This window comes from Phoenix dactylifera, chromosome 8 (assembly GCF_051530095.1).
Source record: "Phoenix dactylifera cultivar Ajwa chromosome 8, Ajwa_hap1_PhDact_Kaust_v1.1, whole genome shotgun sequence".
NCBI lineage: Eukaryota > Viridiplantae > Streptophyta > Magnoliopsida > Arecales > Arecaceae > Phoenix > Phoenix dactylifera.
The window spans coordinates 25,236,098-25,342,471 of NC_143197.1; the positions used below are offsets into that span (position 1 = coordinate 25,236,098).

The 106,374-nt window shown below is 37.8% G+C and overlaps 7 protein-coding genes across 12 annotated transcripts; 3 read left to right on the plus strand and 4 right to left on the minus strand.

Moving 5' to 3' along the window:
* Window positions 1-1,656: 1,656 nt before the first annotated feature.
* On the plus strand, window positions 1,657-10,074 carry LOC103706265 (gamma carbonic anhydrase 1, mitochondrial). Its single transcript, XM_008790321.6, has 5 exons — window positions 1,657-1,908; window positions 4,283-4,426; window positions 8,436-8,561; window positions 8,869-9,020; window positions 9,497-10,074. The coding sequence occupies exons 1-5, from the start codon at window positions 1,794-1,796 to the stop codon at window positions 9,776-9,778; spliced, it is 819 nt and encodes a 272-aa protein (XP_008788543.4). The 5' UTR covers window positions 1,657-1,793; the 3' UTR covers window positions 9,779-10,074.
* Window positions 10,075-11,612: 1,538 nt separating this feature from the next.
* On the minus strand, window positions 11,613-25,077 carry SCAB1 (plectin-like protein). 2 transcript variants are annotated; one of them, XM_089925013.1, is made up of 14 exons: window positions 24,923-25,058; window positions 24,714-24,831; window positions 23,981-24,275; window positions 23,464-23,592; window positions 22,012-22,104; window positions 21,319-21,459; window positions 20,990-21,058; window positions 20,690-20,773; window positions 19,957-20,131; window positions 15,932-16,048; window positions 15,375-15,433; window positions 13,184-13,318; window positions 12,092-12,241; window positions 11,613-11,865 (listed from the first exon to the last, which is right to left on the minus strand). In XM_089925013.1, the coding sequence occupies exons 3-14, from the start codon at window positions 24,260-24,262 to the stop codon at window positions 11,818-11,820; spliced, it is 1,482 nt and encodes a 493-aa protein (XP_089781139.1). In that variant the 5' UTR covers window positions 24,263-24,275; window positions 24,714-24,831; window positions 24,923-25,058; the 3' UTR covers window positions 11,613-11,817. The 2 variants fall into 2 exon arrangements, with proteins under 2 accessions (XP_089781139.1, XP_008788541.4); XM_008790319.5 differs by lacking the exon at window positions 24,714-24,831 and having other exon boundaries at window positions 24,923-25,077.
* A 6,230-nt stretch (window positions 25,078-31,307) lies between these two features.
* Window positions 31,308-42,962, plus strand: LOC103706321 (uncharacterized). 3 transcript variants are annotated; one of them, XM_017842562.5, is made up of 11 exons: window positions 31,308-31,458; window positions 31,751-31,849; window positions 32,983-33,126; window positions 34,257-35,270; window positions 35,509-36,646; window positions 36,779-37,083; window positions 38,392-38,498; window positions 39,489-39,642; window positions 40,501-40,653; window positions 41,983-42,165; window positions 42,373-42,962. In XM_017842562.5, exons 1-10 carry the CDS (start codon window positions 31,414-31,416, stop codon window positions 42,118-42,120), a joined length of 3,297 nt encoding a protein of 1,098 aa, XP_017698051.4. In that variant the 5' UTR covers window positions 31,308-31,413; the 3' UTR covers window positions 42,121-42,165; window positions 42,373-42,962. The 3 variants fall into 3 exon arrangements, with proteins under 3 accessions (XP_017698051.4, XP_088559334.2, XP_026660160.3); XM_026804359.4 differs by having other exon boundaries at window positions 31,348-31,458; window positions 31,735-31,849; XM_088703208.2 differs by lacking the exon at window positions 32,983-33,126.
* A 1,366-nt stretch (window positions 42,963-44,328) lies between these two features.
* On the minus strand, window positions 44,329-51,200 carry IMP4 (Ribosomal RNA processing Brix domain protein). Its single transcript, XM_008790318.6, has 9 exons — window positions 50,910-51,200; window positions 50,738-50,821; window positions 49,928-50,037; window positions 49,774-49,824; window positions 48,657-48,800; window positions 48,427-48,516; window positions 46,855-46,961; window positions 44,760-44,844; window positions 44,329-44,598 (listed from the first exon to the last, which is right to left on the minus strand). Exons 1-9 carry the CDS (start codon window positions 51,019-51,021, stop codon window positions 44,500-44,502), a joined length of 882 nt encoding a protein of 293 aa, XP_008788540.4. The 5' UTR covers window positions 51,022-51,200; the 3' UTR covers window positions 44,329-44,499.
* Window positions 51,201-53,987: 2,787 nt separating this feature from the next.
* Window positions 53,988-82,404, minus strand: LOC103706260 (uncharacterized). Its single transcript, XM_088702130.2, has 9 exons — window positions 82,074-82,404; window positions 79,533-79,706; window positions 77,784-77,897; window positions 76,968-77,087; window positions 74,452-74,573; window positions 67,514-67,607; window positions 66,000-66,179; window positions 65,713-65,826; window positions 53,988-54,370 (listed from the first exon to the last, which is right to left on the minus strand). The coding sequence occupies exons 1-9, from the start codon at window positions 82,269-82,271 to the stop codon at window positions 54,245-54,247; spliced, it is 1,242 nt and encodes a 413-aa protein (XP_088558256.2). The 5' UTR covers window positions 82,272-82,404; the 3' UTR covers window positions 53,988-54,244.
* A 6,454-nt stretch (window positions 82,405-88,858) lies between these two features.
* LOC103706259 (tubulin beta-5 chain-like) lies at window positions 88,859-94,215 on the plus strand. Its single transcript, XM_008790314.6, has 4 exons — window positions 88,859-89,003; window positions 89,655-90,054; window positions 91,187-91,456; window positions 93,296-94,215. The coding sequence occupies exons 2-4, from the start codon at window positions 89,661-89,663 to the stop codon at window positions 93,970-93,972; spliced, it is 1,341 nt and encodes a 446-aa protein (XP_008788536.1). The 5' UTR covers window positions 88,859-89,003; window positions 89,655-89,660; the 3' UTR covers window positions 93,973-94,215.
* A 7,499-nt stretch (window positions 94,216-101,714) lies between these two features.
* On the minus strand, window positions 101,715-105,103 carry LOC103706320 (putative mediator of RNA polymerase II transcription subunit 26b). Of its 3 annotated transcripts, none has more exons than XM_088703211.1 (8): window positions 104,050-105,103; window positions 103,819-103,887; window positions 103,663-103,745; window positions 103,298-103,350; window positions 103,035-103,181; window positions 102,458-102,927; window positions 102,263-102,353; window positions 101,715-102,180 (listed from the first exon to the last, which is right to left on the minus strand). In XM_088703211.1, exons 1-8 carry the CDS (start codon window positions 104,410-104,412, stop codon window positions 102,056-102,058), a joined length of 1,401 nt encoding a protein of 466 aa, XP_088559337.1. In that variant the 5' UTR covers window positions 104,413-105,103; the 3' UTR covers window positions 101,715-102,055. The 3 variants fall into 3 exon arrangements, with proteins under 3 accessions (XP_088559337.1, XP_088559336.1, XP_088559335.1); XM_088703210.1 differs by having other exon boundaries at window positions 102,437-102,927; window positions 104,050-105,044; XM_088703209.1 differs by having other exon boundaries at window positions 101,751-102,353; window positions 102,437-102,927; window positions 104,050-104,718.
* Between the last annotated feature and the right edge of the window lie 1,271 nt (window positions 105,104-106,374).

Genomic DNA, 106,374 nt, shown 5'->3' on the forward strand with positions numbered 1-106,374 from the left:
AGATCAAATTAGATTAAATAAGTTAAACTAATTAAATAGATTTTTAATGAATTAATTGAATTTAAATAGATTAAGCAAGCCGGGTTAAATATATCAGTTAAATAGATTTCAAACAAATTTTATACGAGGTAAATAGTTGGATAATGATTCAATCTAAGTATTAAACAAATCAAAATATGTTAAACAGGTTAAAATTGTAACATGAATCCAAATATAGATGATTTGACTTGTTCATAATCAGAATCTATTTATATCAAATCTAAATCTACCTGAAGCAGAATGTTTGTTGGTCAAATTTATAAATCGTATCATAAATTACCATCCTTCCATCCATCAAAAAGGCGAGCCCAACTCAGTGGCCATGGTCACTGATCTTCTCCCTCTCTCCATGCGGCGATGCCCTCCTCCTCCTCCTCTCCATCCTCTCCCTCCTCAACCACGAGAGCCACTCCACCCTCTTGTCGATCCTTAGGTTGAGCTTAACCTACCCATTGAGTAGTTCCAACAAAAATTGGCCTATCCAATCACACTCACACAATTGATAGCGGGTCGGGTTAAATCCAAGTAAACCCACCCAAAGATCTTGCTTCCTCAGAAGCTAGGCTAAAGGAGAGGGCTCGTTTGATTGGGATATGTTAGATTACAAGGTAATCTAAAAAGAAGGATTGTAGGGGAAATAATTTTTACTATAATTATTTGGTGAAAAACTTACTTCGGAAAATGATACTAGAAAAAGATTACTACATTTAATTGGAGGTAATCCTATATGAGAATTTGGCCAAATTTTCAACAATACTCTTGAAAAAATAATAGGTGTTTTTCTTAATATGAAACATGAGGAACATGACTCCATTCTTTTCTTGCTACTAATTTATCAGACGGTCTAAGAAAAAACGTGCTTGGCTTGCAGAAGTATACAGACTCAACATAAAGTCCACCCAACTTATTGAATGCTCTAGATTTAACATGGACCCTTTGCTACTTAAAACCATATATTTAACATGAACTCTAAACTATTGCATATTTTGTTTCTCAAGAGTAATCTATGATAGGATCAGTCAGAAAATATGCACACCATCATGGCTCAATGATGGAAATTAATTGAAAAAAAAAATGTTGCTGTTCTTCTATTTTGTAAAAAAAATCCATGATTATAGTATAATTAGATGAACAATAATTCATACAAAAGCAAGCTACTAGCTGGTTTGCATTTGCTCATGAATAAAATAGTTAATAATTATTTATTAAAAATAAATAAATAGATTAAGATCTGTATGAATATCAATTAGCATAATTTTGTATTATTTGTATCATGTACTTTCTTACTAAATATTTGAAACATAATCAGATATCTAACCTAGTAAAGAAGAGGAATTCACTCCACCCTAGCTAATTATCATTCGTAATCATAGTTTAAGAATTTTGTTATAGCTAATCATGCTTATCAATATAGCTCATAATCATAGTTGAGGTCATTTTCATCGAGTATAAATTGTCTCCATTGATAGTATTTATTTTATGTTCTTTCTAAGAAAAAAATAGTTATAGACCTGCTTTTTTTTTAATCATCTTTTCAGTCTTTTTTTTTTTTTTTTACCCATGGTAACATTACCCGTGATTTATTTTCTAGATTACCCCCACCAAACGGGCCGGGAGGAGCATTTCCATATAAACCCGCACGAGCAAAGGAAAACGCCCGATTCCAATTCCAGCCTCTTCTCTCGGCTTCCGGATCACACTGCGAGTTCCTCCCAAGCCCCCAAATCCACGAACTTACTCCTATCGGTGCGAGCATGGGGACGCTGGGGAAGGCGATCTACACCGTCGGATTCTGGATTCGGGAGACCGGCCAGGCCATCGATCGCCTCGGATGCCGCCTCCAGGGCAACTACTACTTCCAAGAACAACGTAAGGAAATCTCCAATTTGATGCCAACTTTGGCGATTAAATTTCTCATCTCAGCTCGAATTTCGCATTTCCTGTTAAAAAAAAAAAATTGACTTTTACTTGGGTAGTTTATAAATCTTTTCGATTGGATTCATTTCGCTCTCTGTGTATCTGCAAACTCAAATCTGGTAGTGAACCGCAAATCGTGATTCAAGATTTATTTTGATCACATGTGGATATGATTGCGGAAAGGTCTATGAGGCCATTTCACCTTTAGTTTGTTTTTATTTTATTTTGGTATTTTTGACCTCGTCTTTCTAGTTTTTTTCTTTTTCAAGTATGTATGTGGATTTTTAGCCAAGATCATGGGATTTTGGAGTTTCTTTATGTAAAAGGCGTGACGGGATCTGCGTTTTTTGTGCTTTTTCTACTTTCAGGGTTTCCTACTTAGATGTCTTTTCAACTTGTTAGTAGCGGAGTAAATATAGTTGGGTAACTAGGGTTACAAGGTCACGGAATTTTGTCCCATATTCTCATTTTCTCCTATTAATTTACCAAGCAAGACTTTCTCATGATGCGTAATTATTATTTGATGTTAGCATTATCATGAGCTATCAATTTCATTGGTGCTCTAATAATTGGATTAAGCCATGGCAAGTTGCAGTGCCTGCCAATTCAGGAGTGCTTTTGTGAAGATGAAGGTGCTATTGATAGGCATTTGAACAGTCTGAATTACCATTTGATTATCATGGCCTAAATCAAGAATTGATTATCTTATCTGTGTTTTGAGAGTATGTCATTATTGGAATGGTGTATATTAGCACTATTGCTAACCTGTTTAAGTTTCTTTGGGGGTCAACTCAAAATGTTTCCTTGTTCGGATATTAATGACTGTCGTGGAAGATATGTTTTATATTTTGGTAGTGCCGAAGCATAAAGCAGGAATGTTGTTACTTAGACGCATCAGAATTGTGCATTGATGTGGAAAGAAAATGTTGAAACACTTGATAAGGTGTAGGGAAGATGAACATATATCACTGGAAGAGTTGGAGGGACTCTTCTAGTAAAGCAAACTCGATCTCCTTTTGCTCTTTGTAAAGAATGACTAGTATTGCTCTTCGGATTGATTGAACCACATGCAAAGTATGCACATGAAGCTCCATCAAATTTTTCTCAGATATTATCTTAGAAATCCTGGGAAAACCAGAATTTCTCAAATAAGTATTCTTATTCTTTGGGGAGCTGAGATGGTTGATTGGTTCGCTGGAAATTTCTTTTGATGTACTGAATTTGTTCATTTTGTTACCTTTACTCTTTAGAATGTTTAGCCCACATTTGACTTTTCTTTGAATGTTGTATGACTTCTTCATTCATTTTACTCCTTGCATAACCCCTTATGCAAATACATTGGAATATTAGATACTCTATTTTCACTAAGTTTTCATGCTAGGTGACAATGCTTGACTTAAGATGACAGGGTTATTCAATTTATCAGATTATTCATACTCTAGAAATCGGATGTTACTATTATCAGAATCACTGTGATGACCTGATTAGCAAGTTAGCTAAGGGGAAGTTTGAATGCCTGTATTCCTTATCCCCCCGATGACTTCTGATTGGTATTGATCACCATTTGAAGAAGATGAAAGAATGAGCTGTTGGACCACTTGAACAAGGAGATATGTTTAGTCTGGTCATGACCCTGTCTCGGGTTTAGTCTGGAAAACTGAACAATGAGATAGGAATCACAGCTACCACTAGAAATTCGAGCAATTCCAACTACTTTGAAGTGGCTTTATTTGCATCATCCAAACTCAGAATCTCCAGGCATTTTCGTTTGTTCCTGGTAATACCATGGCATAATCATTTAAAATCATGATTACTCTCATTTTTAAATAATTTGTAAGTGCAGCTGTGACAACAGCTCTTTGCAAAAATCTTCTCTGTTGCTATTCTGTGTTCATGTCATGTTTTCTTTGATTTGTTTCATTAGAGGATAGGAGAGTCTATCAGAAAGTGTTTCACAAAGACCATGTGAAACTGTTTTTGATACATGAAGATTTTCATATCAATATGTTCCTTCCTTTATCAGCTTTATTTTCTTTAAAAAAGAAAGCTTTGATGATATAGGGTCAGGGTTCCTCCTTCCTTCATTATCTTCATATTTGCATTTGGTAAACTTTTCTATATTTTGTAATGTTTGCTAGGTTCTTGCAATTAATTTTGTGATGTCAAAGACCTCCCTTGTAAAGTTTTCTCTAAATATATCATTCCTTGACTTTGTATAATTACAGATAGCTATCATGTTTTCTAAATACATTTATAGATAGAGCACAGTAAGCCTATTCATTTTTTGAGTGAATGGTTGTTAACATGCAATGATTGTTTATTTCAGTGTCAAGGCATCGTACACTCATGAATATATTTGACAAAGTGCCCATTGTTGACAAGGATGCATTTGTGGCTCCAAGTGCATCTGTCATTGGTGATGTTCAAGTGGGTCAAGGATCCTCAATTTGGTATGGATGCGTATTGAGAGGTATACTTCTTATCAAATTTTGAACATGATTGTGTAATGTTTATGGTGTTCGATATTTATGCTAAATTTTCTAGGATGCACACTTAGATAATTTGACATATTGATCTAATCGAAATATCAATTTATCAATAGTTTCTATCCTGGCTAATTTTTTATTTAAAAAACGATATCCTAATTTTGATATTCATCTGCTTAAAAAGAAATTTTGATTAGTTGAACTTTTGAAATGGTTTCTTCAAGTCCAAATTCTGTAGTATAAATAATGTGGAACAATGATTTATCTCCTTTGCTATACGTATCTGCTCCTCAAGGCATTATGGTAAAAGATTTTGATCCTATCTTGTACTTTTGTTTTGATTTCCATTTAAGTATGACATGATAGTTTTATAAACCAAGTTTACAGGCTTCTTGTGTCTTAGAGTGGTTGTGTATAAAGATGTGTTTTACACGCATATTTATGTGATGGCTCTTCTAAAAGTGTAGGAAGATGAAATATTAATGTAGAAATCTGGACTCTAGAAGGTTAATACTGGAAATTCTTTCTGAAATTTGGTTCTAAAATTAGTTATTCTGTTCAAAATTTGGATACTTGCTGTGTTTTCATATCTGATTTATTGCTAAAGTCAAAATATCTGCATATGTTTTTGGTTGAATAATTTTGGCTGGATATGAGTGGATTAATCTTCTTTAGTTCTAGTGTGTTTGAAGTCCTGCTTCTATTGGGTTGATACCCAACTTTGGAAGCATCTAGCCCCAATCAATTCAAGCTGGTCAAGCCCAAGTCAGAAATGGTTAAGGCCCAAATCAAGCTTTAGAGGACAACACAAGGCCTATCATCAAGCTCAACGGGTGTCATGAGGCCCATCAGTTAGTTCATTCGTCAAAAGTGCAAGTTAAGCTCAAAAAGTTTACACGAGTCCCATCACATAATTATCAAAAGCACAAATCAACCTCAAGCGAGCTGCACAAGGTCCAGCACTAAGTTTATTGAACAAAAGCTGAAGTCTAGCTCAGAAAGGCTATAGAAGGCCGAGCATGAAGTTCATCGCTGAAAATCCTAGTCTGGCTCCAGATGGGCCCCTTGATTCCTGTCAAACTAAATCCATGGGAAAAGCACGGTAGCTTCAAGTGGGTTGCATAAGGCCAAATACTAGTCAAAATCTAAGCGGCGAATGGTTAAATCACATCCAAGTTAGGGTTAGTCCTCAGAACCTGCTCAAATTCAAGCTAAGGATAGTCATCAAGCCTTAATCCTATCCAAACGGGAATTAGTCCTCTGGCTCTGGTTAGAACCAATTAGTGTTAATCCTCTGACCCTTCTCAAGCTCAAATCAAGGTTACTCCCCTGACCCTATTCAAGTCAAAGCTAGGGTAAATCATAGTTGGTGTCCCTTTTCCTTATGTGGCTAACTCGACCCTTGAGTCCTAGTTGGCAACTTTTTTCCTCATGTGGGAGTTAGTCTTTTGACTCTGGTCAAATCCAAAGTCAAGATTTGTCCTCTGATCTTGGTCAGGTTGGTCCTCTGACCTTAGTCAAATAAAGTCAAGATTAGTCCTCTGACCCTGGTCAAGCTAATGCTTGGGTTAGTCTTCTGACTCTAGTCAAATTCAAGTCAGGGTTGGTCCTTAACCCTGGTTAAGCTTATATTGGGGTTAGTTCTCTAACCCTAGTCAAATTCACGTCAAGGTTAGTCCTCAAACCTTAGTTAAACTTATGTTGGGGTTAGTCCTCTAACCCTAGTCAAATTTAAGTGATGGTTAGTCATCTAACCTTGGTCAAGTTTGTACTAGAGTTAGTTATCCGTCCCTAATCAAATCCAAGTCAAGGTTAGTCCTTTGACCCTAGTCAAGCTTATGTTGAGATTAGTCTTTTGATCCTAGTCAAATCTAAGTCAAGGTTAGTCCTTTGACCCTAGTTAAGCTAATGTTGAGGTTAGTTCTCTCATTATAGTCAAATCCAAGTTAGGGTTAGTCCTCTGACCCGCTTAAGCTCGTGCTGGAGTTAATCTTCTGACCTTAGTCAAATTCAAGTCATTAGTCTTCTAATCCTGGTCATGTTCAGATTAGAGTTAGTCCTCTGACTCTAGTCAAATCCAAGTCAAGGTTAATCCTTTGACCTTGGATAAGCTCATCCAGGGGTTTGTCCTCTGACCCTAGTCAAATCTAAGCTAGGGTTGGTCCTCACCTTGGTTAAGTCAATTCCAAGCTAGGATTGGTACTTTGGTCCTAATCAAGCTCGGGTTATGATTAGTCCTCTGTTCAAATCTAGGCTAGGAACAGTCCTCTGGTCCTAGTCAAGCTCAAGCTTAGGTTAGTCATTTGGCCCTTGTTAAATCAAGGTCAAGTTAGGGTTAGTCCTCTAACCCTTCTTGATTCCAATTAGAGTTAGTCCTCTAACTCTACTCAAATGCAACTTTTGACCTCCATGTCATTAAACTGGACAAAACCATACAAATTCAAGCTCAATCTCCCATGTCATTAAACTGGGCAAGTTCAAAACAAGATGCTAATGGATCTCTTTATCTCTAAGTGGATCCATGTTCTTCTTGCTATCATGCACATTTGCTTCAACTTACAGCATGCGAAATCATGTATAAAGATCTATTCATTCTATTTTTGATGTAAACTGTTGGTGTGCCTCTGGTTAAGCCATGTAATATTGAGCGAGCAGATTAATGAAATTCAGATTTATATTTATTCTGTTTTATCTTCTTTCAACACTTGTGGACAAGGTCTCTTAATCAAAATTGCCCCAATGTTTGGATGTAGTTAATGGTGAATTCTTGAGTTCACTGGAAGCCTTGGGCCTACATAAAAAATTATTTAAAAAAAAACCTCTCTCATAAGGTGAATTTCAGGGGGTCATGATCAAATATCTCATTTGTTCATAGCATGTCTCACCAAAGGAGAACTCCTTTTGAGGAGTAGATTTATGATCCTGCAAAGCCTTAAGGTTTTATCATGCGAAATGCCGCATGGTCATCAGGTGAGGCAGTTGTGCAGGAGCTCCAAACTCCATGGGATATTTCATTTGAAATCCTATCTTAAGTCTTTCACCCATTTCTACATTGTATGCATTCTTGTTTTCCAAATTGCTAAAATTAGACTCGGTAGACTATTTCTCATTTCATGTTTCCTATGCAGTATCCGAAGTTCTGCTGACTATGAAGTCCTTTTTACTCTGTTTTGCATATTAATTTTAATTATTATTGCTCATAGAACTACCACTTCAAATGGATATTAGGACAAGATTAAAAATTGAAAAAATTGGTTATGATGGTTAAAAAATTATTCCAAATGCCATGGTTTGATGGTTAAAAGGATATTCCAAATTCCAAGAAGAGGATTTTTGATACGAGTTCTTGCATCAATCTTAAGATAGTCTTTGTCATTTTAGCATTTAAGGATTTTAAAACAAATCAGTGCTTTTATATGTAGCTCATCTCGCATATGTTTCCCATGTCATGTCATGTTACGTAGCCTAGTTTTGGGAAGATCTCTGTTGTCACATGAGTCATATCTCATCCAGCTTATGCAGCAATAGCTTGTAAGACATCAATGAAAATGGAGATTCTGGATGATCTGAGAGATGAGTATGAATCTCTGGGATTGCGATTTTTTGATTTTTCATGTTCAAATATGAATTGCTTGGGGAAAAAAATGTTCTGTTACAAAGGAGTTAGATGTAGGAAAGTGGCAACCACATATTTTTGGTGTATTTCCTTTGCTGTCTTGTATATCAGCCAACAAATTACATATCAAAAGAATGACAATGACAAGCTCTTTTATAGAAAAAGATGAGTTGCTGGAAAAGTAATTGTACTGTCAAAAAGGGGTCAGGTGCAGGGAGATCGCCACCAACTGATCTTTGCTGACATCTAGATTCTCCACTAATGACATCTTCAAAATGATGTTTAGTGGCACATAATTTTTATTGCATTTTGGTGGTATTTTTTCCATTTTCTGATGGTCATTTGTATCTAAAAGTTCTAATATCTCATTTCTCCAGGTGATGTGAACCGCATCCGTGTGGGATCTGGAACTAATATACAAGATAATTCACTTGTGCATGTAGCAAAGTCTAATTTAAGTGGGAAGGTCTTGCCGACCATTATTGGAGATAATGTTACAATAGGTAAGTATTATGACACTAATTCCATTATTGGCTTATATTTCTTGTCAACTGATTCAGTCAGGCCCTATGGATATTCTTCAAGCCATGTGTCTTGTTTTAGTTCCTCTTTTCTGTATGTTTTTACTGAAAAGCTTGATGGCTGATACCTCACTGAATCTAAACATTCGGATGTATCATAATACAAGATTAAGAATGGATTCTTTCTCTTTCTCATCTAATTGCTATGAGGTCCAAAAGGATTACAAACTGTAATATCATCTTGTAAGCTGATTAACCATTTTGATGTTTAAGAGCTTGAATATTACAGGTCATAGTGCTGTCTTACATGGATGCACTGTCGAGGACGAGACTTTTGTTGGTATGGGTGCAGTCCTGCTTGATGGGGTTGTCGTGGAAAAACACGGCATGGTTGCTGCTGGTGCCCTTGTAAGGCAAAATACGAAGATCCCATGCGGAGAGGTAGTCTTCACCTCTATTCCATAATACTTCCGCACTCTTTGCTTTCAAAGAATATTGCATCTGCCAAAGCTTATGCTCGCACAAATTCTAGGGTTTTTTTGAGCAATGATCTCTGGAACTGGCACAAAGTAAGCAATATGCGATATGCGTAGAGTATTACCTCTTGAATGGCCTTTAACCCAGATACTAATTTGACCTGGATAAGTCAAACCATCCAATTTGTGCTTTTCATTATATCTTCAAAATTCTTATGGCAATGACAAATTCACTGCAACTAATAGCTGTTTTTAGTTTTTTAATCAGCATAAGTTCTTCCTATTAATTAATGCTTTTGTTCAATACGCCAATTTTAGAAGAAAAATTCAAATCCTGACATGTAAAAAGACAGAGGCGAGAATTAATTTGGCCTTTGCTTATTAATTCTATCTTGTTGTGATTGTGTTGACTGGTTAATAAAATTTAAAATCAAGTGACAGGTATGGGGAGGTAATCCAGCAAAGTTCCTGAGGAAGCTCACAGAAGAAGAGATTGCTTTCATTTCCCAATCAGCAACCAACTATTCCAATTTGGCCCAGGTACATGCTGCTGAGAATGCTAAGGCATTCGATGATATCGAGTTAGAGAAGGGGCTGCGCAAGAAGTATGCTCGCAGGGATGAGGATTATGATTCAATGCTTGGAGTTGTTCGAGAAGTACCACCAGAGCTTATTCTTCCTGACAACATCCTACCCAACAAATCTCCCAGGCCTTCGCAATGAATCATGTCAGACATAATCAGCCATCTTTACCACATTGCTTTTGGGGATACTGTTATTGGATGGGAATGTCGAAGGAGTCTAATGGCTTTTTTTTCTTTTCACCTTCTCAATAATCTTTGGGTCAGGCTGCATTTTAGAATCGGCCAAAATACTTTTTGGATTATCAGATTTTTTATCGGGTTCCATCTGAGATCATGTGTTGTTCCAGGATTTGATGCAATGAAAGAACTCTGAATGGACCGTCAAGCTCCAGCATAGTTTGGGATCTTGAAGTAATTCATGATCTTTATATACAATTCTTTTGTGCAACTTCATTACTATGCTATCTTAGCAGCAGAAAATTCAACACAACTGACATGTTCTTGTGATTTATATAGTGTTTTCGCTGTGCGCATTCGATATGTGATCTAGAAAAATAGCATACACCTTGTGTACTGAATGGTGCTATAATATATTTGCTGCAGAATATAACTTAATTTACCTGCTTGATGATTTTAACATGCTTCTGCCATGCACTAGGATTTCCTGAAATCCATCGTTGCAGATTCGCCCGACAATAATCCTACACCATGATCGAACCGGTAAAAATGGGATGAGAATAGAATGGGAACTAGATCACTCTTGGGCAGTAAGGCAGCTGTACAAGGCAGCCCAGGGGCTCCTACGACCTGCCTGGGAGCTGCCCCAGGCGTCCAGCTGAACGCCCCAACACTCACAGTAACACTCACACAGATGGTTAGAGTTCCCAACAAGCCTGGTGGTCAGCTTCCATCCACGTATTTGACTTAGGATATGGTGCCCAGATCTTTATCAATGTCTAATATAAAACGTTATATAATTTTTTAATCATTATTTTTTTTCCTTTACAGTTGCATGATCATTACGTCTTAGTGCCATTTGGTTGTAATCTTCGTTTGACCATCGCATGAAATCAATTGATCGAGGTATCCCGATCTTTTTCCTGGAAACATATGCTCGAGTAAGGAGTAACAACACAGAGAAAGGCCTCTTAAACCCCATCATTATCTTCATGATGGATTAAAAGGTGGTCGAGACCGATGTCTCACTGTATGCAGATGAATGGCAGTAGCAGGCTGTAAAAGGAATGATGCATAAACCTTAAGACTTGCACCAGAGGTAGCATTTTGCCCGGTCACTGGTCACTAGAAATGTAGAGTGATCTCAGTAGCCTCTGATCGAGTCATTTGCCATCCCAGTATCTATGCTATATTTGCGATGGCTGACTGTTGATTTTCTTAACGCTACACTAGTTTTATGTCAGAGACGGGAATTTTGGTGTCAGCCCACTTACTGGTGCATGTCGATAGCTCCCATTTATTCTTGATATACAACACAAGTTCTTCAAGTCTTGAGCGATAAAATGAGACATCTGCTCTGTTCGCTGCAGCAACCTATATGAACTCCCATCCTCATCCCTGTCATCTCAGTTCTGACTCTTGGATGTATTGCTTTGACTTGGAAACCAAGTACATGTTTTATGCTGATATCATGTTATTGAGGTATGGTTTGATTTTCTAAGCAGGTAGAAGAAACAGGTTGTTCAATTTCACATAAATTTTTGGCCACCAGCCCATAGTCCCAAACACAATTATTGTCTACCTATACTGGATATATAGATGAGGACAGTAAAAAAGATATGAAGGGTTTGTTGTGCTTCACTCGCCTAGAGCCATTTTGACAGGGTGACTAAACTTCTTTGAATGATAAGCATCCTATTCTAACATTTATGACAGGAATATGCGTGTACTCAGTCTAGAATGAGGTCTTTGTCGAGAGAAAATGAAGGATGCCTTAATGTTGAACACGATCAGAATAACAGAACCCGCCTATACAATAGCTGTAAATGAATGGTTACAATTTGGTGTGAAGGCAAATAAAAGGATGCCTTGGTGCTGAACAGAATAGAATAACAGAAGCCTCAGTTACAGTCGTTCTATCAGCTTTCACCTATAACAATCATACAAATACACAACTGCACAGCCTCGACATACTTACGGTCATACAGAAGTTCATCACTTTTATGAGGTCCCAGTAGGAGCTCGATCATCGGGTCCAGCAAGCATGACCTGGTATGCATCAGATAAAGAAAGGAAATTTAGTTCTAACATTTGACAATTGCCAGCAAATGCAAAAAGCTATGAAAATAGGAGTATATAGGTTTTAAATCAATATACAGTAGAACAAGCTGAAAGCAGGCTGACAGATTCCATGGATTTCCAACATGAATTTAATATGCCCAATGCAAGCAAACACAGATAACTGATGAATTATTGTTAAGGAATGGATACTTACATTGCAGTCAAAAGCAAATCTTCGGGCAAGCATGATTGCTGCATTCCTTTCTCTCTCCGATTCAAAAGCTATTATGAAGGAAAGACCTTTCTTAGCTTGCCAAAAGATTGACTGAGCTGCAGCATTTCCACCACCTCTAACCCCACAAAGCTGGAGGTTGACCAGGGAAAGTAACAAAATTAGATACGCTCAAGAATTTAGCTGTGGAAAAAAGAGAGCGAACTGAAGCCAACTTAGATTATTGCAGCTTTGCCAATGGTCTAACGACATGTTCTTACAAGCCCAGCTTGCACAACAATCCGTGCCACCTTTAATTCTTCTTTTTTTTTTTGGAGGGGGAGAACTAGGACAGGAGGAAGCCCAGCTGACAGCAGGTGAGGCCAGGATTCAAATCCAGGTCACTACTGTCAACACACATGACTTTTAATTTCTACGTTAATATTACAATTTTTTCAACATAGTTCAGTTATGTAAATAAAGTCCAGTTCACGTATATGTTGAAACACAAATTGCATTAGACAAGGGGAACATGAATCTCATGAAGGGAAAATCAGCAAAGCATCATAAGTCACATATCCGTAGGGATAGCATGATGCTCTGAACTATAGTACGGCTGGGAAATGGTTGCAGTCAGATATCAGTTTTGCATGGTCCTTTTAAAGCAATTTTCAGTGTCCTTAAAACTTTAGGAATTACCGGACCAACAACCAACCAGGTCCTTTCTACCTGCTTTCTCCACAACTCCAAGCCACTTCCTAAATGTTTGGGAATGATCACATGGGCATATCAATGAGTGCATACTTAGAGGCCCTAAATACTGCACATTTAAGGCCTATCAGTACCATGAATTGTGGCAGAGAGGGAAAATGTATCTATGTATCCACATACAAACTTGTGAAGTGGTATCGGATGCATCTTTGCAAGTTCTATCCGAATCTGAGTAGTGAGTACCAATTGAAAGAACATGTTTCTCCACAACCATTGGATGTATGTCCCATGTTAGTTGGATTAGAAGAAAATATTCAATATTCTAAAAAAGTGCATCATTTAGCTTCCCAAGTTAAAGATCCATACTCCAGGTCAGGCTGCTACCTGCATTGAAGCAGAATATGATTCTTTTGCTTTTGTACTCCTCCCCTTACAAAGCTTTATTCTCATCTTCCCCACATGAAACACATGAATGGACTGCGAGGAATAATCACGACAATTCATTTGTGTGACAACCACCTGAAAAGCAACATAATAAACATTTAAGGGTTAGAATCAGTTAGAAAAAGAAACAATTGCAGTTTATCAAGTGTCAGTTGAAAAAATCATTTGTATATTCATGCTTCCCTTTCTAAAAAAGCAGTTATAAATATCAAGCCAACCCCAGAAACCAACAGAACACAAGCATCATAATAATGATCATATATTGCTAACGTATGATAAACAGAACATATTAATCTTTTTTAAAGCTGCTTTTAACATGACGAAAGCAGCCAACAAATGTAACATACGAAAACCGTTGAATGTGTTGAAACAAGCAGTCCTATGCTGTTTCAAAATCCATTGAACGTGAAGTTGTTACTTGCTAGATCATCACTTGGATCAATTCGCATATATACAAACACACACATACATACATACATACATACATACATACACACACGCAAACAATATATACATATATAAGGATGATGAGTATCTTGCTATTTAAAACATTGGTTTGTATGGCATTTTCAGAAAATAGTAAAAATAGAAGTACAATTGAAACAATATACTGCAACAACTGTGAAAACTGGAGTGTTCTTAAGTAGGAGCACATTAAGACCAACACTATCAAAAGGATCATCATACGTCTTCATTCTCAGTAGCTCAAGAACTTGATCTTTGGAAAAGTATTTGCAGGCTACAAATAGATCTCTAAAACGTGCTGCTCAATCACATCTTGACAATCTGATTATTTCTTTCAATAATAATTCTCTTTACAACAAACTTGAGATTGAGAACGTGCAAACTTGAATCTAATCATCACCAAAGCAACATGAAAACACCCACTAACACAGAGAAAAGGTGGGGGGGAGAGAGAGAGGGAGACCAAGCAAGGACCTCAGATGAGCCTATGGATTTGTGAATAAGCTCACTGTGAAAGATGGCATGGATGTTGGTTAAATAGTTGATCCATTCCAAAGAAAGATCTAAATGCTCGACTTTCTTTCAAAATGCTAATGATATTTCTCAATATTTGTTAAAAAAATCTTAAAGAAATTCAACTTCATGATGAGATTAAATTAAGGAGCTCTCTAAGGAAGTCCAACTAAGCTTCTGCACACAATTCCTCCTTTCCCTTTCATTCCCATCCAAGGCCATATTCTTTGAAAGGGAAATGCCTCTCATTACTTTCATCTATGACTTACGAACTAGATAGATAGAAGAGGAGAAAACCCTTCCAAACTATTATCCCACTTAACCAAGGAATAAATTACATCAAAAACAGAGTAATTTATTCCAGAGTAAAGAGGAGTAGGAGTAAGTTAACCACTTACTCTGGGTTAACTTATTCCACTTCCAAACGCAGCCTTAGACTACAGGAAATATAAAAGCTATAAATACATAAGCACTTGGTCGTGAGTAAGGGCAATAGAGCATTGATTTGCAAACCTGCTATAAATAGGGTGCATTTTCTTGAATGGGAAGATTCTGGTAAACCTAGGAATACCAAAAGAAAGCAATGAAACAGTAACGATGGTGTTACCATAGCCATCAAAAGACAGGAACAGTAGGGTACTAATCTGAGTTGAAGAGAATGAAAAGAGGATAGAGAAATCTAAAAATAACAAGGATATAAGTGCAAAAAGTTGGATTAAAATTACTTTCTGGAATGTGAGGTACAACCTTGGGTAGAAACGAATGGCACTATTGGGAGGTAAATTTAAACAAGATACAGCAGCAATCCTGCTGCATTAAAATCCAATTATGACTGAGTTCTTTATGGTAAGTAAAGGCTAGGTAAACGTAAAGCAACCATCCAATTAATTAAGTAATTAAATACGTATCCATGGAAGAAAACTTTACTTTTTGAAGGGAAGCATGAGGAATACAACAAAATTAGAGAGGACAAAAAAAATAATAAACTCAGAAATGAAAAAGGCCTAACAGATTTATGTTTGATAGGACTGATGTGCATTAGAAGGTTAACTTCTCTAATCAAACTTGTCAAGAGCCCACATTGTGTCATCAGGCAAGTAACAGCCTACAAGCATAGCAATATCAAGGTGCTAAAACCAGCATGAAATCTTACATTAAACTCAGTTTCTGGCCTTCTCGCAAGTGCCTCCACATAGCTTCCTAATCCTGCAGCTGTACAGGATAACTAAGTTAGAATAACTTTAGCCGACGCCCATGAAAAAAAATAAAAGGTTAATGTATATGTATGTATATATATTTTTGTGTATGAGTATCAAAAATCAATTCAATATAATCTGATATTGCACTATCTTGAAATGTATCTCTCACCGCCCAAATCTAGCCTATCTACCCTTTACTAAACAATGTAGTTGATCTAGCATCCACATTCTAAAATGAAAGGTCATCACTAATTTCACTTCCACAGATTTGCTTTGACAAAAGAAATCATAAAGCTAAATGCTTGAAGAACCAGAACTTCCAATCCATAGCATATATATTCAGATATCCAGATTTGCACCTAAATAGATACACATAGGATCTTGGCTTGCTGCTGACTATTTCTTTCATGTAATTTCAATAGAGCTATGGAAAAACATGCATGAAAAGACAATTACTTTACAAATGATATTATAGTGGACAATATATTGTCACAAAGTAAAGGGGCCAAACCAGGATCTATCGGACTCGTTGTTGTCACTGTGAACCTTTCATCATTTAAAACAATCTCGGCTTGCAAAAATCGTCCAACATCAAAAGGTTCTGGAGCATACACTGTCTTTGTTGCCCCTGCAAGTGATAAAAAGTTTGATACAATCATAATTGACATGGGAATAAACAGAAATGTTTTCGGCATGTGCTTTGCAGAATTATAAATAAAGAATGATGCAAAGAGGCAATATACTTCTTAGTAAAATTAAGTAGATAAGAATTAGAAGAAAAGAAGAGAGTGTCAGTTGTAGATTAATGTATACATATCATTTTACAAAACAATAAAAAACTCTTCAACACAATAAAAAACAAACTGATGGTTTAAAGTTCTACTATTAATTTGTGTTTTTGGAGTTAACCTTACATAGATTTTAGATAGTGATTAGGAGGTTCAAAAAGGAGACATTTGAGTCATTGACCCATCACCCTGCCCAAATAAGAATCTACATAAATTGGCACTAAGTTTTTCTATGGTAGGGAAAAGGGAAAACACAAATTTACAGATACTTAAGTGACAGTCAGTGGAAGAAGCTTCTTTAAAGAAGAAATCTCTCTCAGGCATCTCGGTCTCCCCTTGTTTCTTTGCTTCTTTTCCTGTCTTCTTGCTTTTCTTCCTTCATCCTTCTCTTTCTTTCTTCTCCGTGGTTTAAAAACCAAAAGTTATGCAACTAGAAATTAGCCAAGGACCAGCATAATTGAATTCTTTGGCCAGGACTTGCTGATCAAAGAAAAGCCCAGCCCAAGTGCTTTTGTTTAATCCTTTTTTAGTTCATCTACTACATACGCATGTTTGTTGTATGTCAAATAAATAAAGAAAACCATATAAATAAAATAAAAGTGAACTACAAAGACGAACAAGCAAAAATTATATTATTAAAGGTATAGCAACAACACAAGTAAAATTTAAATCCTAACAAAGTCTAAAGAAATAAGTGGTTCATGTTTTATCTTTGATCTTCTTGTTACTTTCATGCATTTAAGAAATACAATAGCAACATATATTAGGTAATGAAAACTTGAATTTCTCTTGCCTAATAAGATTTCATAAACAATAGAGGATGGTTGTTTAAGGATAAAGATGGAGAGAACACATGACCTCATTTTTAAAATCAATTATGAGGGGAGAGAAGGAAAGAGGAGAGGGTCCAACTAGATAAGCATGATGGAGGGATAAAAATGGAAGGAGCAAGATTAGAAATAGAGAGGGAGGAGGAGGTCGGGGATTAGAACCACACAACACACACACACACAGAGACAGAGAGAGAGAGAGAGAGAGAGAGGAATGGCAGGTTGGGGGTTTGGATACGAAAAGACGGGTATTAAGAAGATCATAATCGGTATTTTATCGTATTTGAAACAACAAGAAATTGTGGAATAGATTTCTTAAAAAGACATCCAAGAAAAACTAATGGTAACTTAGGAAGTAAAATGATGGACCCAAAAATTCAATCCAAGATCTTTTAATATAGCAGAGATTTAGTTTCAGCTGGATGTGCCATTTACAAATGGATTTCTTAGATTTATTCCCAATTTATGGATGTTTTCTGATAGCAGGTTGTTTGAGTCCCCTAAAGAGACTATTTCAGGGAAGAGTGCCTGGCCAAGAGGACAACAGATATATGTGAACCAGGAATCCCAACTGACAGTTCTTTCAGTTTGCATGAACTAAAAAAGGTGCCCGCACTTCTAGTCTCTCCTCTCTCTTAAACTTCTCTCATTCCCGTTCTATGCCACTCTCCTCTCTCTCAAACCTCTGATCCTTCCTGTTCTGTGCCGCCATTTGATCAACCTTTCGAATTAAATGTAAAGAGTAAAAACAGATATGATCTATTTCTGCAACACAAACACAAAGCAGACCTTTGTTTGCCCTTGGGTCTGTTATTAGCCTCATATGCCTGTACCTCATGCAGCTTACATCAGTAAATCAGACCCGAGAAAGCTCCAAAAAATGTTCTGCAGGTAGAATCCCTCTAGCAGCCTTCTTCCCTTCTTTCTTCTTTTTTCTCCTTATCCTATTCTTTTTTGCTGTCCTCAATAAAGTTCTGATCAGCAAAAAGATCCTATCTTAGTTTTACCTTCTTCCCTTCTTTCTTCTTTTTTCTCCTTATCCTACTCTTTTTTGCTGTCCTTAATAAAGTTCTGATCAGCAAAAAGATTCTATCTTAGTTTTACATACTCAAGCATCCACCAAGGCATGAAAGCATTAATCCTACTCACATTTCAATTTTTTCAGAATTTTGGAGTATTGACACTTTTGCACACTTGGATGTGGCATGATGCTCCATAACACTCTAAAAGTGGTGTGTCCTGCATGCATCAGCTAGAAATGGCAGAATTTGGCATGGCTTTTTGGAGCCTCATTGCAATTGATGACACAACTGAACTCTAAACTATTCACCAACAAACAGTATTAGTCTGAATATTCAAACTCTTCTATTGAAGCATCATAATGATTATTTTTCTTTCTTTAATGTTATTATGGAAAAAATATAAGTTCCTTTCTAAATAAAAATTATATTGGCTAGTTAACTTACCTTATTAATATATTTTGATATAGCTGTATTTTTTATTCTATATATATAGCCAAGGTCTGCGGTACCGATAGTATTGGTGTACCGGTGAAGACCGGTTACGATACGGTACCGGTTCGGTACCAGTCGGAACCGGTACCGAACCAGTCGAGATAGGAAAAAAACACACGTCCGACGCGCGGACGCGCGCGCGCCCGCACGTTACCACGGAGTAGCATTAAATGCCACTCTTGCGGCATTTAAAGCCCACGCGGGGCAGCCTGCATGGGCTTGCTGCCCGACGAGGCGAGCCCACGCGGGGAATCGAGGCAGCGTGGGGAACCGCGTGCGGGCGCAGTTCCCTACGAGCGGGCTCGCGGTTCCCCACTCGGCCCCCTGCGCGGGGTTTTTTTTCCCTTTCTTTATTTTTTTTCCTCCCCTTCTTCTTCCCGAACCCTCCTTCTTCCCCTCTCTCCTCTCTTCTCCTCTCTTTCCCGGATCCTCCCGTTCTCCCGCGAGCAAGGAAGGAAGAGAGGTCCCGCCCATGAGCAAGGAAGAGAGGTCCTCCTTTTTCCGGTACTTGCCTTCTCTTCTTCCCCGCTTCTTCTTCTCTTCTTTCTTCCTCTTCTTCCCCACTTCTTCTCTCTTCTTTCTTCCTCCTCTTATTCCCTGCTTCTACCAGTGCCGGTTGCACCGATTTCGGTTCGGTACCGATTTTCACAGCCGAACCGTACTGGTAGCTGTCGGCACCGGTTCGGTACAGCTTAAATCGACCGGTTCCGGTCGGTTCGGCAGACCTTGTATATAGCATTGTGCGGAACTATCCTCACATTAGGATCTTTGGTGGTTGAGATGTCAGATACTTTTGGACACCAACACACTTGGCATAGGACGCTTGTCATTGAGACTTTGAGATGTCAGGTCTTATGGGACCAGTGTGTAATCTTTTCCAGCCTAGTCTTAATTATTTACCCTTCTTTCAGTTATGGTGTTTTATCACTCACGGATTTTGCCCTATAAATAAAGATCATGCTAATTTTACTTCTACATCTTTTATTATACAGCAGCTAACTATTGTATCATCTTGATAACTATTTTAATGTATTTGAACAATCTTGCTCGTCTTTTCCATCCCTATGATGCCACTTTGATATATTATTAAGGCTATTAACCATTTTCAGCTTGCTTCTTCTTGTTTGCTATCCAGGATCCTTTCACAACAGCCTTTGCATCTTCTAATCTCTTTGCCTTGTCATCTTCCTCAATTTAGTTTAGTCTCACAGCCTGTCAAGACAATGATACAGCTCTAGTACGCCAGGTTACAAAAGATGCATCATCTGTTAAAAAGCCATAAGGAAAGAGATGCTGATTGAGAAAATAACTGAACAAGGTAAGAACTGATCCACTTATAACAATTGGTCATGTAAAACCTAACTTGTAAAATAAGTTAAGTGCAAAAATATTAAATTCATATACCTGAAATTAATTCCTTCTTGCTTCCTTCAGTACGGTACCACCGAATAGAGCAATTAGAGATGTCTGGTGCAGGATCAATTCGAGGAACAATACGTAAACATGATCCTAGACTTTCAGAACCCTCAAGCTCATACAAATTTGACTTGTTCTCCTCAAGCTTTTTCATTATTGCAAGCTGGTAAAGTTTAAAGATTTAGCAAACTGTCAGCCATTGTCAAAATATTTCTCCCTAGTAGTAGCATGTATGCGAAGATAGATCTTTATTTCCAGTAATGGATTAAATGACCAATGCTTGAGAGACTTTTCATTGATAACTTGTGAATCACCGACACGATTCAGATAATACAATTACAATTACATTAACTAAATAAAAATCTCAATATCAGTAGCAGCTAGCATTCACTTGCTACAGAAAGCAGAAGCATGGGAAAAGAGGAAAGTATCAAAGTTGAAGGACAGATGCAGTATATGAAAACCAACATAACTTAGTCATGATTACTTTAAAAGAAGTCAGTGACATTATGATCTCCAAAACTCCGAACATGTGTAAAGTAAGGGTATAGGAGTTAAAGACTCATGTTACAAGCAACAAAGCATATCAAAGGTCAACAAACAGGCAGCAGAAATATGGGCAACTGAAGCAGGCAATGGATAACAAATAGAGTCAAATATGACAAAATCAGTGATTATTTTTATTCTACTATAACAAAAATCAATGTGATCAATAACATACCTCTTTCTTTAGCTGAATGCAATGCATAGACTTGTCTGCAATCTGAATTCGCAGTGCTTGAAGTTCATGTTCCATATCCATTACCTATTGAGTGTATAGTTATCTTATTTAGCGATATAGGGAGTACAAATATAGCCAGCACTGAAAGACATGATGTCACTGGAGCTAATAAAAAGCAGCTTAAACAGTATTTTTTATGAAACAAAGCAGAACCCAAATTAACAAAGGGTAGTGTGCCATTTATATTCTGGGCTGGACGTTTGCAAAATAGATAAATAAAAAATAAAAATGAAAATGTACCCTGCTTGGCTGATGCAGCATTTTGATTCTCCTGGCCTCTTGAATCTCTTTCTTTAGTTCTTCCAACTCCTACAGAAAATATAATGCAACTTCTTGGACATCCAGGACAAATAGTAATAATGCTATAAAGACAAATAATAAAGTCTGATAAAAGAGGATAACAAGTATAATCAGAGCCAAAACTCAAAGCTTAAAAGGCCTCTTATAAAAATAATCCAGCGCAGCTAGTAAATGTCGATCCACTTCCTAATTTTTGTCTTGCTAGTTAGTTGAGGGTCAATAGCAAGCTAAAAGGCCAATTAAATTTATTAGGAACTTCTGATACCAACCTGTTTCTCCGCACTTCTGGACATTCGTTCTTGTTCTTGAAGGGCCTCTTCAACCCTCTGCACTGCTGCTCTAGCACTTTCAATTTCTGCACGAGCAATAGCCCTTTCCTCTTCAATTACTTTTTTTGCATCCTCAATAGCCTGGAAGCAGCAAAAGAGACAGATATTAAGTGTAATTTAAAAAAAGAAAATAATTTTACCAGTGATCACAGCACTATGTGAATACAAATATAAAAGATTTCTGTTTTTTGGTTTCTATCTGCTCTGAAGTGCTTAAGATTCTTCCCACTGGTGACTATGAGTTGAAAGTAGCATCCCTTCTCGTGGGAACATTTCTTTGTAATATTTTTTTTATTTTCCTGTCAATTCAAATTTTAAAAGTTTAAATAGACTGAAATTCATTGCATGGAGCTTTCATTTTCTGCATCTTTTACTGGTGGTTGTTAAAATTTTGGCTGGCAGAAAGGTGAGAGAATGCATGTTTTGGAGATATGAAGCAGCTCCAGAGATTGGATCTATCAATCAGACTGAACGAAAAGGAGGAAAGAATAGAAAGCTCATATAACTATCTGCAGTTTAGTGGGCCATGAAGTTACAAAAGCAAACACGGTAAGCAATTAAAACAATGGAAATTGTGAATTCAATTAATGGAAGTTATATTTCACTATGTATTTTTAAGTGCTTTGACATTACCTGTTTGAGAAAAGTTGCTAACTTTTTCACTTCCGACTTCTCATGAAGCAACTCTCCTTCTCTTTGAGTCAATTGAACTGCTAAAGCTTCCACCTACAAGTAAGTGTAGCATCTTGTCACGTTTGACTTCAACATAGTCAAAGTTAGCATGAACAGCAGTGAGATAACTAGATAAAACTGGGATAACTGATAAAAAAATCACTAGATATGATTACCACAAATAGTGTTTCGTAAACCAATCCATTGACATAGTCATGGGATATTTGATGTGCAAATGCATTTAGTATAAGTACTATGCCCCTAAGGTTTTTCTCAACAATTTCTCGATCAGAGTTCGCCGTATTGGTGTGTATCACCACGTAATGGATATACGGTACCATTACCAGTAATGAATCAATATTCAGTACAGGGAGTGTGCAGAGTGTCCGTACACTAACCAGGTGTACCGCCATTGTACCAACATTGTACATGGTCGAGTGTTGAGATTGTCAATCTTGTTCTCAATATTTTGTTCAGAAGCCTACATAGTTCCTTATCAATACATTCTTTGGTACAATTTGGCTGTGCGTGTTGGCTTCCAAACATCACGTGTGAATTTGGAATGGATGCTGCACTGCTGCAACAGATTAGCATACCAACAATGTACCAACATGGTATTGATATAGGGTCGAGTACCGAGATTGCGAACCTCATTCTCAATACTTTGTTGAAAAGTCCACATAGTTCCTTATCAATACTTTCTCCAATATAGTTCGGTTGGTGTGATGGCTTCCAAACATTACATGCGAATTTGGAATTGATGCTGCACTGCTGTATCCGAGTCTGACATTTCTTCCTTACTTGTATGTTACATGAGCCATGAACATGCCTTTTAAGGAAATGGAGGGGGTGAGGGATATGGAAGAAAAAAAAAGGCATGTGCACTCTATTGCATATTTTTTTTATTTGTTAAATAAGCACGTGGAGGTTTCATAGTTATGAAGTCCAGAGTTGCATGCCGAGCATCAGGAGTTCCATTTATATATAACTAAAGTAGTGGATTTTTCTAAGAAAAAAATTATGGGCAATTGAGCTGGGATGAGGAGATAAGGAGGGGGTTATGTGGCGGGACCTGGGATCGGATCATGGGATACAGCGCAATGGGAGATTTTTATGGCACTTTTTCTGTAAAAAGAGGCATGGCTTTCTAGGTTCCGGGGCCGACCGCATGCGACCAATCTCAAAGCCTTTCCTATATGAGTAGAAAAGGATATGCAATTTGGCATGACACACACACTGCATGACCAACTCCTTGAACAAAAGAGTTCCAAAATTGCATGCTTCTGTGATTCTAAGCTGTTAAACACTTAAGGTCTAAGGCCACAGGACAGCAATCTGATTTAAAAATTTGATACATATATGTATAGACCATTGCATGCATAAGAAAAACAAATGAGAAGAAAGTGAACCAACCATAGAAATGGCCTCCTCAGCATCATCCTTATTTCGACCTGCCACTCGGCCTCTGAGTTGATCCAGTGCATCTCTGAGTTTCTTCAAAAGGACATGTCTATCCAATGAAGCCACTTCTCTCCACTTTGACTGAAATCCCAAGCAAGATTTTATGCTAGATATAAGCAATTTTCTTCGATGTAAAGCATATATCAAACAGATAAAAAGAGAAATATGAAAGGAAATGTGCCATCAGATTACTAGGACACTTTCATATTGTTTTTTAAGTTTCATCCAGATTAACAACTTCTTAGCTGAAATTCCTACACCATTGTCCAACTACCAATCAATTATTCTTAATTTGTAAGAAAAAGAAGAAAAATTAAGACAATGACTCTATATGACAGCAAGGCAAATATGGCAGTTATTGCAACATGTTTAAATAACTGACAAGTCAATGTAACATATCTTCTTGCAGATAGATGTGTGTTTCAAATGGCTGCCATTTATGAATACAAATTAAGAATGGGAATGGCACCTCATCTGACAATTTTGCAGCAGCAGACAGACCCTTCTCGAATTTATCCGCAAGGTCGCGAACAGAGAGACGCTTCTGCTGCTCCAGCAGCTGAGCTGTCTCCTTTGCAACAATCTCTTTGAGGGAGGGCACCTGAGGATTCTCCTCTGGCTCGATAATTATGTTGTTGGCTCCTATCTGATAATCTGGAAACCGTCCCAATACAAAATTCACATCAGTTGATACCAAATGAATCGCCTCCTTCTGCATTGAGTCTCCAAAATCACGTGTCATCCTCGTCATCTGTCCCAAACTCCTACAATGAGCAAAAAAAAAAAAAAAATTGTTTTTATGGTAAGCAATTAAAGATGATCTCGTGAAATTCCCAGTTCTACCTCTCTGTATTAAAAATAAGATACCAGCAAACATCAAAAAAATTCCACTTAATCAATCCATAAAACATCAAATAACATTAAATTCTTCCATTCCGGCAGTGAAGACAATTAAAAGAACCAGAGAGAGAGAGAGAGATTTGTAACATAACAATATCCATGAATAAAAACGCAAACGTTAACTATCTGCGTCAAAAGTTTCATTCCTACACGTCAAGATCAATCGGTCATCTCCCAAACTGAATTTCGTCAAACATAAATTAAAACCAAATTTTAATGAGTTTCAAACTACGACGAGTCAACTCCTCCTAAAAACCAAGGAAAAAAAAAAAACAAACTCATAAGGAGATCATTAAAATTACGGGGTCCAGCACCAAGCTCGATCGCCACTGTAAACGTTCCGACTTGAAAATCCGGAAGAGTAGAAAAACCTCGAATCCAACACGGATTGGAATAAAAAGTTGAACCCTAGCTCGAAACCTTCAAAACAAATAAAACAGAAAACACAACCAAAAAGTTTTAGAATCCACAAAACACGTCGAAAACTTCGATCTTTCTTCAAGATTTTCACCTTTTACTCCCTAATCCCGCCTTCTTCCACTCTGCTTTGAATCAAAGGATGAATCAAAGAGTTGGGAGGGAATTCCAACAACGAGAAAGGAAGAATTTTTCTTTCATTCTTTCTTTGGACGAGTTCGATCGGGCAGACAGCACTTTTTAAACGAAAGGAAAGAAGGGAAGCTTCGTTTAATTTTTGCTTCTTTTGGGCGGGCCCACCAGGCAAAACACGTTTTGATTGGTTGGCATCAAACTGAAATCGAACGCCCTCGTCGTTGCCGTGAATTGCGGGGTCTGCCATTAGGGCTGTCTCCAATGTTAGAACTAGTACGGATGGTCGTTATCAGGGCTGTCCGATCTTGATCGGACGGGTAGAGTTTGAAGGTGTGGCGGAATATACTATTCCGGTTAGGGATAACCAGATCAGATTCGCTGCCGCATAGTTTATATTTGGATTTATTATTTACAGGTCAAGTCTTCTTTCTCAGCTCAAGTCCTTTGCTCTTCGTACTATCCATACCCTGACATTGGATATACTATCATCTGTCGTTTTAATAAAAAAAATTTCATGTCAGCATCAATCAAAGTTTATTTCTTTTGCTGAGAATATAATGATAAAATAGGTGCTAACATGTACCAAAAAAGATAAAATAAGTGTTAATAGGTTATGTTACCATTTGGAAAATATGGTATCTATTTTAAAGTAAGATCAAGTGACAAGTGGCCAGTGGAAATATTGAATAATAGCTGCCCTAGCTGTATAATAGTTATTGCAATGGAATGGTTCAACTTGGTTGATGAGACAAAGTGTTTGTTTTCCCTTTATGCTTTTATTAGATGGTGGGTAACAACCAAAATATCCATGGGATGCACTCAAATAAATTACTATATATTATAGAAAAATAACAAGAATAAGGATAAAATTGATAAAGATAGGCAGTCTTTAGTTTTGCTAATATGGTTATTATACTATTATAGCATCCAAGATGCACAAATAAATATATTTGTGATAAATTAGCATAATGTTCGGGCAATTTCCATACACAAACCATGTACAGAAAAGAAACCTAACCTCTCTTACCCTAATTTGAGTTGGCTTCTCGGCAACAAGCGCAGGTATCTACTATAAACTATAATTTGCCATATTTATATGCATTTGAGATGTCCCTAACCTTAATTTTTTTTTCAAAATTTATTGCTATTTGAGAGTATTTAATGAATGATTTAAATTTGACACAAACTGCTACTTCATTTGATTAGGATGTTTGTTCTTTGAATTTTTTTCTCTCAGTATGCATTAGTGGCATGTGCAATGAATGTAAGCAATGTACCAGGGAAGGAATACAACCCAAATGTTTATGATCCCACACATGCAACATGTGGTACTTATCCAAGCAGAAGTATAATGTGATAAGTTCTTATATCCTCGCTAAGAGTATTTGGACTAATCTAAGTGGATTGTTTTAATTAAGGATCACAACAATGTAGTGGTGCTATGCAATCCGGAGTCTAATATTTATTCCAAATACTAACCTAGACCCATGCTTGTTGAGACTCGAGTCTAATATTTATTCCATAAGCAATATATTGAAGGATCTGATAGAGTTTTGGTTCGGATAATTAAGCAATATATTGAAGGTTGGATCCGAGTATCCCTCGGATATCAAATATTATAGTTAATCAAGCTAAATAATCTATGCCTTGAGGAGTTTCTTAATGAGACATTAAATGCATGTTACAAATATTAAATCATTAATAACGCGTACTTGATGGTTAATCATATAATAATAGATTAAAAAATGAAAAGATACACTTAAGTATAAATTTCCAATTATATGTTGATATACTATTACTTTTTTATTTTTACAATTGAAAGATGTACCAGTAAAATTAATATTATATGCATTTACATATGTATATATTTATATATATGTGTATGTGTATATGTGCATGCATGCATGCATTAAATTAAGCAATTTATATAGAACCAGGTTAGGTCGAGCATAAAAACCTCAAACACAAATTTAATAATCTGAAAGTTTCGATCAGTTTTATTTTAATTATCTAGACCATTTATCACATACTCTGACTCGGTGCCGAGTACGTGGCTTGCAGCCCTAATAAAATATGATTGTTTTACTTGCTGATCGTTAAAGTGGTTTGTTTCGCACAAATGAGAATTTAAATGCCTCACCTAGTATTAGTATTAGAAGGGCATTGAGGTAAAGTCGATGTGTGATGTTATCAGGAGCAAATGGTTTTGGGACTTGTGGCGTTATTGACGTGTTGCTTGACATAACTTGGCCAAGCTTGACATAAGCACCGCCGGTTGGAGACCAAATGTTTTGAAGTCCAACAAGATTTTTTATTCCCACAGTGTTCCAAATCCACCAACCGACACCGCGTACCCATTGGTTCCATGATCCAAGCAGCAACTAAAGCACAACACTTTTTTTTTTCTTTTTTCTAGGACTGACGATACAAATATGAATACGCTAAAGGAGTAAAAAAACAAAATGTCTCGAAGCGTGTCGGATAACCCACTCTCTCCTACCCAAAAGGTGTTCCTAAAGTGGTTGGCCACAAAGAAGACTATCCAGTCCGCTGCCCCATTGACCAGCATAACACTTTATGTGGTGCCAAAAAAAATGTGCGTTGATCGTTCATATAAATGCCTAATTAAGAACGTATATTGTTGAAGTACCATGATCGAAATATCTAATCAATGATATATCTTGATGAAGGATCATCCAGGGTTGCCCCAACACTTAGTCGCTTAAAGCTCCGGCCCAAAGAAGGCCTACTGCAGGAAAGGCCTCAAAGACAAAACAGAAAGAAAAAAGATTCCTCTTAGTGAGTTCGCCTTAGACTCCTAAATGCATTGAGCCACTTCTGGGATCATCCATGTATTAACCACCATGCTGGTGTGAGATAAGTTATCTTTCAAGCAAATGGTGAGAGAATCCACCACATCTTGTTATGAAAAGGTTAGGTCAGGATCATGTACAAGTGTTTGCATGATCGTTCATTCAAACACCCAATTAAGCATATAAAATACTATTACATAACACCTAATCAAGCCTTTATTTTGATGGACCGTCATCTAACCACCAAGCTTGGTGTGAGATGAGTTCTTGTTTCCAAGCAAATGGAGAAAGAATTCACCACACATTTCATCGTGAGAATGAAATGAGGCATGGTGTGACATGAATTCATGCAACGAGAATTGCTTATGAACGTTTCTAGCACATAGAAGTGTTGTATCGAGCCAAAAAAGCACATAAAAAGTGGCCATGGGTGTCTTTTCCTTCCTCAATTGCAAGATGGTGGTTGGAATAGAGGAAACAGTCAATCCCAAGCTATATCGAACTCAACAGGACTAGGATAATTTTGTAAATTCATCAACCATGGAGGTTGAGAGAGAGCCTAGCCATGTAGTACATGCTTTGCACTGTAGAGAGCTACGAATATTTAGATCGTCGCTATGTTACGAAGTTCGAAAACTGACAGTTCACACTTATCTTGAAATGGAGAGTGTTTTTCTTGAGATAGGCAACATAGTAGTGATCCGATTATGTAGTGATTCTAGTAGTGATTCTAGAATGAGAATGAGAATGGATACGAGCAACTTCCATTCTAGCGGTTTCATTGATGAGAATCTCATTCCATTCTATTTTTTAGAGAAAAATAAAAATGCTCCAATCTTCCAAAATCTAAATTTTACTGTCCTCTAGTATTCAAATTCCATTCCAATTTCGATTTCGATTTTGGTCACGAGCTAAATATGCCCTAAGAGATTCAGCGATGGGTTCGGAAGTAAATGACCCATGACAAATTACTATTAAAAAGCTGCTCGACTTATGTTAATTCCATTCTTTGTTATTTTTGATACATGAAGATGATGCTTGAGTTCAGCAATATTAGTTTAAATCCTCGGATCAATTGAAGAGTCCCAAAGAAGTGCAACGGCGTGCAGATGGGATTAATGAAAGCTAGTTGTGGCCCCATATTCTTGAGTTGGCCCGGGCAGCCATGCTTGTGATCATAAGAGAAGAATAAGAATTGATAAGACATATGGATTCGAGGCAATCTCGCCACATATTAGACTTCTAGGAGACTCAAGCCGGGGATTCTGGTCATGGGCCCTTTCCCTACTCTCTATGGGGGAAGACAACTCTACCATGACTCATGACTAGTTCAATTAATAGCATAGCCAAAAGGCAAGACACGTATTATGATCTGGGGTCAGAGAAGGCGACTGGGATTTTTTAAAGAGCAGGTTTTATATATAAGAATTTTAATTTCTTGAGAAGGTCCATGGGTAACATGATTTAGGTTGTGGCTAATTGGCTATGAGACATGTGGGGCATAATCATGGACGACTCCTATCTAGTAACCATTGGCTGGACCCAGAAATTTAAGCTGATAGAGAATTATTAACTTCAAATCGTGTACGTGAAGGAACAACAATGGCTAAAATAAATCAAAATAATAGCCAAAATAATTAAATAATTAATTAGCATGATAGGTAGGTATCTGAACTTGCAATATTCAGTATATCTAAGCTCTAATATCATATTGAGTAACTATTTCAGCTTAAGCTGCGAGGATCCATGCAGAGGTGTATTTAGCTCCACATCAGTTATTCGTCAAAAAGATCTTGGATACTTATATAGGATCAAGAAATCCAAAAAATATCTTCCAGCTAGTCTTTTTGGATAAATTCCTAAATTGTGACAAACAGTATCAGAGCAAACTCGGCAATGACTCATGTGAACTAGGAGACACTGCAGCGTTGATTCATGGAGGCTGACCACGAGCCGATCGTGGTAGAGGTGATTAGATTTGAATGGATTTGAACTCTTAACCTAACGAGGACATCAGAGCTTGAACGGAGGAAGTATGTAAGAACCCGTGCGAGCGTGTGTTTAATCCCATATCGGTTATTCGCCAAGGAGATATTTGGTACTTATACATGACTAAAGAATCCAAAAAATATCTTTCGGTCAATCTTTTTTGGTAAGATTCTAGATTGTGACATAAGCTTTTAAGGATATTATATGCCGGTCCTGTTTGTTAAATGATTCATCGGCCAACTAAATTTAGGTGAGACAGTGAAAGACATCAGTTGGCTTCTTTCTTGGTGGCCTTTATATCTTTAATTGGTTGTGGCAGGAGGGTAGGGGGGCAGTGGCATCGTCTGGGAGTCACAATGCTTTTCTGGTTGATGATTTCGCTTTTAACTCGAGACCGTAGCTTTTGCCCCCACTTTGGTATCCCCACACGCTTGTGAATGCAGCGAGTTTTGCGGTGGGCTCAATAATTTAGGACTTGTTCGAGACTTCACAACTATAACTTAAATGGGCTCCAAAGGAGTGGAAAAATAACTAAGAATTGAAGGCATATTGGATGGTCGCCAGTCCACATAGCAATCAGATGTGACCTAGCAAGCATCATCTTGGTGATTGGATGAAAAATGAAGAGCTTTGAACATGTACTTGAACTTCGAATCATCTCCAGTTTTCATCCTCTGTTCATGTATATCGTTTTAGGGCTGTTCATGGGCTTGTCCATGGGCAAAGTAATTTTTCAAGCCCACTTATTGGGCCGAGATGGACTCTAGTATGAAGAAACATAGCAAATAATATAATGAGAAATACAGTGGATTAAATCTTCAGTTTGATCACAAGAGCTTAATTATTGCATATGCATGTTGGTCTAGAATTTTATCAAGTGGGTAATCTAAGGGGCCATGACATTGTAGCAATTTGGATACTATTCTCTCTTTTGTTTTTCCAGGTTTTTTTCATAAATATAGCTTATACTTTAATTTATGCAGTAGAATAGATCTTCAGTTAGTTTTTTTTGTACGCTATTCTTCTTAGTATTAAGAATTTTATTAAGTTTGGAGTCAGAAAAACAAAGCAATCAAAATTTAGAAAATATTACTACGAAACAATCAAGATTAATAAGGATGAACTTTTATTGCTCATTCACGACACCAACAACGATAATAATTAAAAGAACTAATTCAATATGTGTTTCATCTTTCATAACAAAAACCATTCCTTTGGCATCACCAACTCTACTTTTGTGTTTTTTACTGGTAAACGAGGTTCATAGTGAATGAGCTACATGATAGAGAAATCCATGTTATGAATGATTACGAAGAAGAGATTATTAGAATGATAGGAGTTACTTTGTCTAGTTTACAAAATAATAAGACAGGTCCGAGGTCGAGTTAAGCGTACATCATTGGAAAATTTTTGGGACCCACAAACCCAAGAATTTGTGTCAGGTCCGAGGTCGAGTTAAGCGTGCATAGGATTTAACCAGGATGGCTGGTATTCCTGCAATTCCGGGAACAATCAGCTCCATTTTTAAAACCCGTAACCCCGCTTTACCAAAAACCCTTCAAAACCCAAAAGCCTCCTTCCCGCCACCGTGCTCCTCATCTCGCGGCAAAAAAGCTTTAGAGGCGCCTCCTCCTCCACCCCCGATGCCATGGCGATGGGCGGCTCTGGCTATCACTCCCCCCAGTTCTCAGAGGTGAGCGTCTTTCCTTCTCATTGCTCCCCAAAATCCAAATCGCGCCCTTATTCTACCCAAAATGCATGCAAGATTTCTTCAGTCATCACCTGTTCTGACTGAATCCCCGTATCAGTATTTCTCTACATTTCCACAGAGAATGATTCTTTGAGTGACGGTCATCTCACAGGGACTTCATGAGTTATGGGTTCCCTCTAGATTTTTCACGTTTTTTATGATCATTTGAGATTTGTTGAAGAAAACGTGTATGTATTTGGATCTAATATTCGAGCTTAGGATCTGATAATTTCAGGATATAGCTTGGCTCCCTCCATGGCTTCAGCCGCATCAGCTACCTATGTTCGGCGATGGCGATAAAGATGAACAGGGTGTTTCTCCTCAGGTCTGCAAGGTGTGTGCTGCAATGCCAATTAGTGATTTATAATATTCATTGCAATGAAATAGTGTTATTTGAGGAGAGTCTAGCTGCTGAACCCAAAATGCAAGCTGAATTTTTATGTGCGAAATGTGATTGATGGTTTCCTCTCTGTTTGTCAGTATCAAGCATGTAGATGGCCACATAACTTTTGGGAGCTCACCTTTTTAGTTATTTTATTAAGAGCGACTATGAAAGCATTTGCTATGTAAATGAAACTGAGCCTAGATGGAGAACAAGTATTCCAAGTACACGTGCATTTTGTTAGTCACATTCTGCATACTGCTTTCAATCCATGATTTTAGTAGCACTGCATTGTGTCACATGAAATGTTCAATGGGGCCTCATGGACTTGTTTGAATCTCAATGCCATAGACCAAAATAAAGGATTTTTTTATCTCAATGGGGAATATATTCTCTCTTCATGTCATCACACTCAATTCACAGAAATCTTCATCTTAATAACTTTTTTTGTAACAGCCTGCCTCTAAAGTTCCTTTTTTTGCTCTCCAAGCTGCTACTGTCTGTCTAAAGTAGAAAGACTTTTTTTGTTTTATCTATGATTCTTTACAACCAATCAACACCCCCCTCCGTTCCTTGGTAGGCTCACAAACAGTTAGTCTATGCCATTTCATATTTTCTTCTCTCAAAACAAATCCTGTGAATGAAATTCATAGTCACCTTTTCCTTTACCTGATTAAATTGCTTTATCATCATCATATCAACAAAACAATACTGATAGAGGAATTAAGTTTTAATGAAGAGTGACAATTTTTCCCTTTTTTAATTGAAACAATATGCACAGAATGCCTAAGGAAGTTTTCCCCTTCATAATTTAAAAAAATCACCACAACAATCTACTATTGGATATAATAAGACCATCTCCTAGTCTTTAATATATATATTCCTGTTACTTGAGCACTTCTGAACTGTTGTTTGCACGTATCACCACTTGCAGATTAGTTTGATTCATAGAATCCCATGGTGTGTTGCCTAATGAATAAAAAAAAAGTTTACACTATGTGTTTGACACCAATTATGTTATTTTAATAGGTTTTAAAGATTGTTAGCATCTGTTTATTTATTGTGCTTATTATAATAACATTCAGAATGTGATACCTATTGAAGAAGAAGCTATCGACAGTGGACAGCATGGTCAGTTTTTCAGGGATCATGCCAGATTTAGTGGTTGCCGTTTACATTTATCTGGTAATGATGAGACACCTGCTGGAAGCACACCATCTTCTGGAAATGTAAATCTCTATAACTATCATTCCCAGTTGTCAGTAATGTGTTTGCAATTTTGACAAAATTTTGTATTATGCTTAAATGATTCAGTGTTGCATCACTGAATTTCCTTGCAAAAATTGTGAATGAAACTATAATAAATCATAAAATGCTTTATTCCTGGTATAAATATACTAAGGCAGAACTACATATGATTGTGCTACTACTGCAGGAACATGCTCATAGGACAGGACAGGTAGCCCCTTGTTTGCAGTTCCTACTTTTTATTCCTTAACTATTGTAGGATTTCCAATTTGTTGTCAAAATTATACTTACCAAACATGAGCTCTGTCATGAACAAAACCCAAAATCCGGCAAGCTTTGAAATGAATGACAGGGTATGACATCATTATGCATTAGTACAGAACTGCAAATGAATGCTTCTGCAAGAACATGGACATAGTGAATATGTGCTATTGAAATCAGGAGGTTTTTTTGTGCATGACCACTATATCTTGTTTAACTATCTGAGATTCTCATGTAACATAGAAGTTTAAACTATGCTTCTAGTCCTTTCCCTAGAATTCCTTTTTGGCTTGCTTGTTATGTTTCCCTTTTGTTATATGCTTATGAGGGATTTCTCTTCATGTTTTCCTACATTCTAGGCCCTCAAACAAGTTTTTTTAACACTTACCACTATTGAATTGCATGTTATGAATATGCCATGGATACACATTAGTTACCAGGTTTTGTTCCGAACATGTCAGCTTCTGTATCATGCACACACCCACCCACACGCTAGCATGCTAGCATGCTATGTGCAATAGTTCTTGGCTATGCCTATATGAACTAAACTTATATTGCTTTACTGTGGCAAGATGAAACCAGAATAAATATAACCTGTATCCATACACAAAGTAGCCATCTGATTATTTGTTCTTGTGGATCACTCTCTCTGAAAATTCTGTAATTTCTTTTGATGTAAAAAATCATTTTGAGATTATTGCATTACTACCATATATTCCATGAAGCTTATTGAGCATATAATAGTGTTTCTCTCACCTTTTTATTACTGTTATGACCAATGTAATCAGCTGATCCTAACATCTATTTCTTTTTTGTCCTTTTTCTTTCTTTTTTATTCTCCTTTCAATAGGCATTACATTTTCATCTGCATCTTTCCTCAGTCGGTGTTTCACAGCCCTCCTCAAGTCAACTTAGTGATATACCTGAAACAGAAAAGCATGAAAATAATGAAGGTTCATCCTGTAAACCTGATCCAGAAACTCCAGGCATCCAGAATGAAAAATTCTATCAGCATCTAATGGAGGATGGAGGCCCAACACATGATATGTTTTCAGTAGGCTGCAAACCAAGGATGTCCATCAAGCCCATCAGAGAACCACTCAGCAAAACTGAGCAGAATAATCGGAAGAGATTTCAACGAAAGCTTGAAACTTGCAATCTCAGGAATGCAGACATAAATGATGCAGTTGAGCTTTCTGTTGTTGCCTCAGAAGCAATGGTCATTTCAGAAATGGTGTCTAGTAGCTGCCATTCCGAACTCTTGAAAGCCAAAACTATTCTAGAAATTGCTCTTCATGTGAAGCATGCACGAAATCAATGCTGCTTGGACATAGAGGATGGTCCTGCCTTCTCAAGTGATGAAATTGATGAGACCGATGAACTTTGTGATTTGGATGAAAGCTTTATGGCAGATGCATTTGAAGATGTTGGTCTGTTAATTTCCCCACTTCTTAATTCTTCTGATAATTCACCTCGTGGAAGGAAATATCCTGACAACTTTTGCAGTTCAGATATCAAAAAGCATAGGATTTTACAATCCAACTATCCATGTGAACAAAATACACATGTCTTTGAAAGTCTTTGTGGTGATAAGGCAGAAACACAGAGCAAGAAACTCAAGGCTCATGAAGTGGACACCACTGAAGCCGTTGCCCAAACATGTGGTGCTGTTGCTACTAAATCAAAGAATTTGCCATTGAAACCTCTCTCTGTGCAACAAACGAGGCCCTCTGTATTTCTATGTTTTGGTTCCAACACTTCATGTTTGAAAAACAAATCTATAGCTCGAGTACAAGAAGTCCAGAATGCATATCCTTTAACTGCAAACCAGAAGGGTCCTGAAGAAGATCAAGCAATTCTTAAGGTAAGGCCTACTTGTTTTTCTGCAAGCAAAATGGCTGTCTTCAAAAAAAAAAAAGTTGCTAAATTGTGTCAGTGAAATATGTTATATATGTCATGTAAAATTTTCTAAGCACTAAATAGAATTGAGAGATTGACAATTTTGTATCTCTAAAGGATGTCTTGCTTTACCTCATTTTGTATGACTCCTATTATTGTTACTTTCTCTCTTCTTTTGAAGGTTGACAGAGTTAATCTTACAGGGGAATGCAACTAACAGGAAAAACATAAGAGGGTTGTTTAATGGAGAGACTAGCTTCATCTCAGAATCCATGGATGTTATTGATGATCACCCAATTGAGCAGAGAATGGAAGCAGAACCAGAGATAATTGGATCATCAAGCACTCCATGTACTAACATACGTAGTTTTGCTTGTCAGGAAAATGCAAGTGCTCATGAAGAGCTTATGAGATCTACTGGCTTATCATCTGTAGATCCTCTTTGTTCTATTGTACCATGCAGTATTTCTTCAGATGATGCCTTTATTATTTACGATTCCAACCAGAAGAAGACTGAAGAGGATGGTGAAAAGCTCATGAGTTCTAAGGCAGATGTTAAGGAGCAAATTTCGAATGGAAAACCTACAGCACCAAATTTTCAGGAGACTTCATCCCTGAGACCATTAGCTCAGGCAGAAGAACGTGATCTTTCTAAGAAGCATGCTAAAGATTTTGACATGCCAAGTTGCAAGCAGGTTTCCTCACTCAAGCCTTACAGCATGGTGATGCCTACCCTGAACACACCAAAGAAGATGGCTTTCTGCTATGATTCAGTTTCATCCCTTAACATGGGTGGAAAGATTAAGGATTTGTTTTGTAATGAAAGAAACACCCATTGTTTTCTGCCTAATAAAGATGATTGTACTGTTCCTTTGAAGTGCACAGACAAATATGTGGATGTGGATGGCCCAAAAAATGGCAATAGTTTCGGAAGCAAGGTTCAAGATAGTGTCAATGAACCTTTTCCCCTTCCGGAGATCCCTCATGATGTCTTTGCGATTCTGGGTCTTGAGCACAAGAAGGTATCCTCACCTTTTGTACTAAATAAGAAGCCTCGCCTTCAGGCTTATAATATAATCTTAAGTAGTGCTGCTGAAGAAGGGAGTCTAAGAGGATTTTCAGCATCAAAGCTGAGGAAATGCAAATCAAAAGTATCCATGAGCGAAGTTATACACAAGGATCAAACCAACTCCACATCATTACCATTGCGAAGAAGTCCACGCTTATGTCCTCCAAATAAACAGGGGCTCCAGAATAAGCGAGTTCATTTTTTGGAAGCTAAACATAATATTGACTCACCCAAGACCGGTTCAAGGCTGCAATTTAGATATGGGCTGAACGGTAAGTCCTAGATTTGCTTCTTGTATTTATCCATTTGATTCATTGTCTCTGTAACTTTCAGTGACAAAACTTGTCGACAGAAATGCCATTAATTTGTCTCCATCAAAATTCTGAAACTTTATACTTTTGTAGGCTCACAACATAGAACCAGTAAAAGAGTGAACAACTCCACATTGCAGCACAAGTCTGGAACTAAAAAGAGTTATAATCATTGGACAAGTTCCCATGAGATAGATGGAACAGAAATGATCTTTCTTGGTCTAGAATTTTTGCTGACTGGGTTTTCAAGTCAGAAGAGAAAGGAACTTGAGGCACTGATCAGAAAATATGGAGGTTATGTTCTTTCAAATATACCAGCATGTTCACCAGATTTAAGAGGGAAATGGAAGGGAGATCCAGCGTGCTGGAAGCTTCCCATCATACTATCTCCGAAGAAGGTTTGCATTTAAAATTTCAGGACCCTTTCCCTTTTGTCATTATTATTGGCTTGATTACGATGCAATAGTGCCACCAAGATAGTTGAGAGTTTTGAACTGTTTGTATGATCTTGTTGAAAATATGGCAATAAGATATCGCACATATAAAACTTCAAATTGGGAACATTCAATTTAACTTGCTGAAAATTATGCTTACTTTTCTTAGCTAAAGTTTAAGAAAGCACAAAAATTCATTCCAAAATCAGATTTGTAGAACTTCTGCTCAAGATTTGCCATTCCGATCGGTACCGTATCATACTAATATGGACACTTAATAAGATGGTACCTGTATGGGCTCTGGTACCGGTACCGAACTAATATGTGGTATTGTACTGTAACAACACTCAATATTGAATCTTACTGTACTGTACCACGTATGGACACTTAATAAGATGGTACCTGTATGGGCTCTGGTACCGAGACGGCGAACCTTACTTCTGCTAGATGTACCTCTTGATTAAATTATTGTGCTGTCTGCTTACTATGAACTAAGATGACATGGCTTGTAATTGGAATTTAGAAGTTGCATTAGCAGCAAAAATTTAGTGAGGTTAAATTGTGGGGTGTCATATGCTTGATCAAATATCCACTAATTTCTATATGATTTTCGTTTCAACGTATCCATAGGTTTCCAAGTAGATCATCTTTGCAAGTAGCTGATTGTTCTGATGGATAGCATGGTAGCGCTACATTTATTTGTTAGATATTTTAAAAAATAAAATTGAATATAGAAGCACCTTCATGCCTCTGTTATCGCAAATACCTTTAATTTGGTATCAAAATGGTTGGGAACATGTGTGCATGCATGAATTTAAATGTCTTTGAGGGACCATGCACATATAGATCTTGTACTCACTTTGCATTGGATGGGAGCAAGCCTTATTTTCACCTTTCTCTTCGTTGTTTTCATTGAGGAATATAACTTATATGGTCTACACCTTAGATCATGGTAACCAATTAAACTATAAGTCATAGTACAACCAAAATGCTCACTGTTGGCATTCAGGTCCTGTGAGATCTAACATGGAGACTGTTAATTGTGGTAGGTTTTGTGCATGGGAGGATAAAAGAACTACCATGCCTTGCACTGTCTTCACCCATTTTCTTTCTTGGGATTCCTGTTCTGGAATTAGCTTGTTCATTTTTATGTTGGATATTATTCCTGATTTTGCTGTAATTACAGTTATCTAGACCACAAGAACAAATTGTTGCATCTAAAAGATCTTCCCTATAATTGCACACTGATTCCTGTCATGCATGCTTACACAGGTACAAACAACTAAGTTCTTATATGGTTGTGCAATTAATACCTGGACGCTCAATGCTAGCTGGCTTGTTGATTCAGTTCAAGATGGCTCTGTTTTGTCACCTGGGAAGTAAGTTTTGAATATTGTCTGCTGTAACATTTTGTATCTGCGTCTCTGTAATAGCCTATTGAGCTTTTAACCTTAAAACATGCTATCTTCATATTTTGGTAGAAAAGGTGAAGGAAATCAACTAATTATTTTCGTAGTCTGACAAATTTTGAACGGTTGAAGAAGGAGAAAGTAATACCTAGTAGGCTGTGATGGGACTTGTGACTAAGGATCCAAGGAACTTGTGATCATGGTTCATAGAGAGATGACCCTAGGCAACTAATGATTTATCATTTATAAGCGTGATGGAATGGGCCAGAATGAATTATTTTGTCAGTACATTGTCCTAATAATGATTAATCAAAATGATAACAACAATTTTTTATGATAATAATTATATAAATTATCAAGTACTAACCATTATCAGGTGGCTGATCAATAAGCAAAATCTCAACCGCAACTTTTTTGTATCATCATCAAAGTGTCCCTTGTGCGTTTTGCAAGATTTAGATCATTAAGATAATTTTTTGCCCCCTAAATCTGCTGTAAGTTCTAAAGCATGTGCTTGGTTACAATTTCTAATAAATATGAACTCTCTTATGTGCTGATTATTTTTCATGTAACAAGCTTATGCTGCCACTTGTGCCATATGGATTTACGTGCTAACCTAATGATTGGAATAAACTTCCTATCTTTAAGCTCATTTTAAGATATTTTACACTAGACATTTTTACTGGTTCTTTAGTTTTCATGCATCTGGGCTTCTTTAAAAATCAATAATTGAAAAATGTCAAATAAATTGGAACCTCTTAATTCATCTTCCCCCTGCTTTTGCCTGTGCTATTTGACCTTATCATTTATTTATGCAGCTGAATGTGCTCTATACATATTAAGTTTAACACTAAAAAGGCAGTGCTGAGTATTTAGCATTTGATCCTGTTATTCCTCTTTTAATAGAAATGATTTGCCTTCTTTATACTAACGCTTCTCATCATGCTCTTCCTTCACCAGGTACATGACTCGACCAGTTCAACTCCCTGCAGAGGAAGGCTTAAGAATTCGAGAGCCACTTTGCTTTGATGACCACTCCTTAATCTTTGACCAAGTAGGAATCATGCTTAATGGCAAAATCAGTTTCTGTACCAAATTTTCAAAAATTATAAAGGTGACTTTCAATCAAATGTGCTGGTAGCTGAAACCCTAAATTTATTTGAGAATCTTGTCGCTTTAACTCTTTGTTATCTTATTAGTTTGATGCATCTCATTTTTCCTGAATCATTGGCCCTATTTTTATCTGTACATTTCATGTCACATGTATCTCTTATCTGAAGTTACTGAATTTTGACCATGCTTAGTAAGAATGTCACAACAAAAACCAGCATTATGACAACCCAAGCAGATAGACAAGCTTCCTAGCTTCATCGAGATTCCAAAATTCAAGAGCAACAATTGCAACAAGCTGCATATTTTAATCAATTTGAAGTAATAGCTTCTATATTGCTTATGACATGCACATGGCTGCTAATGAATGTACATAAATATGATATGCATGAATAATATACATGCTCCATTTTGTATATGCATATGGCCGTAGACATTTTTTTAGTAATTTTAGAATATTATTTTATAGCATTTGAAGGGACCAACTGTATGCCAAGGTGGTATGAGGGGGTCAAGAAAAAGAAAGAAGGAAATGTTAAGAGCCTATCATGGAGGGTCCCTTGCACCAATGATCACCACTTCTTTTCCCCAAACACTATTAAGCTTTCTGAAGCACTACGATCCCTTTTCCCTTCCAAAAATCTCAAATCTCTCCCTTTAGGCAACCAACAGACAACAAACCAAAGCATGCCTTTTGTGATACAATTAAAAAGGTCACTTTCTGTTCCAATATCTACAAATGTCAAAATGTAGCTCTAGTTTCCACTGTTTTAGTGTATTTTCTAATATTACTTGGTCTTGCTATCATTTCTTTTCTTTTGTCTTTATTCCCTTATGCATTTAATATCTTCTCATATTGCAGCATGGCGGTGGTCGAGTATTTAAATCTCTGCAGCAACTGGTCCAGAGCTTAAAGGATGGGAAGAATAAGCTGGGGGCTATTCTTGTTGAGAATGAGGGAAGTGTTTCACGTCACCTGAAGCACTGTGCGTCAGAGCACAATCTACAGACGGTGGTAACTATCATTTCTGATCATAGATTTACTGGAATATCATAAACATTCATAGTGTGGGCTTTATAAAGTCAAACAGCTATCTTCTATTACATGACAGTGGTTGCAAGATTCATCTATCTAAATTGGCCTTAATGTTAATTCTGGCAGATAACTTGATACATCCAATTTAAGCCTTGGCTGCCTGGAATTTTATCGTATTTAACTAATCTTGGTAGATATTTCTTAGTTCCGTATGGTTTTAACAGGATGCAACTTATTACATGGAGGGGAAATGACATGATCCCATATGGTAGAACAACATATCAAAATACTTATGCAGATACACAACTTTATTAGCTAATATGGTGCTTTATAATCTGAATTGGAATATATGGATTCAACCTATAGCTCCACTCTCAATTGTGCCAGCCATCTTAAAACTTGTATCCTGTATATTTGCATAGTTATCGTATCCATATGATCTCCTGGATTACTGATGGTCCACTTGGAAGAGGAGGTATCAGAAGGGATCAGTAAGGCCCCTGGTCCCACAATTCCTCGTGTGTTTTATGCAAACATTGCCTAAATGAGGTTGTCTTTCCTTTCCCCTTTCATCATACAAGCCCCTTAACTGAATGAGCAAATCGCAAGGAATCTTATTTGGTTTTGGGGTTTTCAATCTCAAGCACTAGCAACATCTGTTAAAATGTTAAAGAAACCAATAATTTATTAAAATAACGAGAAAAGAAATAGGAAAAAAGAATAACATTAGAGTGCTTTGCATCACTTTTTATGTTGTGTCTAGCTTTTAGTATATTAGGTGCCTCCTCCATCTTATGCAAGATGTTTTCTACATATATATATATATATATATATATATATATATATATATATATATATATTGAAGAGTTTGAGACTGCGATTATAAGGACTGGAGTTCTCCATATACTTGGTAAAAGTTTCTCTCATAAAGGTGTCAACTTTGTCCAGACTTTCCTCTTGTCCTACGTATCACATTCTCCCGGTCAAATTTAAAACCTTAAATACTATCAAGCCCTACTATTTTGGTGAAGGGGAAGAATAGTTGTCTTATGTTTCAATCCACTCTAAATTTGTTCACTTGGGTATGTGTTTTAGATATTTTAATGAACTCATGAAAGAATGAAGGGCTGCTAAAAAGATGTATATGGAAACAATTTGTAATAGTACTTTTCTAATATTAGCTTCACCTGATTAATGTAGTTATTCTTGTGCTTGACATGTACATTTATCATAAGTTGGCTGCCACATTTTCTGTCATACTTTTTTAGTATTTTATTTTAATAGTTTCATTTTGGGTGCTTCTTGCAGCCAGCCAGCTGGATTGTGAACAGTTTGTTTTCTGGCAAGCTACTTCCTTTCAAAAAGGACCGCTATGCTCCATTGCACAAAATTAAGATGCCAAAATTTCCTCAAGACGAATCTGCAGATATGAGTCAAGAAATATGATCATCAGGATATATTAGATACAGATGAGCTCCATGCCTTCGCAAAGTAATGGTCTATTTATTAACTAATACAATGTTGAAGCTACTTTATAACTGGAAAATTTAATCCAACTTTTCCTTCCTGTCTTTTTGTTCTTACTAGTGTGGATTCCCAAAGTTTGTTAATGAGGTTGTGTAGTTATTGCACTGTGTCTAGTCTTGCGCCATGTTATTTTTCCACGAACCTGAAATGTTCACTTGGTCATATTTTCAGGTTGAGAAAAAGCAAATACAACCCAAAGGGACAATTAGAAGCTTTCATCAAAGGATACGGGTTCGATGTTCCAGACTAGAAGGTTCGGAAGATGGTATGCTGGTAATTTCGGAGATCTAATGAGGAAGACTGTTAACCGACCTGGATAACTATCATCTTCTAGAGTCTTGCATTTTTAAATGCTCTGCAATAACTCCTGGGGCATGGGCTACCTTCTAAAGAAAAAGAAGAAACAAAAAGCTAAAGAATTAGCAGTCTTGAACAGATCTGATCAACTTGAGAAGAACTAGCTACAAGGATTCTAAAAGTCCTTTAACATATTATAATTCAAACTGTGCAATATAAGTTGTTTTTTTATATTATTTGCATGTGCCTTCTGGAGGGTGAGCTTCGGCACAGGTTCGAAACACAAAATAGTCTCTCTACATATGGTATAAGGCTTTTGATTTTCCCTAGATCTTGCAATGGCGGGAACCTTGTGCACTCATCCCCCTTTTTGTTTTTTCTTGCATGTGCCAATTGCTTTTGTTGCTATCTTTGTGCACATTTGATCCTAGTCTCATTCACTAGGTTGCTTCTTCCTTTTTTCCCATGTGGCTACTACTTTTATTGATGTCTCTGTATGATCATATTAAAGTAGTGTCTCCATGAGTTATGCAATAACCTTAAATACTTTGGTGCATGTATCTGCTATTTGTTTCTTACCTCTCATATATGCAGTGTAACCAAGTCTGTTGGCTTGATGGTTTGCAAGGTTTGGCAAGCATGACCTCTGTTGGTATTTGCTGCCTTAGCTTTTTGCATGCTTGTTCAAGTAAATCGAGTAGGCAACATTTGAACACAGCCTTGAGGTTACCAACAGAAGGTACACCCATGCAATTCTTGTCTACTTCATGACTTATTTTGGTCATCCAAGGATCAAGGGAGCTTGCAAAATGGTTTCATTTGCTATTAGAGGGGGCAAAATCTTTCTTAGGGGAAGCAGAACGAAGAACCTATTGGATAACTAGTTCTCCTTTGCTATTTTCTGCCTACCAAACAGGACGATCTTCACCAGCTAGTTATTTGAGTAGCTTATGGTGCGTCGACTTGCCCCATTGGAAACCCTTCAATTGGACATTTTGATTGAGCTATTTTATTTTAAGCCTATCTTAAATTAGCTACCAAGTCCGTCATTCATGAGGTTGCATTTGAAAACTTCCCAAAGCTTGGCAAGATTTTAAGCCACCAACAAAGAGCAGAGCAAAAGAAAATCGACTGCCCTTAGAAGGCGCCCTAATCTTTAAAATCATTTCCTATTGATCTTGTAAAATATCAGGCTATTACCAGCGTCCAACATAAGGAAAACAGCCTTTTTGCATATTAAGGCTGTCTGCATACATAATGAAAGGTTGTCTGCATTTGATCCTCCCTAGATCGTGCAACGATGGAAGCATCTTTCAACCTATTTACACCGGCTAACACCAGCAAATGTTGAGCCTTTATGGGCTGGTTGACGCCAGAGTTGCAAAACCACTGGTGCCATAGGTTAGCAACCTGGAAAAATTTGAACCAGATTTGTGGAGTACAACAAGAACCAGAGGTATAATTCAAAGTCATACTATTCTCTTTATCGTAACTTTACTTAATCCTCCAGCTAAGCAATACTTATTCATTTTTTTCTTAGGAAGCCCTCCGATTTCTTAAAATTGCTAGTCCAGCCTATTTACTGCATCCATGTTACAAATTCTGCTCAATCTATAACCAAATTATAGACAAAGGCAAAAGTAAAACAACTTAAGCGCCTGTTCATTTACACACTCCAAGAAACAAAAAATTTAAGAAGACTGACAGATCCAGACCCTCCAGTGCCACACTAGATGTACATATGAAGCCATTGGCAACTCTAACAAAACCCTAGCTTTTTAGGGGAAAAGACGTATGGATAATTAAATACTTGACGGGATTGGAACAAAATATTTAAACCTCTTCTTCTGTCATATTCAATATAATGGTGAGGTAACAGTAGGCAAAATTTAGCTAGTAAAATTTTCTCAAGATGAGCATCGGGACTATTACAAATCCTCATTTTTCCTAAAAAAAGTATAACAAATTTAAACAGAGAAAAAAAATTCGCATGATCAGTAATCAATCTCCTAGAACATTCCGCTTCTTGGCAGTGTTCATGAATGGTCTTATTACCCACTCATTCTGGGCTTCACTCTGATCAACAGTCCCTAGCTTGATCTGAGAGCAAATGGAAGAAAAGCACAAATAAGTTTTATGCGATGATTACCATAAATGTAATATATAATGCTTTGTTTCATAAGGAGCTCAACATCTAAATCAAAAGGTATAAAGGCATCAACAAACAGTTTAAAGGTTAGGTCAGATCTGCTAGTGATCACCTGATAAAGTCGCAACTCAAATCGAGGACCGACCTCCTTCAATTCAATTGATTTAGGACCGCCATGTTTTTCATAGACATGATGCCTTTTTTGTTCCAAAAAAAGAGAATAATAAATGTCAGATCAGTACAGCATAAGACATAATAACAACATATTGGATATTGCATCACTAAGATGCCTACAGATCATCCTACCTGTCAATAATGAAGTGCACCATAGGCACTAAGAAGCATTTGTATATAAAAAAATTAGATACTAGACAGCAATTAAATATGCTTGTTTGATGTGTTTCTATAAATTATTTGGAATTGTTGATCAAAAATCGCAAACCACATGTATTCAATAAATAACATGCTTTAACTGTGATTTGCCTTAGTAGAATGATATCAATAAAGAACCTATATGATGTGATATGAGAGGAGGTTTGCAATGAAAACGAGAATAATTCATGAAAATTACATGAAGCAGTAGCTTAATTGCTCATCTTTAGGAGGCTCAAGTAGTTGGGTTTCTATTATCTGGTCTAAAGCGCAGCCATAGGAGAATAATTTCAAACTAAATGAGGACCACATATAAAAGAAGGGGATGGGGGATTTGGGAAGCCTCAATTGAATTATTATATGCAGGGACATAGAAAGGAGTTCTGGCCTATGGAGGATGCACTACAGGTTATTGAAACCTACACGTCATGGGGTCGCTACAAACAAATTGCCACATTATATGTACTTAAATAAATAAGCAGAAGAAAATCAAACGGACAAAAAAAAAGACAACACCTTAAATTAGTTTTTAGACCTTAGAATAGAGCAGAAAATATATCCGGACCCTAGCAAAGTATCAATTTCAAAATTAAACAGCTGTAACCTCTAAGACAGAAGTCTAAAATTACAGTAAATCAAGATTAAGTTCATGAACTATATATTTGTTGAATGATATTGGCTTACGCCAGCATCTAACAATAAATAGCGTCTCCTTGCAAAATGGTCCACAATTAATCATTTAAGAAATTGCACTTGTCGAACACCAAAACGAGCCATAACCTCTCCAGTCGCAGATCTGCCCCTCAGCTACATGTTCTAATCAGATCTAAATTTGATGGACACTTATATAATAATTGTAGGATTGTTGGATACATAAATCATTATTGAAGAAACATATATCAAATAATGAGGACAAAGAACTATTTTAAAATAAGATTCAGATAAAAAGTTACAGGATGCAGAAGTAAGATAATAAAATAAAGATAGAAATACAGTTAAAGAATGAGGTCCAGACCCAAAAAAGAAGATGTAGGGAGGTAAAGACAATAAGATAAGAAGGGATGCTACAATATGAATGAGGGGAGGAGAGAGAGAGAATCAACAAAAATAACCATAAGGCAGGGGTTCTTTGATGTATCCAACAAAGATTGATGGGGTAAGAAGAAGTAATCACTACATTTTTCAGAAAAACCATTATGAAGTGCACAACTGCATCATACATAACAAAGTAAGATCTGTATGAACTCACTGAACCTAGATATCCTGTACTTGGATATCCTTTCTTTCACTCATGAAAAAAGTGAACAAAACGGACCTTTATTTAACCTAAGTTATGGTTGACCAAATCATAATAAAGAGACAGAATGAGTTAAAGAAAACATAAAAGCATACATCTCACCTAATGTCTACATAGATGAAACTAAACGTGTTTTCTTGTAAGCAAGAAGCACGAGTAATTACCACCTCATATTAGCAGTAAATCTTTTCAGAATCATAAGTGTGACCTTATAGAGGTAGTTGAAGTAGGCTGAGTAACCAAATTGTCCAGTACATGGTGAGTATTTAATTTCCACAGATAGCCAAAAATTCAAACTTTAGAATCTACGGAGCACCAACTCCTTTAAGCACTAGGACACAACAAAATATGGGACAACAGTCAAAAAACCAGCAAGCACAGAATCTCAGAATGTACTTCTAAAGCATACACCAGTCCAAGTGCTGACACTTCCAATATGCCAGGTAACTTTAGCATGTCCGGATATTTCCTTAAGGTGTCGTAACTTTTCTTTTCCTGTAGGATCAATATAACATGAGATAACTGCAGAAGCACCAACCTGAATGAGATGTAATCACTCCGATTAGCAAAAGTGATTATGCGTTTGGAATCTGGTTTAGGTACTGGAAAGAGATGTTTTAGAACGTTTGCTGTCCTTTGACCAAGCTGCAATAAGTCACCAAATCAAGCACACTGAGATGAATTTAGCAAGAAAGGGAAGAAAATAATATCTTGGTGAAATGATAATATCCACTATCAATGTCAAGGAAAAGAGCATGTGTCACAAATCAATATTGAAAAGGTAAAGAATCTTATTACTGTGATTTGAAAGAACCCAATATCATGTGATCTGAATGTTTACTAAGGAACATGATATAAGACAACAAACTTTCTTGATCTAAAGGATGTATCAGCTAGATCGGTTACTTTATTGATATTGTAACTAGCCATGAAAGACATCTTGTACCTTTACAATTTAAATCATGTGTAAATTAATTGCTGCCAGTCTACACAACATTTTTATTGGTACATATTGCTAAACAATATTTTCTAAATATCATTTGGTTGTTCCATTATTTCAAAAGTTCATCAATTTACTAAACCATGTCGATCTACTTTCATAATATGACACATCTGTTGATATATAACTAGACTCAGTCGTAACCTCTCGCATCCTTTTCTAGTTTTTTGTAGACCTACATTATCAATCATAACAATGATATCCATATTCAAGCTAGCTATCAAATATTTGCTCTAAGAAATGGCCAGTTGAGAAAATCAGGATATTCATAAAGCATATGACAAAAAGACTGCCAACCAGCCAATTGACACCAAAAGCTTAAGCTAACAGGGAAAGCGTGCACCATGTATACCAGGCTTAACAAGACAACACACTTTCTCAACAAAGAAATGTATTAGCTACATCAGTTCCCTTATGAATTATTGTAACTTGCATGAATGCTCTCCTGTATCTTCACAGATTCAATCATCAGTAAATTGCCTGAAGTCTACATAACACATTTGTTGGTACAATTTGGCACGACAATTTTTCTAACTATCTTTTGTAATTTTATTATTTCAAAAGCTCATCAAATGATTTGGTAAACCATATCAACCTGACTTTATCCCATAATATGCCAATAACAAGTAATGTATAACTGAACACAATCCTTCTCTAATTTCTTTCTAAACCTGTGTCACAAACCATAAAAATGTTTTCCATGTTATTTCTAGCTATCAGATGCTTGTTCTAAGAAATGAATAGTTCAGGATAAAAGCACCCCATAATAACCTTTCAATAAAGCAAGCCTTAACAAAAGTTCCCATTATCAGAAAACCATATAATATTCAATAAGTTTCAACAAGCTTTTTCCCTTTTTGTTAAGAAATAGCAACTTATTGGACTGTCACAACTTATTATGTAGCTACAAGCCGATGCCAAATAGTTGGTAAAAAGGTGGATGGTTATAGTTATGGTTATATATGTAGCAATGAGGTTAAAGAGTAGCTTTTACCAACAAAGGGTATTCTTTTACAATTAAGAAAATAAAATCAAATGGCACCAAGAAGCTCTCGATATCAACACACATAAATAAGAATATTGCTCAAGTTAGTCAAAATTGAAAAGTACCTTAGTTGAAAAATTGTCAAGAATTAGATGGGGATAAGCCTCAGACATTGTTCCAATAGCCTTCTTATCTTTAATATCGTGTCTTGTCACCTGCAAAGGATAAACCGGACACGAATAACATAGCAGCGGAAATGCAAAAGAGTTTAACAAAGATTCCCAACAACAAGCTACATCCCAAAGTAATTACATATTGTCATTTACAAAATGAATAGCTTAAGTATTCCACATACCACATTAAGCAATCCAAAATAAGCTGTTGGACCAAATGGCAAATGACAAACAATCAAACCATCTGGTTCACCCCGATGTTCATGCACCAAAATGACATCAGTAAATTCATGTGCACGACAAGATTCAATAATTTCTGAGATCACCTACAAAGAAGTAAAGTTATCAAGTCGAGACTAAAGAATCAGACCAAGTCAAAATTTAGGTTGAACTAATATTAAATACACACTCATTGCATGTCTATATATGTATATATATGTGTTACACACATCTACATGTGCAACATTGACATCACAGTATTGAAGAACTTGCAATCAATAATGTAAGCAGCAAAGCATTTTGCTCAATGTTGGTTGATACACCATGCCATTTTGTTATGAACATAACACAAGGGTCTGTGTAGCCTGTATCAGTTGGTATCAACATGGAGTGGCACCCCCAAGCTGATTAAATTCTCACTTCACTGCATTTGATAGGCTGCCTGATTTTGTTTAAAATGTTTAGTCCTCTATAAAGTTACACATAAGATGCCATGGAGAAGGGTGCTCAATTCATGTAAATTTGACACAAAATAAATAAATGGCAGCTGAGATTGTAATAGAAGATTTTCTGAACCTAGAGTATCATGTCATTTGCAAATATTTCAACAATGTTGCATGTCCTTGGCTGCCAGTTCATGCCAAATTTTGGCTTAATTAAGTCCATCTACCATTCAAGCTCGGCAGCTCCACAACACTAACAGGATCCATTACACCTCTTGAAAAATAACTGTTTCTGCTATATTATGCACAGCTAGAAATTAACTCAATGATTTACATGGACGTCAACTTAAGCATTTAGATACGCCAAGTTAGACCTGTATACAAGTTTTTCAGCTATTACAGTAAACTGTAAATTATAAAGCAGAATTCAGTAATTGGATAAATCAGGGAAGTTAATGGCCTTGTGAACATTACAAGCTATTTCCATTTAAATATGCACCCATCAGCAAAATACTTTCAAAGATGGGAACGAAAAAAATCATTTTTCTGGAAAACAAATGTCATGAGATGCTTGCGACTAGCAACACAAGCTTAAATATATAATCAAAAGGCACATGAAAAGGAAAGGCAATTGTACCTGACCACCACGATTCATTCTTGTTGAATTAGGAAAGACAAACTTTAGTTCCTGAAACAACAAAAATACCAAGTTAAAATTGATTATAAAGCTTTGGTGCTTCAATTGATCCACAATGAAATTATATCCCAGCAGTACAGGGAGTGATAATTACCTTGACAAACTGAGTAAGAGGAGCACTTGGATTACGAGATGTGGTTAATAAAATTTTTGGATCCTTCGCTGATGCACTAGCATACTCATCATCGATGTGAGTTCTTGGTACTATCCACGTTCACATATCGTCAAGAAAAATGCAGTGTCAGCTTTGATATCTATTGAATTTAAAGTAAAGCTTTACGATTATAGTATCAAAACAATCTTGTGTACTTACATATGCATGTCTTGATACAAAAGACAAACTAAACATGATATTTATTCCTCATTTCATCACTGAATGCCATAATACTTCTACAGCAATTTTATGCCTCTTCTCTTGCTTTTTTATGGACCAGTCACACACTCGATGTAATTTATATGTTTTCTTGTTTCGCTTCTGTAATGCATCATAGAGCTCATGAATGCCCCCCTAAACATTCACCCGTCATGTCCTTCTACCCGTTTGCTTGCCATGTTTCTCGTCCCGCTATTTCCATGACATGAATGATGCAAATTTCTCCTGTTCAAAAATACCTTGCTCAACTCCATCCCCACCTAAAGAGCATCCTTCTACTAAGATTCCAACTGAACATTTGGACTTTGATTTTCCTCGAGAAAACTAGAATCAGGCAGCCCTCAATTGCATCGATATAAATTAATTTGATACACAAGCACATTCATGCGAGTTCTAACACTTGCTTCAGACTACCAGATGGAAAGATGGTATCTTTTCTCTCTCCCTCTTCCGGAAAAATAAAAACCAGCAAAAAGTGACACACAACATCAGAAAGTTAAAAATTAACTGCATAGGAACCGAAAAAAATACCTGCAGTATATTCGTCCTCGAGATCAATCTCTTGACGGAGGGCGGCCTCTTCGTTCCTGAGCTCAGTTGGGATCGGTTTTCCCTCTGTGATATCGACATCAGATTAGAAATCGAAGGGAGGAGAATAACATCAAAAGATGACATTGGTTTGAGGTCGGAACAAGGGCGAAACCTTCGAGGGCTTCTCGGATCTTTCTCTTCTTCTCGTAGTACTCCCGCTCCTTGCCTTCCAAGCTCTTGCGGTAGAGGTACTCCCTCCTCAGCCTCGTGTTCCTCCGCAACATCGCTCCAACGAAGAAGAGAACTCGACCTCACCGGATCGAAGAAAGAAAACCCTAGCTTTCGCTATTTCCTCTGACTTCGTGCCGCCGTCTCCCTCCCGAGCGCGCCCAAACCCTTCGGTTCCGGCTCGCCGGGGTGACTCGAGGGGTTTTATACGACACCGTTAGGTGGAGGTCGAGCCATGCTGCTGTTAGATCAATATTTATATATAGAAATTTAATTATCTAATATTTACATCTATATTTATGTTTATTGGGATTGATGAAATAAAAAGAAAAAAAAAACAGAGAGAAGAAAAAAAAAAGAGGACACAATATTTAGCGGAGTTGGTCTACTAACCTACATCCACAGGGAGAAATGATGTAAAAAGCTTCATGGAGATTCCATCACAAACTCTAACACCCAATACATCAAATTTTTAGGATGCTAAATTATTCTTTTTTTTATTACAAAAAATATACATAATAGAGTATGTTGATATAGACTTGATTTGAACTTGAACTACTGTCCTTAGTCGATTTAGACTCGATCTGATGTCCTAAATCGATTTGGACTCGATCTCTAGTTTTTAGAAATTATAAACTCAAGGCATGCTCAACAATATCTATTAAAAAAAAAAGAATAAAGATATAGATAAACAATTGTCCAATTCGTATCTAAATAATTTATTATATTTTTAAGTCCTATTTAATTTTATACATCACACATGAATATTTGAGAAAAATAGATGACCAGACTATTATGATATTAATTTAGTTACTTTTCACTTAGTAATATTATCAATTTTATTCTATAATTATAAAATTTAATTATCTAACTTATATATATATATATATATATATTCAACATTTAATTTGCATTTATATAAATATGAAATTTTGCATCTGTATATTTATTCACCAAATAAAGTGAATATGAATTTAGATGTATTTGTATCTGATCCAATCTCAACCTTGCATTAGTTTTTTTTTTGTTGTTAATTTTTTTTTTCTTTTTTACTCCTTCGGGATATGGAGGATGGTGGTGGGTTGTCGGGGAAGTTGATTAGGGATTCAGGGACGGGGCAAATTGTTTGGGACTTCCATATCCAAAATCATGTCAGTATGTGACTCTAAATCTCTACTATTTGAAAAACGAAATTTTACATGATCGGATTGTTTACTTAATAACCGAACTATCAGTTTATCATTTTGTAACTGCAATTTAAAAACAATATTTCTATTTTTTAGCTGGCATATACATGACAAAATATTTTTTTAGCATTTATGTGGAAAATGGGAAACAAAACTAGAGCTCGAGATAAAGAATTGGTGAGCCCTCTTGTTCAACCACGGAACAGAGAACCATGGCTCGGTTGAGACTTGAAAGATAAAAACTACATCCCTACGCCTGCGTGTATGAAGCTCCAAACAAGTTGGCTAGATCAGAGAGGCAAGCTAAGTTGGAACTTCTCGTTGCAGGTCATATCTCTCGACTGTTAGATCGAGAATTAATGAGTGAGATTACTTTCATTTGTATGCAGTATTCTTAAGTAACATTTTCTCTTATATATTTAGGTTTATGTTGAAGTGACATGAGTCTCAATCATAAATGAAAACAAGCGAGAGGAAGATATTTCTGAATTTCTTTTTTCATGGGAACTCCATTTATAAAAACTCATCTAATAAAAAATTCCCATTTATATATAACATAAAATTAATAAATAATTTTATTTTTAAATATTTTTTTTGTTTTTTAGGTTTATAATTATGTGGAGCTATATCAAGCTGAACATGAGTGAGCTAACTAGCTCTTTGGTCAACTCTCTTATATTTCAAGCTTAAAATTTTGCCTTGTATTTGATTCATTTATTAGTCAATCGAGATGCTTTCTAGCTAAAATATGAGTTACTCAAGAAGAAAGTTGGCTTGACAGGCTTATTTACAAATCAGCTACAAGTTTTAAGTAGAATCAGCAAAGCCTATACAGTTTGTGGAATTTGTCGAGGAAAATACAACTGCTATTTCGAATATCTATTATTTGATTCCAACCTTTGCAAATCGGTGAGTCAAAGCAGCCGATAAGTATGGCGGTTGGGGTTGCAAACAAGTTGAGCTTAAGTAAGTCAGGTCTAATTCAGGCTCGGCTTGCTTTGCAATCTAATCTAGTAGGCTCATATAATTCGGACAAACATCACAGTGCTTTACAATCTAGAAATAGTTTTTATTTCTATGTAATAACTAAAATAATCTATGCTATATATTACTTAATTATTTACAGTCAAGCTTAGTCAAACTTACCTAAAATTTTTAAATCTTGATATATCATATCTTAATGAGTGGCTGAGGCCGAAATGACTGAGATCTCGAATCAAGATTTTCCAAGATCTTGACCAATATTTTCACTCTAAGATATTGAAATTTGACCAATATTGTAAATCTAAGATTAAGAATTATATTTAGAGATTGATTTCAAGATTTTACTAATTAAGAAAGTCTATTTAAGGAAACGAAAGGTGACTGGAAAATATCAACCGATATAAGCATATTGTGTCAACTAATATCTTGGACTTATCAATTTATAGCAACCAAACTTAAAGCCGAGATTTATGCATACATTATATAAGGAGGGGCCTGATACGAATACAAACTGAGATCGCGCCTGAGATCAAAACCTTGAGCTTACCTCGAACTAAACCGGCCAAGCTCTAGCTTGACCTGTTTACTAATTGAATTAGGTCAATTTGGAGCTGAACATAAGTTGATCAAATACAGCTTACTCATTTCACAGAGCTACATGGAAGGATGCTTCCTAGTTCATAATTTCTGTAATTATTTCCATAGATATTTGAGAACATCTAGATCGATTGTAGATGGTTGTTATATACTCTGATTTAGCTAGTCCACGTCACCACTTAAGAAATCAGGAGAGCAAATATGTACATGGATTGTGTAAACTCAAGCATGACCTAGAACTGACCCCAATGAGATTTTGACAAAATCTCAAGCTCAAACAGACCTTTATTAACCATACATAATATAATCATATCTTTATCAATCAGGACTGACATATAGCTACATTTATGAAATTATCTACAGTTAAATAGCAGCCATGAGTTAATTATGGCTGATGCAAATGATAAAACACTTTGAACAGGGAATGCACTTCAAATTCCCATAGGCTCTTAAAATAAAGACAACCAACACTGAGCTATAACACTACAAGACGCAGCACTTTGGCATATACTCAGACAATATATCGATAGGTGACATATCTGCCTGCAGTCTCACTGGGCCGGATGATCTTCACAACCTGTCCACGTTTGAGACCATAGTATCTTGCAACTGGGTCTGTAACTTGAATCCTTGGAAACTGAATATATGAATTCATGCAATCGGAATAAACATTACATTATGGAAGAATACTGAAATTGAAATATAATTCTACTCTTACAATCATAAAATCAGACAAGATTGGCAAAACAAATTCATCATGAATGTAGAGATATGGTTCCATTGTATATCAAAAAGAAGAGAGTGCACCAGGGTGCAAGTTATACTCGGTTAATGCTAATAAATCAAGTAAACAACCCAATATCATTCAACTTGTTTGATTTTTTACAGGTGCTGACACATTATTCATGACTAGGTTTTATTGATTAAGATAAATCATCGATGGAGATCCAAGATCATACTATGATGCATCATAGGGACGCAACTTAGGAGTTTTTATAAGTTTTAATGTATTTACCGATTTTTTGTATTTTCCTTTTATTTCTGGTTATTCTTAGTTGTAGCAGGTTATTTTGGAATCAAAGATTAAAAGATCTCTAGTTTTATTTGATAACTTGGGGCTAATTACTGGAGTGGTAATGTTCATTATATTATTCTTGCAACAATAGCATTAAATAGTGAAGTGGCAATAATTTTGAGACTTGCATAAATTTGAGTTAGGCTTTTCTATTTATAGCATCTTAAGCAATGTATGAACCTTATGTTTTGATTGAACGGAAAGGACTCTGCAAAAAATAATGGCTGCTGAGGTAACGACCCTGCATGATGCATGGATCCGGTGTGGCACCAGCCCCCATTACTAAATCCCTGGAGTGTGTCTGGCCATATCCTCTCCTATTCCTTGAATTTTTTCTTTTTGCTTTTTTGCATCTACTTTTTAGTTTTCTTTATTTTTCTACATCAATTTTTTTTCTTCTTCTGTTTTGTGGAGCAACACATCTCAATTCTATTTTTGATCCCAAATCAGTTTGCCGCCAAGCTTTAATCTCTGCTGCACAAGTTAAATGTTAGTTAATCAAATCACTAGTTGTGTTATTTTAGGTAGCAGTTCATCTCCAATCCTATATCCTAGAACTTTAGATGGATTCTCTTTAGTTGATTCCTCTTCCTTGCAGTAATTTTTTTGTGGTAGTTCACTTAACATGAAAAAAAAACAGATCCATTTTTTGAATGAACAGCAAGCCATTAGATCTAATCTTACACAACTCCAAACCCTCTTCTTCCCCTAATCAAGTCACAGTTTAATATTCTTTAGATCCATCTCAGCTTCCACGATCAACTTGCATTGAAATCTGTACATTTGTAGTTCAGTTTTAATCAGAACTCAGGTATGAGATAAATTTTCCAGCAAACATTTATAGCAACCCTTTCCTAAACCTTAAAAGAGTCATATTACCAAGACTAACTTACATCAACCATCTAGTTACTACAGTCTGAAAGAAGATTCTACTATGATATATGTCACGCCCCGAACCCGAACTTAGGCCCGGGACGCGCCAGACGCCGCACACCCGCACGGCGGACCGCACGGGCGTGCAAGGCTGAATAATCAGACACTCAAGTCACAACATCAGATCACAATATCAATACTAAAAATCTATCATTTATGATAATCAAATCAATAATTCAATTTCAAATGTCTCAAATAAAGTTGGTAACATTTATTTACAAGATCAATTACTTATGACAAAATGAATCTAAATCTATCTATGTCCAATGTCATAAGTCCTCTCCTCCCGAATCCCCTATCAATCATCTCCTGCAATTATGTCAAAAACAGGTATGAGCTACAACAGCTCAGTAGGTAACAACATGCATAAAGTCACGATAACATGTATTAAAGCATATGCAATATAACTACAGGTCATGTGCACAAATAAATATGATGATCCGCAAACCAATCCGATACTCAAGTAATATATATATATATATACCATCTTAGTCTATCATATCACGCATAACATAATCCACATATCTACCGCATGACTACGGCCACATCACCCAGTGGCATGGTCACACCGAAGTGTCAACACTCTGCTCCAAATGGAGCCCTGCACCGCAGTGCTGCACCCCAGGGTGCCCCAATCTCTGCTCCTCAGAGCATGCTCTGCAGAGCCAAAACACCCCATAGTGCCGGAACTAGCTCCTCATACAAGTCGACAGGGCCAACGTTTCCACCCCATTGGCGGGAATCCTAGACAATAGTCACGCGGTCTCCAAAATCACATCCACAAATTCCAACAATCAAACTTAATATAAACATAAGTTTTCAAAACCAATATATATGCATAATAGATTTTCAGATGATCGATTTACAGTCAAAAACATGCTTCTAAATGATAATACTGCCAAGAATATAAAACATATCAATATGCTGGAAATAATCACACATATGCATAGTACATGTAAATCATACTTTAAGCAAGGTTACCTACCTGGGTTCGCTTAAAAATCCCTGCCACTGATATCACGAACCCCTGATTAAAACACAAACATTAATTATTTAATTAACTAAGAAACATAATTTAAACTATTCCCAATCCCTTAAATTTCTAAGTTCATGGATCTAAGAATGGGCCCCTAAGATCAAACATAGACCCTAAAATCAGGATCCTTTAAACCCAAGTCAATTGTGGCCCAAACAGATTAGGCCCAATTGAACCAAACCGGATAACAGGTCCGGATCAGATTTCGGGCCCAACCCAAACCAGCCCACAGTTCCAATTTGGCCCGACTCAGCCCAACACAGACCCCCAACCCAACCCAGACCAGATCTGATCAGACCATAACAAAACCCATTCACTTAAACTCAGACCCAACCCAATTCAAGAAATGGGTGGAACCGGTTCACGGTCTGATCCACACTACCCAACTCAAGTTCAGGCTAAATCCCATGGTTCAATCGGATCAGGGTCTGTTTGTGTCTGGTTTGAGACCCAAACAGGCAACGGAAATCAAAGCAAGGTATACACCCAGGAAGAAGAAAGAAGAAAGAAGAAAAGAAGAAGAAGAAGAAAAAGAAGAAGAAGAAGAAGAGGGGGGGGGGGGTGTGCCTGGTGGTTCCGGTCGGCCCTCGGCGGTCGACCGTGGTCCTCGGCGGCGGCGCTCGGCCAGCCGCCGTCGACTACCCACTGTCACAAGCGGTGCCGGACGGGAAGAAGAAGAAGAAGAAGAAGAAGAAGAAGAAGAAGAAGAAGAAGAAGAAGGAGAAGAAGAAGAAGAAAGAAGGGAAGAGGGGGGTGGCTGGTGGCTCCGGTCGGCCCTCGGCGGCCGACTGTGGCCCTCGACGGCGGCGCTCGACCAGCCGCCGTCGGCTACCCCACCTTCACAGGCGGCACCGAACGGGAAGAAGAAGAGAAGAAGGAGAGAGAGAGGAAGAAAAGGGAGGAAAGAGAGGGACCGGGGCTGGGAAGCCCGGCCCCTTGTTCGCCCACCTCCGGCCGAACCCGTTTCGGCCGGATTGACCCCGGCCGGCCACCGTCGGCCGGCCGAATCCCATCAAAAAAAAAAAAAAAAACATTTCCAAAACAGGGGATGAAAACCGGTTGCCATCCCTCATTTCTCTCCCCCTTAGATCCATAAAAATAATGAATGGACTGTCTTTCTCACCTCCGGTCGTCGACGGGCGGATCCCCGGCGACGTTGGCGGCTCCGGCAGCGGCGGTGGCTCCGGCAAACCTCTCAAGAAAAGGGAAGAAGATGAGGGGAAAACTCAAATTTTTTTTTTTTTTTTTTTTTTTTTAGAGGGATGGGAAGAGGGATGGGCTCGGACGAGGCTCTCAGAGGAGAGAAAGGGCGAGAGAGAGAGAGAGGGAGAGAGGGATAGAGAGGGAGAGGGAAGAGGGGGGCTTGCGGAGATCTCGCTGGCCGTTCGGCCGGCGTGGTCTTCGTGGGCAAACCACGATGACCCAACTGAAGTCGGCACTCCTTGCCGACTTCAGTTCGGGTCTTCACACTCTAACCAACTAAAAAGAAATTTCGTCCTCGAAATTAAAAACATACCTCAATCCGAGAACAAGGCAGGAAACTTCTCTCTCATCTCCTCTTCCAGCTCCCAGGTAGCTTCTCTCTCACTGTGATTGCTCCACTGCACTTTTACATAAGGAATCGTGCGCCTCCTCAAAACTTGGTCCTTTCTATTTACCACACGTATTAAGTTCTTTTGATCTCCTTCAAAAGAATTCCAAATTCCCAACCTTGGATTAAACTGTCATAATTATATCCCAAAGAAATTAATTTCTCTTAATTCTACCCAGAGATCATAATTGGCTTAATAGAAATAGGAGAAATCTTTAGTATCAAATCCTCTTAATATTCTATAATCACTTTTTTTTTTTCTTTTCTTTCTCCCACATCATTCCAACAAATAAGAGATCCATGTTAAAACATTCCAAGTCTAAGACCAACCAAAGAATCATCATCCGTAAATGCTAAATTTAACATGCCCAAGATTCTCCCAAAAGTTGTCAACAATAGAAGAATCCACTGGTGAGAATTACATAGCTACCTTTAGATCATCCATAGAATCAACAACATTCTCCTGAATCTAACTCAAGTATTTCATCATAATGCCTTTTAGATCAAATACTAATGATCTTAACCAGTTTCAAAATAAGTCAAACCACCAGACTTCCGCTGCACACTCTGATTTAATTCATTTAATTCTCTAAAGTCACAAATGATTTCTGACTAAAGTATCACTTTGCATTAAGACTAAAAAACTCCAAATTTCAAATTTCCAAGTAGAACTAGAGCAAAACCTCTAGATCTTTTTGTCCTCAATTTATATAGAGTATACTTACCATAACTAACCCCCAATCCTTTAGTCAAGTTTAAGGTCACTACGTGATCTCCACAACCTTCTTAGAATCCAAAAATATCTAGGTTTAATTTAAAGGGGTAATTCTTGTATTCCTTTAGCAATTTAATCAGAAAATCTACATCGATTTTCCTTCCAACAGAATTTACTTCAAATTCAATGGGTTAGAACTGTTGAGCCAATATCACTATGAGTAGAAATTAACCCTATCAACCTCTAAATTCTTTTTCACCAAAATTCTTAATGTCTATGATCAATGCTACACATAATAACTCACATAAGCATCTCAAAATCGAAATTTCTACTCAATTTTGTATTTTACAATGACAAAAATTTCTAGTTAGATCATAAACCGAGACTTGAGTTCAAATTAACACATCCAATAGTCTCCAACAATTATAAGAAAAATTCAGTAGCCCAATCTGAATATACAAATTCAAGTAATTAGAATTCTCCACCAATTTGCTTACTAGCCCTAAAAATTTAACTCACCAATAGAAATACATCTATTTAAAATATCCAAACATGTCAATACCAAATATAATTTCATATACAGATTTAACCTCGAAGAACAATCTGCTTTAATATTATGAAAAATCATTCTTAGCTCACTCCAATGCTATAATAGATCCATGCACAAACTCTACTCTAATAATTACCAACAAAACCAAAAGTACTATTACATCTGCACCCATATCATGTTTGAACTTTCAGATCACTTACACAACATCTAAACATGATATAACTAATATGCCAAGGCTAACCTTCCTATACATGCCTTAGGTCTACCCTCTCTTATCATGATCAAAGACAATTTATACTTTCCTTCCACACTCATCGAAAACCAAATCCGATGCATACATTTTATCACAATGCCCAGTGATCTCACACCTTAAGCACTGAATTTAATTACCATGTCCCAAATGATCATAACCTTAAGCTATGATATATTTCTGTCACGATCCCTAGTGATCTTAAACATATGCTCAGATTCCAACTGGTCACATTTTCCAATAAGCTTAAACCTCAAACTTTAATGCCACTAAGGCCACAGTCCCTAGTGGTCTTAAACCTTAGATTATTATATCATTCTTGTTACAATCTCAAGTGATTATAAACCAAATCTCTGATAGTTTTTCTATCATAATTCTCCACTGATACTCACCTGAACATAAACCCTAGGATACCTTAACCTTAAGCTCTGATACCACTAAATCTGTCACGCCCCGAACCCGAACTTAGGCCCGGGACGCGCCAGACGCCGCACACCCGCACGGCGGACCGCACGGGCGTGCAAGGCTGAATAATCAGACACTCAAGTCACAACATCAGATCACAATATCAATACTAAAAATCTATCATTTATGATAATCAAATCAATAATTCAATTTCAAATGTCTCAAATAAAGTTGGTAACATTTATTTACAAGATCAATTACTTATGACAAAATGAATCTAAATCTATCTATGTCCAATGTCATAAGTCCTCTCCTCCCGAATCCCCTATCAATCATCTCCTGCAATTATGTCAAAAACAGGTATGAGCTACAACAGCTCAGTAGGTAACAACATGCATAAAGTCACGATAACATGTATTAAAGCATATGCAATATAACTACAGGTCATGTGCACAAATAAATATGATGATCCGCAAACCAATCCGATACTCAAGTAATATATATATATATATATATACCATCTTAGTCTATCATATCACGCATAACATAATCCACATATCTACCGCATGACTACGGCCACATCACCCAGTGGCATGGTCACACCGAAGTGTCAACACTCTGCTCCAAATGGAGCCCTGCACCGCAGTGCTGCACCCCAGGGTGCCCCAATCTCTGCTCCTCAGAGCATGCTCCGCAGAGCCAAAACACCCCATAGTGCCGGAACTAGCTCCTCATACAAGTCGACAGGGCCAACGTTTCCACCCCATTGGCGGGAATCCTAGACAATAGTCACGCGGTCTCCAAAATCACATCCACAAATTCCAACAATCAAACTTAATATAAACATAAGTTTTCAAAACCAATATATATGCATAATAGATTTTCAGATGATCGATTTACAGTCAAAAACATGCTTCTAAATGATAATACTGCCAAGAATATAAAACATATCAATATGCTGGAAATAATCACACATATGCATAGTACATGTAAATCATACTTTAAGCAAGGTTACCTACCTGGGTTCGCTTAAAAATCCCTGCCACTGATATCACGAACCCCTGATTAAAACACAAACATTAATTATTTAATTAACTAAGAAACATAATTTAAACTATTCCCAATCCCTTAAATTTCTAAGTTCATGGATCTAAGAATGGGCCCCTAAGATCAAACATAGACCCTAAAATCAGGATCCTTTAAACCCAAGTCAATTGTGGCCCAAACAGATTAGGCCCAATTGAACCAAACCGGATAACAGGTCTGGATCAGATTTCGGGCCCAACCCAAACCAGCCCACAGTTCCAATTTGGCCCGACTCAGCCCAACACAGACCCCCAACCCAACCCAGACCAGATCTGATCAGACCATAACAAAACCCATTCACTTAAACTCAGACCCAACCCAATTCAAGAAATGGGTGGAACCGGTTCACGGTCTGATCCACACTACCCAACTCAAGTTCAGGCTAAATCCCATGGTTCAATCGGATCAGGGTCTGTTTGTGTCTGGTTTGAGACCCAAACAGGCAACGGAAATCAAAGCAAGGTATACACCCAGGAAGAAGAAAGAAGAAAAGAAGAAGAAGAAGAAAAAGAAGAAGAAGAAGAAGAGGGGGGGGGTGTGCCTGGTGGTTCCGGTCGGCCCTCGGCGGTCGACCGTGGTCCTCGGCGGCGGCGCTCGGCCAGCCGCCGTCGACTACCCACTGTCACAAGCGGTGCCGGACGGGAAGAAGAAGAAGAAGAAGAAGAAGGAGAAGAAGAAGAAGAAAGAAGGGAAGAGGGGGGTGGCTGGTGGCTCCGGTCGGCCCTCGGCGGCCGACTGTGGCCCTCGACGGCGGCGCTCGACCAGCCGCCGTCGGCTACCCCACCTTCACAGGCGGCACCGAACGGGAAGAAGAAGAGAAGAAGGAGAGAGAGAGGAAGAAAAGGGAGGAAAGAGAGGGACCGGGGCTGGGAAGCCCGGCCCCTTGTTCGCCCACCTCCGGCCGAACCCGTTTCGGCCGGATTGACCCCGGCCGGCCACCGTCGGCCGGCCGAATCCCATCAAAAAAAAAAAAAAAAACATTTCCAAAACAGGGGATGAAAACCGGTTGCCATCCCTCATTTCTCTCCCCCTTAGATCCATAAAAATAATGAATGGACTGTCTTTCTCACCTCCGGTCGTCGACGGGCGGATCCCCGGCGACGTTGGCGGCTCCGGCGGCGGCGGCGGCTCCGGCAAACCTCTCAAGAAAAGGGAAGAAGATGAGGGGAAAACTCAAATTTTTTTTTTTTTTTTTTTTAGAGGGATGGGAAGAGGGATGGGCTCGGACGAGGCTCTCAGAGGAGAGAAAGGGCGAGAGAGAGAGAGAGGGAGAGAGGGATAGAGAGGGAGAGGGAAGAGGGGGGCTTGCGGAGATCTCGCTGGCCGTTCGGCCGGCGTGGTCTTCGTGGGCAAACCACGATGACCCAACTGAAGTCGGCACTCCTTGCCGACTTCAGTTCGGGTCTTCACAATATATGTATGATATATGTTAACCTATAGCAAGTCAAATAGCCATTGGAGAATATCATCAGACAACAACATTAAACTAGTCATCAAAGATTCAAAATATCAGACGGAGAAGTCAGGTGTGAGTTTTGGGAAAGTAAGCCAGTGAAAAAAAAAGGATGCAGGAAGGAGACTGCTCCATATCCTCCACAGTGGATGTCTTCGATCACAAGATAGTTCATTTATTAGCAACTAAAGTTAATAGCAATATCACATTGTCTGCAATTTCCATCAAAGATGATGCCATTCTCAGTATATCCACAATAATCCTAGCGTCTCTGTTGAGAATGCATGGCTTGATAGTGGGATATGGTGAAGTGCATTCTGGGATGCAATGATTGTACTTCTCCATCATCTGCACTTCTTTTGTCTCTATTGCTAAACTTTGAAAGTTGATTTAGCAATGTTGCGAAGTTTATCACAAGACAGTTTATTTAGCAACAAAGGTTAAGAGTAATATCATATTGTTTGCAATTTCCATCAAAGATGGTGCTATTCTCAGTATATTTCACAATAATCCTGTTGTCTCTGTTGGGAATGCATGGCTTGGTAGTGGGATACAATGAAGTGCATTCCAGGATGCAGTGATTGTACTTCTCCAACATCTGTACTTCTTTTGTCTCTGTTGCTAAAAGTCAATGGGAAGATCTCCTGGATCTCGAAAGAAACAGTTGCTTCTTTTAGCAGCATGAGATGAAAATGCGAGTCTTTTATGTCTCAAAGATGGTCTTCGAATTCTTGTGCATGTTCAACTATGCTTGGTTGACAGATGATAGGTGGCTCAGAGGATGACCTTGTGAGGGCAAGTATTCCATAGTAAGTTTTTACATGATAATCCCACCAACTTTTCAGATAGGGTGGGTGTCTTTTTCTTGCAGTAGTAATTCAAAGGTTGTTTTCTCTGGGTTTGTCTATTTTGGTTTGATTCATCCTTGTTTATGGAGGACAATGAATCTGATCAAGAAGACAGAGTATGGTGTGAAATGGGAAGGCCGCCATGCTAGGCCACCAAGCAAAGATATTTACTTATTTGCCTCATTTCAACCAAGCTAACTTGATTATAGACTGCCCCCAATTGTAATATCTACACAGGCAATTGGACATCATTACTTGTATGAACCACATAACCATGTCAATCAATTACATGCAATGTTAATACAACTCACCATCACATGCAACTTAATTGAAATAATTTTTTATCAGGTAATATAAGATGTATGTTATTTGACATCTGTTACAAATATGTCTGACTCTGCTCATCCTCAGTCAGCTTGGTCTGATTCAACTCAAATTTTGTTCATATCGAACATCAAATTGCATCTGACAGGGTTAGGTTACTTAGGTCCATGATCAGGTAGGAGTGAGTTTGGGCAGGCTACTTCATATATCTATCCGTGCATTAGAAGAATTTCAAATCCGGACAAAATTAATGCTAGCAAAAACAGCAATGAAGGTAAAGGACCTTATCCTTGGATTCTGTTATTATGCTTTAGCCTAATATCTTATTGAGGGCTAATTGCTGTGTGATCGAAGCTTGCAATGATAGAAGAGCAATTTAAGATGCATGCTTTTGAATCATGTAGAAATGGTTAACAAGTTTTGAGCTCAGAACTCTGTTTAATTTGCAGCCAGCCCAAGAATGCATAAGCATTCAGGTCTTGAGGGCAGGAGCAAGGCTCTCTACCCCAGTACGGGTTGTTAAGTTAGGTGCACAAGCAGTATAGCTAATTTGGGGATTCACGCACTGGTGAGATGCCATGACATTGTTCAATAAGCATCAGTCAAGTAGAAAACTAATGCAAAATAAGGAAAATTTATAGTTATGCTATATGCTCATTATTATAATTTGACACGCATTTTATCATTAATTATTAACTATATTAGAATAAGTATACTGTCTGGAAGCTAATTGAATGCAGCAGAGTTTCCTTTGAGGGGAAAAAAAGGCAGGGTCCAGAACACTTATCCTAAAGTTAAATGTCTAAACAATGATTTCAAAGCTCAAATACAAAATTAGGCGTCAAGTAAATGCACAGCCAAAGAATAAATATGGACAACAGAGCTCATAGCTAAGTGATTCATCCACTGATTAAAAAATGATTCCAAATTCAACACACTGATCAGCGTTCATCTTCATATGAAGCCACTAAATTCATATGAAATCCACAAGACATCTATTAACAACTTAGAATGGCCTACAGTCCTAACATACCAGTATAATAATGTCGAAAGCCTTAAACTTGAACATCCACTTTTACCAATTACAGGGTGAAATCACTAGCAAAAATCCAAGAGAGGGCTAATTTATTGATGGAAATTTACTTAAACTTTATCATGTAAGACGTGATGCTTCAATGACTTATAAACTCCACTTTATTTATTTCATAATGTAAATTAGTGGCTGATATGGTCTTCCAGGGACACATATAGAGCGACATATACATTTTCAAGTGGGACAATACATGCTGGTGTCTGCTATGGCCAATACATACCTTAGCCAGCATATCCTGTTCCCTGGCAGAAATTCAAATCAACCACAGGAAAGACAAATTAAATTGCTCATTCAAGAAATCATGGCACAGCAATCTAGATGACCTCTGATTCCTCAGTACTAAAAAAAGGACATCTTCAACAGCCATCAGTTTTGGATGCTTATAACAAAATAAGGTGATCAGGACACGCTCACAAAACCTCAGGTGAAAAGTTAACTAGTTGTACTAAGAACCTAAACATATTGAGGTGATTAGTGTTTTCCCAGATTATACCTTATTTGGATCGCTAGAGTGATTATTATCTGGCTTCATTATAAAGAATATAGGCATCAAAATCTGCAATTAATAAAGTTACATATAAATGAAATGTCTTGATGAGCGTATGATAATTAAAGCATACCTGAGTTTCTTTTAAAGTATACCGCTCTAATAAAGTCTTCTTTTCCTCATTTGTAAGCAATTGGTGCTCTGGAACAAGAACATGATCCTTAATGTTGATCAGGAGCTCAGCTTCCTGCATTTAATTGTTAAACATCACAAAGACATCATCGATAATCCATGGTTTAGAAAATCTACTAAAAAAGGGAAATTGGCATGGAACCCATAAGATGAAAACTCTATTTTTCCTCACTTTACTGATGGTTGATCTCAAGACTATGTATGCACAAATAATGTTCTTTAACTCACCTGGAAGATCTCCAAATGATATTTTGGAGACAATTCTTGAAGGTATGATGTTGCAAATGGAGTCAGATTCTGCTGAAGAACTAATATTGCTCTAGGAACACTCTCTGCCTTCATCAATTCGGCATATTTCTTTATTTGTTTCACACCAACTTTTTCATCGTTAGGAAAGAAAACATATATCTGTTCCATGCAGGAAAGATAAGAATGAGAGAAAGTTGAGGGCACATGAAGCAACTCAGCATCTGAAAATTATGTTTTCCAGTGCAGGCACCATACTTAACCAAGCACTTCTTATCTGTCAAGACATCTATGCTTGAAATTTAACGCACTTTATGATGATCCCTATTTGTATGAGAATCTACTTGTGGGACATATTTCCTAGTCATCGCAAATGACATGAAACATGATGCTATCACTTTCCTACTTTTCGTTACCCTCTATGACACCAAGAGCCCCCCCTGATGAGGCATCTACAGAAGGGTGACAGCTGCATCTAATTAGTAGCCCTGCTCCCAGTCTCCCTAGTTTTCTACTATCAATCTTTGCACACTTGTTTCCTATAGGCAGATCACATAACAACAAGATTTCTAACAGCTCATTTTAGAGCAACACACAGAATCTTTTGTAACATAGAAAATTAAAAAAAAAAAGATTCCTACATTCCAAAACCACCATCATCATTACTATCGCCCAAACCTTTTTCCCATCAAGTATGTGTCGGCCATAAAAACAACTCAAAGTTGAGAAGGATTCATGGAACAATCAAGTAGACATTATGGCTGGTTGTCACTCTGTTATAACCTTCTAGAAAATGGTGCTGAGTTTCTACATGAGGAAATTTAGGCAGGGGAAGTGCTTGGCATAAGATCTATGTGGCCAGTTGGCATGTACAGAGATTTACCCTATTAGCTGCAGCTTAAGCTCATTGAATCAAAGGAGCAGCCTCCCGGAATTCCCGAGACTTAGAAAGAGTCTCGACAAAATGGGAAAGATGTTGAATTTTATAACATGAAGCTGGTTTCTTCTCAAAGGCACAATTAAGCTAAAGAGTCAAATAAAATGCAGTACCTGAAGGAAAAAATGTCGACAACTGACCGCAGCTACTCCAAAGTATAACTGATTGTTCACATCCTTTTGCCATAAAATTCATGTTTCAAATGAATGACACAAATGGCATATCCCATCTAAAACAACAACACCAAAGATGGTCAACAACAAGACTGACGAGGAATTCCTTAGAGGTAGTTACAGTCTACGTGTCACCAACAACGGAAACAAACTGGGGGAAAAAAACCGGAACCTGAATACAAAATCTTATGAAAAATTAACTGATATCCAACCAGAAGCATTCTTGAGCATTCAGAAATCAGCTGAGACAAAAATTCTGCTAAAAAATTCAAATTTTAACGTACATATCAATTAAAAGATCCAATTAAGAAGAGAATAAATCGTCAAATCCAAGAGAATTAAGAGATCGGCAGAGAAAAGGTAAGGAAAGGAGAGGGAGGATTTACCTGATCGGCGGGGTCGTTCTTCTTGGACTTGTTGATAAGGAGGTCCTCCCGCTTGACGCCCTCGCCGAACTTGTGGAGGAAGTCGATCTTGGTCATGTTTGTTGGGTTTTGACCCACATGACCACAACATGGTCAGTTACAGAATGATTACCGTAACTGACTCCTAGAGAAGTGGAAGAATAATATCCTTGATGGTAGGATATTCGAAGGGGTCTCATCCTTTGCCCATAACGCGAACACAGAAAATTGGACTCCATCTCCGGGTGTTTGAACAGGGGCCAAGAGGGAGAAACGAAGCTTGATCATTCAGAAAATCCATGGATTCAGGTACGCCACCCTTCATGGTCCTATTTATGATCCTATTTACAGATGGTTTACATTTGGTATCAGAGCCTGGTTCATCCTAGAACCAGATCACAGTAAAAGGGTAGATCACAGGGACAAGGCAATGGTCGTTTTGGCCAGCATAGAGGCGATCTGATCATCGCCATCTTGACCGGCCGTCACTGGGACGCCGGGATACTGTGCCGAGAGTCGACCATTACGTTGTCCTTGGATGGGTTTTTGATGATTCCGAGAGCCGACGCCATATCTGGCCGACATATGGTGCCGAGAGCCAACAAAGGATCCAGCGTAGCCGCCGGCCATGGTCTCCCTCCCACCCGATTAAAAAAAAAAATAGAAGATAAATCTCATCGGAGTCTGTGCGGGTGGCGCGACCGCCCGGGTGACGCCGTCGGGAGACGTTTCGTCCGGCGGCAGGTCCATCCGGGTGGCGCCGTCGGGCTGCACTTCGTCCAGCGGCATGATCGCCGCCCGCAGCTCCTAAGGGCCGACGGGTTGGGTTCGGTGGAACCCCAACCCGCCGGCGTTGCCCTTGCTGGCGTGCGACCGCCGGTGGGCGCGCCATCGGGCGGCGAGTCCACCGGAGGCAGGCGGTGCGCTCGCCGCCCGGCGATCGGAGGCAGGCGGGCTGGGTTCGGCGGAACCCTAGCCCGCCGCTAAAAGAGGAAGAAGACAGGTCGGGCCGACCCGTCTCCTCTTCCCATTTAAACAAAACAAAAAAAAAATTAATTTACGCATAACGGGTCCGGGTTTTGGGTTTCGACCCGAACCCGTAATCGTTAACCCGCTGCATTTAAAAAAAAGGGCATAACGGGTTCGGGTTTTTTAGGTTTCAACCCGAAACCCGAATTCGTTTGGCCAATAAAAGGAAAATTTTCTGTTAAGCCCCTATGAAACATTTTATTTATGCATACAGCCCTTCCAGGGATGTTAAAAGAATGAAATGTTTCTGTTAAGTCCCTATGAAACATTCTATTTATACTGAAGTCTTAGAGGGCTGTTAAAAGATGAAAATGTTTATATTAAGTCCCTGTCAAATATTTAATTATACTGAAATCCTTAGAGGGCTGTTAAAAGATGAAATTGTTTCTGTTAAGCCCCTGTGAAACATTTTATTTATGCTGACATCCTTCCAGGGCTATAAGAAACAAAATATTTTGATTTAGTCCCTGTAAAGCATATCATTTATGCAGAGGTCCTCAAAATATGTTAATTTAGTCCCTGTAAACATATTATTTATGCAGAGGTCCTTGTAGGGTAATGTGATAAAAAAATTTGTCATTTATTTTACATTTTAGTATACTTGATAGCATAATATGACACATGTACTGATTGTGTAGATTAGTAAAATATTAAATACATGTTTTATTTTAATTTGTCATATTATGAATTGTCAATTATGTGCAATGTCATTATTTTAATTTGATGTCTATATTATGAAATAGTTTGGTAGTTGCCAAAGTAACCCAACTAGAATGTTTAATAGACATCAAGTCATCAAATACTCTAATCCCAGGTATTAAGATAGTGACTTCGCAAATTATGACTTACAGTTTTTCAATCATGAGATATTATGGATTGGCCCAAAGGTGCACCACTTTCAAATGATTGATTTGCTGAGTTAGGATAATTAATGAGTATCCTTGATTTAATAGGTATTGGATGCTCAAAGGCAACAGACCTATTTGAATTTTGGACCTATATCATTAATTATTCCTAGGTGAATTGGGAATCACCATAATAGTAATTTAGTGTTTCATAATTACTACCCAAAGGTGTATTATGGTAATACTGTTTATGTTATTCATCATTATTGCTAACTCAAAGTGTTAATGTTGTAAGCATTTTCTTATTGTTAATTTTCTTATTGCAGTATCTATTCCTGTTTCGCTTCATTCGCAAGCTTCATCTGTTACGATCTTTAATGAAACTAATTTCTCAGAGTGGAATGAACAAGTCCAGTTTCATCTAGATGTTCTGGATCTTGATTTAGCACTCCGATCTGAGAAACCGGCTGACATTACTGATTTGAGCAGCTCGGAAGAAAGGTCTTTTTATAAAACTTGGGAAAGATCGAACAGATTGAGCATTATGTTTATGCGGATGAATATAGCGAATAATATCAAGTCAACGCTTCCTGAATGTGACAGTGCTCAAGCATTATTGAAAACTGTGGAAGAACGTTTCCGATCTGCTGATAAGTCTCTGGCTGGGACATTAATGGCTAAGCTTACCACCATGAAATTTGATGGTACTTGTGGGATGCATGAGCATATTCTTGAAATGACAAATATAGCTGCTAAGCTGAAGGCTCTTGGGATGGATGTGAATGAATCCTTTTTAGTTCAATTTATTTTGAACTCCTTGCCTCCTCAATTTGGATCATTTCAAATTCACTATAACACTATTAAGGATAAGTGGAATGTGAATGAATTGACCAGTATGCTTGTTCAAGAGGAGACAAGACTTAAGCAACAAGGACATCATTATGTCAATCTTGTAAGTCATGGAGCCAAGAAGAAATGGAAGAAGCCAAGAAAGGGCATGAAGAGTGGACCATCCGAGGGTAAAGAGCCTCATCATGATACCGAGGTTCATAAGAAGAAACAAAACAAAGATAGATGTCATTTTTGCAAGAAATTGGGACACTATCAGAAGGACTGCCATAAACGCAAGGCATGGTTTGAAAAGAAAGGTGAGCCTTTGGCTTATGTATTTTTGAATCAAACCTTACTGAAGTTCCTTCTAATACTTGGTGGTTTGACTCAGGTTCTAATGTTCATGTTTCAAATACGATGCAGGAATTTCTTACAACCCAGATGCAAGATCCAAATGAGAGTTTTATCGTTTTGGGGAATGGGGTTAGAGTTCCTGTAACAGCTGTTGGAACCTATCGTTTGTTTTTAAATACTGGTTGTCATTTAGATTTGCTTCAGACTCTTTATGTTCCTTCTATTTCTAGAAATTTAATCTCTGTTTCTAAACTTGATGTTGAAGGATATTTTTTTAAAATTGGAAATGGTAGTTTGCGTCTTTTCAAAGACAATGTCTTCCTTGGTTCTGGTGTTTTGTGTGATGGCTTATATAAAGTAAATCTTGATAATCATTTTGCTGAAACTCTTATGACCTTGCATCGTAATGTTGGAATTAAACGAAACCTGATAAATGAAAAATCTTCTAACTTGTGGCATAAAAGATTGGGTCATATATCCAAAGAAAGATTAGAGAGATTAGTAAAGGATGGAATTTTGTCAAACTTAGACTTTACTGATCTCGGTATGTGTGTAGACTGCATTAAGGGAAAGCAAACCAAACACACAAAGAAAGTTGCCACAAGAAGTGAAGAACTTCTTGAAATTATCCATACAGATATTTGTGGGCCTTTTGACTCCCCATCATTTGGTGGAGAGAAGTATTTTATCACCTTTATTGATGATTTTTCACGTTATGGTTATGTCTATTTGTTGCATGAAAAATCTCAGGCAGTGGATGTCCTAGAGGTATACATTACTGAGGTTGAAAGACAATTAGATAGAAAGGTGAAAATTGTCAGGTCTGATAGAGGTGGTGAATATTATGGTAGGTATGATGAAACAGGACAACACCCTGGCCCATTTGCTAAACTCTTAGAAAAGCATGGTATACGTGCCCAATACACTATGCCGGAAACGTCACAGCAGAATGGAGTAGCTGAAAGGCGTAATCGTACACTTATGGATATGGTTAAGAGTATGTTAAGTAATTTTTCGTTACCCATATCGTTGTGGATGGAAGCCCTTAAGACCGTTGTATACATATTAAACCGAGTTTCTAGTAAGGCAGTTCCAAAAACTCCCTTTGAGTTATGGACAGGAAGGAAACCGAGTTTAAGACTAAGACACCTGCATGTTTGGGGTTGTCCAGCGGAGGCCAGAATTTATAATCCACATGAAAAAAAAATGAATTTTAGAACGATTAGTGGATACTTTATAGGTTATCTCGAAAAATCCAAAGGGTATAGGATTTACTGTCCTGACCATAGTACAAGAATTATAGAGACCGGTAATGTCAAATTCATTGAGAATGGTGAAACCAGTAGGAGTGATAAACCACAAAATGTGAAAATTCAAGAAGTTAGGGTGCAAGTCCCTTTACCCATGACTTCTAAGAAAATTGTTGTTCCTACAGTTGTCACACAGTTTAATAACAATGAACAACAAATTAATGATCAAACACTCCATAATGAAGTTATCACCACTGAACAAGTTGTAGAAGAACCACAAGGGATGACATTAAGGAGATCTCAAAGAGAAAGAAGATCTGCCATTCCAAATGATTATATGGTTTATCTATAAGAATTTGATTTTGATATAGGGACAAGAAAAGATCCGGTTTCTTTTAAACAAGCCATAGAAAGTATTGATTCTACTAAATGGATTGATGCCATGAAAGATGAGTTAAAATCAATGGATCAGAATGAAGTCTGGGATATCGTTGATTTGCCCGAAGGTTGTAAGACAGTTGGGTGTAAGTGGGTCTTTAAGACCAAGCTCGACTCAAAGGGTAATGTTGAACGACATAAAGCTAGATTGGTGGCCAAAGGTTTCACTCCGAAAGGAGGCATTGATTATAAAGAGACATTTTCTCCTGTATCTAAAAAGGACTCATTTAGAATCATTATGGCTTTGGTTGCACATTATGATTTAGAGTTGCACCAAATGGATGTAAAAACTGCTTTTCTGAATGGGAGTTTAGATGAAGAAGTCTATATGGACCAGTCCGAAGGTTTTCCATTAAAGGGAAAAGAACACATGGTTTGCAAATTAAAAAAGTCAATATATGGTCTTAAACAAGCTTCCCGACAATGGTATCGCAAGTTCAATGATACCATCACTTTCTTCGGTTTTAAGGAAAACACTGTTGATCGGTGTATATACCTGAAGGTCAGTGGGAGCAAGTTTATCTTTTTGGTCCTATATGTTGATGACATATTGCTTGCTAGTAGTGATCTTGGCTTATTGTATGAAACTAAGGTTTTTCTCTCAAAAAATTTTGAAATGAAAGATATGAATGAGGCAACCTACGTGATAGGCATTGAAATATTTCGTGATCGATCACGTGGATTGTTAGGGTTGTCTCAAAAGGCATATATAGACAGAGTTCTAGAGAGATTTGGTATGGAGAACTGTTCAGCCAGTGTTGTTCCAATTCAGAAAGGGGATAAATTTAGTCTCATGCAATGCCCACAGAATGAATTGGAACGTAAGCAGATGGAAAATATACCTTATGCTTCTGCAGTTGGTAGCTTGATGTACGCTCAGACCTGTACCAGACCGGACATCAGTTTTGCAGTTGGAATGCTAGGAAGATACCAAAGTAATCCAGGGATGGATCACTGGAAAGCTGCAAAGAAGGTGATGAGATACTTGCAAGGAACAAAGAATTACATGCTTACATATAGAAAGTCAGATAGCCTTGAGGTGATTGGCTATTCGGATTTAGACTTTGTTGGATGTGTAGATAGTAGAAAGTCAACGTTTGGCTATTTGTTCCTATTAGCTGGAGGAGCAATCTCATGGAAAAGTGCCGAACAGACAAGCACTGCTTCGTCCACCATGGAAGCAGAATTTGTGGCATGCTTTGAGGCCATGGTTCATAGTTTGTGGCTGCGTAACTTCATCTCGGGACTTGGGATTGTCGACTCTATTGCCAGGCCGCTAAGAATCTTTTGTGACAATACTGCAGCGTCCATTTCTCCAGAAACGACAAATATTCTAATGGTGCCAAGCACATTGAGCTTAAATATTTTGTTGTCAAAGAGGAAGTTCAGAAACAAAATGTGTCTATAGAAAATATGAGGATAGAGCTCATGATTGCCGATCCTTTGACAAAAGGTTTACAACCGAAGACTTTTAAAGAGCATGTTGAAAGAATGGGTCTTAGTTGTAATCCATGATATTAATTGAGGATTGCATTATGTTTATTTCTTTGACGCTTAGATATAATTGATTATGTTTCTGATTTTTCTGTTCTTCAAATATATGTACATGTATGGGTTTGAATGTATGATTACAGGAATTGTCTCTGACAAAGACATAATGTTTGACCATTAAAGATACTTCTCATTTATAGACTGTGGTTAAATAATTTGCTAGTGTTGTAGTACTTGGAAGGAACTATGTCATTATGTTGATGTGGAACCCCCTTGACTCGCATTAGTAAGTTGTTTAATTATGGTATTATGATGACCCAACTGACTGTGGATTAGAATGATGCGCGCCTAATGTTTATATCATTCTAACCAAAGTATGGTCATATGGGCCAAGTGGGAGAATGTTGGGTTTTGACCCATATGACCACAACGTGGTCAGTTACAGAATGATTACCGTAACTGACTCCTAGAGAAGTGGAAGAATAATATCCTTGATGGTAGGATATTCGAAGGGGTCTCACCCTCTGCCCATAACGCGAACACAGAAAATTGGACTCCATCTCCGGATGTTTGAACAGGGGCCAAGAGGAAGAAACGAAGCTTGATCATTCAGAAAATCCATGGATTCAGGTACGCCACCCTTCATGGTTCTATTTATGATCCTATTTATAGATGGTTTACAATGTTGATCTCGAAGTCCACCACCAGGTACCCCCGATCTCTCAGCATCAGCATCACCGTCTGCCGGATTCGGTACAGCCGCCCAATCAGATCGTCAGCCATCGCCTCCTCCTCCTCCGGCCGCTACCGCTGCCGAAGTCTCACGCCAACCATGCTTGTTATATTATATTGAATTTTGCGACGACACCCTTTAATATTATTTTATCCAAGAATGGGAGATATCTTGACCGTCCGATAAATGAGGGTATTTAGCAGCCGGTTAAAAATAGATTACCAACTTCCCTTCTTTTACTAATTTCTCTAAAAAGAAATATAACTGTAATAATTTATGTTCTGACTTGGCTGATCAAGTCAAAATTAAGGATGGCAAATCAATTCTAAAGTTGGCTTAGCCCAGCCTCTTTTTTTTTTTTAAGATTTTCCAAAAAAACAAATTTTTTGATATTCTTTTCCATGCCCCTCCCCCCGTTCGCCATCCGATTGAAACCATATTCACCCGCCACCCCCCGTTCTCCATCCGCCGCCGCCGCCTTCTTCTTCATCTGCCACCCCCCGATCTCCATCCGCCTCCACGCCTATCGGCCTCATCTTGTTCTTGCTCCGGGCACGGCGAGACGGGATCGTGGAACGGCTCTACGCGGCTTGGCCGGGGGCGGCGCATCGGTGCGGGAACTGCACTCCCAGCTCCGCGGCAGAGCGGGAGGCGGCCGGCGGCCTGTCGACACGGGGAGTGGAGGGGAAGGGGAGGTAGCTCCGTGGCCGGGAAGCGGGCGACGACGGCATCCCTGCAGTCGATGAACGGACAGGAGCAAGGAGAAGAGGAGCGAGAAGGAGAAAACGATGACCTTCGAGACGATCGAGGTGAGGGAGAAGACGCCGACCAAAAAAAAAAAAAAAAAAAAAATCTGACCTTTGAATTATTTACCTAACCCGTCATCTGTTCCGATTACAAATCACCCACGTGCTTCGACTTATTTACCGCACCAGCCACCCTCGTCTCCGGTTAAAATCAATGCCGTCCGCCTTGAATCGGACGGCCAGGAGAAATCCAATGATGAAAGGACAGAGATGCCCTTTTTAGCCGAGGATGGTTGGAAGGAAACGGCATGGTTCAAGCTAGGGAAGGAAACCAAATCCAACTCGTCGGGTTCGTTCGAAGGTTCCTTGGTAGTCCCGGCAAGCGACGTTTTTATAAGGTAGATATAAGGAAGCAAAAGGATAGAGATCGAACAGATATTAGAACCTGGTGACTTGGGGGTCAAAGCCCTACTCACACCTCTCTCCTTAGAGAGCTGGAATTGGTTTGGATGGTACAGGTTTACATCTCGAGGTTTGGTTGATCCATGAAGTATTCAAATCTGGTCCGGATAATTTAACATGGATGTAGATTTTTTTCCCCCAAAAATCACAATTAATGCTAAAGTTAACTTATGAAATTGATTTGTGAACAATTTATTTCTAGCTTTCTTCCTTCCAGTCCAGCTTAGGAGCTTCCTTCAGATGATGGCAGGCTATGATATGTATGAGGGATATATTATTTGTGGACGGAAAACATTTGGCAACATAATACACTTACATATGCATGAGAAAACCAAGCCAAGCAAATTGTTTCATGCGGGTGTCATTAAAAAGGGATCCGGTTTTAGGGGTCGAACAATAAGGATGGAGCCCGAGATGCAATTATTTTGCAATTGCTGACATTTCTACTTCTTTTGTTAGATTGTAACCTTGGGGTTTAACCCCTTGTGTCTGCCAAAAATGGACTAAAACAAAAAGGATGGAGCCTGCAATGCGTACCATGATAGGGAGGCTATACACTGGACGCCAAGCATGCTCAATGGGACAGATCAACATGAAAAAAAAACTAGGATCATATTCCCCATAGTTGAACACATTAAAAGGATCTTGTTTTACTCCCTTTGTCTTGGTCTGGTGTGTGATTGAACCCAGACATCACATATGCCTCCTCAAGTTTCAAATATGTATGGTATTTCACCAGTTCAGCTGGAACTAGAGTAAGTGATCTTCCTCCATGAGTAACATGACCGGAGATCACAAAAAAAAGCAGCAGATGCCCAAACTAGAACTTGTTCTAATGTACATTTGTTTGAATGTACAGTTCAATTATGGAGGAGCTTAATCCAGATTTCTAGTAAATATCCTTGAATGAGAACTGCTGCCACCCCTCCTGCCCTTTTTTTTTCCCCAAAAAAGGGAAAAATGCAATACCAGTTCATAAGAATACACCAATGCTTTGAAATTAACCTATAAGAAAGTTCAAATAATGAAGTGAGAATGATTTGTAGCTATAGGCTATGTGAAAGCTGTTGTTATCTTGTGTCAATTCTTGAATGCCAGTCTCCAAAAGCCAGCATACATACCTAAACCTGATGAAAAACCATCACAAAAACATTGCATGCCTAAAGGTCCTCTAAAGGTGTCCAATTTCTAGAAGTAGACTTACTCTCAACTATCAGATTAAGCTATACAAGCTTGGAAGTCAGTACCAACTCAGACAGCAGCGCGGTAGGTAACATATCTACCAGCAGTTTCAGAAGATCGGGTAATCTTTACTACATCTCCACGAACAAGGCCATAGTACCTGGCCACTGGATCGGTCACTTGGATCCTAGGAAGCTGAAATTCATGATGGTCAATATGTCAGTGAGGAAAAAAAAATAAGAGCCTTATCACTGCACTCTGTAACACTTCCTGTACATGAAATTAGTGTACAATTCAGGAAAAGATACATAGCTAACAACCTGGGAAATGTAGGAAAGCAGAAAAACAACTTCACTGTGTGACAAAATTTAAAGATAACACGAGACAAGCATTTGATCTAATTACATTGCAATGTGTAGTGTAGGTCAAGATGGGCCATGGCACTTTTAGAAATTCATTTGCATAATAAGATACTATATCATGCAAAAAAAAAAAATCATAAAATTATACAAGAACAATTATTTTCTACAGACTATATTGAATACCATAGTAATTTAAAGCATAGATTTAAGTCATTCTTGTGGGAAAACAAGACAAACCTAATATTTACAGTTCAGTAACTTTGCTTTGTGGTCCTTTATAAAAATCTTATTATATAGAATTCTGTAAATATGTCTTTAAAAAAAAAAGCATACATGGAACATGGGCTTTCTGCTCTCTTTGAAATCAAAAATAATAGAGATACTTATTTTTAAGTTGCAATTTTATGGTATATGAGTATTTTCACAATTTTCACTGTAAAACAATGATCAAAAACCTTTGGGAAATGTGATTAAGAGAATGAAATGAAGGAAAGGTTTTTAACTATATAATTACTAGCAAATCACGTACCTGAGTGATTTTGACATTGTATCGCTCCAATAAAAACTTCTTCTTGGGACTAGTAAGCAATTCATGCTTTGGAACAAAAACATTCTTTGAAATGTTGACTAACAGCTCTTCCTCCTACAACAGGTTAAGGCTACATGTAATTTCATATATAAGAACTTCCACTGATTACTATTCTTTGGCAAAATGGGCATCAATTCAATGAGACATGGTAGGTTAAATTAGTATAACTTTATAATGGATTAAATTGTTAGAATTTCATGCTTGAATCTAAAATTCCTTAGCATTTACTTAGATATGTGATATATATTCAAATGTTCACAAGAAAATTTGATTAAAAAAGTGCTTACCCCGCATATTATTAGGGGATAGACTATATTCTATAAACTATTACCACATAAGTTAATAAAGAATGTGCAATTTTGACTGATATATAAAGATGGATGTAAGAAGAAACAATTGAAAGAAACATTAACATCACCAGGAATTAAGTTAGATATGACAAGTTAAAAGGAAACATATGCATACTAAATACAAGCATAAAGGATAGATTAGTAAGTAAAAAAAAACTTTCTTTTTTAGACTATCTCGTTTAAGGCATTAATCAGTCAAGAAGATACATGCTTTTTTTTTAATAGGTCCTTGAGTTGAAATATGGAACCACCAGTAGTAAAGTTGCCTAACATGGGAGTAAATCTCAGCTAATAATTCATTTTAATGAAATAACTACAAAATGGGAGGTCTTACTTCAACGAACATATGAATGTCCTAACTAGAGGTTCCAGCCATCATAGAATGTCCTGAGTACTCAGACTCAACTTCTGTGCAATCATAAACAGACCCATAACAAGGAGTCTAGCGAGAATTCTCAGAGGTCAAGTGCTTCACTTTCCATCATAATAGACTTAGGAATGCCAAAAAGTTAATGATTACACAAGGATTCTAACACAGTTCATATTAAGTGGATGCAAAATACCATCAGCATGGCCTTCTTTGCGACTCATGAAGCCCCAAAAAATTAAAAGACCAACATCTTCTTCTGGTATAAACAGAAAACCTTTTAAATTTAGAATTCTTTGAAGATTCATCGAAGACATTTTAGTGGACCCATGTAATACTTAACAGGAATTTGTTCCTCCCTTACTTCTATTTTATTTATTGATTAGGAAGACCCTGATTTAATATCTATCTTTCCTATTTTGTGAAAAGTTCAGCTTCAACTCAACATCTTATAGGTTCTGTGGTCTGCTAAGATGCAAGATTCGTCGTCTCGATACCAGATTCCGTACCCATGCCATACTAGCACAGTATCAGTACAGTACGGTACGGAATTTTTTTGGCTTACCGAGTGTCAGTACGCCACCGGTATCGGATATCGATACCAAATCGGTACGGTACTGTACGATATGCTCTGTACCGTCCAATTCGGGCCGGTATGGCATAGCATGCCCAGATGTCACTAGAGAGCACATCAAAAACTATTTAAATGATCAGTTGGTAGGCAGCAAGGTCTGCAATAGTTAATGGACAATGGATCTAGCTTGAAGTAGGTTGCTAAAATAACTAGTGGTGAAACTGCTCATTAGCTCTTTGAAGAAAAATAAAAAGACAACAATACTTCTGTAATCTTTTACTGCAAAAAAATATTAATTTAAAAATTAAATTCTAAAAAATAAACAGGAAAATCTCCTTGTTTCAATCTCCTTCAAATGTTTCTATGAATCTAGACATTAAATGCAATGGAAACCTCACCGTAAAAACCTCCAAGTGTTTTGCAGAATGGTCGCCCAGTTCCCACAGGAACAATTGAGTTGGCTTGTCTTTGACAACAAATATTGCCCTGGTGACTTTTGCAGAATTCATTTGCGTTAGATAAGCCTCGAGCGACATTATGCAAAGCTTGTCCTCAACAAAGAAAACACATATCTGGTCCAAAAAAAAGGATAATATTCAATCACTTTTTACATAACCTATCAGTTGATCTCCACAAGAATAAGTATTTTGCCAGTTTTTGTAATAAGAGAAAAAAACCCACAAACATAAGTCATAGATCTCCCCACTTATACAGTTTATGGTAAAAACAGTGGTGCAACAAAATTGGTATGCACAGACAGCCCTTCCTTCCCCCCACACATATATACAGAATGCATCAAACTAACCTCAAAGATAATAGTATAAACAAAATACCATAAATGAAACAAAAGCCAATAAGCAAATGGACAAGAATAACTAGCAGAATAGAAGAGAATTCTGATATTTTACAGCACCTGTTCATATTTCTGTTCATATTGGAATACACTTTGTTTAATCTAGAATATTAGCCACCAATCTCCAAACCGCATTCACAAGAAGCAGCCAATTCATAAATAAGAGCAAAGCCATGAAAATTGCACATACTAAACAAGTTTAGCTACCCTAAATCTTTTAGATGAAAGGCATCTACAGGAATCCATTGATCATGAACCAAAAAACATGTTTCAAATATAAGTAGCAACTCTGTCTCTCTACTAAGCCCCGAATTGTTGCAAATAAAGTTTCCAAAAGAGTAAACTATGAATCTGATTCTTCAACCTTAAAATCCTCCTTTTAACCACCAGAAGAATACTCCAACCGACCAAACCTGCCTTGGCAGGGCAATAGCACTCACAATCAATACTCTTCTTCTGTTGACTTGCTTGTTAAAGTCAGCATCAAGCTATTCCATGAACTACAACATTGACGTGGTCAATGGCACAGCAAGAGACTTGAAAGGTATTGATAACAGAATGATCTGTCATTCCAAAAAATTTGCCTCCTCTATAGCCCTGGAAGCAAGTCAAAAAGATTCACAATGTAGGAGTTCCTTTTGATTGGATGCCATAGACTAGCACAAAAGATCATCATTGGCACCTCTCGTAGTAACATCCCAGCACAATAATCTCAGCCAAAGGTTATGGAGTCCTCTGTTACCATCAGAAGCCATAATATCTAGAAGAGAAACATCCTTGAATATTAAAAGCATCAGAAAATCCCAGTGTTTATATCCTTAGATTCATAGAATGCCTTCTCTTCTAGTTGCAATCCACACTACAGGTGCATGCTTCTAACAACTTCAATTTTCTCCAATATCCCGACAAGGAAATAGAGTGATCCACATTTTGAACCAAAATCTTATACCGTAATAACGAGATAAGAAATGTTCATGATCATGAAAGGCATCAACCCCTATCTATAAGCAAATTATTTCACATTTAATCAAATGAATATCTTCTCTAGTAGTAACCACCATTCTCAAATGAGCCTATTACTTATTTTTGAAGCCAAATGCTCTCCCACTTGAAGACATCTGCAGACCCATCATAAGATAAAGGTCAAGCATCCCCACTCGTTCCTTTCAACCAAAAGGCAGAACGTCCAATGACTAATCTTTTGATTCTTCAGTGGCCCTTCTGCCATTCATTCTTATGATGGCAAACAATATTCAGCTGTATACCTAAATATTATCAGAACATGGTAATAATCATAAACTGGTACGGACAATGAAGAACATTATTTTTCTAGCTAACAATCTTCTCACAGATGAATCAACTAAAAAGGGGAAAAGAAATCTTATAATAATTCAACTAAGAAACAATGACATTGTTTCCTGTTATACTTTCACTTACCGTCAAATATTACCAACAATAAGTGCATATCAGTTAACCAGGAGTTGCAAAAACAGAAATATTCTTTCCCAAATATATTCCTTTCACAGATGATACTGCTTGTTTAGAATAAATCAAAGCTTGCATGCGCCGCACACCGAAAAAAAAAAAAAGCCCTTCCATCCTATCAAGGATGGCCAAAAGGAGAAACTCGCAAACGACTTGGAATTCCACTCTTGCAGAGCATTGGTAATTGGTAGAAAAGCCATGCAAAATCAAAAACAAACAAACAAGATTCATCTCGGAATTCCACTCTCACAGAGCATTCCTAAAAAAATCCATGCAAAATCAAAAAGAAAAAAAAAACGAAGCTTCGACTTGGAACTCCCCTCTTGCAGAGCATCAGTAGAAAACCCTTGCAAATAAAAAAAAAAAGAAAAAAGGTTTCTAAGATTTGTTGCTTGTTAGTAGATTACAATCTGCTACAAACTCAAAACCTAAAGAGCACCGAATAAACCAGCACATAAACCCAGCCGTCAACAGAAGTAGCCAAAGAACAAAATCGTACATGAAATGGACCAAAAAAATACCATCAAATCTAACTATTTTCTTTTAAAAAAAGTGTACGAAGCGATAGAGAAGGGGATGAAATAAAGAAACAAATTAGTACTATGTCGGAAGGGTCGTCCCTCTTGGAGCGATGGAAATCAAGAACCTCTTTCCTGAAGTTGATCCCGAACTTCTCGATGAACTGCTCCCTGGTCATCGCGATCTCGGCGTCGGTGACCAAGAAGCCCCGGTCCCTCAGCATCTCCAGAAGAGTTCGCCTAATCCGGAAGAACTTGTCGGCCAGCCTACCGTCACCCATCTCGCCGGCGGCGTAGTCTCTTCCTCTCTTCCGGCGGTGAGAGAGCGAGATCGGAAGAGATTTGGGCGAGAAAAAAACCCAAAGAAAAAGAGTACTCAGAGAGAGAGAGAGAGATAGGTGACAGAGGAGGGAAAGGCTTTGAGGTGGTTTCATTTGGTTTCCTCTCCGCGGTGGGGAGAAGAGGACGGGGGAGTCATACTTTCCGCGCGCGTGCATAGAAATTTTTGTGCGGGTGCTGAATTGTGGACTGCGTCACGCCTGGGTGTCAAGCCGTCAAGAGTATAGTAATGGGTAGGATGGGTTCGCTGGGCTATTCGGAGGGAGGATCCTATCATACGCATAGAAATTTGTGTGCATGTCCATTATCGATGGATATGGATGGCAGTTGGAGAGGCGAAATATGCAATCAGTTTGGATGGAAATTTGGAAATTTGGATATACCTATCGTTGTCGCTCCAAAGCACTGGACCATATCTAGCCCGAACCCGACCCAAATCCAAAAATGAACATAGCCCGGACCCAACCCAAATCCGAAAATAAACATGGCTGGATATGGAATCAAGGTCAGTTTGGCAGAAATATTGGGGTTGGATTTAGGTTCTTATGTCAGACCTAACCCAAACTTGTATAAACTATTCAGTTTATTATATCTAATCATACATGCATAGAAACATATATATATATATATATATATATATATATATATATATATATATATATATATATATATATATATATATATAAATAAAATATTAATTTGATATCAAAGAATAATATTAGTTTTATTTATATATTTTCATTTAGGCATAAAAGGTAACGACATGTTAAAATATATCTAGGTATTTATACTTGATTTTAGGTAAAGGATGTCTTCTCAAATATATTATTCATCATTCACTACCTGCTATGCGTAACTGGATATTTAAAAAATTTTCAAAATATAGATTATTTAGCTCGATTTACTCTCCAGTATATAATATTTGGTACCTCAAGAGTATGCAAACCTGCCCCAAACTCGATACACAAATTTACTACTTGAACTTGGGCCTGTCCTGGCATGAAAGGCCCCTATACCCGTCATTTCATGGCCTTTAATCAGGTGTGTTATAACTTGAACTGCATGAGCGGAGTCTGTAGAACTTGGTCTTAAGATGGATCAAACTAGACCTAATTCATGGTTTGATATTTGATTGGTTTAGGATTCAAAAATTTAGCAATCAACCAATTAAGTTCTCTACAATGGGAGAGACATATTTGTAAAACATGGGATCTCATTTGAACCTAAGCTAAATTCATACAAAATTTAGGATGGATCTATATTAGGATCATATTTTTATTGTGAGATTGATAATTACGACAAATCCGAAGGGTTGAACTGTCAATGCTGCATACGCTACACCATTGGAGAATCAAAAGTGATTGAATTGTTTGAAGTGGAAAAACACAAGCATGACTATGTTTAGATGCTCCATCCTCTACAACATGGATAGATTTATGAGCTATAAGGCTAAGATGAGCCAGTATGGATTCCAACAAGTTTGCCTTTTACAAAGGATAAGTTGGTCTATCTATGGACCAGAACTATCTAGTCAAAACCTTTCTACTCCTAATTGGTGAAATCAGAACTTGAAAGCTTCCCCTTTTTACTGTGCTTGTTATCATCTGCTTCTGCTGCTATAAAGTGGGAAATGTTTTAAGACCGGCCTCATGCCGGCTCCAAAGTCTAAAGCCGGGTCCACCTTAATTGAAAACATCGGAGCCGATGCTTTCATTAACTTTTACGGGCCACTATGTAAAATAATTATGCTGAGATAATAGAGTTCCTCACCCGGGAGCCTCCACCCTCCGATTTTCTTAAAACCAACTTTGATAGCAGCATGACTGGTGGCGACAACAGAGAAAGAACGGGGTTCATCATACAAAGCCCAGACTTTAGGCTGATGGCAATTGGCGAAAGTCTAATTTTGATATCTCAATTTCTGGTGCGGAGTTGAGAACGGCCCGATTCAATATTACCTATGCAGGACAGATTTTGAGAACTGACCTTATAGCCATCGAGGATGATTTAGCTACTTAGGTCAGATGCATTCAGGGTTATGCAGAGATGATTGACACTCACCTATTCCTGCATGACATTTGGAAGATTTCAAGGGAGTGTGTATCTCTAGTGGCTAGGCATGTCTATTAAAAGACAAACAAGATTGTAAATTGGGTTGCCTCTTATATGGCGAAGCATTCTGGAGGAGTTTTGTGGATTGAATTATCACCTGTCCTAATCATGCTTTGTAATATTTTATTTTCTAACTTTGTTGGATGTATTGATTCCAATTGTATACCATCCGTTCGTCTTGCTTAAAAATAATAATACTAATAATAATAAATCTCCGTCGTTTCCTCTTGTCGCTCGGCCTCAATAGTTGGGGAAGAAAGAAAGAGGTAGGCTTTTAGTAATGTTTGTGAGAGAAAGTACAGGATTCTAGTCATATTTAAACTGGGATTTATTTTATAGTCACAAACAGAACATCATGTCTTTTTGTATTGCCACATAGCTAGAGCTCCATGAGCCCAGCTGCATCATTGAGGGACGCAAATCTATCCCAAAAGCAAGTCTTGAATTCCCTTTTTAGTTTCTCTATTATTTAATCTTATACTTACTTGTTGGGCAACTTTTGCCATGCCACGCTCATGTCAAACTTAAACCTGAGATCTAAATCTTGTTCTTTTGCGTGCACCGAAAGAACTACTGCACATAATAGTAACACTTCTAAATAATTGTGAAAGAGCTTCTTCGAAATGGTAATTGTTGGATGGGATGTAAACAACCCCATGTCCATGTTCTTATTTGAGAATGCTAATTCTATCAAATTGGCCTTGTCACGGTTCAACTAACAAAATCTTTAAGTTGCTCGCTCCCATCAAACATACCCTACATGCCCACAATGGTCTGATATTGCACACATAAACGTTAAACATCTCATTATTGGCATTCTTATCCTTTACATTCTTTTCACGGCAAGACCAAGAAAAAGAGTGAATGATTGGCTATAAGATAAACTAACACTAGGACCCCAGGAGATCGCGTAGTCCCCAACCCACGCAAAGCTATGAATGTAGTCCAGCACCAAACTCATAAAAAATCTACTTTAATTAGCAACCCAAAGAGATCTCCCATGACTCCTTTGATATGCAGCAAAAAAAAAAGTCAGCAAAAAAAAGAAATCTCATATTTGATTGTAGTTATTTTAAAAAATAATAAAAAAATAACTTTCATATAAAAATAAGATTTTTATATTTTATAAAAAAAAAGTCCAATTCCACGGGCTGTGAATTTTTACTTTTTTGCCAAAAATGCTCTAAAATTTTTAGATAAAATAGGATAATCTCTTTTTCTTATTAAAAGCATATTTGTTTTTGATGAATCAAATATACAAAAATTATTTTTCAGTTTTCATATATTCAAGTCATCAACACTTTAACAAAAATATTTTCCGTTAATAAAAAATATTTCAAAAGATAATCGGTCTCGGAAGGCACCGAATAGTCCCCACTCTTTCAGCTATAAGAACTTCTCAGAGTGGCTAGCTACTATCCAATCTACTGCTCCATTAGTCTTTCGATACACATACTTAGCTTGCAGGGCTATCCCACCTGTCACCATCTCTCAAATATTTTTAAAAAGCGGATCGTTATCATCCACCTCTTTCATGCTCTATTGAATTCATCTAATAACAGTGGTCGAAAGCACTAAAGAGTCATCAAAATTTATTGGGCCTAAACAAGAACCACCTGGGAAATGGAATTTTATTATTCAAAAACAATAAAATAACGGGAAAACGGGAAACGAGGGGGGCCGGCTTCCGAGGGTGGCCGGCTTCAGAGGAAAGGTTGGGGCTCACGTGGGTGACATGCCAAGTCATGTGAAAGTGCCGCTAAAGCTGAAGCCTTTTTGTCGCCTTCCCTTCCTCGTGCTCCCTGTCCCATATTGATTCGTTCACTCCATCCACGAGCCCACTGGCCTTTCCGCCGCTGCAGAAACCAGCAAAAGAAAATCTCTCCTTTTTTTTTTTTTTTTTTGTTTCACCAAAATGACCCTCTCTCTCTCTCTCTTGTTCTTATTTAATGCCGGCATACAGAGTTTGATGAAGTCCAATTTTTAGTAAATATCAACAGTCTTGGTGTACTGGATACAGAATGCAAAATACTTGTAGAAATCTGCCATATGCCATGAAAATACTTGTAGCAACATGGCAGGGTTAGCCCTCACTAATTGATTTGGGCCTGGTGGGTTAATTTATAAATGGCAACTACCAAGCTGAGTCATGAATGATAAGTTAATGAATGGCTTGCTAAAACAGTCCTTAGTTTACAAATATATGAGATGGATGATGATGGTAACAGAATTTCCTGGGAGCCTGAGATGAGACACCTAGACTCAAGAGCTTAAGTCTTCCAATAGGTTTAATGAAAGATGAATGAGATTTCATGTTCACCAATATGATAAATACCATGCATAGTCATCAAGGAAATGATGGATATGAAGGGTTTTGACAAAAAATGAATTTAATCTTTCTGTAAAGAAGTATAATGGGCTGCCACTGCATCAATCTACCAATTTTTTCGAGTAGAAAGTTATATCAGTCTTGAATTTGCTATCGATCACCCATCCATTAACCACTCAATTTATCAGTTCAATGCCCACGAATGGGGATTAGTGCAATATATAATGGTCCTTATGTATCACTCAGATGCCAACTTTTCTACGTATGATCACTGAATCCAGTGATATGAATGATCTTTAACTTTTTTTCTAAATCAAATGAAGTTGCATGTATATGAGTTTGATGTTGATTGAGAGGAGTGGACAATATGTCACCAGGTGAGGTACCTTTAGATGGTTGAGATGGTATGGAGTCAAAATCTTGAATGCCCAAAATAGTTTTTTAGATATCAAATGAGTCCATCGTGTTTGGTTCCACTTTGTGATAATAAGAACACACCTAAAATGGGGTATCATATGCTGTGCTTGTGACTTAAAACTCAATTTAATGGGATAATAGAGTCATAAGATGCAAATGAGTGTTATTCAGGTTATTGTGATGGCATATCATTTAAACTATGACTTACATAGCTTTCCAATCAATTAGGTTAGAAAGATTGAGTTCAAATTTCTTCAGGACTAAGATATTATTAAATTATACTTGCAAACTATGGCTTGTTGTTGAACCTAGAAACATAATACAGTAAAATTAAAAAAAAAGTTATGCTCACGGTCCAATTTTCTTGAAAAATGTCTCGCATGTCATTTGTATTGCATCACTTTTTTCCACCATGAAAAGAAAAGGAGATGCAGACGAGGTAAATATAAATAGAAGTATTCGTATCGATGGCCCTAGTTTTTTTCACCTATTTTGTTATATAATTGATAATGATTGAAAAATCTTTGTGGAATAATTCATTATCTAACAACACTAAACATATTTTATCAAAATGAGAAGGGTAAAAAAAACAATGCCGAACATGCACATATTGACGTAAACTTTAGTAACCATTAAATTGCAATAACCTATATTTGATATAAAATGGTGCCTCATCAAGGATTCAATACTTTCAAAAAAAAAAATTTGTTCATAAAAAAAACTTTTTTAACATTGTTGTCTTGTTGAGCTTTATTGTCTAAGTTATACAAATATTTATCTTGTATATGATGGGGAGGATAAAAACTTTAATTATTCATGATAGAATTAGGTAATCGAACTATATTTTTACTAAAATACACATGTACAAAAATGCACAATTATATACACATAACAACAATCTTATAGCATCTAATAATCAACAATGATATTATTTTTCTCTAAAGGATTGTAAAAAAATTCCACCACGCCTTTGGTTTTTCTCGAAAAAACAAAAAGGCAAGCAAAATAAATTATAAAGATACAAGCAACCTGGTGTTTTTGGACTCTAGGGTGCAACACATGCATCAACGACACAAATAACTTCGCATGTATCTCCTCTTTGTAATACAAAATCATGAAAAACCTCCTAATTGCAGGTGCATAAAATTATTATAAATAAAAGGCACCACCACCTTGCTATAATATTGTTATAATATTGAGTGTATCTTGAAATTCCAACTATGATTTCCTACATAACTTATTTCATATTTAGGTGTCAACAAAATAATATAATCGGTACTTTGAATTTGGACCGCACCGTTACAGCCACATGTAACGGTCATCTCAAGCGGTGCATGCAAGCCCCCGCAAGCCTCCATCTCGGACAAAATATCATCAACGCCGTTATCCGTAACGTCTTCTTTTCCGCTAAACAACTTCCACTGGACCCCGTTTCAAAACTCCAACCGGCCGTTATTACCGCTGAAACTAACGACGAACATTCCCTCTAAATTAACTCAGAAGAACTACAGGGTCATTTTAGTCATTCAGTCCACAACTTTTCAAAAAAAAAAAAAAAACCAACCTCGGCGACGCTCCCTGGGTCCCACTAGCCAATCAACCGTCCGATCTCTCCATCCGACGGCATCTAACGGTAAACTTGAAAATGGAGGGAAAGAGAGCCAGCCGTCCGATCGCCTCGTTTGCTCCGCCGTTTTTTTTTATATAGGAGGTCTCGCAGGGCTCGCCTACTCACTTCGTCCTTCCTCTCTCTCTCGATCCCCCTTTCGCCTCCGAGATCTCCCTCCTCTTTGCCAGAAATCCTCAGTTCTCGTAGGTAAGTAGATGCATCTTTTAAATATTTCGTCGAAAGTCCTCGATTTGGTGCTCTGGCATCTAGATTCTTGAATTTTCTCGGAGTTCCAGTGCTTTTGTTGTCGGGAGAACTCGATCGAAGTTTGGACTCGCTTGTAGTTTTGAGGGATTTTTGTTAGGTTTTAGTTATTTGGATGGATTTTACTGAGATCTCTGTTTTTTCTTTTCCGGGTCGTATTGTTTTAGTGCCTTTTTAGTGCGCATTCGATCAAAATGCAGATCTATCTCTTTTCTACGCTGTATGTAACTGTTCCTATCGCCTGAATGTTCTGAAGAAAATTTGGATTTTCTTGTATTTGAAGTGTTTCTTTACTATATTCTGCTCGAAGTTTGGACCGATCTGTGTTCTAAACCCCAAGCCTCTCTGCTTATCGCCGAGTTTCCAAAGAAAATCCGTTTCATGCGATGTTAGGTGTTTTTAGATGTTTCTTTACTATTCTTTATTCAAGTTTGAATAGATCTCTGTTCTGATCCCTAAGTTTGTCTACTTGTCGCTGAAATATCCCAAAAAATATGATTTTTCTTGTGAATTTAGGTTCTCCTTTTGCTAGATTTCAACTGGAGTTTAGGTCGATTTGTGTCTTAATTTTGGGTTTTTTGGCTTGGATTTCAGGTAAAGATGAGAGAAATCCTTCACATCCAGGGTGGGCAGTGCGGGAACCAGATTGGATCTAAGTTCTGGGAGGTGGTATGCGATGAGCACGGGATCGATCCGACAGGCAGGTACACGGGGACCTCCGATCTCCAGCTGGAGCGTGTCAATGTGTACTACAACGAGGCCTCGTGCGGGCGGTTTGTCCCCCGGGCAGTGCTTATGGATCTGGAACCGGGGACCATGGACAGCGTCCGCACGGGCCCCTACGGCCAGATCTTCCGCCCGGACAACTTCGTCTTCGGCCAGTCCGGCGCCGGGAACAACTGGGCCAAGGGGCACTACACTGAGGGTGCCGAGCTCATTGACACGGTACTTGATGTGGTGAGGAAGGAGGCTGAGAACTGCGACTGCCTCCAAGGTATACATGCGAGCCATTGAATCTTTTGCTGGTTTCTTGATCTTATGCTATATTTTGATACATTTTTGATGCGTAGAAGATCCAATTCACACATCAAGTGATCCATGCAGCTTTTCTTGTCATGATGCATAACTTTACCTTTGATTTTTCTTCAGAAATCGCTGGAAGACTCTCGATCATGCTTCATTATTCGTCATTTTGTTTAGATGTGCATCATTTTCTCTATTATATTGTTTTTATTTTGGTTTTCAAACTTTCCTTATTTGTGGATCTGGGGAAATCTACTTTGCCTGTCAGTCTTAAGCAAACGGTAGGTTTAGATGAGTTTTTTTATTTCTTAGTTTAATTATTGCTTTCTCTGAGGTGTTTCTAGAGGATCAAGATTTTTGCTAGCCTCAACTTCTGGTAGGAGAGAATATCAAACAGTTCAATGAGAAATCCTGAAGCTGCTTAGTGAACGTTTTTCCTTTTTTGGTCCTTCTTACTACTTGTCTGATAGCATAGGTTGTTAGATTAAATTGATGCCAATGATACGCTGACCAATCTCAGATCGAGTCTTTTCCTCTTGATCTCTTGATATTTTGTACGAAATTCATTTTATTTTTTGAGAATAATTCTGAAGATGCTAATTTCCCTTTCTAGTTCATTTTTAGTTTGAGAATAATTTTCATTCTTGTTTCGAAAATTTATTTTAGATATCTATTTTTTGAGAATGATTATGAAGATGCTAATTTCCCTTTCTAGTTCTTTTTTATTTTGAGAATAATGTTCATTCTTGTTTCGAAAATTTATTTTAGGGTGTTATTGTTGGAAAATCCTGCTTCATTTTCTGGTTTGAATAAATTGTTCATTTCAATATACATGCATAATGGCCTATGATTAGATGGATCTATCCTCACGTTTGCTCAATAATTAGCATCTTTTGAGTTCCTTCTTGAAAACTATGCTTCTATGGATCCCTATGCTCTTGTGGCTAGGTAACATTTCTTTTGGGCTTTCGTCCTTGAGTTTTTCCTACGGGATTAAATAATCTTGTCATTGTTCTTTGTTTTCCAATTCAGGAGCTCAACTTAATTTTATGTTTTATCTTAGATCTGCTAAATGTGTTGTAATCTTTCTTTTCTATGATTAGGGTTCCAAGTATGCCATTCACTTGGTGGAGGAACTGGATCTGGCATGGGGACACTGTTGATATCAAAGATCAGAGAGGAGTACCCTGACCGGATGATGCTTACATTCTCTGTTTTCCCATCACCAAAGGTTTCAGACACAGTGGTTGAGCCCTACAATGCCACTCTTTCTGTCCACCAGTTGGTGGAGAATGCAGATGAGTGCATGGTGCTCGACAATGAAGCCCTTTATGACATATGCTTCCGAACTCTCAAGCTGACTACTCCTAGCTGTGAGTTTTTTTTTCTCATTTCTTTTTTTTTGCGCCTTACATTGCAGTGCAATTCTTTATGTTCTGTTTGCTATACAATGTTGATAATATTCTTATAATATCTATCCCATGAACATGAATTAACTTTCTGTCATTTAGAATTTATGTAAATTTTGAAATGTTTGAATACTTGTCCCAAATGGTTGTAGAAGAGTTCATAATGCATGTACTTATCCTGTTTTCCTTGTGAAATGTCTATTCTGCATGGAAATGGTTCTAGAAGAGTTCATGGGTTATCGTAAAGCTTGTACTCATCCTGTTTTTAACATAATATATGTAATCTATTGTATATATGATCTGATGATTTCCTTGTGGAGTGCCTATTCTGCATGGACATGAGGAAAGTCTGAAAGTAATGCTACTAACAATGTGGCGATGTTTGTTTTCTCTTAGATTTTGGAATGACCCTTTGGATTGAGAGAATGCAATTGCTATTGTTATTGGCAAACAATAACATGTTCATTTTTAATTTTTTTTTAAGAGAAACATGTTTTGAAGTTTACAAGTCTTATGATTTGGAATGGCCCTTACAGCATCCATCCATCCATCCTGTTCTTGACCCAATTTGAGCTTGGCTTCATGCATAGTTTGATTTTTTTTCTTGTTTTTGTTCAAATGTCATTGTTATGATGGAGATTGGATTTTGACCCTACTGGAGCCTGGCTTCATGCATAGTTTGATTTTTTTTTTTTCTTTTTGTTCAAATGTCATTGGCACGATGGAGATTTGATCTAAATAAGGCAGATACAAATGGTCAGGCTTGTTTCAGATTCAGGAGCTTCTATGTTTTGTCTTGTTCATCAAGTTAATCCTTGAAATTTTAGTTTAAATTGATTTGGATTTTCTCTGTTATTATGAGTTTTTGGTTGGAACCTGATCTGAGGTTCTTAAGGGTTAATGGGAAGTTCTTATAGGTTTGGCCAGGGTCTGTTTATATTTTTAGCTCAACCTTGTCGCTCAAAGGATTTTTGAAGAGGAGGCATGTTTTAAATTGGTGTTTGGAAAACTTAATTGTCATCAGCTATTATTTCCATATATAATTTAGAGATTGTTGTAGTACAAATCACCTCTAACCGTATATTTCAATTTTTTTCAGGCTTGTATTCATCCTTAACTTGTAAAAACTTCAATCATATGCAGGCAATTAATGACTTTTTTATTTGAGATCATTGGTAATGTGAAATTTGCTGATGATTTAGCTTAGCTCCTTTTTTTTCTTGCATCCTTTGATCTAACTACACACAATTTGCATTAAATTTGGAAGTTTAGGACTTTCAATTTCTAATACATCATACAGACTTGGACTATTCTTTTGGATGGGGTACTCTAACATTATCCTCTATTCTATTCTTGAGAATTTCTGATGTTAAATTATTTTGACCAGACTTCTTCTCTCCTTTCCCCATGTAGCGTGTGGGCTTTAGTACCAAATTGTTGGTGTCATGTTTATTATTGTTCTTAATTTGGACACAATGACCTCAGGAGGTCTTCTGATAAAGTTTTACAGAAATATAGCACAACTAGAAGTCCTATTAGGAGAGTGAAGTGTAATATTAAGGTGAGATTTCAATCTCCAAGAAACCTTTGAAGTCGTGATAGCATGCTGCCCTCCTAGAGAGATGTGTTTAGATCGGCTAATTCAATAGCATATCAACTTGTAGTTTTGACTGCATTATTGGGTAATAACTTAATCTTTCTTCCCGTTTGTCTGCCTTTATTGGGGTTGTTCTTTACTTTGGTTATATGCCTGTGCTATCAACACTTAACATGTTCTACATGTGCTTTGTTTCCTCTTATCAGTTGGAGATTTGAATCATTTGATTTCTGCCACCATGAGTGGGGTCACATGCTGCCTTCGGTTCCCTGGGCAGCTGAACTCTGACCTCAGGAAGCTGGCAGTAAACCTGATTCCCTTCCCCCGTCTCCACTTCTTTATGGTTGGCTTCGCCCCCCTGACCTCACGTGGATCCCAGCAGTACCGGGCCCTTACTGTTCCTGAGCTCACCCAGCAGATGTGGGATTCCAAGAACATGATGTGCGCAGCTGATCCTCGCCACGGTCGCTACCTCACAGCCTCTGCTATGTTCCGTGGGAAGATGAGCACCAAAGAGGTTGATGAGCAGATGATCAATGTCCAGAACAAGAACTCCTCCTACTTTGTGGAGTGGATACCGAACAATGTGAAGTCCAGCGTGTGTGACATTCCACCCACAGGCCTCTCGATGGCCTCTACCTTTATTGGTAACTCAACATCCATTCAGGAAATGTTCAGGAGGGTGAGCGAGCAGTTCACGGCCATGTTCCGGAGGAAGGCCTTCTTGCACTGGTATACTGGGGAAGGAATGGATGAAATGGAGTTCACTGAGGCTGAGAGTAACATGAATGATCTTGTCTCAGAATACCAGCAATACCAGGATGCCACAGTGGATGATGAGGAAGAGTATGAGGATGAGGAGGACATGCAACAGGAGATGTGAAATAGAATGGATCTTTATTTGTTTTTGGTGATGCTTCACGGTTATTCGAGGGCAGTGGCTAGGCTGGTGGTATGCTGTGATGATGCACTGTTGTCTTTAGATGGGATTTCTATGTTGTCACCTCTATAATTTAATCTCTCATCATGGGGATTACTGTTTGTGTTGTAGTTTTATCACTTCTGGTGATGAGTATCTTTTGATTACATGTTGGTTATATGATATATTGCTTAGATACTTGATTTCTTTATTGGGCTCCATTATCCGCTATGTTGGGTTTGTGACAGTTGGGAAAATGAGCCCCTAAGTATCGGCTTCCTTTACAGGTAGTCCTGGATGATAAACTTAGGCTACTATGTTTCTGATACTATTTACGAAGTTAGATCAATGTATTCATTCAATGCTGAACCTGAATGATTAATGCAGCATCTATATTGCCTGGTTTATGCTCAAATATCATGTACCACATTCTCCCCTGCAACTTTTCAGTTAAGGAGTTCGTTAAGGTGTTCATTTGTGATGTCAATACTAGCAAATGCCTGAGGAAATTTTTCCAGGTTTCTGAAAGAGTTTTTTTGTCATGGTTAAGGTGTGCTGATGGCATCTTGATGATGCTTCTCCGAATGTACGCCAGTAGCCTAGAGGTGTATATGTCTGATCCAGAACATGTGGATGGATAAAGACTTGATATGCTACAGTTGGGAGTGAAAACAGATTGGACAAAGCCATCTGAATCAGCTTTTGCATCTGAATCTATTGGGTTACTGAAACAATTTTTAGCATCTGACCAATAAACAAGATTTGGATCCCTTTTTCAGCCCTATGTTGTTTCAGGCAACTTTTTTAAACTCCACAATGGAATAAGTGATGGCATCAATGTTTTCTTTTTTTTATCTTTTCAAAAAAAAACTTGGTCGCATTTAAGTTTGTATCGGTCGGTTGCATTCTTGAAATGGATTGGTTGTTTTTTTGTTGTTCTTTCTATAAACTTCCTTAGTTTTTCCTTTTTGCTTGTTTGAGAAATAATAAGATTGTTTACTGGATTGCATACTTCATCGGAGCTTATAAAACATAAAGTGGAATAATAATATCTTGTGCCAAGTTTATATAATTTGTCTGACTCATTGATCCGTAGGATTGAACTATGATCCCAGGAGATTGCGTGGGATTGCCTAATGATTCAAGAACAGCGAAAGAAGATCTAAACAATTTGAAAGATTATAACAAATAAATATACAAGAAAGCTTAAATATAAGTACAGATGTAACTGCCCACCTTTGGGCTTGTGGGCCGGCCCAAATAGGCTAGGCTGAAGACAAATTGTGCCTGTGGCATGATGCAGGGAAGAGACTCTGATTGAGTGGATACGGGGTGCGGATAGGTTCGGAGATGGTCACCTTCTTATTCGTGAGACACGCAGACTGGTGGCGGAGCTGGGCGAGTTTCAGGTTGTACATGCTTTTCGAGAGGCGAATAGGGCTGGCTGGCTGCAGACTGGGTCGCCTCCTATATTGCGAGACATTCCGGGGAGTTCTTGGGGACGCTCACAGTAGAGCTCCCGCCTCCATTGTACTCTTTACTTTCTTTTGATTTGGCAGGATGTACTCGCGTTAGAGCTATGTAAATTACTGTTTTCACCACACAAAAAAAAAGAGAGACTCTGATTGGAGTCTCCTTATCCTCCGGCATTTCTGACTAGGAGTCGGAATCCTAGGGCTACTAGGATCTTAGAACTCCTCTATAAAGGGAGACCTCTCTTCCTCCAAATCTTCCACCTCAAGTGATCTTTCTTCCTTTTTGCTCTTCTTCCTTTTCCCATTGAGCTCGCGGTTGCTCATTACTATGTTCGCTGAAAAATCTGGGCTTTTAGATGTCGCCGGGGTCGAGGTAATGCTCTAGCCTTCTTCTTCTTCCCACGACCTGGAATCATAACCGCCAGCCGAGAAATCAACCAAAAATTGACTGGAAAAATGATCTCCTATTTTGCCTTGTTTCGACGTCTCCTTTCTTTCGGGTTTCACCGCTGCTGGTTGCTGGTTTGGGCTGAACTTCATCACCTTCGGGACATCTGTGGTTGTGTGGCTATCAGTCAGGGAGATCGACCGTGATATAGGCCAAATTCTCCCATAATTTTTTTCCTTTTTTCTTGTGCCGGTCGGCTACTATCTCCAGCGAAGCTGCAGCCAAAGGACCGTCTTGGGCCATCGCCACCGGAGCTGACTGCCTTGGCTGCCACCACCCTGATCTAAAAAGAGAAAAGGGAGAGACGGGCTCTCCTCTCTTCTTGAGAAGAAGAAGAGAGTCTTCTCTATCTTCTTTTCTCTCTCCTCTCTTATTTCTCTCTCTACTTGGATTGTCTCTCTCTAGGATTGTTGGACCTAGTAAGGACGCCTCTCGGTGACTTTTGGTTGGCTCTGGTGAAGAGTCCTGATCCATAGTCGTCGGGCGGCATACCAGCCCCCCACCAAAACGCTTATTAAGTACGTTTGAATTTCATCATCATCGATCTTTATTGAGCCATCTATATTGTATTCTGACTCTTGTACTTGAGTTGACTCGTTAGACTACCCATATCCGATCAATCTGAGCACTCGCATATTACTACTCGGTTGACCCTAGTAGAGGGTCCTGGTTTAGTATTGTTACGACCACCTATCGCGCTAGCCTTACCCTGACCATTGTCAAGCACCGTTGGACTCTATCTTCATAAATTCCTATTGTGTTACTTGTACCATAGTCTGATTCTTATTTTATAAGTTGACTGATTGGATTGGACAGAGCAGGCCGAGCCGGATCTTCGGACGCTGCTATTTAATCAATCATATCCTTCCTGCATCTGACTGTTGTTAGCTACCATTGGTTTTATAATTGATAACCCCTGATTTATTATCTTTTTCTTAATTGGATATATATTTCTTGATCTGATGGATTGAGTCAAGCTGTGTTGACCGATTTGAACAATTGGGTATTGTCATCTAGCTGGCCTCGTATAACTTACTATCAAATCTATTTGCATAGTCAACCCTGGTTTTGTATGGGGTTGCAGTCATCTGAATAGAAAAAAGCCCAACGAGATCTTGTACTCTAGTTCTAAATTGAGGTAAGACCTTGAGCCTTTATCTATATTTAATTTTTAATTAACAGAGAATAGAGAATATGGGTAATTCAAATATTAGAACTCTAAAATTAGGTAATTACTGAATAATTGATTCATTAATATGGCAAGTGATTGATAAGGGACAAGTTGTTGTTATATTGATACTAAATTGAATGGATATGTTAGGTGTGGATTGGTAGCATTATAGCTGCGTTGGATTACGATAGAGGCAAGAATTTTTGTACTGGGTTACCACACATATGTATGTGTGTATTTATTGGTTTATACTGCTGGATTTGCATCGTGAGATTTATAGCGATAAATTTGGTTTGCCATGTGATGATATGTTTCATATGATTTCCAGTACACATGTATTCATATGGTTATTATATGTATCCGATATTAAGAACATGATTATATAAACAAAGATACTTTTAATTTGAAAGATATTCATTGTATATGTGATAATTGATTTGACAAGAGTAACAGGTAAATCAGACGGATAAGATACAATTTGGACTAACCTTGTCATAGCACCTATTGGCTGACACATGGGAAGCCCCCACGAGGTTGTGTGTGGAAAGCACCACTGGCTATAGCATGGGTCGGATAGCCACTACGGGCTATAACATGATACAATATTAGTCTTGGACTGAGTCATGATCTTGGTTAGTCCAAAGTCGGAAGTTAATTAATGAAAAATTTGAAAATCAAGTTAATAGAAAACTGATTAAATGACATAAAAAATTGTTGTTGAACCATTAGTTATATTTGATATATATATATATATATATGTGTGTGTGTGCGCGCGCTTATTATTTACAAGCTTTCCAAGTATTGATACGATATTCATTTATCTGGTATTGTTAATTGATTATTTTCTTATTACTTATGGTGTAGTAGTTTAAAATTCTTACTGGGTTGTAAAGCTCATAACCCCTTTCCCTTTCTCTTTCTTAGAGTTGCAAGTTGTATAGTATATGGCTATGATTGAGATCACAGGTGGAGGAGATGATTAGATAGAGCATCACTCATCATCGGATCGAGGCAAAGTCATCTGACTCTCTGTCTCTCTCTTTATTTTTCTGGTCGCCTAGCCACTTTCACCTTTATCCGAGTTGATGAATTGCCGGGAATCCATCTGAAATAGGGGTGCCCTATGTCAATTATTTTTTCCATGTTCATCGCCGTCAGCTGCCTGGTTTGATCGAGTTTCGCTGCCTTCTAGGACCTTTGAGTTTGTGTGGCAGCTGGTTAGTAGTAGACTGGCCTGAATCTAGATTGAGATTGATGTGGATCATCCTTTGCTCTTTGTGATCTTTCTTCCTCCCTTCTTTCTTATGCCAGCCGGCTACCATTGTCGATGATGCTACAACAGAGGGTTCACCCTTGGCCACCATTACTAGGTGTTGGGCCGCCTTGGTCGCACCACCCTTGATACGAGAAGAAAGGGAGGGATCTGACCCTAGAGGGTGCCCTCTCTTTGTTTTCTCTTCCTCTTTTTCTCTCTCTTTGCATGGATCTATGGACCCTAAAGGAGGGATTTGACCATCTCAATGGGTCTCTAGTTGACCCTTAGGAAAGGGAGTTTTGAACCCCGCTTGTGGCCATATAGCACATCAGCCTTACCTTAACCATTGTCGAGCACCACTAGACTCTATCATCACGAATCCCTATTGTGTTACTTATACCATGGTCTGATTCTTGTTTCAAGAGTTGATTGGTTGGATTGGTCAAGACAGACCAACTTAGATTGTCGGATGCTGCTACCTAGTCGACCATGTCCTTTCTTTACTCCGATTTTTGACGGCTACCATTGAATCCATAATTGATAATCTCTGATCTATTATCTTTTTCTTAGTTGGATATATGTTTCTTGATCAGATAGATTGAGTTATATTGCGATGATTGATTCGAATAATTGGGCGTTGTCATCCAGCCGACCTCAAACTTCTTCCTATTTGAATCTCTTTTCATAGGCGGTCTTGATTTCGTGTGGAGGTATAGTCATTCAGGTAAGAAAAAACCTGTAAGTGAATTTATGCACTAGTCTCTAGATCGAAATAAAATCCTAACCTTTTATCTATTTTAATTTTTAGGTAAGGCAAAGATAAACAAATTATGGATAATTCGAATTTTAGAACTCTGAAATTAGGTAATTAGTGAATAATTGATTCATTAATATTGCGAGTGATCTATAAGGGATGAGTTGGTTTTATATTGATGTTAAATTAATTGGATATATTAGGTGTGGATTGGTAGTGCTATAGCTGAGTTAGTTGCAGTAGAGGTAAGAATTCCTACACCTGATCACCAGTATATACGCATGTTTATTAAATTTATACTACTAGTTTTGCATCATGTGGTTTGTGTCTATGGATTTGGTTCTGCATAAGATAATATGTTTTATATGATTTTCGATTTGAACATACTTGTATAATTATTATATGAGGATATCAATTATTGAAAACATAACTATATGAACAATGATCGTAAATACCTTGAATTTGTGAGAAATACATTGTGTAATTAGAATTTGATTTGATAAGGATAAATTATATGGATAAGAATTAGTTTGGACTAACTTCGTCATGGGATAGCTTCTACGATCTTATGCATGGGACAACCTTCATGAGCTTATGCGTGGAATAGTCTTTATGGTCTTACACATGGAACAACCTCCGCAAGCTTATACGTGAGATAGCTCTACGAGCTTACGGGTGGGATAGCTTCTACGGGCTTATGCATGATATTTTGTTTAGCAGTCTTGGATTAGACTATGATTTTGGTTAGTCCAAAGCCAGAAAATAAATTGTTATCGAATCTAAAATTGAGATAATGGGAAATGGATGATATGACACATAAAACCAATATTGAATAAAAGATTTTACTTATTTGTATGTCGTGATATATCTCTTTTGATAAGCTAGATATTTGATATATATTTATGCGGATATTTGTCAGTTTAATTGAGTTTTACCGGATGTTTAAAAAGCAGTTTCGTAATTTATGTTTTCATTCTAATATCGTTTATTGCTATTTTCAAATTATATTATTATATTAGTATGGATGTGTGGAGATTCTTACTGGGCTATAAAGCTTACATCTTTTTTCCAGAGTTGCAGGTTGCTTAATACTTGGTTATAATTAGGATCATGGGCGAAAGAAAGAATAGATAGACTACCACCGATACCGGTTGGATGATTAAATTTTGTAATTGTATAAATATTGTTATTTGTTGTAAATTGAGATCATTAATTTTCAGTGATATTGAGGTTGTAATAAATTTTTAAGCCTTATATATTTTCTAGGACTTTACTCTAAAGAGCGTACGGCTGTGTCATGTGACTGACCTGGATGGTGAGTTAATCTACACTGTGGTCTAATAGTGTGAGACTTAATCTACACTGTGGTCTAATAGGAGTTTTTTGTGCAAGGCAAGGCTGGTGAAAAGGGATGCAAGTAGAAGCCAGTCTCCTCAAAAAAGGTGGTCAAAGAAAAAGCACCAAATGCATATAAGGAGAGATAAATAAGACCAATATCAGGAGTAATGAAGGTGCATTGCTACATTGCCAGTGGTTTTCGATCATTGGATGGATTTATGTTGCCGTTCATATTAAGGAGCCTGAATTATTAAGGACTCAGTTAGGCTTCTGGTTTAGTTAGCCAGTAGTTTTCGATCTTTGAATTGATTTATGTTGCTGTTCATATTAAGGAGCCCGAATTATTAAGGGCTCAATTAGGTTTTGGGTTTAGTATTGGACTCCCATGGATCTGCTTATTTAACTGGATTTGGTCAAGTTGGATCCCTTGTTTCATTGAGTTTAGGCATTCAGACTGGAATTGTATTGTACTGGCCAAGACCATCAATTTGGATGTTGTTCAGTGATCATTTCCATAGTGGGGGTTCTATGTTCCAGTATTAGGTGGTGCAGTTCAGATCCAACCATGACAGACAGATCCAATATGGTTGGAGACTTTAGGATGAATTCAGAGGACTATGTTCAACTAATAAACTGATTCATATATTAATCCAGTAATTCCACCACCATTCTATTCAGTACTGAGATGTTTTTTTTGCCTGAATATTCTCTGTTCTTGTAGAGATGTCTTGAATATCAAAAATCTAGTTGAGAAAATTTTCTTTTTCTTTCTCTTCTCTGCCTTGAAAATGCCCCAGCAAGTTCACAGGGGGGACAGACTGCATAGGCCAACAAAACAATATTCATGATCTGTTCAACGAACTTTGCCGCAATAGCTAACTTTAAACAGTCAGGAAGACCATTTGTTATTACTATTTGATAGTAACATGGTCGATGACCTCCGACATCGTTGTTCCTCTAATGTTGCGAAAGATTAAATAATAAATCAATGAAGAATTTAGCAGCTTGAACCTTCAACGAGCATGAAGCTGTTACTAAATTCCATTCAGCTGAAAATGTGCTTAACCTCCAAAATGCTGAACTGCCTGTAGATCAAAATCCTGTCTCTTGGTACAAGAAGGCCTATTTCAATCTACCATGCCCAAGAAAAATTCAGTTCTTTTCAGTTAACTTCGAGGGAGACAAGTTTTTTAAGAGAACAGAAAAAATATTAAGGTGGAGTGTTTTTTCGGTCCATAAAAACCCACACTTGGAGCGGACCATAAACTGTTAAAAAAATCAAATAGATACAATCTGCACTTGGTTACAACATGAACTGAGAAGTTCACATAGATAGAATGCTTATACATCAACATGAATGGAAGGAAAATGACATATAGGTTAAGAAGCATTGGGTTAGCCAAAATTAATATTTCATTTTACATGGTCAGCAGCAATCATTTTTGAGGTTGTTGGATTCCAAGGAGTTTCCAGAGTTGTTCCTTTATATACCTGAATTTCCTCACCTTCATGTCTCTCTCATCTGATTGGGGCACCTAGTTTCTATTTCCTTTGGATGATTGGAGCAGAAGGTCTAATTTAGAACTCCTTCGAGAATTCGATATACTTAATGTCGCTTGACCAATTTTTTCATAATTCGATCTCGAACATTCGGAGAAGGCTGCCTTGGGTTTTGGCTGTGCTTTGGCATGTTGCTTTGCTCCACCATTTGTATGGTCCTCTGCCTCTTTGCTGCAATAAATGAAATCATATAGTCCATAATATCTGTAGACTTCTATCAGAATAGGAACCGCAAAAGAGAAAACCAACAAACCATTTTCTGCTTGCTGGTATCCTCCCTGAAGCTTCCTCTTCGCAGTCTCTAGCTTCTGTGCCAGGAACCAGTCATCATACTGCTGAGGTGCCTAGATAGATATAACAAGAGATCACATTGCAAATATTTTAAACTATACTAATGCTCAGATGCTGCATCACTTGCTGTACTTGCTGCTTCATTTGCTAGACTTACTGCTTGCACGACGGAGGGAGGCGTTTTTGGAAGCTGTGAATGGCCTTGGTTGTGCTGAAATTTTGTTTCAGCACCAGCTTTGTGCTCAAAAGCTGTCCTTGGAGGTCTCCCAGGAACAGCTGATGGTTCAGAGTCATCTTCAATATGCTTGTGGTTGTTTCCCTGCAGGTCATGAAGCTTTGGAAGCCTAATGTGAGCTTCCAGAGATCTTTGCTGTGCAGGGCTGGAATCTTGCATTCTTCTTTTCCCCTCGGCATAAGGCTTTGGAGGCCTAGGAGCATCCAAAGGTTGAATTTGCCTCGAGGTCTCGCTCCTTCTCTTCTCTCCATAATAATGAGGCTCCGGAAGCCTATTGCAAGCTTCCAAAGGCCTCATTTGTATGGAGGAGGCCTCGCGCTTCCTAAATTCTCCTTCACCTTTGGGGGGCCGCCCTCTGCCGTTCTCCTGAGATCGTCCACAATTTTCAATATCTGTAAGAGAATCCAACAGAGATTACATCAACAAATGACAGTGTGATAAGCAATAAAGCAAGAGATCTACTAATGATTAGAATAAAGATACCAAGAATCACACTCACTTCCATTGTCGTCAATCCCATCGAAGATCCTTGTGAGTTCCATCGAGGTAGTTTGTGTTGCTAGGAGGGCTGCTTCATCCCATGGAGGAAAAGCAAGACCTCCCTCCTCTACATTAGCTGGCTTGGATGCAGAATCTGGAGCTGGATCTGTGAAGACTAATCCATGAATATGATACCATGGCAATTCCTTGCCCCAGTTTAAGCAAACAAAAAGTAAGAGGAAAAGATAGTAACCTCCATCAACATTAGAAAATAACGTTCACCTTCGCTATTGATCCCTTCATTGGCCCATTCCTTCACAACATTCCTCCAACCACTACAATCCAACAAGCAAATCATTCATGAAAAAAGAAAGTCAGCACCTCAAATAGTTGAAACATATTTGCCAACAATTTTAACAAGGAACAAAAGAAGAAACACAAACATGTCTATATTTCTACAGCAGCAAGGGCTAGGCCAACAGAATAAAGGTAACTGCATGTTGCTCAAGAGAAACTGAAGCAAAGTTTAATGTATTTAAACCTACTACAGCTTAGCAAGCAGCTAATTAACCATGCTCTAGCTTTCAATCCCCTGTAGGAGCCAGCACACTTATTTCGACTATTTTAAGCGTTACAAAGAAACTCACTCAATGAGAGCCTGTGCAAGGAGCTGGATCTCCTCTGATTCATGTCTCATCAGATGCTTTACAGTCCTTCCTATCTTGGTCTCCTGAGATCCCAGAGACAAAATTCTGATGTCATATCAACATCTCCAGGTATATCGAAACAGTGGAAAATAATACCTTGAGGATTTGTATGGAAATCTCCATTGACTGCAGCCTCTGCAGTGATTCAAGGAGAACACTTTCAGACTGCAAAACAACAGCATTTTAGGAAGTTTCTCAGCCTAGAACTTCTCTAAACATCAAACACTCATGCAAATGAAAGCATTCCAAAAACAATAAAATGCTGTCAGATGCACCACAAGGCAATATAGGAATCACAATCTAATTACAGAGATGATACAAATTAACCTCTTCGCGCCAATTCTTCAACACGTTCTTGATTCTTGTTATCTCGCTGACCACTCTGCTCGCCTCCTCGACTTCATTCGAAGGCGCCTCACCATTCCTGAGCTCATTGCCCACCTTATGCTCTCTTCTCTCTTCCTCTCTCTCCTTTTCATCATTTTCCTCCCCACCTGATGGCAACCAAGAGCGGTAGTCTAGCCGGCATGTGAAGATTCTCTCCACCAGCTCATCCCTACGATGAGCAAATTCGGTCGGGTAATCGGTGGCGGCGATGAGGACCGCATTCTCGACCACTTCGAAGATGTTGGTGTTGGTGCTGCGGAAGAGCTTCCTCCAGTAATCAAGGGAATAAGAGTTGCTGGCCATTTCAGAGATTGGTGCTTGGGTGATAAGGATGAGGCGAAAAGAAGGGTGGACGAGGCTAAAATCAACGTCAAAGTGCTAATTTTCGATCAGAAAACAACCCAGGATCAAATTTTTTATCAGAATTTCCAATGCCAAGATCAGTTATCGAAATAAAGATTAGGATATTTGCTATCAGAAATCAGCAGCCAGCAAGAAATGAATGTGAAAGAATGAGTTTTTTTTTTTTCAAATACACTTGGTTTCAATTAGGCAAGTGTTTTTTTTTTCTTCCACAAAATTCACACTATCTTACTAATGGAAAAGAATGCAAAAATTCAATAAAACAGTGAAGACGATTCAAATGCTGTTTGAATCTTTGGGATTTGAATAAATTTGTTCCTCTTTTTGCACACTAAAAACTCAAATCCAAAGAAAGGAGGAGGAGAACTAGAAAAAAAAAGGGAAGCCAACACCAGCGACAGACAACTGTGAGTTCCCTGCCAGATAGAGAGAATCCAACACCTGATACACCAATTCCAAGATTAAACCACACAATATAACACAGAAAAAGAAAAAAGAGGAAAAGCTAATCAATCACAAACATTAAAAAAACTAGAACAAGATTAGAGATCAAAAAAAAGAAAAAGAAGGGTGGTTGAGAGGAAAGACAAGACCACAGTATAGCGAAGAGAAGAAGACAAACACTGTTGTTGGCTCGAAGCAAGACCAGCTCCAAGGATTAATGTTGGAGGTAAGCCAGCAAACTCGCATGGCTTAACCCCGGACAGTGACATATTTTGAGCTGCCTTCTCCAAGAGTTGCTTCAAAGCTCATTATTTCACTCCATGCATGGCATTTAAAGTTCCATGTCTGGCCCACATGATGAACGGTCCTGATCTGTTTCATATCTGGATCATATCTGAGCGGACATTGGGGGTTTTAACATACCCGTTTGTGCTCTTTCTCATCAGATCGCAGCAGGATCGTGTTGATTTAGTTGCCTAGTTTGCATGATGGTACACTGGACAAGCTAAATGTGCATCAAGGTTTTCCAAATCGGACGGTCGTTAGAGATGGTTGCACCGTATGATCCGCAGTGTATCTTTTATGCTTTGATTAGTTTCCCTTCGTTGGATGTTAACTTATTATTACTCGGCTCTCACGCCTCTACGGACACGGCGCGAGTAATTTGGCGCGCCGGCGCTTGCATCCGGCGCTTCGCTGGCGGCGGCCGAGATTGCATCAAAATCGTGCGATGCGGTTCTTAAATCCTGGCCTTAGATTTTCAATCTAACTACGGGGATGCCATGGCGGATGTGTGCGAGCATGGTCAGGGTGGTCCCGTCTACTTCGGCTTTATCACTCGGAATATGCTTCTTTTATTCTCACAATTTACCTCGTGTCGAGAGATAGCATCACATCTTTCATCGGACCGCCGCATGGATAAATTGGAAACCATCCGTTTTTTCGTTCCAATTTAATTCATTTGACGTCAGTGTACAACTCTATTCGAAGGTTTGTACCAAGCACTGACAATATAAGTGCATAAACGAGCCATGTCCTAACACAAAGATAGGCGGGATTTCTTTTTGTCATGCGGCCAAAAACACGTTGGGTTGGTAGAAAGCAGAGGGGAAAAAAAAGGTGTGTCAATAGCAAAATAAAAACGTACCCTGCTCTAAATCGGCTACAGCTCAACTAGAAGGTCCATTCAATTAAAATACGCCACAATTCAACATATGGTAGATTGGAAGCATGGCCATAGGGCGGGACCAGCGCCATATCGTCGAGCTTGCATATTAGAAGATCTCTACAGTTGGCCACATTCTAACCAGAGATCCAGTGATCATCAAGATCCTACCGATATTACAGGCAGGACGTCTTTCTTGTGTGAAGCATTCACGCTCAATGTTTAGACCATGCTCAAGTCAATCATTTCTAGTTGACCCACATATGTCCTAATTCTGTAGTGGTAGGTAGTCT

Coding starts and splice junctions, on each gene's coding strand:
- LOC103706265 (XM_008790321.6), top strand. CDS start 1,794: ATGGGGACGCTGGGGAAGGCGATCTACACCGTCGGATTCTGGATTCGG. Junction 4,427..8,435: donor GTATGGATGCGTATTGAGAG/GTATACTTCTTA, acceptor TCATTTCTCCAG/GTGATGTGAACCGCATCCGT. Junction 9,021..9,496: donor CGAAGATCCCATGCGGAGAG/GTAGTCTTCACC, acceptor ATCAAGTGACAG/GTATGGGGAGGTAATCCAGC.
- SCAB1 (XM_008790319.5), bottom strand. CDS start 24,262: ATGACGAGGATGACACGTGATTTTGGAGACTCAATGCAGAAGGAGGCG. Junction 22,105..23,463: donor CTGAGGAGGCCATTTCTATG/GTTGGTTCACTT, acceptor ACTTACTTGTAG/GTGGAAGCTTTAGCAGTTCA. Junction 20,132..20,689: donor GCATTCAGCTAAAGAAAGAG/GTATGTTATTGA, acceptor AAACTTTACCAG/CTTGCAATAATGAAAAAGCT.
- LOC103706321 (XM_017842562.5), top strand. CDS start 31,414: ATGGCGATGGGCGGCTCTGGCTATCACTCCCCCCAGTTCTCAGAG. Junction 31,850..32,982: donor TTTCTCCTCAGGTCTGCAAG/GTGTGTGCTGCA, acceptor AATAACATTCAG/AATGTGATACCTATTGAAGA. Junction 35,271..35,508: donor AAGATCAAGCAATTCTTAAG/GTAAGGCCTACT, acceptor TTAATCTTACAG/GGGAATGCAACTAACAGGAA.
- IMP4 (XM_008790318.6), bottom strand. CDS start 51,021: ATGTTGCGGAGGAACACGAGGCTGAGGAGGGAGTACCTCTACCGCAAG. Junction 50,038..50,737: donor CGAGGACGAATATACTGCAG/GTATTTTTTTCG, acceptor GAACGTGGATAG/TACCAAGAACTCACATCGAT. Junction 49,825..49,927: donor CTCTTACTCAGTTTGTCAAG/GTAATTATCACT, acceptor TTGTTGTTTCAG/GAACTAAAGTTTGTCTTTCC.
- LOC103706260 (XM_088702130.2), bottom strand. CDS start 82,271: ATGGGTGACGGTAGGCTGGCCGACAAGTTCTTCCGGATTAGGCGAACT. Junction 77,088..77,783: donor ACAATGTCAAAATCACTCAG/GTACGTGATTTG, acceptor CATGAATTTCAG/CTTCCTAGGATCCAAGTGAC. Junction 67,608..74,451: donor GTGGACTTCGAGATCAACAT/TGTAAACCATCT, acceptor CCCAACAAACAT/GACCAAGATCGACTTCCTCC.
- LOC103706259 (XM_008790314.6), top strand. CDS start 89,661: ATGAGAGAAATCCTTCACATCCAGGGTGGGCAGTGCGGGAACCAGATT. Junction 90,055..91,186: donor GAACTGCGACTGCCTCCAAG/GTATACATGCGA, acceptor TTCTATGATTAG/GGTTCCAAGTATGCCATTCA. Junction 91,457..93,295: donor CAAGCTGACTACTCCTAGCT/GTGAGTTTTTTT, acceptor TCCTCTTATCAG/TTGGAGATTTGAATCATTTG.
- LOC103706320 (XM_088703209.1), bottom strand. CDS start 104,412: ATGGCCAGCAACTCTTATTCCCTTGATTACTGGAGGAAGCTCTTCCGC. Junction 103,351..103,662: donor CTTGCACAGGCTCTCATTGA/GTGAGTTTCTTT, acceptor GTTGGATTGTAG/TGGTTGGAGGAATGTTGTGA. Junction 103,182..103,297: donor TGAAGGGATCAATAGCGAAG/GTGAACGTTATT, acceptor TAGTCTTCACAG/ATCCAGCTCCAGATTCTGCA.